General features: G+C 37.7%; 1 long non-coding RNA gene, 1 other non-coding gene and 1 pseudogene across 2 annotated transcripts; 2 read left to right on the top strand and 1 right to left on the bottom strand.

Moving 5' to 3' along the window:
* Positions 1–5,045: 5,045 nt before the first annotated feature.
* Positions 5,046–5,152, bottom strand: LOC145168196 (small nucleolar RNA R71). The gene has a single exon (XR_013741767.1). It is a non-coding gene; the product is annotated as a small nucleolar RNA R71 (small nucleolar RNA).
* Positions 5,153–25,356: 20,204 nt separating this feature from the next.
* Positions 25,357–26,812, top strand: LOC145162955 (uncharacterized). The gene is made up of 3 exons (XR_013739459.1): positions 25,357–25,496; positions 26,334–26,534; positions 26,614–26,812. It is a non-coding gene; the product is annotated as an uncharacterized LOC145162955 (long non-coding RNA).
* A 52,341-nt stretch (positions 26,813–79,153) lies between these two features.
* On the top strand, positions 79,154–132,149 carry LOC145164613 (ABC transporter C family member 8-like; annotated as a pseudogene).
* Positions 132,150–144,179: the final 12,030 nt, after the last annotated feature.

Below are 144,179 nucleotides of genomic sequence, written 5' to 3'. Positions count from 1 at the left end.
TAGGTTTGAAGACTTATATGATATTACCGTCTCGCGATCACTTGAGATAAATTCCATGAAGTGATGCCAGCGAGCGTGGGTTGAATCCAATACTCAGAACTTATGAGCACCCATGAGTGTTGAGGCCATGTCCAACATCTTATACCTCTACAACCAACTCATGACAGTCTTAATTCATATCTACTTCCAACATATGACTGACTGTGGATAATTTGAATAATATGTAAATCACAACATAAATATTCTGGAAGTCAAAACATGCAAAAGAAATAATAGTAAACGATTGACAAAAGATAGCAACACTTTACTCATAAATAAACACAACTTTTATTCATCATCAAATGTCAATTACACTTTACAAATTTCAAAACTATCTAACTACTAAAACTAATATCATCCTTCAGCCCTATGCTCCTTGCATGTTGGAGATGCTTAACCCTACCCAGTCCCTTCGTGAGGGGATCTGTCGGGTTCTCATCCGATGATACCCTCTTTGCCACGAGGAGTCCTTCTTCTATTCGATGTCTGATGAAATGATATTTTCTGTTAATGTGTCTGGATCTCCTGTGATCCCTTGGTTCCTTTGCTATGGCAACAGCACTTTCACTATCACATAAAATTTCTATGGGCTCCTTTATAGCTGGTACAACTCCAAGGTCTCCAATGAAGTTCTTTAGCCATATCGCCTCCTTTGCTGCCTCGCTTGCCGCTATATACTCTGATTCGCAAGTTGAATCTGCCACTGTCTCCTGCTTGGAACTTTTCCAAGAAATTGCACCTCCGTTTAAGGTAAAGACCCAGCCCGACTGAGAGCGGAAATTATCCCTATCAGTCTGGAAACTAGTATCACTATACCCTACAACTCTCAAGTCATCATTCCCACCAAGGGTAAGGACCCAGTCCTTAGTCCTCCGCTGGTACTTGAGAATGTTCTTTACCGCCGTCCAGTGAGCCTTACCAGGGTTCCCCTGATACCTGCTAACCATGCTCAAAGCAAAGGCTACATCAGGACGAGTGCAGGTCATAGCATACATGATCGAGCCTACTGCAGAAGCATAAGGTACTCGACTCATTTCTGCTATCTCAACCTCGGTACTCGGGCTCTGAGTCTTACTCAATCTAGCGTTACTCTGGATGGGTAACTCTCCTTTCTTGGAATCTTGCACGCTGAATATCTTCAGCACTTTATCCAAGTATGTACTCTCACTAAGTCCAATTAGTCTTTTACTCTGACTAAGTCCAATTAGTCTTTTACTCCTTCATAGCGAAACACTTCCCAAGCCACGACTTCACTTCCTTCAGAGTTGGGATGTTATTTCCTATGAGTAGTATGTCATCCACATACAATACCAAAAAGCTAACTATACACCCACTAGCCTTGACATACACACAACATTCATCTTCACTCCTCGAAAAGCCAAACTCTTGGACTTTCTCATCAAAGAAAAGATTCCATCTCCGAGGTGCTTGCTTTAATCCATAAATGGATTTCTCAAGCTTACACACTTTGTTAGGGTACTCTGTGCTGACAAAACCCTCTTGATGATTCATTTAAACATCCTCAGCCAACTTTCCATTGAGGAAAGTGGTTTTGACATCCATTTGCCATAATTCATAGTCATGAAATGCAGCAATGGCTAACAATACCCTAATAGACTTAATCTTGGCTACTGGAGAAAAGGTCTCATCATAATCAACTCCTGGAGTTTGAGAAAAGACCTTTGCAACCAGTCGCGCCTTATAAGTGTGTATATTACCATTCATGTCGGTCTTCTTCTTAAAGATCCATTTGCACCCTACTGTCTTACGACCTGGTACATTGTCAACCAAGTTCCAAACTTGATTGTCATACATGGACTGTATCTCACTGTCCATTGCCTCTTTCCATTTGGCAGACTCGGGGCCTGCCATGGCTTCCGCATAGCTGTTAGGTTCATCCAGACTTACCAGTGTCTCATCACTGATAAGTGTCTCACCTTCCGCAGTAATATGGAAACCATAGTAGTGCTCAGGTGCATTCCTAACCCTTGTGGAACGCCTCAGAGGTGCAGACTGGTCAATTGGATCAACATGAGATTCCTCCTCAAGTTGACTACTAGGGTTTGAGGTTCCTTCACCACTTGACTCTTGAATTTCTTCAAGGTCAATTTGCCTCCCACTGTTTCCTTGGCTTATTAACTCTCTCTCTCTCTCTCTCGAAAGACACCCCTCCTTGCTACAAAGACCACATTCTCACTAGGTCTGTAGAAGAGGTAACCAAAGGATTTATGTGGTTAGCCGATGAAAATACACCTCTCACTTCGAGGTTCGAGCTTGTCATGAGTCTCGCGTCTCACGAAAGCTTCGCAACCCTAAATCTTGATGTGGGCTAGACTAGGAACTTTTCCAGTCCACATCTCGTGAGGTGTTTTGGCAACCTTCTTTGTAGGGACCAGATTAACGATATGGGCGGCAGTCTCTAAGGCATACCCCCAGAATGAGATTGGTAGCGTAGCTCGACCCATCATGGAACGAACCATGTCCAACAAGGTTCGATTACGCCTCTTAGCTACACCATTCAACTGTGGTGTACTGGGAGGTTTCAATTGTGAGACAACCCCACATTCCGTAAGATAGTCGAGGAAATCTGTACTAAGATACTCACCACCGTGATCAGATCGAAGCATCTTAATGTTCCTACCCAATTGATTCTCGATTTCTTGTTTAAAATCTTTAAACCTTTCGAAAGTCTCTGACTTATGCTTGATTAAGTAGACATATTGATATTGCCATATTTATACACATTTTAGGCAATATTTATTTACGTTTTTATTAATATTTTGGTTATTTGCATAGAATTATGATACTTATAAGGATAAATTGTGATTTGCAGCCAAAGTAAGGCATTTTCGAAGTAAGGGACCAGAATTGACAATATTTGGAACTTTGGAGGCTCGAAGGGAAGAAGGATAAAAAATTCCACCAAAAAGACGTCCTCACGACGTGAATCGATTGTTCCAGAAGATTTGCATCCGGGTGGAAGAGTCCTTGTCGAATACGAAAAGATCGCATTCACGACGTGAATCCTTATGGTTCACGACGTGAACTCGGGAAATCAGAAAACTATAAATTCCCTTGCCCATTACGACTTGGGGAGTTTTTTGGCTGATTGGAAGGTTACCTGAAGACGATTTTGAGCAGAAGAAGAGCTCTGGAAAAGGATTTCAACATCAAAAGGAGTAAAGGTTCATAATTAATTAATTAGTTTGATAGTTATGAACATGTTTGATAATTTGATTTGTTTTTGCTTACTTGTTACTATGAGTAGCTGAATCTAGCAGCTCTTGTCTAGCTAGATGAAGCTTCTGAATTATGTTTTAGCTCAATGACTATTGAATTTGATTAGTTGGTAAATTGCTTATGCTTTATTATCATTACCTAGCATGTTATTTTAGTTTCTTAGTTGCTAAAGTTCATGTTCTATGTAGCTTAGTAACCATTAAATTACATGAACTTGAAACCTAGTGATTTAGTGAACATTGAATTGCTAGAGCTAGGATCGACCAAAATCTTAGATAAGTGATAAAAGTAACTAATTTAGCTGTGCTAGAGGACATAATTTATGACCATAATTGTGTTTGCTTAGATAAATCTTACATAGCTCACCTATAATTAATAACTAATTTTGTGTTTTGCTTATGTGTGACCATACAAGGTAGCTCATGAATTGGTAAAAAGATTAGTAAATTTGGACTTGAATTGCTAATTACATAATAATTGGTGACAAACTTTGATAATTCATAATTATTAGCTAAACATATATAAAGAAGTGGATTCAAACTAGACAGGAGTGTTTTTTAATTAGCTGATTTAATTATGTGATTTAAGTTCGTCTGGTCTTGCAAAATCAGATAAAACCCCTCTTTGCTCTAAAATTAGGTTAATTTAATAGTAGATAAATTAATTGGTCAAAACCGTTCCCTGAGATCGACACCCGACTTACGCAACTATTCTATAATTTTGACTAGGTACACTGCCTGGGTGCAATTAGTTAGTTAAGGTAGTTAGGTTATAAATAATAAAATTAGGTCTAGCTATTTGCACGCATCAAGTTTTTGGCGCCGTTGCCGGGGAACGACTTATTTGATTTGTTTGATTTGTTTGCTTTAGGTTGATCGATCCTTTTTGTGGGGTAAAACCTGCAAAAAGTTATTTTTCAAATTAGTTTTTTTTAGTACTAGGCTCACGACGTGAACCTTAAGTTCAGTATTTTCTCGTTTTTTTTCGTTTTTCTTTTCTGCGACAACACGAGGTGGTAGCCTTTACCATGTCGTGGTGGCTAGTCTGTAGGAAATTTTTATTTGGTTTTTGTTCAGTTTTACGTTTTTATTTTGTCTTTTTTGCAGGAGTTGATGGCCAGAGGATCCAACACACCTTTGGTGCCACCGCTTGAAGATCCGGAGTCTACGCTGCACAAAAAGAATAATAAGAAGTCGCCTTTACAAGAACTGAAATCAGCCTTTTCAAGGAAGTCAGGAAAGAAAACGGGAGAATCGAGTTCAACCTCAAAGAGCAAGTTTGAAGTCTTCGATCAATTTCCTAATCCACACGAGTCCGAGTACGAATCAGAAACAGAATTTGGACTTTATACGAGTAAACCCGAGAACGAGCCGGAGAACGAAATGGCGAACATTTATGAGATGGCCATGGGGGACTACAAGAAGCGCATTCGAGATGATGTGGGGTCGGGTTTAGTACATCCTACGATTCCTGCCAATGCCACATTCGAGTTAAAGGGACACATCCTTACTGCACTTAAGGATATTCCATTCTATGGGAAGGATCATGAGGATGCTTTCAAACATTTAGACGAGGTCAATGATATTGCGGATTATTTTAACACTCCTAATATCCCAAGGGAGACATCTTTGCTAAGGATGCTACCAGTCACTTTAAAGGGAGCTGCAAAAGATTGGTTGAAGGCACTTCCATCTGGTACAATCACCACATGGGCCCAATTGTGTGAGAAATTTCTAGATCAGTTTTGCCCAACCTCCAAAATCTCTAAACTCAAGAAGGCGATTGCCAACTTTGAGCAAAATCCGGGGGAATCATTATACGAGGCATGGGAGCGCTACAAGGGGTTGTTAAGGAATTGTCCTCAACATGACCTCAATATTCAACAAGAGATGTTGATATTCTATGATGGGGTGAATGTCATGACTAGACAACTCCTTGATTCGCAAGGACCACTAACGAAGAAGAACCCAAATCAGGCCAAGGAGCTAATTGAAGAATTTTCAAAGCACTCTCGTGAGTATCACAACCCAGGGCGTGATGGAATAAAAGGCAGTGGAGGTACACAAACTGAAGAGATGGCTGCTGTGATGGCAATGCTTAATAACATGGATAGGAGATTGACCCAAATGGACCAATCAATTCATGCGATTCGAGTTGGTTGCGAAAGGTGTAGTGGCCCATATTTGACAAAAGATTGTAATTTGGGTGATTTTGGAAATAAAAAAGCTCAAGTTTGTTATTCAAGTGGGGACAAGTATGATGAAGATTGGAGGAAACCAAAGAAGGAGTGGCTGCCATATGACAAGTACAAGAAACAGAAGGATGAGAAATTCAGGCAGACTGGCCGAGGTTTCTATCAAAAGGAGCAGCCACCAGCTGAGAAGAAAACTGATTTGGAGTCCATGTTAGTTCGTTTCATGGAAGTTTCTGGTAAAAGGCATGATGATGCTGATGTAGCACTTCAAGATCAAAGGACAATGATGAAGGAACAACAATTTTTGATGAAGAATCATCATGCCATGATGATAGACCAGCAAGCATCATTGAAGAATCAGCAAGCCTCCATCCATAACCTTGAAACCCAACTTGGCCAACTTACAACTTTGGTGAATGAGAGATTGTTTCCACAAATTCCTGAAAAGAAGACCCAATCTCACGTCATGACCATTGATACTAAAGAAGAGGCGATTTATGAGTTCCTGGAAGCATTAGAAGTGGAACCAAAGCCATCTGAACCGAAGCCAAAGAAGTCCAAGCTCAAAAACGAAGAAGCTGCTGAAACGCCAGATTCACGTCGTGAGCTCGATATGCTCACGACGTGGGCTCGGTCTGAACAGAATAAAATCGTATATGTTCCAGCTTATAAACCGCCTTTGACATTCCCGTCTCGAGCACATCTTAGCCCACTGGAAAGGGAACATCTGGAGTTTATTCAACAAATAAAGGGTATTCCTGTCAATACTCCTTTCATTGATTCGCTTTCGAAAATTCCAGAATACGCGAAGTTCCTCCAAGACTTAATAGACACTCGTCAAGAATTAAGGAAGAACTCCAAGGTCATTCTAAGTGAACAAAGCTCAAGGGCTGTATTAGGAGAGATACCTAAAAAGATGGGAGATCCTGGACGCCTCACTCTTCCATGTGAGTTTGGTAATAATTTGAAGACATATGCTTTAGCTGATTCTGGGGCTAACATAAATTTGATGCCATTTTCATTCTATCAAAAAATAAATATTCAGAAGATGAAGGCTACGAAGATGACAATCCACATGGCAAACCGTTCAGTGACTCACCCAAGAGGGATAACAGAAGACATCCTTGTAAAAATTGGGAAATTCGTTTTCCCAGTTGACTTTGTAGTGATTAACTTGAAAGAGGATATGAATATCCCCATCATTCTTGGTCTCCCTTTACTAAATACTGTTAGGGCTCTTGTCGATATTCGAGAATCCAAGCTCACGTTGAGGGTTGGTGATGAAGAAGAAACTTTTGGACTACAAGATGGTTTCCAAGGATATGATGTTCAAGGTGAAGTGTTCAATATTGAAGATGACAATGCGCTTGCAGAATTGGAGAAAATTATGGAAGAAGAAATTAAAACAATTCAGCAAGTCAAGCGCACCAAGCCAAGAGCTTCTGTTCCACTTGTATTCGAGGTGTTTGCTTATAAAACACCAACATCTTGGGTGAGTAAGGAAAGTGATGACATGTCTAGTGATGAAGAGGAGGTTACATCAAAGGTGACTAGCCCAGTGGTGAAGGAGGAGGAGGATATTATGAACCTTAAAAATGATGAAAAATTGAAGACTCAAGGGATCAAACGCAAGCTTGATGGAAACGAAGTCAAGGCTAAAAAGGAGAGTTCTAAAAAGGCGTATATTCGTCGAGTGCAAGCTTACAAGAGGCGTTTCAAGGAGCAAAAAATCTTGATGGTGGACTCTTCTGACGAGTCAACATAGGAGGCACGGAGTCCAGCTCACGACTCCTCAAAAAGAAGCGCTTCTCGGGAGGCAACCCGAGTTTGGTTTGCATTTTCTTTCTTTTTCTTTTTGCATTTTTAGTTTTTAGGAAATCGATCATATCATCCGAATCACTATATTCATAATTAAACACTGAGGTCCCTAAAAATTAAGTGGTAATAATTAAGAATCTAGTTAATAGACAAATTTGGAATTAATAAAAATTTTACAGTATTCACGACGTGAGTTCAGGATGTAACGGACAATATATCATTAATCCATAATTAGCCCATTTTTCTATTAAATTAAATGGCCCATTATTTTTAGTCCAGTCCAATTTTGGTATAGATTGAATGACCCAGTTTTTAAGCCCAGACTGAATTCACTACGTGAACCTTTTAGGATTCACGACGTGAATCCTGAAATACTCGGGACCACAGATTAAAGAACACAGAACCCTCTTTGACCAAAACATTTCTTTATTCCCACGAAGTGAAAGAGGCGACTGGTCCCCCCTTGTTCGATTTCGGCCGCCACACGTTCTTTAATCCTCTTTTGCTTATGTAATCCTCCAAAATAAGTACATTAATCTTCTTCCCATTGTTTATTATTGCTTTAATTGCTAGATTTAGGGGTTAGGGTTTACTTTTCTTTAGTTATTAAAACATTGATACCCTAAATGTTGAAATCGTTACTGCATGTGCCTACAATGTACTTAGAAATGATCTAGAATAAAACCCCAAGTATTGTATTGGCCCGATTTGTACAGAAATTGGATAGTTTCACGGTGCGATGACGAACTCACGACGTGAATTCCTCGGAATTCACGACGTGAATTCTGGACTGGACATTTTGCTGTTTCTTTTAATTCTAATCTCTTGGTTTGTTTTTGTTGGTTTTGTTTGCTGCTTATTATTGCAGAAATGGCTCCTAGAAGGGAAGTACCGATTGGAGTGGCGAGTTTACACCCGTTCTACAATTTCCCAACAACGATGTCCCGAGAAGTCTTGACCCGATGGAACAATCGGTTGGGGTGGCTTTACAACCGGGAGATTGCAGTCGCACACACCATCAATTAGACACGGTTGGGGAAAGTTGGACTCATGGATAGGCTGTCCTCAGGATGGCTCAACCTTTTTCGCATCCAAGAGCGGATATATAAGGAGTTTTGTGTTGAGTTTTTCTCCACGGTTACATTCCAAGAGAATGTCCAAGACCCCCATTATCAACAAGCTTTGGTATTTCGTCTCGGGGGTGAGTACCGGGAATGCAGCCTCATGGAATTTTCTTGGAGGGTGGGGATATATAATCCCCAAGAGGCTATGACTCCCGAGTTTGGCATGTTTTTGAGGGATGCAGCTAGAGGGTATGTGGATGATGTCACTGGGTTTGATTTCTGGCATAATATTGCCTCCAGAATATTCAATTCCGGAGTGTCCCCCGAGAGCAGCATTCGATCTCCTATCCACCGAGTACTACACCGATTTATCACTTTCTCCATCAATCACATAAGTCATGGGGACAAGGTGACAAAGCATAATTTATTCTTTTGATGGTGCATTTTTCAGCCGGGAGTGTGTTGCAACATTCCCTACTTTTTGGCACGCTTTCTGGCTGACTCTGCTGCCAGTTCTCGGCTCGGAAGCCCTATCTGTGGAGGGCAATTCATTACCCGTTTGGCCCGATCGTATGGGTTGCTTGTTCCCGGTATCACTCGTTCCATGACTTGCATGGATGAAGATGAGTTTAGTATGGGTTATTTGGAGACCATGCGGGTGGTCAAAAATTATGGAACTTAGTGGGGTATTTTGGGGTCGGATGATGAGGATGGTGGTGAGCAGCAGGGTGATCAACCCGCACCACAACCAAGGTCGAGGAGAAGAAATGAGAGAGGACGAAGGGAAAGAGGACAGCCGGTTCGCCAATCAGCACTCACTGGAGGACCCAACTTTGGGGGTGATATGACAGGGTATTTTGACCAGCTTTCCTTGAGCATGAACTGGATTGGTGGGACAATGGAGAATTTGGTGCAACATTTCCATGTGGAGTAGCCTCCTCATTTAGGGTATCATTACCCAATTTTCCCTAGGATGAGCGAGTATCGAGGCCAAGGAGGAGATGGGACAGGCACTAGTGGAGCTCGGGATGAAGAGGAAGATGATTGATCGCTAGTTTGGTTTTATTTATTTTAGTTTTTAGTTTCTAGTTTATTTCGTTTTAGTTGTTTGGTTCGAACACTTTGTACGGATTGTTGAACAATTGTTGGTTTATTATTATGTGACTTTTATTTTCTTTTGGTTGTTTGATTACAGCTTGCTAAGGAGTCTTGGGAAGGGAGTAAAGTCGAGTCAAGAGTCGTGATCGTCTAGTCAAGGGTCGTTACAAGTCTAGAGTTAAGAGTCGAGACCCACAATTAAAAATAAGTGTGGGGTGAGTCGAGAGAGAGGATAAGATTAGCAAGGAATCATAGAAATTCTGCATTCAGAAGTGTCTTTATCAATTTCAAAATTCGAATGGGATGCCAAAAGTAATAAGAAGAATGGGCAGTTTCATTTTTCAGTCGCCCAGTTTTCACGACGTGGGCATACACTGTTCACGTCGTGAGTTTCCCATTTTCACTATATTTGGGGTTTTTTATGACGCGCATGCTGGCTGTTTCTGTCACACCCCCAGCCATCGGCGGAAACACCGGGTAGTGTAACGTTATTCTTCGTATCATAGTTATATAACATACATTGAATAGTACTAAAGAAAATACATACCTTTATTGATAACTGAAAGTTACATAACTGTTTTTCTAGAACCTATTACATATTATCCGACTATGGCATACTTCTTAATGAACAGAAAGGTAATAGTAAAACTTCTTCTGTTCGAATACATACCAGCTTTTCAAGTTCCTGAAAACACATGCATTTTAAAATACGTCAACATAAAGTTGGTGAGTCCACAGGTTTTGACTCCATAAAATAATACATTTTCCACATTCAAAAGTATAGTTTTTGAAAGTATCATTTTGACTCTCCATCATTTAGTATGTATATTAGGTATAATAGTTTACTTATCAATTAAGTGTTATACCTAAACATTCCTTAATCCTAAGGTATAAGTAGGGGAAACTTATACTTAACATTACTACTTGTATACGACAAAGTATAATGTTTCTAACAATTTGCTACCATGAGCCTGTAACCGCTGCTATGACATAATACCTCTGATAGAACACACTCATGATTTACCATGAGAAACAAACACACTCATGATTTACCATGAGAAATAACACCGTACACTTCATCGACGCCAGAACAATAACAAATAAAAGGATAGTTCATCACTTGCTTTTGGTTGACTGTAGCTAACAGTCACAAGTGGGGTGGTCAACCAGTATACTAATTATACACGACTTCCTCGCTCACACGGGATTAACGGTTACAGTTCAGAGGATTTCCACTAAGATCCCCAATCTTAGTTGATGAATACAATTACTCATGTAGACTTTGACGGCTTCCTATAGCTCTAACAACAAAAGCATCTTTATGTCTAAAACCCTAAGTTACTAGACTATGCTTTTAAACATTACTCCTAACTTCATAATATTTAGGCAGTATAACAGCTATATCTTGAAGTAAAACCAGGTTTTATCTTGACCTAAAACCAATAATAACAACATATAACGTTCCTAGTTTTATCTTGACAATAAACTATCCATAACAATACCAAGTTTTATCTTAACATAAAACTAACAATAACAACGTATAACATATCCAGTTTTATCTTGCCATAAAACTATTAATAGCAACATACTTTATAACTTAACATATAAATCTTCCAAATATAACTTCGAAACTATATCGCACACAACATATATATAGAATCTTAAATATAACTCAAGAGCTATATTAGTAAATTAACATACTGATAAGTTGATAATAGTTGTATATATTCAAAATATTATATTTAGAACAACTATACCCCGGCTATTATAACTATATACTATCATATAGACATAATAATAACATATATATATATAATATCTAGCATGCGTTTTCCCCCGAAATAATAGAAAGTGGGGCCGTGAAACGCACCCTAGTAGCGTGATTTTATGTTATCTAAGCAAAAACGGTCAGCGTACGAGGTCGTCGGGACTCGGGATGCAAAATGGCTTCCAAAAACGAGATAGAGAGAAGAGTTTAGGTGTGAGAAGTGTTAACGTCGAATTTGCTATTTATAGGCTGATTTTTGGCCATTCACGACGTGAACCAAGCATGCTCACGTCGTGAGCTCGATCCTGCTCACTTCGTAGACCCGCCATTTGGTCCCTAGCTTCGGATGGTGTCCCTTTGACTCCTCACGTCGTGAAAAACTCATTGTTCATGTCGTGAGTTTGGATCTTATCCCCTCGCAGCCTCGTCACACCATCTAGATCCGAAATGTGGCGGTTTGAGTCCTCACGTCGTGAGTTTTTATGCTCACGTCGTGAGTTCAGTCAAATTAGGGTTTCTGACAGCGATATCTTCGGAAGGCCATAACTTTTGCATACGAACTCCGTTTTTGACGTTCTTTATATCCACGCGTAGGTATTTACGAGGACTACAACTCTCTTTTAGACTTAAATAGCTAATTCTAAGTATATTTTAAATTCCTCTTATTATAGAGATTTATAGTGTTCGGTTTATCATAACTTCTTCATGCGAAGTCAGATTCAAACATTCTCTATATTTTTGGGATCGTATGGATGTATACTTTGAGTTGTATTATAAAGAAGATTCATATTTGTATTAGAATTTATCATGAACTACATAACACTCTTACCACATTACTAGGTTAACATAATCACATTACATGATTGGCATAATCACATGTGATTGTCTATTGACCTATTTTGACTAGTGTTACAGTTTCCTCTACTATACAAAATGGCGTATGCTTTCCCACATTATTCTATACATTTTGAAGATTTACAGCATTCTTATGGGAGATTGAAGTTTCGATTCATTTCTTTTTCGCTTGTTAGCTCACTTACATCTTTCGCGAGTTCAAGTCCAAGTTCCTATTTAGATGAAGTTCCATATTCAAGATGCACATGTCAACTACACGTTTGGAGTTCGATCTTGGCACTTCTATTCCAGGGGAGTCTGTTCCTTTTTCTCCCTTTTATTGCTTTTAATTTTATTTTATGCAGACAATGAGGGCATTGTATGTAATAAGTGTGGGGTAGGAGGTCGAAAAAGTAAATTAGTAAATTGCTAGAAATCTTAGGGAATTTAAAAATTTTCATAGGTTTGAAATAATAATCTAATGTTAGCTCTAGTAATAATAATTTGAACTTAAGTTGCTAGTGTTGCATTGGGATGATCTGATAAGAGCTCAAATGTTTAGTTGAGCCGATACACGTTATAGTGCATTTGTGGCCTCCTTTATTCTAGTGAAATCATGGGACAAAAACACAACCTCGCTTAGTTTGAGGGATGCAATATGTTTAGCAGCCTAAACCTGAAATGCATCAAGGAAAGCTTAGGTAGTCATTGCACGTAGACTAATACCTTAACCAATAAGGGTTGAAGTAAAGCGCCCCTGCTTAAGCATGTAGGTGTTTGAGTAATATATATATATATATATATATATATATATATATATATATATATATATATATATATATATAAAGTGAGTACATGTAAAGAAAAGAGAGATATTACCAAAAGTAAAGAAATTGAAGAATTTTGGAGCATAAAAGTATCAAAGTATGAAGATCAAAGATCAAAAATTCTGAAGTCTCAAAAGTTGAAGATACGGAAGTTACACAAAAAGGTGGTGAATTCAAAGAAATCAAAGATCAAATATCAAAGAAAAGAAGAAAACAAGAGCTCCAAGTTGTGGTATCTTCTAAAAGTTGTAATTCTCTAGTTTATGTATGCTTGGGTGGCTTTACAAAAATACCTTGAGGTTAGAAAGCTTTTCTGAGGATGGATTCGGAGGATTGCATAAAATGAGCGTTGTTCAAAAGAAGTGGGCGAGTGTTTATCAGGATTGTGAGTATTTAAAATTGAGGGGGGTTACTTAGGAAAAATTTTAGACACAAATGCATGTGTTGAGGTCTTAGCATAATGGTTGAGCTTGAGTTGGATCGTTCTATGTGATATTGGTGATGAAGGTTTGATTTAATAATTATATTTGCTTGAGGGCAAACAAAGAACAAGTGTGGGGTATTTTGATATTGCCATATTTATACACATTTTTAGGCAATATTTATTTACGTTTTTATTAATATTTTGGTTATTTGCATAGAATTATGATACTTATAAGGATAAATTGTAATTTGCAGCCAAAGTAAGGCATTTTCGAAGTAAGGGACCAGAATTGACAATATTTGGAACTTTGGAGGCTCGAAGGGAAGAAGGATAAAAAATTCCACCAAAAAGACGTGCTCACGACGTGAGTAACTTGATTCTCACGACGTGAATCGATTGTTGCAGAAGATTTTCATCCTGGTGGAAGAGTCCTTGTCGAATACGAAAAGATCACATTCACGACGTGAATCCTTATGGTTCACGACGTGAACTCGGGAAATCAGAAAACTATAAATTCCCTTGCCCATTACGACTTGGGGAGTTTTTTGGCTGATTGGAAGGTTACCTGAAGACGATTTTGAGCAGAAGAAGAGCTCTGGAAAAGGCTTTCAACATCAAAAGGAGTAAAGGTTCATAATTAATTAATTAGTTTGATAGTTATGAACATGTTTGATAATTTGATTTGTTTTTGCTTACTTGTTACTATGAGTAGCTGAATCTAGCAGCTCTTGTCTAGCTAGATGAAGCTTCTGAACTATGTTTTAGCTCAATGACTATTGAATTTGATTAGTTGGTAAATTGCTTGTGTTTGATTATCATTACCTAACATGTTATTTTAGTTTCTTAGTTGCTTAAGTTCGTGTTCTGTGTAGCTTAGTAACCATTAAATTACATGAACTTGAAACCTAGTGATTTAGTGAACATTGAATTGTTAGAGCTAGGATCGACCAAAATCTTAGATAAGTGATAAAAGTAACTAATTTAGTTGTGCTAGAGGACATAATTTATGACCATAATTGTGTTTGCTTAGATAAATCTTACATAGCTCACCTATAATTAATAACTAATTCTGTGTTTTGCTTATGTGTGACCATACAAGGTAGTTCATGAATTGGTAAAAAGATTAGTAAATTTGGACTTGATTTGCTAATTACATAATAATTGGTGACCAACTTTGATAATTCATAATTATTACCTAAAGATAAATAAAGAAGTGGATTCAAACTAGACAGGAGTGTTTTTTAATTAATTGATTGAATTATGTGATTTAAGTTCGTCTGGTCTTGCAAAATCAGATAAAACCCCCTCTTTGCTCTAAAATTAGGTTAATTTAATAGTAGATAAATAAATTAGTCAGAACCGTTCCCTGAGATCGACACCCGACTTACCCAACTATTCTATAATTTTGACTAGGTACACTGCCTAGGTGCAATTAGTTAGTTAAGGTAGTTAGGTTATAAATAATAAAATTAGGTGTAGCTATTTGCACGCATCACATATCCATATCTACTATAATCATCTGTAAAAGTCACATAATAACGATTAACATCCCTTGTGGCAGTTTTAAAGGGTCCACACACATCTGTCTGCACTAGATCCAACAAACCTTCACCCCTAGCACAAGAACCTGTGAAGGGTGACTTTGTCATTTTTCCAAGTAAACATGATTCACAACTATCATCTGACTTTAGGTCAAATGACTCCAAGACTCCATCCTTTTGGAGTTGGCCTATGCGTTTCTTGCTTACATGTCCAAGACGACAATGCCATAATGATGCTTTACCCAAGTTATTATCATTAGTAGAATCAATACACAACACATTATTTCCTAAATTATCTACAACAGAAACAGCTTCATACACACCATCACAAGGTAATGCTTTAAAATAAAACACATTATTAAAGAAAGCATTTATTCCACCAACTTCATTATCAAAAGAAAAGGTAAAACCTTGTTTGTACAAAGCATGAAAGGAAATAACATTTCTTGCCATTTCAGGCGAATAACAACATTTATTCAAATCTAAAGTAAACCCACTACTTAGCAACAAAGTATAAACTCCAATCTTGGTGACAGGTGAAACTTTCCTATTCCCCATCATCAAGTTTATCTTTCCATGCTCCACATTCTCACTTCTTCTTAGTCGCTGCAAATCAGAACAAATATGAATACCACAACCGGTATCAAGGACCCAAGAGTTAGAATAAGGTGAGTTATTAGATAATATAGTGTAAATACATGCATGGTTGGTTTCACTTTCCCATCCTTTAAATCTTGCTGGTACTTGGGCAGTTCCGCTTCCAGTGTGCCTTTTCATGGAAATAGAAGCATTCAGCCTCTTTTGGCTCAGAAGAAGGAGTGACGAAACCTTTCTTGGTTCCGCTTGAAGAGGAGCCATCAAGGGTCTTACCCTTGGTACCCTTCGAAGGGTTCTTCCTCTTCTTCCCTCTACCTTTCCCGATTGCCAGGACAGGTGCGGAGTTCGGAGTAGGAATAGGAGTGGTAACAACCGACTTACCTTTAAGACCTGATTCTGCGGTCTTTAGGAGTCCTTGAAGTTTGCTGAGGGTGACTTCTTCCTTGTTCATGTGGTATGTCATGCGGAATTGATCATAACACGATGGTAAGGAGTGCAAAATGATATCTATTGCTAACTCCTCTGGGAAGTTCACATTCAGCTTCATCAAACAGTCCACATACCTCTGCATTTTCTGCATGTGGCCCGTGATGGGTTCACCATCTTTCATTCGGGTTGTTATCATAAAGGAGATGATTTCATATCACTCTTGACGAGCACTCTGATGGTAGCGGTCCATCAAATCCTGGTGCATCTCAAAAGGATAGTAGTCCTCATAGGACTTTTGGAGCTCGGCTGTCATAGTGGCCATCATGATGCATGCCACTTTGGTAGCATCTCTTTCATGTGCCTCATATTCAACAAACTCCTCAGGAGTAGCAGTCGGCTCGGGTACCTTAAGCTCCTTGTCGAGAACATATTCTTTGTTCCCGTATCGAGTGACCATCCTGATTTTCTGATCCGATCAGTAAAGTTGGATCCATCAAAGATGACTCTCCCATAAAGGTTCATGAGAGAGAAAGATCCGGTAGGGTTTGAACCAGGAGCAACATTGTTGGTAGACATCTGAAAAGAAGAAAAGACAAGTTTAGTTTAGATATAAAGATAGTCCTTAATAAAACACCCAAATGTAATATTAAGGCTAGGATCCAATCACAATATATTATAACTTAGAAGAGGGATGTCGTAATCTAAGCTAAAACATATTTGAAAGGTAGGTGAATGACGATTCACCAATTTCCACCATGAAAACGAAATATAAATTATTAGGTTTTATTTGGTTTTTAGAAACTCCTAGATTCTTTTGAGATTCATTGAACTTTTTCAATGGCATGTTTCAATCTCGAGTGTGCCCTTCTTGTTTTGTTACTGGGATACCGAGGATCACAAAACAAGGTGTGGAGTAACCATGCAAATTACTTGGTACCCTTAATGTTTTTCACTTAATCGATGTGCCGGTTAACCACACACGCTCCACCGACCTATGAAAAACCTTAAGTCACCCTTTGCCTACCTTGTTAAGTCCAAGTTAGTGTGCCGGTTAACCACACACGCTCCACTAACGACTTAATCAAAGTGCAAAGTGTAATTTCATGGGTTAGCACCTTATTCACATTTTCCTAAAGTAACTAAGATTGGGAATTTATAAAACATTTAGTTACTTTATAATAATTATTATACTTTTTAATGAGAATTTTAAGTCATTGTCCTACCCGTTCGGCTAATGACCCTCCACCAGTCAAGGAAGTGGTGGGTGAGAGTGGACACCCATTAAGCTGCCATTTTATAGGCAACAACCTTATACCCCCCCTTATAGACCGGCTTCGTGAATGAGGACTACTAATGGTAAAACGACTTGATCTTATACATATATATATATATATATATATATATATATATATATATATATATATATATATTATTAAACTTATAATATTATAAAGTATAAGGGTTGAATTTTAACCTTTAAAATTCTTGGGGTTGGAACTAAAGTTTATTAAGATGGCTTTACATGTTCCAAATCTTGAGGGCAAGTTTTGTAACTTTACAAAACCTTTCAATTCATAACTTATGAGTTATTAAAATGAAGACTCTTCATTTTTGTAACTTATGTGTTCTTTTAATGGCTTTAATACAAAGAGGCTTTTGGTTATCCATAACTTGAGGACAAGTTATGGACTCCATTAAAACACATAAAGATCATGAATTCAGCATTAATCAAGTAATTCCTATGATCTAACAAGAACTCATAAGAACATGAATAATCATATCAAAATTTCAAGAACATGTGAACACATATAATCAAGTAATTTTGATATTAGCCATTGTAAATGGATTAGACCAATCATTACACCATCTAAAACAAGTTTAATAACACCAAAAACAGTTTAGGGTAATGTTTCTAGTCCATTTCCAGCAGCAAAAGTCAAAAATCAGCATTCTGAGGCTCCTACTCGTCGAGTGCACGAACCTACTCGACGAGTAGGATGAGTTTAGTCATGGACTCGGTGAGTCCCCCCATGGACTCGGCGAGTTCATCATGCAGACAACAAGAAAATCGACTTTTTTTCACTATTTTGCATCAAGTATCAACAAACAAGCCTAGGCTCTGATACCACTGAAGGGTTTTGAGCATTCTAACACTCCTAAGTGTACATGCAACCTTAGAAAACCTTGGATCTATGTTTGTCTAAAATACATGCAAAATTATAATTTCCAAGGTTCATAATCCTATCTAGCATACATGGGGAACTTTTAACATAAAAGATGGCTAGAATTACATACCTTGTAGTTGTTATGATTCCTTGAAAACCTTGAGAGCCTAGCACCCCAAGTGTGATGCCTCAAATGTTTCACACAACACCAAATGCTTTGGAATAACTTTAGAGAATGTATAACACTTGTAAATGGCATGTTTACATGTTCTAGGGGTTGGAACTAAAGTTTTCAAAATTCTAGGGGTTGGAACTAAAGTTTTTAAGGTGACTTTACATGTTCCAAAACTTGATGGCAAGTTTTGTAACTTTCAAAACTTTTCAACTTTCATAACTTATGAGTTAAAGGTTTATTAAAATGAGAGGCTTTTCATTTTATGTAACCTATGTGTTCATTTAATGGACTTTAAAAGAAAGACTTTTGGTAATCCATAACTTGAGGACAAATTATGGATTCCATTAAAACACATCAAGATCAAGAATTAAACTAACAAATAATTCCTATGATATACCAAACTCATAATTTCATGAACATGCACATCAACAATTTCAAGAATCATAAACAACACATACAAAACTTGAAATTTTGATAATAGCCATTGTAAATGGATTAGCATAACCATTACACCATCTAAAACAAGTTTTATAAGACCAAAACAGTTTAGGGTAATGTTTCTAGTCCATTTCCAGCAGAAAAACTCGAAAATCTGCATTCAGGGGCTCCTACTCGTCGAGTACAAGAACCTACTCGACGAGTAGGATGAATTATCACATGGACTCGTCGAGTCCCCCCATGGACTCAACGAGTTCATGACGCAAAATGCAGAAAACTTGAGTTTTTTTCCACAATTTGCATCAAGTATCAAGAAAACAAGCCTAGGCTCTGATACCACTGAAGGCTTTTGAGCATTCTAACACTCCTATGGTGTACATGCAACCCTAGAAACCTTGGATCTATGTTTTTTCTATGATACATGCAAATAATAACTTTCCAAGGTTTAGATCTTAACTAGCATGTTATGGGGTACTTGAATCATAAAACACTAGTAGAATTACATACCTTTTAGTAGTGGTTGATTGCTTGAAGTTTGAGAACCTAGCACCAATAATGTGGATGCCTCAAATGGAAGTCACAAATCACCACAAACTTTAGAAACCTTTAGAGAGAGTATGAACACTTGTAGAAATCGGCCACCTTTTCTCACACACACAGTAGTCCCATTTCAAGTGGCAGGGACTCCTTTATATAGTGTGGTGGATTAGGGTTACATCCATATAAACCCTAATGCCCATGACCTTTCATTTCGATGAGATCCATGGGTTAAAGCTCCATGGAATATCCATGGACTTTCCATGCAAGCCTAGCCCATTCTAAATAAGCAATAGCCCACACTATATAAATACAAGAGTCCATATTTAATTAGTCACCTTTTTGATAACCAAATTAATTCTAAATTAATTCTAGATCAATACTAATTAAATAATATGATTTCATATTAATATATTAGAACTTATAATATATTAATAAATCATAACTTATACTATTCTCAAAAGATTATCCATATAAATTGTTCGGGTGAAGTGCAACCCAAATGGACCATGCCGGGTCGGGTCAAGTACATCTTAAATATAGTTATGGACTTAGACACCTTATCCAACAAATCCTACCCGTCTTTCCCCATGGAACGACCCTTTATGCTCATGACCACCTCAAAGATAGTCTGCCTCAAACTGGTGAATGCTACGTTCCCATCGCCGTCTTACAAAACTTCTGATCAACCATGGTTACCACCCATGGTCTTACCACACCCGAACCATCTCAACCCCAAATATCCTGAGTCGAACCCGCATCAGACTTAATTCCAATCAGGTGTTCGGGTCATGCTTCGAACCCCAAAGCCTTCATCAAACAAGAACAGACAGCTATGCTCTAACACAACCCTCAACCAGGATCCACCCACAAGCCTGCTATACATCACAAAGAAGACGTCGAATAGCTCTTGGAAATTTCCTGAACTCCCAACTTACAAAACTTCAATCCAGACAACCAATTGGGTCGTCTCTCTTCCTGAGTGGGATGTGAAACTTACCCTAGTTCCACGCCCGATCTAGCTCTCGAAATTCTAAATGATTCTCCTCCACTTGGATTCGTCGAAACTCTCCCATCCTACAAAATTTGATGGATCCCCAACCCATCTTATCTTCATATAACATGAACCGACTATGATATGCGCTTACCAATACTAGTGTTCCATTACTAACCGATCTCGATGATCGCCTAACTCTTGAAATCCAGATAGATATTCTGCGAGATACCAACAACCTGATAACCCCAATCGATGCCCATGATACAACACCAAAACCTGAAGTCCTTTATGCCAATGACACAAAACATTAAACATTAAATGAGATTGGTAAGATGACGATCATGCCCTTAATGAGTTAATTTTGATCTAATGCTCCACCTTTAGTTTTCAGGCTCTCGGGAAACTATGAAATTTCAACAAATCTCATCCATATGTGTATATATATATATATATATATATACACACACACACACACACATATATATATATATATATATATATATATATATATATATATATATATATATATATATATATATGTCACACCCCCACATGCAATATAGTAATCCAAGTACAAACAACCATTGCATTAATAAGTATAAGTTTTACATAAGTGTTTAAACATTACATATTCAAACACCAAAGTAGGTACAGTAGAAGACAAGAGTCGCGGTACGGTACTAGGTAGTCTTCTCAAGAGCTTCGGGAGTGTACCTGTCTACTGGATTCCTGAGAATACAAGTTATTTGGAAAGAGTAGATCAGCATTTAAGCTGGTGAGTACATAAGTATTTTAGTTCTGTTAAGTATACCCTAAGTTCTTTGGATAAGTTCACTGGTTCCTCCAGAAAATCCTATATTTCCTGAGATGATTAACTGATAACCTCAATAGTTTCCCTCTATAATTACTTAGTTTATACTAATTATATATAACCTAATATCGAATGGACAGTCAAATGGGTGTATCTGCCCTAAGTCCACAACCAAACAAGGAATAGGAAGTAAGGCGGAAGTCACACATTTCACTGTCAATCGGATATTACTTATGTATAATTCTGATGTAAAAACTAAGGAATTATAGAATTAACCACTAAAGGTCTTTTATGTTATACTAGTTTACAGAGATTGAATGACTAAGTTCCATTTGATAAGTAGTTTAATTCCATAAACTGTTTCATTTGTAAAAGTGGTTTAATCCCATAAACCGTTTCATTTGTAAAAGTGGTTTAATCCCATAAACCGTTTCCTTTGTATAAGTGGTTTAATCCCATGAACCGTTTCTTTTGAAAGAGTGGTTTAATTCCATAAACCGTTTCATTTGTAAAAGTATTCTTAGTTATATATGTTCTATAGTAAAAACTTTAGTATTAATCCTGGAAAATATTATATTATCCATAATACTGCCTTGTGGTTTTAAATGTTCAAAACCAGAAGTACAAGTATATTACCATACTTGATTTCATGATACGTAGCTTTTACTGTAAGTAAAAACTATAGCAGGTATATTTGGTCGGGATGTAATTATCTTTTCTTACTTTTTAAGAGAAGTATATTACTTAGTAATTCACTCGTTATTTTATCCATGTGAGTTCTATTAACCATACTAATATGACTGATATGCCTGATGCGACGTTATTCAGGCGTCGGAAACGGTATGATATTTGACACCCTAGGCCTGCCGGCCAAACTGTAGCGAACAACAAAGGTGCGGGATTGTCAGTCCCATATAGATCTATACACAAATTCACGCTCTCCCTACAAGAGATTCTGGTTAATAAGTCAGGACTTGAGGTCGTACGTAGATAAGTACACCATGAAGAGTCTCACAAATTTATGGTTTCTACGAGATTTACGATGTATTATTACCCCGTGATTGCTAACCCTGGTACGTTGTATTTGTACCTTTGTTAATGCAAACCCGGTATGATGTATTATTACCCCGTGATTGCTAACCCTGGTACGTTGTATTTATACCTTTGTTAATGCAATCCCGGTATGATGTATTATTACATCGTGATCGCTAACCCTGGTACTCTGTATCGTACCTTTGTTAATGCAATCCCGGTATGATGTATTATTACTTCTTTAATATGTTGTTCGTATATTAAAGGCATTATACATATCCTGATATAGGTAAATGAATTGTTGGTACTTTCCTTGGAATGTGAATCATACTTGTATATTTAGTTTTGAATCATAAATTATACCTATTATAATTTATATGTACTATCTCATTATCATGATTTCTCATGGATGAACACCTTTGCTCAGCCTGATACAAAGGTAATGATACCAAAAGGAGTAACCTTTTATACTCATATATGTATAATATATATATATATATATATATATATATATATATATATATATATAATTAAGAAGGAAACGACCTTCGGACAAATAACACAACCTTAATTCCACATCCAAACAAGGAAAAGGAAATAAGATAATTCATTAGTCCTAAGCCCTTCAAATCTTATTTATATATTTATACATATATAAACATGATTTTGGCATTTATAATTTGAAATAGTTTATAAAACATTTTTCAAAGAATTTAACAGAGTTTACATGACTTTAAAGATTTAACATGGCTTTAAGTCATTTTGGAAGTATTTGGTAATTCTTAAAAGCATACGGAAACTCTTTGTGTGATTATTATCACACACAGTTATTAACACAATTTAATATTGTGTCAAACTTGTATTCCCCCCCTAAAAAGCATTTAAAAACCATTAAAAAGGTAAATTATAGGGGTATGAACTCACTTTGATAAGCGGTGAATCGGGTAGCGTTTCGTTTCCCGGAAAGGAGTTTGTTTGACGAGAAACCGACTTAATTTGAGCAGAGTTTCGACTGGAGAGAGGTTAACTTCTCGAGAATTCCGGGGCTCCGGGGCTTGCTTCGGGTCTTAAACACGATACTGGGGCCTTGGGGGGTCGTGAGAAAGTTTACGGGGTGAAAAGGTGAAAGAGGGTGAAAAATGGAGTGAAAAACCTCTCAAATTCGAGAAGTCTCGCACCCTTTATATAGGGGTGCGAGGGTTCGGCCGAGGTAGGTGAGTCATCGGACAGCTGGCGAGGGCGAGGAGTCAGCAGGATACGCGGCGGCTTCGCATGCGAGGGGGAGGATGACTCAGCAGCCACGCGTCAGAAGGAGGAGCGAAGCTGGAGGCGGTCTCGGAAGCTTCCTCGGTGGTGTCGGATCAGGAGTGGACCGAGCTTCGGTCCAATCAGGAGATGCCACACGAGACTTCGGTCCAATCAGCAGCGAACACGTGTCCCATACATGGAAGCCTCGCATGCGAGGGTGACGTGGCCATGCGATTTTTCCCGGTTTTCCACATTTTCTTAACTTTTGTGCCAAAAACTTGCAAAATTCATAACTTTCGCATACAAGCTCCGTTTTTGGCGTTCTTTATATGCACGCGTAGCTAAAATTATACTCTACGACTTTCGTTTAGACTTCGTCGGCTAATTTTGACTTTATTTTTAATATTATTATTTTTAACAGATCGGGATAGGAAATCTGTTAAAAATTCATAACTTCTTCATCTGACGTCCGTTTTCGTCTGTCCTTTTACCGTTATACTACTTTTGACGAGACCTTCAATTCTCGTTTAAGTTGTGTCGGCTATATATCGATCAATTTATATTTCGAATTTTTAGCTGTCTACTGCTAAACCGAAACTTTGAAAAAACATAACTTCTTCATACGAAGTCATATTTTTACGTTCTTTTTATGAACGTTCTCGGTTTAACATATTCTACAACTTTCATTTAGATTGTTAATGCTAAAAAGCATTTTATCGAAAATTCACTTTTTACACTGAACAGTGTTTTGCCGGTTTTGTCGCGACTTTTCGATTGGTTATAACTTCTTCGTTATAACTCGGATTTCAGTGTTCTTTATATTTTTGGAAACCTTGTTATAAACTCTACCACTTGGTTCATTACAATTACGATTATTGATCAATTTATTTTTGACCAAAATTTGACTGGTGTCACAATATATATATAGAGAGAGAGAAAAAAAAGAGAGTGTGAGAAATATATATATATATATATATATATATATATATATATATATATATATATATATATATATATATATATATATATATATATAGAGAGAGAGAGAGAGAGATTTTGTCAGCATAAATAACTCCATTTAAAATGAAAAGTGTTTTTTTTTTCTACACAAACATTTTTCAAAAAAAAAAAAAAAAATTATTCTTATCTATTAGAGAATCATAGAAGCACTAATAACAGCTTATGAAAATATATATCCACATTACATATAAGTGTTATACGTCATATCTGTATAATTATATAAATATAGTAAAAGAGAAGCCCCTTGTGAACAATTCTTTGTTCTGATTTGTCGGAAATTTTCTTCCTTTTTTTGTTTGGTGGGTTTCCTTTTATTTTTTTTCCTTTTCCGTCTTCAAGATAGTGGTTTGCACGTGCTTTGATGGCCAGAGCCACCATATACATGTTGGTTTTTTCTCTCTTCTTTTTCTTTTGTCTGCGTTTTTCCACTGCTTCGTCTTCCAATAAGAAACCACCGCTGTGGCATCCACCGCCACACGATGCAGACGAACCCACCACCGATCTGAACCTCTTTGCTCGCCTTCCCTACTGCCCCTTTACATCCTCCTTCCTTCACCGCTTTTGTTTTGCTTCCCGCTTGCATCTCCTATTACCACACATATTACCCCCTTCCAGAGGCAGAAGTCGACGTTCATCGTCACCGACACCATGTCCATGTTTCTGGTCCGAAATGATGGTGCATGTCGACGATTGATGTGGTTGTCGGTGCTCGAACCTTTTCATAAGCTACATCAAAAGCTCTCTAACACCACTCTTCTTCCCTGCTCTACAACCTCTTCTCCACCATACAACGCCCCCATTGTATTGGTTTCAGTGTATATTTTCCCTCTACAGCCCGTCGTCTTTTTCAAGTATATGATGTGTATAATTTTTTTTATGTTTTGCTTTCCTGTCGTCTTCGTTCGTTATTTTCTGTGTTTTTTAAGGTTTGTTGTATTATGTTGTTCTAAGATTGAAATTTTTATTATGAGATTGTTATAATTTCCAGTTTTGTTTTCTTCAATCGAATACATATCTGATTCAGGATTCATTTTGGTTGATTTCATTTGGATCCTACGAATTGACAATAATAACTTTTTATTGGTCAAGGAGGTTATGTTTCTACTTTAATTGGAATACATGGAGCGAAATGCAGGATTAGTTGCCGGATCTCATAAGAGGAACGAGTTGATCATAATAAGGCTTGATTCCGATGGCGGGGTATGTGTTCTTTTGGTTTTTCTTGAATACCCTTTTGTTGTTCATCTAATTAACCTCCTCAACCGCGGTTACTTTGATCCTCCTTCTATCTACTCGATTGTTCCACTTTTTGCACCAAGTTGACTTATATTTAAACTTTTTGACTTTTCATTCAATATCCTGAAGATTGTTTTTAGTTTAGTCATCAACGAAGCAGAACATTATAACAACTGATTTGTAGGAATTTATGTTTAGCACTTCTGTTGAGTTTTAATCTGCAGCAGGAGGAGAGACATGAGTATATCTTGCGTTTCATGTTCATTTCAACATTGCTTTTGTTTTTACTTCTTTTGGTTTTTGTCACTTTTGATTCCTGAACAAGGTATTTATGTCTTTTCATTAGTGTGTGTGCGTAGATGGATAACCCATGGAAACTAGAGAAATAACTTTAAAGAGAATCAGGTAAGGGGTCTTTGATCAACTTGGGTTTCATATAAATTTCTAAATTGATTAATTTTGTATTTTAACGGTTTTTAGTAAAATTTCCAAGGCTTTGCTTTAAAGCTCGACATATTCATTTACTTTTTCACAGATTGTGTAGATAGATATTATTAATCGATATAGCTATACCTGCTGAAATTTAAATATCAACTCAATAATGAATTCTAAGATTTTGTATAAAACTTATAGAAGTGCTCCAATATTTACAAACCATCATAACTTTGTATGTAAGTTCAATATGTATGTATAAGTTTTTGTATAGATAATAAGAAAAGGAGTTGATCATCAATCTTTGATCCATTTTATGATTTTTGCACCTGTAATGGAATTTTGTAATCCTTTTGTGTTTACTTTTAGATGCTGGTGATACCATGTAGACTGTAAGCTTTGGCTTATCAGCAGAGTGCACCAAAAACATTACAGGTATTACCATACATTCATTAAATGAATAATTTTTTTGGAGTATATGGTGAACAAACTTGACATAGACGACACCAAATGACCAAAGATCCGGAGTTGTGTGGTCGAAGAGTACAGGACAACATTGGCCACCTTCGGGTATATTATTAATTATAAATTAAGATCTTTATTAAATCTACAAAAAAATCAAATCAACTAATTTTATTCTTTCTTATAGGCTCTTGGCTATACACCTTACATAGATTACACACAATACAACTAATACTCATTGCCACCAGAAAACAACCACCTTCCCCTCACCTCCTCAAGAAATTTGGTTACAGGAAGAAATATGTTTTTATTTTATTTTTGTTTTTGTTTTTTTTACTTGATTTCTCATGTTCTTCTTGATATCTTTTTTAAAAGTTTAAAGTATGTTTCCCACAATCTTGAATTCAAGATTTGACAAATACACGCCAGCCCTTATTTGTTCATTTTCTTTTATAGTTTACACGTAAAGGTTTAATTAAAGAAATTACACGCTTTATCGAAAACATATAAGAAGACTAGTTGTAAAACCCATGTATTACATGGGTTAATTAAAAAAAATTAAATATAAATGTATAAATATTTAAAAACTTTGGATTTATAAGAAAATAAGAAAAATAATGAATTATTAAAATTGATTTTTTTATCTTTTAAATTTAAATAAATAAACCAAAATAAAGTAATGAACTTTAATTTGGAAATTTTGAAATAAAAAGGAAAGTTCATTAATGAAATTGATATTCATTTATTACTACATTTATTGTAATTATTACATTAAAGTATTATGTGAAATTTTCTTAAATAGAAAAAATACATAAAATGACATATGGAAAAAAAATTAATTCAAAACAAGTACACAATGACATTTGGCAAATTGAATGAGAGTGTGACATGTGGCAAAAAAAACATTCATTTATTAGAGTAGATTAAAGGCTCATTTTTTGTGATATGAATATAGATCAAGGTAATTTACCAGTATAGGTTAGAAACTGTATAGGTCAGAAACTATAAGTACATTGATTGTGTGTAAGGGTTTGGAAGTAGGTTTCTATAATGGGTTACATATTTTGTCATTCTATATTTGGATAGATTTTTGAAGAAGATAGAAAACCCAAACCACATGCTGAGTCTACGGGTTGAATGCAATTCCCCCGTCAATTGATTGATACGCATCCAGTCAGCACATAACGATGAAAAAAGCGTTAATCCTGGATTCTCTTTCTAAAAGAAAGTCTGGAACGCAGTCTGAGATAACCGTAACAGTGTATATCATAGTTACTAGGATCGCTCCCCCCCCCCCCCCCCCCCGCCTCTCCCCTACGTTTTCCGTTCCAGATCGGACGATCCAGAAACGGGACCAATTGTGATCCAATCGCCTCCTACATCGCGACCCAATCGCAAAATCCACCGACCCCGGATTGCTTGAAATGTGTATCCTGTTACAGGATGGAACACAATTTCAATTTACTAAATTTGTCGACCCATCAGGAACGACGACCCATCAATTTCTGGAACGCGATGACAAAATTACAGATTAAAAAAAACATCTAGGTGAAACGTTGGTTGCAGAAGTGGGGAACCCAAAAAAAAAAAAAGAAAACGATCATTACGTTTGGGGAACCCAAAATCAATTAGCCAATTTTATCACCCTATTTCATATTCACGATCCTGCTCTACATCTTCAAACACTAAGTCCTCTATTCACGATCATGTTCTACATCTCAGTTTCTTTTTTGGAAAGATGCAATTTGGTGTTTAGTATACTTTTTATATTTATAGTATTATATATTTTAGTAATATATGATACATCTTACTACATTACATGGTACATTGTTCCTCGTACCGAAATAGTGTTCCGGAGAAGACTACCACCCCCCTCGTAACGAATTTTATATATTACCGATCCTCGGTCTCGATTTCGTTCCACGTACCGGAACGATCCCGTTTCCGTGTAACTATGGTGTATATAGCATCACTATGGGAATGAGACGGGAATAAACACACCATTTATAGACATCTTTGTAGTAGCATTTATGGTCAGTTTTGTTCTCTTCTCATTCATGACTACATCGATATGACATGATCTAATGTTTGATTTCGTTTATTTCGGTTTTGAGATTTACATATCTTTTTGTGTTTCAAGTATTTTGAAATCATGAAATATAAGATCAAGATATATTGTTTGCGACATTTTGAAGTATTTTGTTATTTCTTATGCAGATTGTGGTGGAACTTCTTTTTTCAATATCTGAGTTGGAACTTTTTATCTCAGATCTAAAACTTTTTATATTTGGTTTGCATGGTTCTATTGTTATCTACATGAATGGTTTTATGTTATTAAAATATAAAAATTGAATAAACTATTAAGTTAATTCTTATGAAAGTTGAAGTGGTTGTCTGGATGAAAGAATTTTTTATCAATTAAGTCATAAAATTAATAAGTTATAATATTAAATTAACTAGTTGTTGAATTAACCTTTTTAATATGTTATTGAAGCCTTAATATATAAACATTTTAGCGATATCAGATAAATAAATTATTAATTATCAATAATCAATAATTATGTAATATATAGAAGCAAATAAATTGTTGATAGATTAATGAAATTGAAAATTTTTAAAAGGTCGTTGTTGATTAAGCCGTTTGATTAAGCCGTACACTATGATCAGGATCCCCTTCATATCAGTAGAGCGTTGCATCGATCAAGTTAAAAAGCTGTTGGAGCGTGGTGACAGGTCAGATTTTATATCTCTATCAATAAACTATTTGTGATTCCATTCCTCATCCCATTCTTGTGTCTGACTTGGAATTGAAATACATCTCTATCAATAAACTATTTGTGATTCCATCCCTCATCCCATTTGTAACAACCCGAAACCTCTACCTTGTTCATCTAGTCAATTTAATCAATGTTAAACTCGTTTCTGTTAACTTCTAGCACGGTTTAAGGGTTCATTTAAGTGTTCTAAGCTTGGGTACAGTCAAGGTTGAGGTTAGGAATGAGTCAACAAGTCGTATAGTGACAAAACCGGGCCATACACCCCTTTTGGAGGAGTGTGCGGCCGCACACATGGGTGTACGGCCGTACACACCCCTCATGGCCACACACCCACCCCTATATAAAGGGTAGACCCCTTTCCTTTGATTCATTTCACTCCTTGGCCGCACACTACTTCTTCTCTCACAAGTTCTTTAACCGTGAACCCTCCAAAGCTTCAAGAACGTGAGTAATTTCTCCTCTAACTTGCAAACCATGAAAGACCACTCTATCTAAGCCTTGATGCTACAAGATTCGTCACGTTCTTCATGTCTTGAAGAGAGTACGGCCGTACACCTTCATAAGGTGGGCCGTACACTCCTTAAAGGCTCTCCAAAGTGAGAGTTTGGCCCCTATCTTTGAGTTGGACATGACCCTAGCCTTGTTGCACCTCAAAGTAGGCATTTTGGGCATAAACATAAAGGGTGTACGACCGCACACCACTGTGTACGGCCGCACACACCTTTGTGCGGCAGCACACTCCCTTGTGCGGCATCACACACCTTTGTACGACCATACACACGCACCTTAGGACTGCAAACCCACTTCTATGACCCCTAACTTGCACTACAACTAAGTAAGGACCTAGAACACTTCATGGATGCAAGTATTAACCTTGAAAACACCTCAAAGACACCTTCCCACATGAGTGTACGGCCGCACACCCCATGGGCCGTACACCCATGGCCGTACACACCTTTAAGGTGGCCATACACCCTCCTTACTCAATCCTATAAGGTTCTAACACTTAGTCCGAGTGTTCCCAAGTCCCTAGAGTGGTTCTCTATCGTATCTAGTAGTGAAATACCTTCATTTGACTCCTATATGTGTCATTGCATGTTAATTAGGATCAAATTATGTTCGAGGCTCCACTTGAAACTCAACATCTCATACCGATCTTTCATACAAACCACTCGCTCAAGGTGAGTTCATACCCCTACATTTTTCCGAGTTTTTAATGTTTTCAGGGGGGGGGGGGAATACAAGCAAAACATAACTGATTTTATGAAAGTTACACAAACGGATTTCAGTAAACTTAAAACGGACGAAATCAGTACAAACACACAGTTTCTACAGTTTTACAAAATATTTTAGATGTTTTATCCCTTCTGTAGTATGCTGAGCATAAGGGACGTTTCAACGTACGAACTTAACTACATAGTTTTCAGAACAACACATGATTTACACTTACAAACATACAAACTATAATAGGTATAGTTTGGGAATTCATACAAGGTTTTACAAATACGTACACACAAACTATAATACGTATAATTTGAGAATTCATACCACAATTTACAAACTCATACTTTATAATCCTTTCAGTTAATTACAAAAAGGGTTTTCAGCATTGTTACTTGTAAATTTGTTAGTCTAGTTGGAGACACGTCCTTGGTAACACTCACAAACTTAACTGAGTGAAGGACTAGCACTTGTGATCAGAATCTCTTGTACGGGGAGTGTGACTGTTGTGTATAGATCTATACGGGACTGACTATCCCGCACCTTGCTGCTAGCTATAGTAGGACCGGCAGGTCTACGGGTGACAAAGTCATAAAAGATACTGGTGCCCGATTCGCGCCATATCAAGTCAAAGTATGTTCATGACACTCACAATGTAGATAACATCGATTTACTTACGTAATAATAACACACGAACAATACTTGTTTAGCACAAGTACGGACAAATACATGGTTTCTCAAGGAAAACTAATACTACTATACGTACTGGTAGTAACCAGGGTTTTCAAACACTTCATACAACGGTTTTTCATACAATGTTCATCCTACAATACATCCATTGGTAGTCCAATCATGCAACATTTTACTAAGATTTTCTCACTTTTACTAAAGAAAATATTGGATTTTCTTGGAGTCATGCAAACATTTTCAGAGTTAACAACTGGTTTTCAATATACAAATGACGCTTATGAACTCACCAGCTTTATGCTGATATTCTTTCAAAACTGCTTGTATTCTCAGGAAATCAGTAGACAGGTACTCCTGGAGTCTGAGAAGTCGGAGCAACAAAGTCATGTCTTTATATTTACTTACAGTTATGATGTATTTGAACAAGACTTAAGCATATGTAAACTTTTCTTTTCACATGTATTCAATAGTTGGTTGTGTTTACTATGATTACTATGATACAACTGTTGTGATACTACGCATGACGTCCTCCACCCCAGAACGTTTCCGCCATTCCGGTTTTAGAGTGTGACAGATTGGTATCAGAGCTCTTGTTTATACTGAACTAAGTATACCGAACCTTACATGGTATACAACTATAAACACTAAGGGGCCTAAGTGCTCTAAACTAAAAGTATACTTTTGAAAATATAAGTATTTTTATAAAAAGTATACAAGTATACCCGAGTACCAGAATCAGTGTCATAAGTAGAAGAAAACAAAAGTATTTGGATGTTGGACATTGCGGTTAAACTTGGGCAGTTATGTAATCATGTCTAGGGTCAATATAGCCTGATCAACTATATTCATTCGAGACATGACCTACATGTGCTTGGGAGTGACTGTGGTGTTACAGCAAGCCTAAAACTTACCAAGAACAAAAACATCCAACATAAAATACTGTAGGAGTATTTTAGCTAGAGCCAAATTCAGTGTATAGATTCTTTCCAAGTGTTGCTATCTCTACTTTCTTAAGCGATAACTTACTTGTATTAGTAACCTTTCTGTGCTTATCGCTTGGTAGAACACTTTTATTATCAGGATGAGATATATCTTCTTTCATATATCTTGAGGACTTACCATCCTCTTCTTCCTGGTTGTTTCTAGAACAAGATGCCTCCCCAACGAAGACCCATAAGAAGGAACGACAACACCCCACCACGACCGCCCCCTCAGTTCGACCCGGTCATGTTCCAGGCAGCAGTTACAGCCGTCGTGACTGCAGCAATGGCACAACTGAACTCTGGTGGGGCTGGAGGTGAAACCAATCCTCAAAGACAAGACGGAAGTCAGGGACATCAAAAGGAGTGTTCCTACAAGGACTTCATGACCGCAAAACCCAAATCCTTCGATGGAAATGGAGGTGTTATCTCTCTGACTCGATGGTTCGAGAAGATCGAATCCATCTTCAAAATTTGCGCCTGTCCCGAAGCAAACAAGGTGAAGTTTGCCTCCTGCACTTTCACCGACAGAGATTTGACCTGGTGGAATGGTCAAGTCAAATCCGTAACTCTGCCAGTGGCTAATTCCATGGGTTGGGAAAGACTGAAGGAACTCATGCTTGCAGAATACTGCCCGAGGGGCGAGGTGAAAAAGTTGGAGCACGAACTCTGGAACTTGAAGATGAAGGGTTTTGACATTGCAACCTACACTGCTAGATTCTGTGATCTGGCTCTCCTCTGTCCGGGAATGGTCACCCCGGAAAGCAAAAAGATTGAGAGGTACATCTGGGGACTGACGCCCCCAACCAAAGGAAATGTCTTGGCTGCTAGGCCGACTACATTTGATAGCGCCAAGTGTCTGGCGCAGACTCTGATCGATCATGGAGTCGATCTTGATGAGGTGGCAGCCGTCCCCGAGCCACAAAAGGAGAGTGGTGGGAAGAAGAAGAAGTTCGGGAACAAACGGAAGGGCCAGTCTTCGCAGGAGCCCTCCAAGAAACAACAAACAGTGGCAGTCCACGCTGCTACTACACCTGCTGCAGTCCCTGTTACTCCAACAACCCCCGGTCGCTATGCTGGAAACCTACCACTATGCAACAAGTGCAACTACCATCATCATGGGCAGTGCCGGGAAATGTTGTGCATTAGCTGTGGTAAAAAGGGACACACAACTCGAGTCTGCAAGGCACCAGTCCAACCTACCAAACAGACTCCTGGAGCGGGTGCTGGTCAAGCCTGTTATGGCTGCGGAGTAGTTGGGCACTTCAAAAGGGATTGCCCCAAGGCAACAACAGCTGGGAACACAGGGAGAGTACTGGCTATGGGCCAGGAGGAAGCAGTCGCTGATCCTACCGTTGTTACGGGTACGTTCCTCCTTGATAACTCTTATGCATGCATTCTTTTCGATTATGGTGCGGAGAGGAGTTTTGTTAGTCATGCATTCAAACATCTTCTCAAATGTAAATCCCAACCTTTAACTGAAACATTTACCGTCGAGATGGATAATAGAAAGAAAGAGAGCACTAACGACATATTCATAGGCTGTACTCTTACCCTAGACAATCATTCCTTTCCCATCGATCTTATGCCAGTCTCCATAAAGAGCTTTGATGTCATAATCAACATGGATTGGTTGAGCCCCAATCGTGCTGATATCCTTTGCTACGAGAAAGTTATATGTCTCAATCTTCCTTCTGGTGAAACCCTCATGGTTTACGGGGATAAACTCAGTTCGAACCTTCGTGTCATTTCATGCATCAAGGCTCAGAAGTATTTGCGGAAGGAATGCCATGCATTCCTAGCTCATGTTGTTGATGAAACGCAAAAAGTTAAAGACCTCGAGAGCATCCCCGAAGTCTGCAACTTTCCTGATGTCTTCCCAGAAGACCTTCCAGGAATTCCTCCCGAGCGTCAAGTCGAGTTTCGTATCGACTTAATCCCCGGAGCTACACCTGTAGCTAAATCTCCCTACCGCCTAGCGCCGGCAGAAATGCAAGAGCTATCCAGCCAGCTCAATGAGCTGACCAGCAAAGGATTCATAAGACCGAGTTCCTCACCCTGGGGAGCCCCGATTTTATTCGTAAAGAAGAAAGATGGATCCTTCCGGATATGCATTGACTACCGAGAGCTGAACAAGCTTACCATCAAGAACCATTATCCCCTACCCAAAATCGACGACGTCTTCGATCAACTTCAGGGAGCCAATTACTTTTCGAAGATAGATCTAAGATCAGGGTATCATCAGTTGCGGGTTCACAAGAATGATGTGCCCAAGACAGCATTCCAAACTCGCTATGGACACTACGAGTTTGTAGTAATCCCCTTTGGTCTAACCAACACACCGACGGTATTCATGGATCTGATGAATCGGGTGTGCTGCCCTTTCCTAGACAAGTTCGTGATCATGTTCATTGAGGACATACTTATCTATTCGCGGAGTGAAGATGATCATAAACAACACTTGAGACTAGTGCTAGAAACACTAAGGGCGGATAAACTATACGAAAAATTCTCAAAGTGTGAGTTTTGGATCAGGAAGGTAAATTTCCTTGGTCGCGTGGTTAGCGAGGAAGGCATACACGTGGACCCTTCCAAAATCAAAGCGATTGAGAATTGGTCAGCACCAAAGACACCCACAGAAATCCGCCAATTTTTGGGTCTCGGTGGCTATTATCGCAGGTTTATCCAAAACTTTTCCAAAATCGCTAAGCCTTTAACCAACCTGACCCAGAAAGGTGTAAACTTTAGTTGGGGAGAAAATCAAGACACTGCGTTTGAAACATTGAAGCAGGCCCTATGCAGCGCACCTATCTTGTCCCTGCCCGAAGGGACGGAAGATTTCGTGGTCTACTGTGATGCATCAAATCAGGGACTAGGCTGTGTGCTCATGCAGCGAGGAAAGGTTATCGCCTATGCCGCGAGGCAGTTGAAAACGCACGAAGTCAATTACACAACTCACGATCTAGAGTTGGGAGTAGTGGTATTCACGCTAAAGATCTAGAGACATTATCTCTATGGAACCAAGTGCACTGTATTCACCGACCATAAAAGCCTACAACATATCTTTGATCAGAAAGAGTTAAACATGAGACAACGACGATGGGTAGAACTACTCAGTGATTACGAGTGCGAAATACGCTACCATCCCGACAAGGCCAATGTGGTAGCAGATGCCCTCAGCCGCAAGGAGTATTCAGGTCGTAGAGTGAAGGCATTGACTATGACCATCCATTCCCGATTATCCACACAAATCCGAGAGGCTCAGTTGGAAGCCTTAAAACCAGAGAACATGTCGGATGAAGCCTTGCGAGGAATGGATAAGAACTTAGAGGTCAAGGGAGACGGAGTTTACTATTTCATGAACCGGATCTGGACCCCGAAGTACGCCGGGTACAGGGAGGTTGTCATGAACGAAGCTCACAAGACTAGATACTCCGTTCACCCAGGTTCAGATAAAATGTATCTGGATCTCAAACAACTTTATTGGTGGCTAAACATGAAAGAATAAATTGCTACCTTCGTAGGCAAGTGTTTGACTTGTGCCAAGGTGAAGGTAGAATACCAAAATCCCTCATGTTTACTTCAGCCGCCAGAAATACGTGAGTGGAAGTGGGAAAGGATTACCATGAATTTTATCACTAAGTTACCCAGATCTCTGAGTGGGCACGACGCCATCTGGGTAATTGTCGATCGACTGACAAAATCCGTCCATTTTCTGCCAATCAAAGAAGACTTCAAAATGGAGAGACTCACACGAATATACCTTCGAGAAATAGTTCGCCTTCATGGGGTACCTGTATCCATTATCTCCGATCGAGATAGCAGGTTTACCTCGAGATTCTGGCAATCACTACAAAAGGCTCTCGAAACTCAGCTGGATATGAGCACGACTTATCATCCACAGACAGACGGACAGAGTGAGAGGACAATCCAGACATTGGAAGATATGTTGAGAGCCTACATCATCGATTTCGGCACGTCGTGGGACACTCATCTACCCTTGGTCGAATTTTCCTACAATGACAGCTACCATACCAGCATTAAGGCTGCGCCGTTTAAAGCTCTCTATGGCTGTAAGTGCAGATCCCCTCTGTATTGGGCTGAAGTGGGTGACACGCAGCTAGCCAAGGGTCAAGTCCCTGACAGCACTCTCACTCATCCTGAAATCATCCGAGAGACAACTAAAAAGATCGTACAAATCCGGGAACGACTGAAAGCCTCACGATATAGACAAAAGAGCTATGCCGACAAGAGACGTAAACCCTTGGAATTCCAGGTTGGTGACTGTGTCCTTTTGAAGGTCTCACCCTGGAAAGGCATGATACGCTTCGGAAGGCGTGGAAAGCTAAATCCAAGATACATTTGGACCGTTCGAGATGCTTGCTAGGATCGGTCCTGTGGCATACAAACTCCAGTTACCTCGAGAACTTAGCAACGTACATCCCGTCTTTCACGTGTCGAACATAAAGAAGTGTATGTCTGATGAGACACTCGTGTTTCCTCTCGAAGAAATCGAACTAGACAAGAGCCTACACTTCGTGGAAGAACCTGTTGAAATCATGGACCAAGAAGTCAAACGAACGAAACAGAGTCGCATCCCGATAGTGACGGTTCGCTGGAATGCCAAGCGGGGACCTGAATTCACTTGGGAGCGCGAGGATTCGATGAAATAGAAGTACCCTCATCTCTTTCCAAGTCCATGATTTGTATTTCCACTCTTGAATTTCGGGACGAAATTCCCTCTAACGGGGGATGATGTGACAACCCGAAACCTTTACCTTGTTCATCTAGTCAATTTAATCAATGTTAAACTCGTTTCTGTTAACTTCTAGCACGGTTTAAGGGTTCATTTAAGTGTTCTAAGCTTGGGTGCAGTCAAGGTTGAGGTTAGGAATGAGTCAACAAGTCGTATAGTGACAAAACCGGGCTATACACCCCTTTTGGATGAGTGTGCGGCCGCACACATGGGTGTACGGCCGTACACACCCCTCATGGCCACACACCCACCCCTATATAAAGGGTAGACCCTTTTCCTTTTATTCCTTTCACTCCTTAGCCGCACACTACTTCTTCTCTCTCAAGTTCTTCAACCGTGAACCCTCCAAAGCTTCAAGAACGTGAGTAATTCATCCTCTAACTTGCAAACCATGAAAGACCACTCTATCTAAGCCTTGATGCTACAAGATTCGTCATGTTCTTCATGTCTTGAAGAGAGTACGAACGTACACCTTCATAAGGTGGGCCGTACACTCCTTAAAGGCTCTCCAAAGTGAGAGTTTGGCCCCTATCTTTGAGTTGGACATGACCCTAGCTTTGTTGCACCTCAAAGTAGGCATTTTGGTCATAGACATGAAGGGTGTACGACCGCACACCCCTGTGTACGGCCGCATACACTTTTGTGCGGCAGCACACTCCCTTGTACGGCAACACACTCCTTTGTGCGGCAGCACACTCCCTTGTGCGGCAGCACACACCTTTGTACGACCATACACACGCACCTTAGGACCGCAAACCCACTTTTATGACCCCTAACTTGCACAACAACTAAGTAAGGACCTAGAACACTTTATGGATGCAAGTATTAACCTTGAAAACACCTCAAAGACACCTTCCCACATAAGTGTACGGCCGCACACCCCATGGGCCGCACACCCATGGCCGCACACACCTTTAAGGTGGCCATACACCCTCCTTACTCAATCCTATAAGGTTCTAACACTTAGTTCGAGTGTTCCCAAGTCCCTAGAGTGGTTCTCTATCCTATCTAGTAGTGAAATACCTTCATTTGACTCCTATATGTGTCATTGCATGTTAAATAGAATCAAATTGTGTTCGAGGCTCCACTTGACACTCAACATCTCATACCGATCTTTCATACAAACCACTCGCTCAAGGTGAATTCATACCCCTACATTTTTCCGAGTTTTTAATGTTTTCAGGGGGGGGAATACAAGCCAAACATAACTGATTTTACGAAAGTTACACAAACGGATTTTAGTAAACTTAAAACGGACAAAATCAATACAAACACACAGTTTCTACAGTTTTACAAAATATTTTAGATGTTTTATCCCTTCTGTATTATGATGAGCATAAGGGACGTTTCAACGTACGAACTTAACTACATAGTTTTCAGAACAATGCATGATTTACACTTACAAACATACAAACTATAATATGTATAGTTTGTGAATTCATACAAGGTTTTACAAATACGTACACACAAACTATAATAGGTATAGTTTGGGAATTCATACAAGGTTATACAAATACGTACACACAAACTATAATAGGTATAGTTTGGGAATTCATACCACAATTTACAAACTCATACTTTATAATCCTTTCAGTTAATTACAAAAAGGGTTTTCAGCATTGTTACTTGTAAATTTGTTAGTCTAGTTGGAGACACGTCCTTGGTAACACTCACAAACTTAACTGAGTGAAGGACTAGCACTTGTGATCAGAATCTCTTGTACGGGGAGTGTGACTGTTGTGTATAGATCTATACGGGACTGACTATCCCGCACCTTGCTGCTAGCTATAGTAGGACCGGCAGGTCTATGGGTGACAAAGTCATAAAAGATACTGGTGTCCGATTCGCGCCATATCAAGTCAAAGTATGGTCATGACACTCACAATGTAGGTAACATCGATTTACTTATGTAATAATAACACATGAACAATACTTGTTTAGCACAAGTACGGACAAATACATGGTTTCTCAAGGAAAACTAATACAACTATACGTACTGGTAGTAACCAGGGTTTTCAAACACTTCATACAACAGTTTTTCATACAATGTTCATCCTACAATACATCCAGTGGTAGTCCAATCATGCGATATTTTACTAAGATTTTCTCACTTTTACTAAAGAAAATATTGGATTTTCTTGGAGTCATGCAAACATTTTCAGAGTTAACAACTGGTTTTCAATATACAAATGACGCTTATGAACTCACCAACTTTATTCTCAGGAAATCAGTAGACAGGTACTCCTGGAGTCTGAAAAGTCGGAGCAACAAAGTCATGTCTTTATATTTACTTACAGTTATGATGTATTTTAACAAGACTTAAGCATATGTAAACTTTTCTTTTCACATCTATTCAATGTTTGGTTGTGTTTACTATGATTGCTATGATACAACTGTTGTGATACTACGCATGACGTCCTCCACCCCAGAACGTTTCCGCCGTTCCGGTTTTAGGGTGTGACACCATTCTTGTGTCCGACACTGGAATTGAAATGGTGGCAGGTCAAAGGGTATGAAGAAATACATTTTTGTGGAGAAAGAAAACACGCCGCTTTGGTCACTTTATCAAAGTTTTAGGAATCGAATGAGCATTTGAACTTGCTTCACCGAGCTGATGCCAAGTGGGTCATTGGTTCGTATCTGTCACACACAACTCTTGCTGGGTAGCTAGAATTCCATGTTACATTTACGTTCTACAAAACCATGTTCAGGTTATAATGAATGTAATGACCTCCACATCGATGCATAAATTAATAAAATATTTGTCTTAACATCCCTTTTGAAACCACTTCCAACCCCCGCAAAGCGGGGAATCTTCACTAGTTAGTTCTTAAATTTAAGATGTACAATATTTTGGAGTTTTAAAAATTAATCCTTAAACCTAATGAAATTTCTAAAAAAACTAAGATCTTGTAGGGTAATATATTTTTTGTCAACATTTGACCATTTAAGTTGTTTTTTTGTCCATATTTAGTCATTATAACCTGCCACTCTAGATTAAGTCGAAAAATTGACGTTATAGGGTAATATATTTTTCAGCTTGTACACATTTAGTTTTTAATGTTTTTGTACACATTTATTCCTAATAACCGGTTTATTCAGATTTTTCACATGGCATCCTAGGTGGGTCAATTATTAATGAGGTGTTCTGATACGTGGCTCGTCCTTCACTTATTTCGGTAACCTAATTCTCGAATCGATCAAATAATTTCGGTGCCCTAGTTTTCTCAAAGCAAAAGATGTCTTCAGTTTCGGTTTCATCTATCTCCATTACAGACAATGAGATTCTTTGAGATTGCTTCCTACAAACTTGAATTTTCACTTCCAAGACAAAAGAATTAAGGAAGACGCTAAAAGAATTTGAACTTCCAAGACAAAAGAGCACATTGGCAAAAAGTTTTATCTATTTCTATACCAGACAACGGTATTTCTTTTGATTGCTTCCTCCCTACTTGAATTTGCACTTACAAGACAAAGAATATCGTTGTCTGCTATGGAGATAGATGAAACTGAATCTGAATACTTTTCATGTTAGGAGAAAACCAGGGAACCAACATTATTTGACTTATTTGTAAATTAGATTACTTATATAAGTAAAGTACGAACCACGTATGAGAACACATCATTAATGATTGTCCCACGTAGGATGTCATGAGCAAAATTTGAAGAAACCGGTCATAATGACTAAATATGTACAAAAATATTAAGGACTAAATGTGTATAAACTAAAAAATATAGAGTAAATTACACGAATGGTCCCTATGGTTTGCGTAATTTGCATGTTTCGTCCCTAACTTATTTTTTTTAACTTGGAAGGTCCCTACTGTTTGTTTTTGTTACACGTTTGGTCCCTGTCTTACCTAAAAGGACTATTATGCCCTTATTTAAATAAATCAAAATAGTGTTTTTAGGTAAGATAATGTGAGGTGGGGTTGGGGTGTGTTTCTTTAAGTAAATTAAAAAATCAATGGAAAAATAGTCTTTTTAGGTAAGAGAGGAACCAAGCGTGCAACAAAAACAAACAGTAGGGACCTTCCGAGTTAAAAAAATAAGTTAGGGACCAAACGCACAAATTACCCCAAACCATAGGGACCATTTGTGTAATTTACTCAAAAATATATTACCCTTAGGTCATTTTTTCCAGCTTAACCTAAAGCAGTTGGTTATAAGGATTATATGTGGCCAAAAAAAAACTCAATGACCAAATACGTACAAATCAAAAAATATACTATCCTTTTAAGTCATTATCTCTTTTAAAAATTAGATACACCAAAACCCCTTGTCAAGTTTTATTTGTAACATCCGATCCAGGTATGACTCATCCTTCGTTTGTTTATATTTCTTAAAAAAATGGCCACGGCGTGGTGGGGCGTCACCATGACGTGGCATATCAGCTTTGTTCATGGGTCCTAATGACTCACCATGGCGTGGTCTTGAGGTACCACAGTGTGGCAGTGCTTGTTAGTGAAAACCCTAATTTTCGGGTCTTGAACCCTATTTTAGGAACATTGAGGATAGGGCTTCAGGCTCCATCTTCCCCCAACCTCATAAACCCTAACCCTAGCCTCCATTGAAGTTGTGAGCTCATTCTTGGTGCATTTTGGTGATTTAGAAGGAGAAGGAAGATTTTGGTGAGGTGGTTTCGTGGAAGGAATCATTTCTTCAGCTAAGCTCATCTCTTGGACCTTGGTAAGTGCCAAGACTAAACCTTTTTCTTGCCATGTTTCTAGATCTCTTATTTTTGTCCCCTCTTTCCATGTTTTAATGGATTTAAGTGATGTGATCTCATAAATTTTGCAACTTTATGAATCTCCAGGTCAAAATGAGCAAGTAGTGTCTTGGATATGGATTATAATCAAGTTTTGATGTCATGCATGGGATTTTTGTCTTTAAACCCTATTTTTGCCCTAAAATGGAAAAGGGCTGTTTTGGACACGCAGGTCCATAAATCCAAGATTTTTAAGGTCACTTTGGAGCATGAAACCATTTTAGAAACTTTAGAGGTGCAACTCTAAGTATTTGGTGCTTAATGGCAATCTTGATGTACTAAGTCACCATTAGTGGTTGTGTGGGGAATTTGGCTTATGGAAGGGTTTTGAGGGATAAAGTTTGAAATTTACCCATCAAGACCATGAGAAGGACCAGATATGAGCCTTGGAGTTCTTGTAGTTGAAGGAAAAAGGACTTAACCACGGCGTGGTGACTTGGTCCATACCGTCTGTTTTTGCAACACTCATAAAATTCATGAAAATTTAAACTTTTTTCAACCAACCAAAAATCATAATTCTTTACATTGTAGTTTTCAAAACGAGTTTAAACATCAGAGTAATCCCAAAATCTTGAAACAAAACATGAGGATGTGCACGATCACACCTTCGCCTTCCCGTGATCCTCTGAGGTACCTGAAACATAATGCAAAACTATAAGCCCAAAGCTTAGTGAGTTACCCCAAAATGCCAATACATAGCAAACAACACAAACATAATAACAACATCCAATGGGTGCATAGCTAACAGATTGGATTACCCCTGAGCCCAAAACATAAGTCTAGCTTGCCCCATGGGCCCGAAACTTATGTCTGGCTTGCTCCCCAACCCACAGTATGAGTCTGGCATGCCTTACTCAATCCTCAGCTCGTATCTAGTATGCTAATGAACCCTCGGTATGAGTCTGGCATGCCCTTCCTGGCCCTCAGCTCATATCTAGTATGCTCCAACGTTTGTTGGCTACAACACGGAGCAGTACAACCTCAACCCAACCCACACCATATGTCGACATATAACATATAATATCATATACAAATAAACAGGCAGTATCACAGGTAGTCCTACAGATCTACCAAACTAGCATATCAAAACTAGCATGCACATCTACTCCATACTCAGCATACACAATATCAGGTTATCAAACGAATGGGCCGGCCTTGGTGTATTCGACTCGAAAGTATAGCGAGGAAGACTCACCTCACAAGATGGACAGAACTGAGAAGGTCCAAATCCGAATCTCAGTTTTCTACTCAAAACCTCCATCCACCAAGTGACCATTTCCATCAAAATCCTAAAATACCCAAAATGCCCTCAAAGGTCAACTTGGTCAACCATGGTCAAAGTCAAAATCAACAGTCCATGTTGACCCAACACGCCGTGTGCACTAACAAACATGTTGTGTTCTCTAACAAACACGCCGTGTTTCGATGGAAATCAGATGGTCGGGAAAACCCCAACCAACACGTCGTGTTTTCCCCTGCTTAATACATTCAGTTGTTCCTTCAGTTCCAGGGACTCCAAGGCTAAGATCTAAACTCAAATTCTATCTCAAAGGATAAAGTTTCCAACTTTATCCATTGGGGTTACTCAAAGTGTTCAAAACCCATCCACAAGGCATGAAGATCCAAGGGCTTAACCATTAAGCACAAAATCCTTGAAATCTGGAATCCATCCCTTCCAAGAGAGATTCTAGCATCAAATCAACCCAAAGGTTGGTGCTTTATAGACATGCACGTCCAATGCATGTCTTGAACCGAAAATGTGTCAAAAAGGGGAAATTGTGACCTAAACTACATGCATGGCATCAAAACTTGGCTAAAGACCAGTTCCAAGCCACTACAAGGTCACCTTGACCTGGAGATTCATAAAGTTGCAAACTTTATGAGATCCATCCATAGCAACATCAAAGAACAGGGAGAAAAAGGACAAAACTCAAGATCTAGCTACATAGAGGAATAAAATTGGATCTTGGACACTTACAAAGGTCCAGAAGAGTGCCAAACTGAAGACGAGGGCTTTGCTTGCTAGATGCTTGCTTCCTTCTTCCAACTTTCTTCTTCTTTTGCTCCAAAAATACCACACTAGGTCACAAATGAGAAGTAAGGATGATTAGGGTTCACAAGGGCCGATATGGGGGTTTGGAGGCTGATAAAAGATCAGTCCTACGGACTTAAGGAGATTATATAGGGTGCAAAACCCTAAAATTTAGGGTTTCTCATCCAGCTGCCAACATGCCGTGTTTCCCTTACAAACACGCCGTGTTGAGGCTTCTACCACGTTGTGTTCCAAAGGAAAAACATGCTTAAAGGAATAAATCTTATACCTGGAAATCGGGATGTTACAACTCTCCCCCACTTGGACTAGGCTTCGTCCTCGAAGCCTGTTGTGTTGAAAAAATCCGGATAATGCTCCCGCATCTCACCCTCCAGCTCCCAGGTCCACTCAGAGCCCCTACGGTGTTGCCACTGTACCTTTACCAAAGTTACTTCCTTGTTACACAAAACCTTTACCTTCCTTTCCAGAATAGCTACCGGCCTCTCGACATAGTTCAGACGCTCATCAACCTAAATATCGCCCAATGATAGCACTCTATCCTCATCCAATACGCACTTTCGCAACTGCGAAACATGGAAAGTGCAATGGATCTGACTAAGATCCTCAGGAGGATCCAATCTATAAGCAACCTTGCCAACCGTGGCAATAACCCGGAATGGCCCAATATACCGAGGACCCAATTTCCCCCTCCTTCTGAAGCGAATCACACCTTTCCAAGGTGAGACTTTCAATAGCACCATGTCGCCGACCTGAAACTCCAACTCGGATCGACGTCTGTCGGCATAACTCTTCTGCCGATTCTAAGCAATCTGCAACCTCTGCCTGATCTGCTGAATCATTTCCGTAGTCTGAAGGACCACCTCGGTCTTCCCCATAACTGTGTGACCAACCTCACCCCACGAGACCGGGGTACGACATCTCCGCCCATACAAGAGCTCAAAAGGCAGGGCACCAATGTTGGAGTGAAAACTGTTGTTGTAGGAGAACTCCGCTAGAGGCAAGTAGGAGTCCCAGCTCCCACCAAAATCAATGACACAGACTCGCGACATATCCTCAAGATTCTGTATCGTCCGCTCACTCTGGCCGTCGGTCTACGAATGATAAGTTGTATTGAAATTGAGCTTCGTACCCAGCTCCTCATGGAACTTCTGAAAAAATCGGGAGGTGAACCGAACATCACGGTCTGAAACAATAGAGATCGGGATGCCATGACGAGCAATGATCTCGCGAAAATACACATCAGTCAGCTTCTCGGCTGAAGAACTCTCCCAAATCTCTAGAAAACGGGCACTCTTGGTCAATCGATCCACGATGACCCAAATAGCATTAAAACCCTTTTCCGTCTTCGGCAACTTGGTGATGAAGTCCATTAAAATATGCTCCCATTTCCACATGGGAACCTCCAGAGGCTGCCGCTTTCCATAAGGCCTCTGATGCTTGGCCTTGAGCATCCTGCAGGTCATGCACCTCTCCACATACCAGGCTATCTCCCTCTTCATGCATGGCCACCAATAACTCAATCTCAGATCTCGATACATCTTGGTAGCCCCTAGATGAATAGAGAATGAGACTTATGAGCCTATTCCAGCACAGCCTGTCTGACCCCACCAGACATAGGAACCCAATCCTGACCACAAGGGGTCAACAAACCATGACTATCCGGAACAAATCTGGTGATCTCACCCTTGATCCTCTCAATCTTCCAATTCTCTTCCCAACCACCCTCGGCCTGAGCCTCTCTAATCAATCCCACAAGCGGAGAATCCACCATCAGAAGGCCCAACCGACTTGCGGCTCAAGGCATCCGCCACCACATCCGCTTTATTCGGATGGTAAATGATCTCGTAATCATAATCCTTGAGTACGTCCAGCCACCTGCACTGCCTCATGTTTAGGTTCGGCTGATCCATTATGTGTCTCAAGCTCTTATAATTCGTGTAGATAGTACATCGGACCCCATAAAGATAATCAGGAGGGGAAAAAACAACAACCCCCAACTCAAGATCATGCGTGGGATATCTCGACTCATGCAACTTCATCTGCCACGAAGCATAAGCTATGACCCGTCATCTATGCATGAGGATTGCTCCCAAACGAATGATGGATGCATCACAGAAAACCACAAAATCCTTAATTCCCTCTAGTAGGGTCAAAATTGGGGCCTCACATAGCCTCTGCCAAAGGGTCTCGAATACTGACTGCTGCTCAGGGCCTCACCGGAAATCCACCCCTTCCTCGTCAGACGAGTGAGGGGTACTGCAATCTTGGAGAAATCCTGAATGAAGCTCTGGTAGTACCCTGCCAATCCCAAGAAGCTTCTGATATCCAAGGGAGATTTCCAAACCTCCCACTGCATCACCGCCTCGATCTTGGCCGGATCTACCAAAATCCCATCCTGTTTAATAAGGTGTCCAAGGAACAGAACCTCTCGTAACCAGAACTCACACTTTGAGAACTTAGCATAAAGTCGTTCCCGCCTCAAAACTCCCAAGAGCTCGTGAAGATGCTCCTCATGCTACTCTCTGGTCTTGGAATATACCAAGATATCATCAATAAACATGATCACTGAACGATCGAGCATCAGCCTGCACACTCGATTCATCAAATCCATAAAAACTGCATGCGCATTGGTGAGCCCAAATGCCATCACCACGAACTCATAATGCCCAAAACGAGTCCAGAACACGGTCTTCTCCACGTCCTCCTCCCTCACCCTTACCTGATGATAATCAGATCTCAGATCAATCTTGGAGAACCAAGATGTACCCTGCAACTGATCAAAGAGGTCATCAATCTGTAGAAGTGGATAACGGTTCTTCAGCGTTAAGTTTTTCAACTCCCGATAATCAATACACATCCGGTGTGAACCATCCTTCTTCTCGACGAATAAAATCGGTGCTCCCCACGGAGAACTACTTAGTCTGATGAACTGCTTGCCTAGTAGCTCCTGCAACTGAGATGACAACTTTTGCATCTCAAGCGGTGCCAAATGGTACAACGCCTTGGCAATCAGGGTTGCACCTGGCACAAGGTCAATCCTGAACTCGACCTGCCTCTTAGGAGGAACCCCGGGTAACTCCTCCGGAAATACATCAGCGAACTCCCTTACGACCGGAACATCAGCAACCAAAACCTGATGCACAACCCACGTATCTGATGGGTTTTCAGCATTCTAACACTCCTATGGTGTACATGCAACCCTAGAAACCTTGGATCTATGTTTGACTAAGATACATGCAAATAATTATTTTCCAAGGTTCTTATCCTAACTAGCATGGCATGGGGTACTTGAATCAAATAAAACTAGTAGAATTACTTACCTTGTAGTAGTAGTTGATTGCTTGGAGTTTGAGAGCCTAGCACCAATAATGTGGATGCCTCAAATGGAAGTCACAAATCACCACAAACTTGGAAACTTGAGAGAATAGTCACAAACTTCTTGAAATCGGCCCTCTTAGTTTACACACATCAACTAGTGCAATTTCAAGAACCAAAGCCTCCTTTATATAGTGTGACGGATTAGGGTTACATCCATGTAAACCCTAATACCCATGTCTTTTCATTTCCATGAGATCCATGGGTTAAAGCTCCATGGAGTATCCATGGACTTTCCATGCAAGCCTACCCCATTCCAAATAAGCATTAGCCCACACTATATAAATACAAGAGCCCATATTTAATTAGTCATACTTTTGATCTCTAAATTAATTCTAAATTAATTATAGATCAACACTAATTAAATAATATGATTTTATATTAATATATTAGAACTTATAATATATTAATAAATCATAACTTATACTATTCTCAAAAGATTATCCGTAAATTGTTCGGGTGAAGTGCAACCCAAATGGACCATGCCGAGTCGGGTCAAGTACATACCAAATATAGTTATGGACTTAGACACTATATCCAACAGTCTCCCACTTGGATAAGTCTAATAACTATAGTTGCAAGTATGACTTCCGGAACCGATCAGCAATCGTAGCTCTTTAAACTCTGTTGAACTATGAAGTGCCATTTTAGATAAGTGATCATATAATCCTCTGTTCTAGATATCAGCCGGACAAATACATGGAACATGGTCTTGCTTATTGTCCAAAATTTGTTTCCTGATTTCCGATTTGTTTGACATAGAACTTAACTGAACACATCAATTTAGTTCTGACCGGGCCCGGTACATAGGTCAAACCAAAATCATCGAGGGGCCCAAATATCGCTTCTAATCCTAGAAGGAACAGATAAACTTCGACTCATATGTTTGCTCTACTACTTGTTGAATTACACATAAAAGCACGGTTTATAACATCGAGTTACCAATACGTTTTCGTGCAATCAATGCATAACCAACTCATAGGTAACAAATCATATCTCTAGGTTTGAAGACTTATATGATATCACCGTCTCTCGATCACTCGAGATAAATTCCATGAAGTGATACAAGTGAGCGTGGGTTGAATCCAATACTCAGAACTTATGAGCACTCATGAGTGCTGTAGCCCCGCTTTGTCTAACATCTTAGACCTCTACAAGCCAACCCATGACAGTCTTGATTCATATCTACTTCCAACATATGACCGACTGTGGACATTTTGAATAATATGATATAAACCATAACATAATTATTCTGGAAGTCAAAACATGCAAAAAGAAATAATAGTAAACGATTGACAAGAGATAGCAACACTTTACTCATAAATAACAGCTTTTATTTATCATCAAATGTCAATTACATTTTACAAATTTCAAGATTATCTAACTACTAAAACTAATATCATCCTTCAGCCCTATGCTCCGAGCATGCTGGAGATGCTTAGCCCGAGTCAGTCCCTTCGTGAGGGGATCTGCTGGGTTCTCATCCGATGATACCCTCTTTGCCACGAGGATTCCTTCTTCTATTCGATGTCTGATGAAGTGATATTATGTCAATGTGTCAGGATCTCCCATGATCTCTTGGTTCCTTGGCAAAGGCAACCGCACTATTGCTGTCATAGAAAATCTCCATTGGCTCCTTTATAGCTGGTACAACTCCAAGGTCTCCGATGAAGCTCTTTAGCCATATAGCCTCCTTTGCTGCCTCGCTTGCTGCTATATACTCTGATTCACAAGTGGAATCAGCCACTGTCTCATGCTTGGAACTTTTCCACGTAATTGCCCCTCCGTTTAGAGTAAAGACCCAGCCCGACTGAGAGCAGAAATTATCCCTGTCAGTCTGAAAGCTAGCATCACTGTACCCTACAACTCTCAAGTCCTCAATACCACCGAGGGTAAGGACCCAGTCCTTAGTCCTCCGTAGGTACTTGAGGATATTCTATACCGCAGTCCAGTGTGCCTTGCCAGGGTTCCCCTGATAGCTGCTAACCATGCTCAAAGCAAAGGCTACATCAGGTCGAGTACACGTCATAGCATACATGATCGATCCTACAGCTGAAGCATATGGTATTCGACTCATTTCTGCTATCTCAGCCTCAGTACTAGGGCTTTGTGTCTTACTCAATCTGGCGTTACTCTGGATGGGTAACTCTCCTTTCTTGGAGTTATGCATGTTGAACCTTTTCAACACTTTCTCCACATAGGTGCTTTGACTAAGTCCAATTAGTCTTGTACTCCTGTTTCTCAAAATCCTTATCCCTAGGATATAGGCAGCTTCTCCAAGGTCCTTCATAGCAAAACACTTCCCAATCCCACTAGCCTTGATATAGACACAAGATTCATCTTCACTCCTTGAAAAGCCAAATTCTTTGACTTTCTCATCAAAGCAAAGATTCCATCTGCGAGGTGCCTGTTTTAATCCATAAATGGATTTCTCGAGCTTACACACTCTACTGGGGTACTCTGTACTGACAAAACCCTCTGGCTGAACCATGTAAACATCTTCAGCCAACTTTCCATTAAGGAAAGCGGTTTTGACATCCATTTGCCATATTTCATAATCATGGAATGCAGCAATGGCTAACAGAACCCTAATAGACTTAATCTTGGCCACTGGTGAAAAGGTCTCATCATAATCAACTCCCGGAGTTTGAGAATAACCCTTTTCAACCAGTCGTGCCTTATAAGTGTGTACATTACCATCCATGTCGGTCTTCTTCTTGAAGATCCATTTGCACCCAACTATCTTACGATCAGGTACATTGTCAACCAAGTTCCAAACTTGATTGTCATACATGGACTGTATCTCGCTATCCATAGCCTCTTTCCATTTAGCAACCTCAGGGCCTGCCATGGTTTCCGTGTAGCTGTTAGGCTCATCCAGATTTACCAGTGTGTTATCACTGATAAGTGTCTCACCTTCTGCAGTAATATGAAAACCATAATAATGCTCAGGTGCATTCCTAACTCTGGTGGAACGCCTCATAGATATAGATTCTTCAGTCGGCTCAACATGAGTTTCCTCCTCAGGTTGAGGGCTAGGGTTTGACGTTCCTTCACCACTTGACTCTTGAATTTCCTCAAGGTCAATTTGCCTCCCACTATCTCCTTGGCTCATGAATTCTCTCTCTCGAAAGAATCCTCTTCTTGCTACAAAGACCACATTATCACTGGGTCTGTAGAAGATGTAACCAAAGGATTTCTGTGGGTAGCCGATGAAAATACACCTTTCGCTTCGGGGTTCGAGCTTATCATGAGTCTCGCGTCTCACGAAAGCCTCGCAACCCCAAATCTTGATGTGGTCTAGATTGGGAACTTTTCCAGTCCACACCTCGTGAGGTGTTTTGGCAACCTTCTTTGTAGGGACTAGATTGAGGATATGGGCGGCAGTCTCTAAGGCATACCCCAAAAATGAGATTGGTAGCGAAGCTCGACTCATCATGGAACGAACCATGTCCAACAAGGTCCGATTGCACCTCTCAGCTACACCATTCAACTCTGGTGTCCTAGGAGGTGACAATTGTGAGACAATCCCATATTCCTTAAGATAGTCAAGGAACTCAGTACTAAGATACTCACCACCACGATCGGATCGAAGCATCTTAATGTTCCTGCCCAACTGATTCTCCACTTCTTGCTTAAACTCTTTGAATTTCTCAAAGGTTTCTGACTTATGCTTGATTAGGTAGACATATCCATATCTACTAAAATCATCAGTAAAAGCCACATAGAACCGATTAGCATCTCTTGTGGCGGTTCTGAAGGGTCCACACACATCCGTGTGTATGAGGTCCAACAAACCTTCACCCCAAGCAAACAAGATTCACAACGATCATCTGACTTTAGGTCAAATGACTCCAAGACTCCATCCTTTTGGAGTTGGCCTATGCGTTTCTTGCTTACATGTCCAAGACGACAATGCCATAAGGATGCTTTATCTAAGCTAGTGGAAGAGTTAATACACAATACATTATTTCCTAGACTATCTACAACAGATACAGTTTCATACACACCATCACAAGCTAATGCTTTAAAATAAAGAACATTATTAAAGAAAGCATCAATACTACCATTATTATTATCAAAATAAAAGGTAAAACCTTGTTTATACAATGCATGAAAGGAAATAACATTTCTTGCCATTTCTGGCGAATAATAACATTTATTCAAATCTAATGTAAACCCACTATTTAGCACTAAGGAATAAACTCCTATCTTGGTGACAGGTGAAGATTTCCTGTTTCCCATGATCAAGTTTATCTTTCCCTGCTCCACATTCTCACTTCTTTTTAGTCCCTGCAAATCAAAACATATGTGAATACCACAACCTGTATCAAGGACCCAAGACTTAGAATGAGGTGAGTTATTAGACAATATAGTGTATATACCTGCATGGTTGGGTTTTACTTTCCCATCCTTCAAATCTTGCTGGTACTTTGGGCAGTTTCGCTTCCAGTGCGACTTTTCATGGCAATAGAAGCATTCAGCCTCATTAGGGTTAGCAGAAGGAGTGACAAAACCTTTCCTGGTTTTGCTTGAAGAGGAGCCTTCAAGGGTCTTACCCTTGGTACCCTAAGAAGGGTTCTTTCTCTTCTTCCCATTGCCATGCCCGATTGCCAAGACATTGGCCGCAGTTGGAGTAGGAGTAGGAGTAGTAACAACTAACTTACCCTTTAGACCACTTTCGGCGGTCTTCAAGAGTCCTTGAAGTTTGCTGAGGGTGACTTCTTCCTTGTTCATGTTATATGTCATGCAGAATTGATCATAACACGATGGCAAGGAGTGCAAAATGATGTCTATTGCTAACTCCTCAGGGAAGTTCACATTCAGCTTCAGTAAACGGTCCACATACCTTTGCATTTTCTGCATGTGGCCCGTGATGGGTTCACCATCCTTCATTCGGGTTGTTATCATTGAGGAGATAATTTCATATCGCTCTTGACGAGCACTTTGATGGTAGCGGTCCATCAAGTCCTGGTGCATCTCAAAAGGATAATAGTCCTCATAGGACTTTTGGAGCTCGGCTGTCATGGTGGCCATCATGATGCATGCCACTTTTGTAGCATCTCTTTCATGGACCTCATATTCAGCAAGCTCTTCAGGAGTAGCAATTGGCTCGGGTACCTTCAGCTCCTTGTCGAGAACATATTCTTTGTTCTCATACCGAGTGACCATCCTAATGTTTCTGATCCAATCTGTAAAGTTGGACCCATCAAAGATGACTCTCCCACAAAGATTCATGAGAGAGAAGGAGCTAGTAGGGTTTGAGCCAGAAGCATTGTTATTGGAAGACATCTGAAAAGAAGAGGGAATAGATTAGATTAGATATAGAGATAGTCCTTAACAAAACACCCAAATGTAATATTAAGGCTAGGACCCAACACAATATTTTATAACTTAGAAGAGGGATGCCGTAATCTAAGCTATAAGATATTTGAAGGTAGGTGAATGACGATTCACCAATTTCCACCATGAAAAACGAAATATTTAATTAGGTTTTAATTGGTTTAGAAACTCCTAGATTCTTTGAGATTCATTGAACTTTCTTCAATGGCATGCTTCAATCTCGAGTGTGCCCTTCAAGTTTTGTGACTGGGATGCCGAGGATCACAAAACAAGGTGTGAAGTAACCATGCAAATTACTTGGTACCCTTAATGTATTACCCCTCAATCGATGTGCCGGTTAACCACACACGCTCCATCGATACTATGATAAACATTAAGTCACCCTTTACCTACCTTGTTAAGTTCAAGTTAGTGTGCCGGTTAACCACACACGCTCCACTAACGACTTAAACAAAGTGTAAAGTGTAATTTCATGGATTAGCACCTTATTCACATTTTCCTAAAATAACTAAGATTGGGAATTCAATAAAGTTTAGTTACTTTAGTATTATCATTATACTTTTAATGAGAATTTATAAGTGCTTGTCCTACCCGTTCGGCTAACGACCCTCCACCGATCAAGAAAGCGGTGGATGAGAGTGGACACCCATTAAGTTGCCATTTTATAGGCAACAACCTTATACCCCCTTATAGACCGACTTCGTGAATGAGGCGTACTAGCGGTAAGACGACTTGATCTTATACATATATAAATATTATTAAACTTATAATATTATAAATTATAAGGGTTGAATTTTAACCTTTAAAATTCTAGGGGTTGGAACTAAAGTTTTTAATATGACTTTACATGTTCCAAAACTTGAGGGCAAGTTTTGTAAACTTTCAAAACTTTTCATTTCTCATAACTGATGAGTTAATGGTTATTAAAAATGAATACTCTTCATTTTTGTAACCTATGTGTTCTTTTAATGCTTATTTATAAATGTGACTTTTGGTTATCCATAACTTAAGAACTAGTTATGGACTCCATTAAAACACATAAAGATCAAGAATTAATCTAATCAATTATTAGCACATAATTTCTATGATCTTCTAAACTCATATGTTTATGAATGTTCATATAAAAAATTTCAAGAATCGTAAGTATATATACAAAACTTGAAATTTTGATACGAGCTTTTGAACAAAACTTCGATTTTCAAGTTTTTTTTTCTTTTTCTTTTTTGCATCAAGTATCAAATAAACAAACCAGGCTCTGATACCACTGATGGGTTTTCAGCATTCTAACACCCCTATGGTGTACATGCAACCCTAGAAAGCTTGGATCTATGTTTGACTAAGATACATGCAAATAATTATTTTCCAAGGTTCTTATCCTAACTAGCATGGCATGGGGTACTTGAATCAAATAAAACTAGTAGAATTACTTACCTTGTAGTAGTAGTTGATTGCTTGGAGTTTGAGAGCCTAGCACCAATAATGTGGATGCCTCAAATGGAAGTCACAAATCACCACAAACTTGGAAACTTGAGAGAATAGTCACAAACTTCTTGAAATCAGCCCTCTTAGTTTACACACATCAACTAGTGCAATTTCAAGAACCAAAGCCTCCTTTATATAGTGTGGTGGATTAGGGTTACATCCATGTAAACCCTAATACCCATGTCTTTTCATTTCCATGAGATCCATGGGTTAAAGCTCCATGGAGTATCCATGGACTTTCCATGCAAGCCTAGCCCATTCCAAATAAGCATTAGCCCACACTATATAAATACAAGAGCCCATAATTTTGATCTCTAAATCACATAGCCAACCTGGTCGCAATGATAACAAATCCTGGAACTGAGTGCTGGAGCTTGTTGGCGGCAATCCATCGCCATGTGTCCCTGTCGGCCACAATTATGGCACCCACAAGTGTGGCCTTTCGGCCCCCAGATATGCCATTAGCGGTCTTAAATCGCTTTGGCGCAGGCTGCGACTGTTCCGGGGGCGACCTCTGCTCCCTCGTCTGCAGATCAATGTCAGTCTCATGCTGCTGGCGGCCTCCTGCATCTCCATAATGTACCATTGCGCTGAGTAGAAACAAACAGCCTGATCTCCGTCTTGAGCATGCTCAAGTAACGGGACATTTGAGCCTGCTCGGATGCATCAAAAATCAAGGCAGAACATAGCTCTCTCCGTGAACATCTTGGAGATCTCCGTCACCGTCTCCGTACCCTGCCTCAAGTCCAGATACTCCTGGGCCAACCTCTCTCGCTCCACTAACGGAACATATTGGGAGCAGAACATCTCAGAAAACTGCTCCCAATACACAGCAACTCTCTGCTCAGCAGAATAGGAACTGGTAGCGAGCCTCCACCAATCCTTTGTTCCGGTCCTCAGAAGCTTTAGAGCGCACCTGACCTTATTGTCAGCAGGGCATAAACAAATGAAGAAACATCCCTTCACATCAGATATCCACCTCATGGAAATGATCGGGTCCTGTACCCCATCAAAAGTCGGGGGCTTCGCATTGTCGAAGTCCTGATACTGAAAAACCTGACCTGGTCCAACACCCGCAACAACCACAGCTGTAGAGGCTGCAGATGCAGCAGTCTCATCAACAACTACGTATCTGTCATCAAAGAACTCCATCATCATGGTATTAATAGACGCAAATAGTTCTGGTATCTGATCCCAGACAATGGCTACAAACTCATCATAAAGAATCTCCCTAATCCGGGCATCTAACTCTTCTGCCCCACTCTGCCTGCTGGCTCCTGATCCCGATCCGGATCCGATCTCAACTCACCTCGTAGTCACCATACTGAAAATACACATGGGATATATCAGATAATACACATTACATAACATGGGAACCAACTCCCAACAAGCCCTAAGGGTCGTGACTTCTCTGTTACGCGTACGGGTCATGTGCCTTCAGTAGTACGTGCCCATACTACCTTCAATACCTACCCGTAGTTGTCCTATAGGATCACCACAACAACCCTAACAATACTTTTAGTATACTCATACACTCAATCCTCACACTCTAGAGGATAATTATATATATATATATATATATATATATATATATATATATATATATATATATATATGCATATATATATATATATATATATATATATATATATATATATATATATATATATATATATATATATATGTATATCAAAACTGGACGGCTGACCCCACGCCACTCGTCCATGAAACTTCCACCAACCCTGCAACACTCGTGTATGCTATCCATACATAACACTGGACCCTATAGACAGTTGAATATCTGATCCTACCCTAAGCCCTTCATCTGACAAGAAGAGGAAATAAGGCCATAGCAAACATTACCAGGCTATAAAATCTTAGTTATGCATAGCCATGATGCATACACTAAGCGATTATAGTAATGATGTCAACTCCATTCGAGAAGAACCCTAGGCTATCAGGCATCATATAATCAGGAAATTCTATTATGCAAACATCCTGAAAATCCCTAGCCTGTCATTAGCATACTGTTCTAACATATCATAATATCAAATAATAATAAGCTATTTTGGGGTCTACTTACTGGCTCCGGCTGATCGTACACATCGCAACATCCTTGATTATTCTGAAAACCATTTGAAAATAATTTTAAAAATCTTTTTCCTTAGTTTGAGACTGGATTCACACGAGTGTTCCTCCAGTTCACTCAAACCAAGGCTTTGATACCAACTTGTAACACTCATAAAACTCATGAAAATTTAAACTTTTTTCAACCAACCAAAAATCATAATTGTTTATAATGTAGATTTCAAAACGAGTTTAAACATCAGAGTAATCCCAAAATCATGAAACAAAACATGAGGATGTGCACGATCACGCCTTCGCCTTCTCACGATCCTCTGAGGTACCTAAAACATAATCCAAAAGTGTAAGCTCAAAGCTTAGTGAGTTCCCCCAAAATACCAATACATAGCAAACAACACAAACATAATAACAACATGCAATGGATCCACAACTAACATACTGGATTACCCCTGAGCCCACAACATAAGTTTGGCTTGCCCCATGGGCCGGCAGCTTATGTCTAGCTTACTCCCCGACCATTAGTACGAGTCTGTCATGCCTTACCCAACCTTGAGATCGTATCTGGAATGCTCATGAGCCCTCAATATGAGTCTGGCATAGCCTTCATAGCCCTCAACTCATATCTAGTATGCTCTAGGGTTTGTTGGCTACAACACGGAGCACTACAACCTCAACCTAACCCACACCACATGTCAACATATAACAGATAATATCATATACAGATAAACAAGCAGTATCACAGGTAGTCCTATAGATATACCAAAATAGCATATCAAAACTAGCATGCACATCTACTCCATACTCAACATACACAATGTCAGGTTATCAAACGAATGGTCCAGCCTTGGTGCCATCAACCCAAACGAATAGCGAGGAAGACTCACCTCACAAGTTGGACAGAACAGATAAGGTCCAACTCCGAATCTCATCTCTCTACTCAAAACCTACATCCACCAAGTGACCATCTCCATCTAATCCCGATATACCCAAAATGCCCTCAAAAGTCAAACTCAAACCAACTCGTCGTGTGCACTAACAAACATGCCGTGTGCACTAGCAAACACCCCTTGTTTCTATGGAAATCAGATGGTTGGGAAAACCCCAGCCAACAAGCTGTGTTGGCAGGCAAACACGTTGTGTTTGCCCTAACTTAATACATTCAACTGTTCATTCAATTCTAGGGGCTCCAAAGCTCAGATCTAAACTCAAATGCTATCGAAAAGGATAAAGTTTCCAACTTTATCCGTTGGGGCTACTCCAAGTGTTCAAAAACCTGTCCACAAGGCTTGAAGATCGAAGGGCTTAACCACTAAGCACAAAATCCTTGAAATCCTTGGTGCTTTATAGACATGCATGTCCAATGCATGTATTGAACCCAAAATGGGTCAAAAAGCGGAAATTATGACCCAAACTCCATGCATGGCATCAAAACTTGGCTAAAGACCAGATCCAAGCCGCTACAAGGTCACCTTGACCTGGAGATTCATAAAGTTGCAAACTTTATGATATCTATCCATAGCAACATCTAAGAATAGGGAGAAAAAGGGACAAAACTCAAGATCTATCTACTTAGAGGAATAAAATCGAATCTTGGACACTTACAAAGGTCCAAAAGAGTGCCAAACTGAAGATGAGGGCTTTGCTTGCTAGATCCTTGCTTCCTTCTTCCAACTTTCTTCTTCTTTTGCTCAAAAAATACCACACTAGCTTACAAAGGAGAGGGAAGGGTGATTAGGGTTCACAAGGGCCGATATAGGGGCTTGGAGGCTGATAAAAGACCAGTCCTATGGAATTAAGGAGATTATATAGGGTGTACAACCCTAAAATTTAGAGTTTCTCATCCAGCTGCCAACACGTCGTGCTTCCCTCACCAACACGCCGTGTTGGTCCATAAAAACGCGCGGCCAAAACTCCTTCAACATGTTGTGTTGAGGCTTCTACCACGTCGTGTTCCAAAGGAAAAACATGCTTAAAGGAATAAATCTTATACCTGGAAATCGGGATGTTACAACTCTCCCCCACTTGGACTAGGCTTCGTCCTCGAAGCCTGTTGCGTTGAACAAATCCGGATAATGCTCCTGCATCTCAGCCTCCGGCTCGCAGGTCCACTCAGAGCCCCTCCGTTGTTGCCACCGTAACTTTACCAAAGTTATATCCTTGTTATACAAAACCTTTAACTTCCTTTCCATAATAGCTACCGGCCTCTCGACATAGTTCAGATGCTCATCAACCTGAATATCGCCCAATGATACCACTGCATCCTCATCCAATACGCATTTTCGCAACTGCGAAACATGGAAAGTGTTATGGATCTGACTAAGCTCCTCGGGAGGATTCAATATATAAGCAACCTAGACAACTATGGCAATAACACGGAACGGCCTAATATAACGGGGACCCAATGTCCCCCTCTTTCTGAAGCGAATCACACCTTTCCAAGGTGAGACTTTCAATAGCACCATGTTGTCGACCTGAAACTCCAACTCGGATCCTCGTTGGTCGGCATAACTCTTCTGCCGACTCTGTGCAGTCTACAACCTCTGCCTGATCTGCTGAATCATCTTCGTAGTCTGAAGGACCACCTCGATCTGCCCCATAACCTTGTGAACAACCTTCCCCAGTAGACCGGGGTATGGTATCTCTGCCCATACAAGAGCTCAAAAGGTGGGGCACCGATGTTGGAGTGAAAACTTTCGTTGTAGGAGAACTCTGCCAGAGGCAGGCAGGAGTCCCAACACCCACCAAAATCAACGACATAGACTCGCAACATATCCTCAAGAGGTTGTATCGTCTGCTCACTCTGGTCGTCGGTCTGTGGATGATAAGTTGTGTTGAAATGGAGCTTCGTACCCAGCTCCTCATGGAACTTCTGTGAAAATCGGGAGGTGAACCTGTTCGATTTGGTGTCTATACCCATAACTATAACTGGTGTGTACTTGACCCGATTGTAGCATGGTCCTTTTGGGTTGCCTTCACCAGTGCAATTTGATAGGATGGATGTTGAGAATAAGGTTATTTATGGTGTATTAATATATTAAAAGTATAATATATTAATACGAAATTATTTAATTAGTATTGATCAATAATTAATTTATTAATTTTGTGATCCAAAGAGACTAATTAAATATATGGGGATTGATTATGTAAATCAATCATTCTTGTAGTGTGGGCTAATGATCCATGATTGTGGTCTAACTAATCCATGGATAGTCCATGGAGGTTAAACCCATGGAGCATTAGAATGTGGAAAGTAGGGTATAACAAGTGTAACCCTAGCATGTGCAACACTATGAATAGAACGCTCCATAGATCAAAATCGGTTGCCTCTTCTATTTGAGATAAAGATATTATTTTCTTAAATCATCCTCTTGCATATTGGTGTTTGCCCTAACTTAATACATTCAACTGTTCCTTCAATTCTAGGGAATCCAAAGCTCAGATCTAAACTCAAATGCAATCTAAAAGGATAAAGTTTCCAACTTTATCCGTTGGGGCTACTCCAAGTGTTCAAAAACCTGTCCACAAGGCTTCAAGATCGAAGGGCTTAACCACTAAGCACAAAATCCTTGAAATCTGGAACCCATCCCTTCCAGGAGAGATTCTAGCATCAAAATCAACCCAAAGGTTGGTGCTTTATAGACATGCATGTCCAATGCATGTATTGAACCCAAAATGGGTCAAAAAGCGGAAATTATGACCCAAACTCCATGCATGGCATCAAAACTTGGCTAAAGACCAGATCCAAGCCGCTACAAGGTCACCTTGTCCTGGAGATTCATAAAGTTGCAAACTTTATGAGATCCATCCATAGCAACATCCAAGAATAGGGAGAAAAAGGGACAAAACTCAAGATCTATCTACTTAGAGGAATAAAATCGAATCTTGGACACTTACAAAGGTCCAGAAGTGTGCCAAACTGAAGATGAGGGCTTTGCTTGCTAGATCCTTGCTTCCTTCTTCCAACTTTCTTCTTCTTTTGCTCCAAAAATACCACACTAGCTTACAAATGAGAGGGAAGGGTGATTAGGGTTCACAAGGGCCGATATGGGGGCTTGGAGGCTGATAAAAGACCATTCCTATGGAATTAAGGAGATTATATAGGGTGCACAACCCTAAAATTTAGAGTTTCTCATCCAGCTGCCAACACGCCGTGCTTCCCTCACCAACACGCCGTGTTACAACTCTCCCCCACTTGGACTAGGCGTCGTCCTCGAAGCCTGTTGCATTGAACAAATCCTGATAATGCTCCAGCATCTCAGCCTCCAGCTCGCAGGTCCACTCAGAGCCACTCCGGTGTTGCCACCGTACCTTTACCGAAGTTACATCCTTGTTACGCAAAACCTTTAACTTCCTTTCCATAATAGCTACCGGCCTCTCGACATAGTTCAGATGCTCATCAACCTGAATATCGCCCAATGATACCACTGCATCCCCATCCAATACGCATTTTCGCAACTGCGAAACATCGAAAGTGTTATGGATCTGACTAAGCTCCTCAGGAGGATCCAATCTATAAGCAACCTAGACAACTATGGTAATAACACAGAATGGCCTAATATAACGGGGACCCAATGTCCCCCATCTTTCTGAAGCGAATCACACCTTTCCAAGGTGAGACTTTCAATAGCACCATGTTGCCGACCTGAAACTTCAACTCGGATGGGCGTTGGTCGGCATAACTCTTCTGCCGACTCTGAGCAGTTTACAACCTCTGCCTGATCTGCTGAATCATCTTCGTAGTCTGAAGAACCACCTCGGTCTGTCCCATAACCGTGTGAACAACCTTCCCCAGTAGACCGAGGTACGGTATCTCCGCCCATACAAGAGCTCAAAAGGTGGGGCACTACTGTTGGAGTGAAAACTTTCGTTGTAGGAGAACTCTGCCAGAGGTAGGTAAGAGTCCCAGCTCCCACCAAAATCAACGACACAGACTCGCAACATATCCTCAAGAGGCTGTATCGTCCGCTCACTCTGGTCGTCAGTCTGTGGATGATAAGTTGTGTTGAAATGGAGCTTCGTACCCAACTCCTCATGGAACTTCTGTGAAAATCGGGAGGTGAACCTGTTCGATTTAGTGTCTATGCCCATAACTATAACTGGTATGTAGTTGACCCGATTGTAGCATGGTCCTTTGGGGTTGCCTTCACCAGTGCAATTTGATAGGATGGATGTTGAGAATAAGGTTATTTATGGTGTATTAATTTATTAAAAGTATAATATATTAATACGAAATTATTTAATTAGTATTGATCAATAATTAATTTATTAATTTTGTGATCCAAAGAGACTAATTAAATATATGGGGATTGATTATGTAAATCAATCATTCTTGTAGTGTGGGCTAATGATCCATGATTGTGGGCTAACTAATCCATGGATAGTCCATGGAGGTTAAACCCATGGAGCATGAGAATGTGGAAAGTAGGGTTTACCAAGTGTAACCTTAGCATGTGCAACACTATAAATAGAACCCTCCATAGATCAAAATCGGTTGCCTCTTCTCTTTGAGATAAATATATTATTCTCTTAAATCATCCTCTTGCATATTGGTGTTTGTGAACCATTAGAGGCATCACACTTGAGGTGCTCAAGCTTTCAAAGGTCAAGAACTACAAGTCCTTCGAAAAGGTATGTCATCTAACTAGATGTTATTATTCATTTGGTAATTTGTATGCTAGTTAGGACAATGCTTTAGAAAAATTGAAAATATGCATGTATAATAGAGAAAACATAGATCCAAAGAATTTAGGGTTGCATGTACACCATAGGAGTGTTATAGTGCTCAAAACCCAACAGTGGTATCAGAGCCTAGGATTGTTTTCCATTATATTTGATGCTTACTAGTTTTTCAAAGCTGAAAAAATCGAAATTTTGGCCTCTGACTGGTGAACTCGCCGAGTACATGAACAGACTCGACGAGTCCACTCAGTAACAGAGCGACTCGCCGAGTCCAGTTCATGTACTCGACGAGTTGAAGGCTCTGTGTGCAGAATTTTGAGTTTCTTGGCCTGGTTTGGATTTGGAACACTACCACAAACTGTTTTGGATCATTGGAAATGTTTTTTATGATATGGTAGTGCTTGTACTAATCCAACCACAAGATAATTGTCAAAGTTTAAAATAATTGTTGTTTTTATATGATAAACAAAATTGCTTTCAAATTGTTGACTAGAAATTATCTTGATTATAAGTTTAATTAGATCATAGATTATGTGATAATTTTAGATGTTAGAAAAATGATCTAAATGAATTTTAATGAGTTATGAATGTGAAGAGTTTTGATAAGTTTCAAAACATGCCCTCAAGTTTTGGAATTTGTAAAGTCACACTAATGAAACTTTAATACCAAACCCTAGAGTTTTAAAAGTTAAAATTCAACCCTTATACTTTATAATATTACAAGTTTAATAATAATATATATATATATATATATATATACATATAAGACCAAGTCGGTCTTACCGTTAATAGGCCTCATTCACGAAGCCGGTCTATAAGGGGGTATAAGGTTACTGCCTATAAAATGGTAGTTTAATGGGTGTCCACTCTCAGCCACCGCTTCCTTGATTGGTGGAGGGTCGTTAGCCGAACGGGTAGGATAGGACATTAATTCTCCCTCATTAAAAGTATAATGATAAAAATATAACGTAACTAAACTTTTATTAAAATTCCCAATCTTAGTTACTTTAGGAAAATGTGAAAAGTTGCTAATCCATGAAATTACACTTTGCACCTTGTTAAGTCGTTAGTGGAGCGTGTGTGGTTAACCGGCACACTAATCTGGGACTGACAATGTGTGGCAAAGGGTAACTTGGTGTTAATCATAGATCAATGGAGTGTGTGTGGTTAATCGGCACATTGATTAGGTCATTTGTAACATTGGGTGTACCAAGCTAATTTTCATCGTTATTCACTCCTTGTTTGTGATCCTCGGCATCCCAGTCACAAACTTGAAGGGCACAATCGAGATTTAAACATGCCATTGAAAAGTTCAATGAATCTCAAAGATCTACGAATTTCAAATCCAATTAAAACTTAATAATCAATTTCGTTTTTCATGGTGAAAATTGGTAAATCGTCATTTACCTACCTTCAAATATTTTACAATTGGATTACGGCATCCCTTTTCGCAATTGTAGAATATTGTGTTGGGTCCTAGCCTTAATATTTCATATTGGGTGTAATATTAAGGATTATCATCTAATCTAAACTTTGTTCTTCTTCTTTTACCGATGTCTATCCCAAACAATGCTTCCAACCCAATCCCTTCAGGATCTTTCTCCCTCATGAACCTATGTGGGAGGGTCATTTTCGATGGCTCGAACTTCATTGAATGGATTCGAAACATCAGAATGGCTATTCTCTATGAGGACAAAGAATATGTCCTAGATAAAGAGCTCAAAGATATTGATGTCACCACTGCTACTCCTGAACAAATCACTGAACACACTACTCATGAGAGGGATGTGACAAAGGTATCATGTCTTATGATTGCAACCATGATTGCTGAGCTGTAGAAGTCCTATGAGGACTACTATCCTTATGAAATGTATCATGATTTGATGGAAAGATACCATCAAAGTGCTCGGCAAGAGAGGCATGAGATCATTGCCTCCATGATCACAACCAAAATGAAGGATGGTGAACCCATTACGGCCCACTTGCAGAAGATGCAGAGATTCGTGGACCGCTTGCTTAAATTAAATGTTAATTTTGATGAAGAGTTGGCCATAGATATCATTCTACACTCTTTACCTTCTTGTTATGATCAGTTTCGTATGACTTATCATATTAACAAGGAGGAGGTCACTCTTAGCAAGCTTCAAGGCCTTCTTAGGACTGCAGAAAGCAACCTGAAAGGCAAGTCGGTTGTGTCTACTCTTACTACTACTTCCGCCCATGTTCTGGCAATCAGACATGGGAAGGGAAAGAAGAGGAAGGCTCCTACAAGAGCCACAATGGAAAGTATCTTGATGGATCCTCTTCAAGTGGGACCAAGGCTGGTTCGGTTAATCCCTCTTCCAATCCGAAGGAAGCAGAGTGCTTCCACTGTCATGATAAAGGGCACTGGAAACGAAGTTGCCCCATGTACTTGCAGGACATTCAGGATGGGAAAATCAAACCCTCCTTTGCAGGTATTTACACTTTTCAATCTAATAACTCATCACATGCTAATTCTTGGGTCCTTGATACAGGTTGTGGTATTCACATTTGTTCTAATTTGCAGGGACTAAAAAGAAGTATGGATGTGGAGCGCGGGAAGATATACTTAATCATGGGAAATAGGAAAGTGTCTCCTGTGACAAAGATTGGAGTTTATTCTTTATTGCTTAGTAATGGTTTAAATTTAGATTTGAATAGTTGTTGTTACTCGGCCGATATGGCGAGAAATGTTATTACCTTTCACAGTTTGTATAAACAAGGTTTTAACTTTTCTTTTAATAATGAAAATGGTGGTATTTATGCTTATTGTAATGGTGTATTTTATTTTGAAGCATTACCTTGCGATGGTATATATGAAACTATGATGGTTGTAGATAACTTAGGAAATAATGTGTTGAATATTGATTCTTCCAATTATTTGGATAAGGCATGCTTGTGGCATTGTCGTCTTGGACATGTCAACAAGAAGCGCATAGCCCAACTCTCTAAGGATGGAGTTTTGGAGTCATTCGACTTAAAGTCGGATGACACTTGCGAATATTGTTTACTTGGAAAGATGACCAAGTCACCCTTCACTGGTACTTGTGAAAGGGGTGAATGTCTATTGGATCTCATACACACTGATGTGTGTGGACCATTCAGAACCACCACAAGGGATGCTTGTTGGATTAATGTCTAAGTCCATAACTATAATTGGTAAGACTTGACCCGACCCGTCATGGTCCATTTAGGTTGCATGGCATCATGCATTTGGATAGACTATAATGAGAGAAATAACACTTAAGGTTGGTTAATATATTATAAGTTCTAATATATTAATAAGGTTATTCAATTAGTATTGATCAAGAATTAATTTGGAATTAATGAAGTGATCAAAAGGAGACTAATTAAATATATGGGTTGATTGTGAAAATCATTCATTCTTATATATGTGGGCTTGTGATCCAAGATTCCTCATGTTGGACTAAGTCCATGGGGTGACCCATGGATACTCCATGGAGGTTAAAATCCATGGAGCATAAGGAATGGGTAAAGTTATGAGTTACATGGTGTAACCCTAATAGCCACCATATAAAAGAATCACATGGCTCAAGAAATCATGCACTAATGTGTGAGTGTGAGGGCTAGACGATTTCAAGGAGTGTTCAAGTTTCTCTCAAGTTATTCCAAGTGTATTTGGTGTTGTGTGAACCATTTGAGGTGTCACACTTGGGGCACTAGGCACTCAAGCTTAATTAAGACATTCTACATCAAAGAGGTATGTATTCTATCTTGTTATATTTATTATTTTGTATGCTAGATTAAGATAATACCTTGGATGTTCATAATTGTATGTATAATAGAGAAAACATAGATCCAAGGTATTTAGGGTTGCATATACACTTAGGAGTGTTAGAATGCTCATAACCCAACAGTGGTATCAGAGCCAGGTTTGTTTTCTTGTTATACTTGCAAAATTAGCTGAAAAATCGAATTGTATTAGTTTAAAAGTTATGCTAATTACTTGAAAAAAAAATTGATGTGAATTATCTTTGTTCATATGAGTTTATTAGATTAATAGAAAATTTAATTGATTATGTTTTTTCAATCCATTTTAATCTAAGAGTTGATTCTAAAGTGTGTTTTTGTAACTTGTCCTCAAGTTATATGAAAAGTCACATTTAAGTTTCATAAAACTCATAAAAAGTTGGCAATGGTTACAAAAATGAAGAGTCTTGTCCTCATTAAATGGTTTTATGACTCCATAACTTGTCCTCAAGTTATGGATGTTCAAGAGTCACTTCATTAAATGATAAAATGTGTAACCTTAATTAGTTCCATAAGTTACAAAAATAAAGAAAAGTTACATTCTTTTATTAGTTTAAAGTCTTCCATAACTTGTCCTCAAGTTATGGAACTTGAAGAGTTTTTTTTTAATTAAAACTACTTTAAACACATAAGTTATGGAATTAATTAGTTTTGAATATTTTCAAAACTTGCCCTCAAGTTTTGGAATTTGTAAAGTTTTCCCCATGAATACTTTAATTCCAAGTTTGCCCTTAGAATTTTAAAAGTTAAAATTCAACACTTATACTTTATAATATTATAAGTTAATAATATTTATATATATGTATAAGAGTAAAGTCAGTCTTACCGTTAGTAGGCCTCATTCACGAAGCCGGTCTATAAGGGGGGTATAAGGTTACTACCTATAAAATGGCAGTTTAATGGGTGTCCACTCTCACCCACCGCTTCCTTGACTGGTGGAGGGTCGTTAGCCGAACGGGTAGGATAAGGACTATAATTCTCCTTTCATTAAAAGTATTAATGATAAATACTAAGTAACTAAACTCCTATTAATACCCAATCTTAGTTACTTAGGAAAATGTGAATTTGGTGCTAACCCATGAAATTACACTTTGCACTTTGCTTAAGTCGTTAGTGGAGCGTGTGTGGTTAACCGGCACACTAACTTGGACTTAACAAGGTAGGCAAAGGGTAACTTAATATTTATCATAGTATCGGTGGAGCGTGTGTGGTTAACCGGCACACTGATTAAGGGGTAAATATTAACAGTACCAAGTATATTTGCATGGTTATTCACACCTTGTTTTGTGATCCTCGGCATCCCAGTCACAAAACCTGAAGGGCACACTCGAGATTGAAACATGCCTTTGAACAGTTCAATGAATCTCAAAGATCTAGGACTTTCAAATCTAATTAAAACCTAATAAATTATTTCGTTTTTCATGGTGGAAATTGGTGAATCGTCATTCACCTACCTTCAAATATTTTATAGCTTGGATTACGGCATCCCTCTTCTAAGTTATAAAATAGTTTGTTGGGTCCTAGCCTTAATATTTCATATTGGGTGTCATATTAAGGACTTTAAATCAACTATCTTGAATATCTCCCAAAAAGATGTCTGGTCTAGACATTTATGATCTTCCCAAATCTCTTGAAACAAGCTTTCCTAAATGAAGATGATGTCCCATGGATATCATACTTCTTTCACCTCCTCCAATTATTCTCCCTAACCCACAAGTTCCTAAAAGTTTAAGGTCACTCACGCCCTATTGGCAAGGCAAGGTCTAGGTGTGATCACATCTTGGAGATGTAGTCACATATTGACAAGCCGGGAGAGTTGGGTGTCAAAGTCTTGAGAAAGTTGGTGGCTCAACTACTTTCTAAGTCACATAGTGAGCTCTTTTGGGAATCCTATGAAACAGACTAAGACAAGACCCTTAATGATCTTATCTATTTGCTAAGATCAACTTCCTAAAACGCTATGGACATTGACAATGATGACATTGGATATCTAGTAAAGCTCTCTCTTCCCAATGGAAAGGGATCGGCCATAGTCAACCCGGTTGACCAAATGGTAAAGAGAAAGGCTAAGTCTGAGATAGTCCCATTACCAAAGGGTCCATATGTTTATTATGCCAAAGGAAGGGGCGTTGATTGAAAAGCTGCCAAGTTTACCTAAGGATGTTAAAGTCAATAAGTCTGACTCTACTTCAGGTAGAGCCCACTATCTAACTCTGTTAAGTTTCTATTCTAAGATCCTCATTACATGATGTGACTGGGTCACATGTTGATGTTTTAAGAATCAAAGAATAGAGAGAAAGCTTAAAGGAAGTATATGCTGATTCTGATCGCGTAGGTGGATTTCGATCGCATCAGAATTTTGAAGCTGTTACTTAGGAGTTATGATATATTGCTTAGGAATAGATAACAACAAGTTTTTCCGTATGCATTTGCACTATAAGGATAAGTTTTTTCCGCAAAGTTTTGAAATAAAATAAAAGTTTTTAATTTTATATTTATTTTAAATATCCTTACAAGTGGCATTTGTGGAAAATGGTTGTTTATATGATTCCATTGATAGCAATATTTGGAAAAAAAATGGACTTGATTCTTTCGTTTGTGGTAGTGTCATAATTTACCATATAAGGAAAGATTCTCATTCCCAAGGCTTCAGTTGGATAGAAACTTGGAATCATGCAAGTTGAATAGTATGATGAATGAGAACTTTCAAGCATTGGAAAATTAAGACTTGTTCACATGGATGTGTGAGTCAAGTTAAGGACTAAAGGGATCGAGTACACATTCTTGTGCACTGGTCAAGTCCACCACAAAGCTCGTTAAGACTATTCGTCATGAATTACTAAATTTTAGTAAATATGGTTATACTTACAAGTTTAAGTATAATTCTGAAACATTGGAAAAGTCTCAACGTATGGCAGAACGAATGGGAAGAATCAAATTAGGCAGACATATAAAAGTTTCTCAAATCTGAAAAGATAGGAGAGTACTTTTGTGATCATCTTAATGATTAAAGAACCACATCACAATTGGTCTTTTAAGGACCTTATGACTAAGATGAGGAGTCATGAATTGTTGAAATGGTTAAATCAAGAAGATGAGTCATACTTCGTTTCAAAACAAGTCTTAGAGTCATACTCCAAGACTATATGTTGAGTGACATATCTTAAAGAAAGGTTTATAACACTTGTCAAATGTAAGAGTAAAAGTGTCCTACTCTTGTACATTTGAAGTTGGTAAGTTGTGATGTTTTGGATTAAACAAAGACCAACTAAGGCTAATTGTGTGAAGTGTTTGTCTTGATAAAGAATCCGCACTATCTCTTAAATATTTGGCAAGATAGTCTTATATGTCAAGAGGAGAGTGGGAGTCTTAAAGATCCTAAAAAGAATTTCAAGAACTAATCAAGAATAAAACCTGAGGTTCTTCACTAGCACACGACTTGAGGTTTATAACCTATCGTGTTGACATATTCTGTGCCCATTCCAGTTAAATTTGGCTTTGCATAGGAGTTCTGAAAGTTCTCAATTGGTTGCATAAGAACTTGGAAGCAATGGCAGGCCCTGTACTGCCAGGTGGCAAGAAGTTAAGATTGCATAAGTTCAGTCCATATGTGTTTGTATTTGTCATTATGCTTGTCTTATGACTATGGTTTTGACGATTCACATGGATACGAACACATACACCATAAAATCTAAGGGTCATAAGGTTTCTCTCCGATTCATGAAAATGATGGTGAGGAAACACTTCCACCAAGTAGATTTGAAGCAGATGGCAAAAGGTCTAAACAATTAAGACTATGATTACGGCATCCCTTTTCATAGTTCTGAAATTGTTTAGACACACATGCATGCTATCTAAGGAAAGGTGTATGATTTTGATAAAGTTTTATCAAAGCAATCTAGTATCAGAAATCTGAACTTTGGTAAGAATGTCAATAAAGTATTGACTTCTAGAGGTCCAGCTGTTTTCTGGATACATGTCAAAGCTAGTGGGAGCATAAGTGTTATGCTAATAATCATCATGTTAGTGGGAGCATGATAATTATTGTTAGTGTTGCAAGTTAGCAATGTTAATAATAGAAAACAAAAGTTTCAATTCGTGAGGCTGCAGGGATTGAAAAAGTTGTTTTGCTATAATTAAGGGAGAGGATATACTTCATTTCAGTTCTAAAGTCTTAGATTGAGACCTTAATCATCTTTAGTCAAGAATATATATATGAATTTCATGTTGGATTGGTTCAACATAAGGAAATTCTATATATTGCGTTATCAAAATTCGATTATGATTACAGCATCCCTCTTCATAGTCAAATTTTGAAAACTTGGCAAATAAAAATATTGTAGCAAAAGACTGGTCTAGAATCATGTCTTTATGTGAGACATCATGAATCGTGTACCATTTGCTTTGGGTACAGGATCGATTGCATGTGCTATAATATTTGTCATTTCTAAATTTTTCCAAATGCCAGAGGCATTAAGAAGGGAAAAGGTCTAGAATTGGATATGACTAAAATGATTAAGCAATTGTCGAGGACAATCTGAGGTTTACTAAAGATTGGTTGCTCAGGGACAGTTGGAAGTATAGTGCTAATTTTGGAAGGACCATATTGACATATTCTGAAAAGAGGCATCTCTTATTCAGAAGTGATAGTCAAAATGAGAATATGGAGTTGTCTCCATAGGTGGAAGTTATATGTGTAAGATTAGAAAACTTAATGCAAGAAGCATGTCCAAAGCAATGTACTTTGAATATGAGACTTAGTTTCCATGGAGTTGATCTCCATTGGAATACCTTATAATGACTGTTGACAAGTCTTTGTGACTTTGTACATATTCATTACAGGAGGGTCAGTGCATAAACAGATTTCGATAAATGATAGGAATTTGAAATTCTCACATTTTTCGATAAGGATTTGGGAGTGTGAAATTAGAATCATTGAAATTATGTTCAATTGGTTTATTTCACAAAGTAAGGATTATAGACAAACATAGAGTGCATACTTGGTGTATGGCAAAGCTATTGTTTAAGAAAAACATAGTGTACATGCTTGGAGCATGGGACAACTAGTGTTTTTAATTCAAGTATAAAGTTGATAAAACCGAAACAATGAATAATGAGTAATCAGTATGGTGATAAATAAAAGTGTTTATTTATATTCATAGGGTTTGATACCATATTTGATTCATTTATTCTTGTGTTTCACTTTGCATGCTTTGACTTCCAGAATAACTAAGTCGCTCTTCCTGAATGATTAAGTTATTCAAACCATCCACAGTCGGTCATATGTTGGAAGTAGATATGAATCAAGACTGTCATGGGTTGGTTTGTAGAGGTCCAAGTTGGTGGACAAAGTGGTGCTACAACACTCATGAGTGCTCATAAGTTCTGAGTATTGGATTCAACCCACGCTCATTTGAATCACTTCATGGATTTTATCACGAGTGATCATGAGACGATAATATCTTATATTCTTCAAACCTAGAGATATGAGTTGTTACTATGAGTTGGTTATACATTGATTGCACGAAAACGCATTGGTAACTCGATGTTATAAAACGTGCCTTTGTGTATGATTCAACAAGTAGTAGAACAAGCCATATGAGTCGAAGTTTATCCATTCCTTTTACCTTCGGGATAAAAGCGATATCTGTGGGCCCCTCGATGATTTAAAGATGATACATGTGAGTGCTTAGCCAAGCCAGGATTGATTTGATTTGTTCAATCAGTCAGTCATCATGAATCGGAAATCGGGAAACAACAAATGGACAGAGAGAATGATTGATAATCCATGTCTCACTCCATATGATATCTAGAATGGAGGAATATATGATCCCTTATCTAATGGACAAGTCATTGACAAAGGTCAGAGTTCATCAACAAGGTCAGAGTTCGACAGAAGCTTTTGAGAGCAACGATTGCTGATCGGTTCCTGAAGTCATACGCAATAATAGTTTTAGACTTATCCAAGTGGGAGACTGTTGGATTAATGTCTAAGTCCATAACTTTAATTGGTAAGACTTGACCCGACCCGGCATGGTGCATTTGGGTTGCATGGCATCATGCATTTGGATAGACTATAATGAGAGAAATAACACTTAAGGTTGGTTAATATATTATAAGTTCTAATATATTAATAAGGTTATTCAATTAGTATTGATCAAGAATTTATTTGGAATTAATTAAGTGATCAAAAGGAGACTAATTAAATATATGGGTTGATTGTGTAAATCATTCATTCTTATATATGTGGGCTTGTGATCCAAGATTCCTTATGTTGGACTAAGTCCATGGGGTGACCCATGGATACTCCATGGAGGTTAAAATCCATGGAGCATAAGGAATGGGTAAAGTTATGAGTTACATGGTGTAACCCTAATAGCCACCATATAAAAGAATCACATGGTTCAATAAGTCGTGCACTAATGTGTGAGTGTGAGGGCTAGACGATTTCAAGGAATGTTCAAGTTTCTCTCAAGTTATTCCAAGTGTATTTGGTGTTGTGTGAACCATTTGAGGTGTCACACTTGGGGCACTAGGCACTCAAGCTTAATTAAGACATTCTACATCAAAGAGGTATGTATTCTATCTTGTTATATTTATTATTTTGTATGCTAGATTAGAATAATACCTTGGATGTTCATAATTGCATGTATAATAGAGAAAACATAGATCCAAGGTATTTAGGGTTGCATGTACACTTAGGAGTGTTAGAATGCTCATAACCCAACAATGCTAACCACTTCTATGTGACTTTTACTGATGATTATAGTAGATATGGGTATATTTACTTAATCAGGAATAAGTCAGAAACCTTTGAAAAGTTCAAAGAGTTTAAGCAAGAAGTGGAGAATCAATTGGGCAGGAAGATAAAGATGTTGCGATCCGATCGTGGAGGAGAGTATCTTAGTATCGATTTGCTTGACTATCTTAAGGAATGTGGAATTGTTTCACAATTGACGCCACCTAGGACACCACAAATTAATGGTGTGGCTGAGAGGCGCAATAGAACCTTGCTATACATGGTTCGTTCCATGATGAGTCGAGCTTCATTACCTATCTCATTCTGGGGGTATGCCTTAGATACTGGCGCCCATATCCTTAATCTAGTCCCTACCAAAAAGGTTTCCAAAACACCTCACGAGATGTGGACATGGAAATTTCCCACATTAGACCACATCAAAGTTTGGGGTTGCGAGGCTTTTGTGAGAAGAGAAACTCACGACAAGCTCGAACCTCGGAGTGAGCGATGTATTTTCATCGTCTACCCACATAAATCCTTTGGATATATCTTCTATAGACCGAGTGACAATGTTGTCTTCGTTGTGAGGAGAGGAGTCTTTTGTGAGAGAGAACTCATAGGCCAAGAAAACAGTGGGAAGCAAATTGACCTTGAAGAGCTTCAAGAGTCAAGCGGTGAAGGAACCTCAAACACTAGCAATCAACTTGAGGAGCAAGCTTCGGTTGATCTAATTGACGAGTCCTTACCTCTGAGGTGTTCCATTAGGGTTAGAAACACACCTGAGTTTTATGGTTTCCATATTACTACTGAAGGTGATACATTTATCAGTGATAGCACACTGGTAAATTTGGATGAAACTAACAACTACAAGGAAGCCATGGCAGGCCCCGAGTCTGCAAAATGGAAAGATGCTATGGACAGCGAGATTCGGTCCATGTATGACAATCAAGTTTGGATCTTGGTTGACAATGTACCGGGTCATAAGACAGTCGGGTGCAAATGGATCTTCAAGAAGAAGACCGACATGGATGGGAAAGTACACACATATAAGGCGCGACTGGTTGCGAAGGGCTTTACTCAAACTCTGGGAGTTGACTATGATGAGACCTTCTCATCGGTAGCGAAGATTAAGTCTATAAGGGTTATGCTAGCCATAGCTACATTTCATGACTATGAAATATGGCAAATGGATGTCAAAATCGTTTTCCTTAATGGAAAGTTGGCTGAAGATGTTTACATGAGTTAGCCAGAGGATTTTGTCAATGCAGAGTACCCTAATAGAGTGTGTAAGCTTGAGAAATCCATATATGAAATAAAGCAAGCATCTCGCAGATGGAATCTTTGTTTCGATAAGGAAGTCAAAGAGTTTGGATTGTCGAGAAGCGAGGATGAGTCCTGTGTATATGTAAAAGCTAGTGGGAGTATAGTGAGCTTTCTGGTATTGTATGTAGATGACATACTGCTCATAGGAAACGACATCTCAACCTTGCAGGAGGTTAAGTCCTGGCTTGGGAAGTGTTTTGATATGAAGGACCTCGGAGAAGCTGCTTATATTCTAGGGATAAGGATATTGAGAGACAGGAGTAAAAGGCTAATAGGACTTAGTCAAAGTACCTACTTGGAAAAGGTGTTGAAACGTTTCAGCATGGAGAATTCCAAGAAAGGTGACTTACCTATCCAAGGCAATACAAAACTGAGTAAGACTCAGAGTCCGAGTACAGAGGTTGAAATAGCAGAAATGAGTCATATACCATATGCTTCTGCAGTTGGTTCGATCATGTATGTTATGACTTGTACTCGCTCTGATGTGGCCTTTGCTTTGAGCATGGTCAGCAGATATCAAGGGAATCCTGGTAAAGCTCATTGGACTGCAGTTAAGAACATTCTTAAGTACCTGCGAAGGACTAAGGACTGGATCCTTACCCTCGGTGGGAGTGATGACTTGAGAGTGACAGGGTATAGTGACACCAGCTTCCAAACCGACAGAGATAATTTTCGCTCTCAGTCGGGTTGGGTGTTTACCCTGAATGGAGGAGCAGTAACATGGAAAAGTTCCAAGCAGGAAACTGTAGCTGATTCAACGTGCGAATTAGAGTACATAGAAGCAAGCGAAGCATCAAAGGAGGTGATATGGTTGAAAAACTTCATCGGAGACCTTGGAGTCATTCCATCCATAAAGGTGCCTGTGGAGATTTTCTGCGATAATAAAGGGGCAGTTGCCTTAACCAAGGAACCGAGAGATCATGGTAGATCTAGAAATATATATAGGAAATACCACTTCATAAGACATCAAGTAGAGGCAGGGCACCTCGTGGTAAAGGGGATATCATCACAGGACAACCCAGCAGATCCTTTTACAAAGGGACTGACTAGGGTTAAGCACTTACAGCATGCGAGGAGCATTGGGCTAAAGGACAATATTAGTTTTAGTAATTAGATAAATCAAAACTTGTAATAGCTAAATTGTAATTGACATTTGATGATTGAATAAAAGGAGTTTTATTTATAAGTAAAGTTACTGTCTTGTGTCAATTATTTACTATTGTTTCACTTTGCATGTTTTGACTTCCAGAATAATAAAATTATAATTATTATTATTATTCAAACTATCCAGAGTCGATCATACGTTGGAAGTAAGTATGAAATAAGACTGTCATGAGTTGGCTTGTAGATTGTCTAAGGAGTTAGACATAGCAAAAGTGTGCTACACCATTCATGAATGCTCCTGAAATAAGATTTGAGTTTTGGATTCAACCCGCGCTCACCTGAATTACATCATGGAATTTATCACGAGTAATTGTGAGACGATAATATCATATAGTCTTCAAACCAAGATATATGAGTTGTTGACTACGAGTCGGTTGTGCATTGAGGGCACGACAACGCATCAGTAACTTGATGTTATAAAACGTGTCGTTGTGCATGATTTGATGAGTAGTTAGTACAAGCATATAATGTCGAAGTTTATCTGTTCCTTTTACCCTAAGAGGATTAAAATCGATATCTTGGGCCCCTCGATGACTCTATTTTGACTTATGTGCCGGGCCCAGTCAGAACTAAATTGATGTGTTCAGTTATGTTCTATGTCAGACGAATCAGAAATCGGGAAACAAATTGCAGGACAATCAGTATGACTATGTTCCATGTGTTTGTCCGCATAGATATCTTGAGAACAGAGGAGTATATGATCCCTTATCTGAAGGACGCGTCACTGACCAGGTCAGAGTTCGACAACGGCTTTTGAAAGCTTACGATTGCTAAGTCGGATCCTGAAGTATATTAGCAGTAATGGTTATTAGACTTATCCAAGTGGGAGACTATTGGATTTCTTGTCTAAGCCCATAACTATAATTGGTATGTATTTGACCCAATTGTAGCATGGTCCTTTTGGGTTGCCTTCACCAGTGCAATTTGATAGGATGGATTTTGAGAATAAAGTTATTTATGGTTTATTAATATATTACAATTATAATATACTAATACAAAATTATTTAATTAGTATTGATCAAGAATTAATTTATTAATTTTGTGATCAAAAGAGACTAATTAAATATATGGGGAATGATTATGTAAATCAATCATTCTTGTAGTGTGGGCTAATGATCCGTGATTATGGGCTAAACTAATCCATGGAGGTTAAACCCATGGAGCATGAGAATGTGGAAAGTCATGGGTTATTAGGGTTTACCAAGTGTAACCCTAGCATGTGTGTTAGTTGCATTTCATGCATCCATTTTGTAGTTCTACTCCATAAAAGTGCATTGCATATAGGCTTAAACTCATGCATTTTGCATGTTTTTCGGGATTTTTCATGAGGCAATTTCATTCACACACTTTTGTGATATTTCAGGGACTTTTGGAGGTAGGATCTTACTTGAGGAGATGAATAAGAGATGTAGATTAAGTTTCGGGACTTGCGGAGCACCGAGGAGGAAGATATCAAAGAAATGAAGATTTTGGCTTTTCAGAGGTTTACACGGCCTTGTAAATGGAAGCCTTGTGTTTACACGGGCTGTGTAAATGCATACTCTCGAGCATTGTACTTTGAAGGCCTGCCCAAATTGTGCAGTGTACTTTTTGTGTTTACACGGTCGTGTAAATGGTAGTGTTAATTTACACGGGCCATGTAAACGTGGTCGTAAGTTTAAAGCAGTTTTTCTTCTTTCTAAAAAGGTGCAACCGGCTCCATGAGGAGTTAAGTCGATTTTGGGAGTTCTAGAGGCAATTTTATGGAGGATTTGGAAGACAACTAATACTTGGAAACACTTGGATTTCAATTTGTAAGACTTTAATTTCAATTTCTAGGTTTGTGCTTTGTTCTAGTCATGTGTGGCTAGAAACCTAAACTCTCCAACTTCATGTATTGACTATTGTGTGTGTGGATTCAAACATTTGACTTGGTGTTTGTTTTAAATGCTATCTAGTGAATTTGATTTTGTTTTAATTGAAAGTTTGGTTTCAATTCTAGTTCTTTTTGGCCAATTGAGTTAGGGTTGATTCATTCAAGTTATCTATTATGCAAAATCCGTAATTGTTTTGTAATATAGAACAAGTAACAAACACTAAACTGAATTTTCTTAGAATAATTCTGGTGTAAATCAAATTCACACATTCTTACACTTCCAAGCTTATGAGGAGTATTGAATGTTGTTGGTAAAATTCACACAAAGCATAATGCAATCTTTCCACCTAATTCTAAGAACTTGTTTAGATTAGATTGGTTAGATTAGAATTAATCAAAGAGCTTATTTTGATTAATTAAAATGATGAATATGAATTGCTAGAGCTTGTTAGCATTTCTAAATACCAACTTAGATAGAATTAAACAAATATCATTTCATGCTTTGAATCACATTGCTAATTAATCTTGCATGGAGTTGGAGTATTTTATAAATCTTGAGTTTATTATATTTGATCAATTGTTTACTCATAACTTCATTCTTTTGTTTGAATTACCCCCCCCCCCCGACCCTCTTTTTGTGATGTCATTTGTACCTTACGCAAAAAGGGTATAAGCACTTATCTCATGTCTCTGTGGATCGACCCTACTTACCTTTTATTACATTTTTAGTCTAAAGTAGTACTATTTTTGGAGTCATTTATACCCCTTTATTTGTTGGCTTTGACACGCCTAAAAAATTGGTGTTGTTGCCGGGGACACGGTGTTAATTGTTTATGCCTATATCTTTCCGTACAGCTACACCACTGCCAATTGACTCGGAGATAGAGAAGGCTGCAAAGAAGTTAAGGAAGCAAGCCAAGCTTCGCAAGAGGCGACCAAGCTCCGAGACTTCTTCATCATCTACCCCCCCCAGTCATCAACATTTGGGAGGATATACTTCTCTCAAGTGTATCCACATCTGAAACAGAAAACCTATCACTTTCATCTCAACCATCCTCACCCAAAAATACCACTCTACCCTCTTCACCCACTTATAACAATCCAAACTTTACATCCACATAAACTTCAACCACTAATCACACTATGGGAGACAAGCATGGCGGACACCAAAATCCCCCAAATCCACCACCTGAACAAACCTTTAGACAGTGTGCTACTCAAGATGTTACTCAACAACCTTTATGTATTAACTATCCTGCAGCAATAAACTTTGAACTCAAGTCTGGACTCATCCATTTGTTGCCTTCATTCCATGGTCTTGAGAATGAAGACCCACATAAATTCCTTAAGGAATTCCATGTCGTTTATGTAGGTATGAAGCTACATGAAGTTACAGAAGATCAAATCAAGTTAAGGGCATTTCCCTTTGCTTTACAAGATTCAGCCAAAGAGTGATTATATGACTTACCACCGGGGACAGTCACAACATGGAATGAACTTTCAAGGATGTTTTTGGACAAATATTTTCCAGAAATGAGAGCTTCAGCTTTACGCAGGTAAATCATTGGTATCAAGCAACAAAAGAGAGAAGCCTTGCATACTTACTGGGAACGGTTCAAGAAGTTGTGTTCAAGATGTAAAAAAAACATGGGATTTCAGAGTATCAATTGTTTCAATATTTTTGTGAGGGAATGTCATCTTGGGATAGGAGATTACTCAATGCATCAACTGGTAGATCAATAGCTGATAAAACTCCAACATAAATCAGAGCTTTTATCAAGAACATGGCAGAAGAGTCCAAGCATACAATTCAAGAAGAAGAATGGTACAATGATGCACCAATAGGAGTGAAAGAAATTTCTACCCCAAAAATTGAGAGTCAACTTTCTGAGTTGACTTAAGTAGTGATGATGCTTGCTAAGGACAAGGGTGTGCCACCACCAACAGTTAGACCTTGTGGTATTTGTGCACAAGTTGGACACCCCACTAATATGTACCCAATGTTACAAGAAGATACAGAGCCGGTTCAAGCTATGGGATTTTCTAGTCAACAGTAAGGAAACTTTCAGCCAAGAAGTAATCCAAATTGGCACCAACCCAATGCCAATTTTCAGCCAAGGCCACCATCTTTTCAACCAAGACCTCCATTTCAAAGTCAAATGCATCACCAACAAAACTATCAACCACGTTTCCAGCCAAATCAACCTCCTCATCAGTCTCAATTCCAACCTCAAAACATGAAACAAGGAAGTAGTTCAAGCGGACCAGGAATGTCTTTGGAAGACATTGTCAAGAGTTTAGCCATAAGTACTCAAACATTTCAAAATGAGACCAAGGCGAGTATCAAAACTTTGGAGCAGCAAATGACTCAATTCGCCACTTATGTGAGTAAATTGGAGTCACAAGGCAAACTACCCGCACAAACCGAAAAGAATCCAAAGCATAGTGCATGTGCCATTACTTTGAGAAATGGCAAAGAATATGAAGGTCCAAAGATGATTGAAGAAGAAGAATAGATGGAGTTAGAGAAAGAAGAAGAGAAGTCAAAAGCACCTTCAAAGCAAGTTCCCATTGAAGTAAAAGTCACTCCTCCTCCATTTCCCACAAGGTTAAGCAAGTCAAAGCGTGAAAGGGAAGACAATGAGATCATGGAGATGTTCAGAAAGGTTGAGGTAAATATTCCTCTTATTGATTCCATCAAACAAGTCCATAGGCATGCTAAATTCCTTAAGGAGTTATGCACATCTAAAAAAAGATTAAAAAGGAACGAAACTGTCAAAGTAGGTGAAAATGTACCTGCAGTGTTACAGAAAATATTACCTCAAAAATGTAAGGATCCGGGTGTTTTCACTGTTCCTTCCAAGTTAGGTAATCTTCATGTTCCACGAGCTATGCTAGACCTTGGAGCTTCTATCAATGATTTGCCATATTCTATTTTCAAAACCTTAAATATTGGCGTATTTAAGAAGAACGGGGTAATCATTCAATTGGCTGATCGATCTCTAGTACATCCAAAAGGTGTGCTAGAAGATGTGTTAGTCCAAGTGAATGAATTAGTATTTCCAGCAGATTTTATGTCCTTGACATGGATGATGATGACTCACCAAATTTGAGTTCAATTCTTCTATGAAGACCCGTTTGAAAACATCCAGGACAAAAATTGATCTTGATGATGGTACATGATTAGATGTCTAAGCCCATAATTATTATTGGTATGTATTCGATCCGAGAGTAGCATGGTCCATTTGGGTTGCATAACGCCAGGACAATTTGTTAGGATGGACTCTTGAGAGAAAGTTATATATGATTCGTTAATATATTATAAGTTATAATATATTAATATGAAATCATATGTTTTAATTAGTATTGATCAAGAATTAATTTGGAATTAATTTAGTGATCAAAAGGGACTAATTAAATTTAGGGGGACTAATTATGGTAATTAGTCATATTTATATGTGTTGGGCTTATAATTCATGTTGGACCAAGTTTATGTATGGATACATAAAGAGTTGGGCCACATGAACCATGGATCATAAAACCCATGGGTATGGATTTGGGTTATACTGATGGCCCTTGGAATCCACCACATATAAATATGAAGTCCATTACCTAAAAAAGCCGCTAGAAGTTCTTGGAGTCCTTGGAGGTGTTTTTGGTGCATGGAATTCCCTCTCAAGAGTCACCTTTGTCCTAGGTGAGTTGTGATTCCATTTGAGGTGCAACACTTGGGGCACTAAGTTCTTAAAGGCCAAAGTCTTTCAAGCAACACCAAATACATCAAGACTTCAAGCCACATAAAAGGTATGTTACTCTAACTAGTATCTTGTATTGTTTATGACAATTTGCATGCTAGTTATAGGTTTAATGCCTTGGAAACCATTTTCATGTATAATTAGTGAAAACATAGATCCAAGGTATTTAGGGTTGTATGTGCACCATAGGATGTTGTAGTATACTAAAACCCATCAGTGGTATCAGAGCAATGGGTTGTTTTCAATTTTACTTGATGTAAATTGCTGAAAAAGCTCGAAAAAATCGAATTTTTTGCTGTCTGGACAGGGGACTGAATGAGTCCATGTACAAACTCATCCAACTCGTCGAGTTTGTTCTTGCACTCGGCGAGTTGGACCCCCTGATAGCATATTTTCGAGTTTTTTTGGCTAGAATTAGACTAGGAACATTACCCTAAGATGTTTTTGAACTTATAAACCTGTTTTTGATGTGGTAATGTTCATGCTAATCCAATTTCAAAGAGAATTGTCATAATTTCAAGATTTGTATTAGTTTATATGTTCATGCTAATTTCTTGAAGATTGATGATATGAATTATCTTGTTCTTATGAGTTGATTTAGATTAATAGAAAAATTATGTGATAATGTGTTTTCGATCCAAATTGATCTAAAAGTTGTTCATAAAATGTGTTTTTGTAACTTGTCCTCAAGTTATAAGAAAAGTATCATTTATGATTTTTAACAACTCATAAGATTTCCATAAGTTATGAAAATGAAGAGTCTCATTTTTTAAATGTTTTAAAGTCTTCCATAACTTGTCCTCAAGTTATGGAACTTGAAGAGTTTTTTCATTAAAACTACTTTAAACTCATAAGTTATGGAAACCAAAAGTTTTTGAATTGTTCAAAACTTGTCCTCAAGTTTTGGAATTTGTAAAGTTTCCCCCCATAAATACTTTAATTCCAAGTAAACCCTTGGAATTTTAAATGTTAAAATTCAACCCTTATACTATTATAATATTAATAGTTAATAGTTATATATATATATATATATATATATATATATATATATATATATGTATAAGAACAAAGTCAGTCTTACCGTTAGTAGGCCCGATTCACGAAGCCGGTCTATAAGGGGGGTATAAGGTTATTGCCTATAAAATGGCAGTTTAATGGGTGTCCACTCTCACCCACCGCTTCCTTGCCTGGTGGAGGGTCATTATCCGAACGGGTTTGACAGGACATTAATTCTCCTTTCATTAAAAGTATAATGATAAATACTAAGTAACTAAACACTTATAAATTCCCAATCTTAGTTACTTAGGAAAATATGAATTTGGTGATAACCCATGAAATTACACTTTGTACCTTACCAAGTCGTTGGTGGAGCGTGTGTGGGTAACCGACACACTAACATGGACTAGTAAGAGTGGCAAAGGGTGACTTAATGTTTATCATACATCGGTGGAGCGCGTGTGGGTAACCGGAAGATTGATTAGGTGATAAAGATTAAGGGTACCAAGTTAATTTCCATGGTTATTCACACCTTGTTTGTGATCCTCGGCATCCCAGTCACAAACTTAAGAGGGCACAATCGAGATTTCAACATGCCATTGAAAAGTTCAATGAATCTCAAAAGATCTAGGAGTTTCAAACCAATTAAAACCTAATACCTATTTCGTTTTTCATGGTGCAAATTGGTGAATCGTCATTCGCCTACCTTCAAATATTTTATAGCTTGGATTATGACATCCCTCTTCCAAGTTATAAAATGTTGGGTTGGGTCCTAGCCTTAATATTTCATATTGGGTGTTATATTAAAGACTTAAATCAACTAACTTGAATATCCCCCATTAGATGTCTAGTTCAGATAACTATGATCATCCGAAAGCCCTTGGAACAAGCTTTCCTAATGAAGATGATATCCCGTGGTTGGATCATGGAAATCATACTTCAATTGCTCCACCTCCTCCAATTATTCTCCTTAACCCACCAGTTCTTCAATAGTTCAAGGTCACTCAAGCCCTATTGGCAAGCAAAGTCTATGTGTGCTTACATCTTGGAGATGAAGTCACATATTGACAAGCCGGGAGAGTTGGGTGTCAAAGTCTTGAGGAAGTTGGTTATTGACTAGGTTCTTCAATCAATTTCTAAGTCATACAGTGAGTTCCTTTAGGACTACTATATGACAGACCATGACATGACCCTTAATGATTTTACCTATTTGCTTGATGCTGCTGAATTAGAAATGATTTGGAGCACTGGTAAAGCAAATTTGATTGGAAGATCGACTTCCCAAACTTCCATGGATATTGACAATGGTAACATTGGAAATCTAGAAAAGCTTTCTTTTTCCCAATGGAAATGGATCGGCCATAGTCAACTCGGTTGACCAAATGGTGAAGAGAAAGGCTAAGTCTGAGATAGTCTCGTGTACCATTCCCAAAGAGTCCATATGTTTCTATTGCCAAAAGGAAGGGGCATTGGTTGCGAAGCTGCCCTATTTACCTGAAAGATCATAAGGTTAGTAAAGTCAAAAACTTTGACTCTACTTCGGGTAAAGTCCACTATCTAACTCTATTAAGTTCCTATTTGGAGATTCTTATTACATGAGGTGACTAGGTCGCATGTTGATGTTTTAAGAATCAAAGAAAAGAGGAAGCTTAAAGGAAGAATATGCTTATTCTCATCGCGAACATGGATTTCAATCGCATAATCTGAAGATCAGAGTTTTGAGTTGTTGCTTATGAGTTGTGATAGATTGCCTAGGAATAAATAACAACATTGTTTTCATATGCATTTGCATTGTAAGGATAGGTTTTTTCCGCAAAGTTTTAAAATAAAAGGAAAAAGTTTTAATTTTATTTATTTTAAATATCCTTACAGTGGCATTTGTGAAAAATTGTTGTTTATATGATTCCTGTTGATAGCAATATTGGAAAATGGATTTGATTCTTTCGTTTGTGGTAGTGTCATAATTTACCAAATAAGGAAAGATTCTCATCACCCAAGTTTCAGTTGGATAGAAACTTGGAATCACGCAACTTGTACTGTATGATGAATGAGAATTTTTCATCTTTGGGAAAATAAGACTAATTCCTTGTTCACATGTATATGTTAGTCAAGTAGAGGGCTAGGAGATCGGGTACACTTGGTTGTGCACTGATCAGGTCCACCACAAAGAACGATAAGGTTGTTTGTCATGATTTACTAAAGTTTAGTAAATATGGTTGTACTTACAAGTTCAAGTATAATTCTGAAACATTGGAAAAGTTTCAATTTGTGGCAGAACGAATGAGAAGAATCAAATTAGGCAGAAAGATAAAAGTTTCCCAAATCTGAAAAGATGGGAGAGTACTTGAGTATCTTGTTTTATGATTATCTTAGTGATTATGAAACCATATCACAATTGATTCTCTAAGGACATCTTAGTGCATTTGTTTGGCTAAGAAGAGGAATCGTGGATTGTTGAAATGGTTAAAATCAAAAAGATGAATCATACTTCGTTCCAAAACAAGTCTTAGAGTCATACTCCAAGATTGTAACTTGAGTGACATAATCTGAAGAAGGTTTATAACACTTGCCAAATGTAGAGTAAAATGTTTCCTTACTCTTGTACATTTGAAATTGGTAAGTTTTGATGTTTTGGATAAAACAAAGACCAACTAAGGCTAATTGTGTGAAGTTTTGTCTTGATAAGAATCCGCACTAACTCTTGAATATTTACTTTGTCAAGGAATGGTTCTTGACAAGAGAATCTTATATGTCAAGAGGTCAGTGGGAGTCTTAAAGATCTTGAAAAGTTTCAAGAACTAATCAAGGGTATTGTTTATCACTAGCACACGACATGAGTTTTGTAACCTATCGTGTTGACATATTCTTGTTTTTAAGCCCATTCCAGTTAGAGTTGACAATGCATGTGAGTTCTATGAGTTCTCAGATGTTTGCATAACTACTTGGAAGCAATGGTAGGCCTTTGTGCTGCCAGGTGGCAAGAAGTTAAGATTGCACAAGTTTAGTCCATATGAGTTTCGATTTGTCACTAACCTTGTCTTGTGATTATGGTTTTGACAAATTCACATGGATAGGAACACATACACCATAAAATCTAAGTGTCATAAGGTTTCTCTCCGATTCATGAAAATGATGGTGAGGAAACGCTTTCACTAAGTAGATTTTAAATAGATAGCAATTGTGATATTTGCATTCTCAAATTCATTAGTGGAGCGTGTGTGGGTAACCGGCACACTAACATGGACTTGTGACAAATAGCAAAGGTCTAAACAATTGAGACTATGATTACGACATCCCTTTACATAGTTCTAAAAATTGTTTAGACACTCATATGAGCTGTCTAAGGAAAGGTGTATGATTTTGATAAAGTTTTATCAAAGCATCGTGTATCGGAAATTTGAACTTTGGTAAGAAAGTCAATAAAGTATTGATTTCTAGAAGTCCAGCTGATTTCTAGATACAAGTCAAAGCTAGTGGGAGCATAAGTGTTATGCTAATAATTATCATGTTAGTGGGAGCATGATTATTATGTTAAGTTTTAATTATAGAAAACAAAAGTCTCAATTCGTGACTTTGTAGGGTTTGAAAAGTTGTTTTGCTATAATTAAGGGAGAGGAAATTGTACTTCATTTCAATTCTAAAAGCTTAGATTGGGTTTTAATCATCTTTAGTCAAGGATATATATATATATATATATATATATATATATATATATATATATACATATATACATATATATATATATATATATATATATATATATATATATATATATATATATATATATATATATATATATATATGAATTTTATGCTGGAATGGTTCAACATAAGGAAATTCTATATATATAGCGTTCTCAGAATTCGATTATGATTACGACATCCCTCTTCATAGTCGAATTATGAAAACATGGCAAATAAAAAATATTGTAGCAAAAGACTGGTCTAGGATCATGTCTTTATGTGAGACATCATGAATCGTGTCCCATATGCTTCGAATATAGGATCGATTATATGTGCTATAATATTTATCTTTTCTAAAATTTCCAAATGCCTAGGGCATTAAGAGGGGAAATGGTCTAGAATTGGTTATGACTAAAATGATTAAGCAATTGTTGAGGACAATCTGAGGTTTACCAAAGATTGGTTGCTCATGGACAGTTGGAAGTATGGTGTAAATTTTTGGAAAGGACCATATTCATATATTCTGAAAGGAGGCAACTCTTGTTCAGAAGTAATAGTCAAAATGGGAATATGGAAATGTTTCCATAAGTGGAAGTTATTGATTAAATTTGTGTAAGATTAGAAGACTTAATGCAAGAAGGATGTTCAAAGGAATGTACTTTGAATTTGAGACTTCGTTTCCATTGGAATATAATGTAATGTCTGTTGACAAGTCTTTGTGACTTTGTGCATAGTCATTACAAGAGGATCAATGCATATAAGTTTAGAATCTAACAGATTTCGGTAAATGGCAGGAATTTGGAATTCTTACATTTACGATTTGGATTGGGGATTGTGAAATGAGAATCATTGGAATCATGTTCAATTGGTCTATTTCACAAAGTAAGAATCATAGACAAACATAGTGTGCATACTTGGAGTATGGCATAACTATTGTTTGGACACACTACTGTAAGATCATTAAATATAGGTCAATAGACAATTACATGTGATTATTTTAATCATGTAATGTGATTTTGTTAAACTAGTAATGTGAAAAGAGTGCTATGTAGCTAATGATAAATTCTAATACAAATATGAACTTTCTTTATGATACAACTCAAAGTATACATCCATACGATTCCACAAATATAGAGAACGTCTGATCTGACTTCGCATGAAGAAGTTATGATAAACCGAACACTATAAATCTCTATAATAAGAGGAAGTTAAAATAGAATTAGAATTAGCTATTTGAGTCTAAAAGAGAGTTGTAGTACTTGTACATACCTACGCGTGCATATAAAGAACGTCAAAAACGGAGAGTTGTAGTACTTGTACATACCTAATCTGACTGTGCTCACGACGTGAGCACAGAAACTCATGACGTGAGGAGTCATTTTGCCACATTTCGGATCTAGAAGGTGCGTGACGAGGCTATGAATAGATAAGTTCCAAACTCACGACATGAGCAAGGATATCTCACGACGTGAGGACTCATCTGGCCACCTTCCGAAGCTAGGGACGCAAATGGAAAGTCTACGAGATGATCATGCTAGAATCACGACGTGAGACTTATAAAACTCACGACGTGAGGGCCAAAAATCTTACTATCAATAGCAGGTCGGACTTCAGCTATTCCTACACCTGAACTTCTTTCCTTTCTCTCATTTGCTGAATCCCTCTTGCATCCCGAGCCCCGACGACCTCGCACAGCTGACCGTTTCTGCTTAGATTACATAAAATCACGCTACTAGGGTGAGTTTCACGACCCCACTTTCTAATATTTCGGGGTAAAACGCATGCTAAATATTGTATATACATTACTATTATGTATATATGATAGTATATTAGTATCAACGTAGATAGTTATAATAACCGGGGTATAGTTGTTCTAAATATAATATTTTGAATATATACAACTATTATCAACTTGTCAGCATGTTATTATACTAATGTAGATCTTGAGTTATACTTAGGATTCTATATATATGTTGTGTGCGATATAGTTCTGAAGTTATATTCGGAAGTTCTATATGTTAATTTATAAAGTATGTTGCTATTATTGGTTTTATGACAAGATAAAACTTGGTATGTTATATGTTGTTGTTGTTACTAGTTTTATGTCAAGATAAAACCTGGCTTTACTTCAAGTTATAGCTGTTATGCTGCCTAAATGATATGAAGTTAGGAGTAATATTTAAAAGCATAGTATAGTAACTTAGGGTTTTAGACATAAAAATGCTTTTGTTGTTAGAGCTATAGGAAGCCGTCGAACTCTACATGAGTAATTGTATTCATCAACTAAGATTGGGGATCTTAGCGGAAATCCTATGAACTGTAACCGTTAATCCCGTGTGAGCGAGGAAGTCGTGTATAATTAGTATACGGGTTGACCACCCCACTTGTGATTGTTAGCTACAGTCAACCTTAAGCGAGTGACGAACTATCCTTTTACTTGTTATTGTCCCGGCGTCGATGAAGCGTACAGTGTTGTCCTCATGGAAATCATGAGTGGGTTGTCCTCATGGAAATCATGAGTGGGTTTTATCAGAGGTATTTTGTCATAGTAGCGGTTACAGGCTCATGGTAGCAAATTGTTAGAAACATTATACTTTGTCGTATACAAGTATTAATGTTAAGTATAAGTTTCCCCCTACTTATACCTTAGGTTTAAGGAATGTTTAGGTATAATACTTAATTGATAAGTAAACTATTATACCTAATATACATACTAAATGTTGGAGAGTCAAAATGATACTTTCAAAACTATACTTTTGAACGTGGAAAATGTATTATTTTTATATGGAGTCAAAACCTGTGGACTCACCAACTTTATGTTGACGTATTTTAAAATGCATGTGTTTTCAGGAACTTGAAAAGCTGGTATGTATTCGAATAGGAGAAGTTTTACTATTACCTTTCTGTTCATTAAGAAGTATGCCATAGTCGGATATTATGTAATAGGTTCTAGAAAAACAGTTATGTAACTTTCAATTATCAATAAGGGAATGTATTTTCTTTAGTACTGTTCAATGTATGTTATATAACTGTGATACGAAGAATGACGTTACACCAACTGGTGTTTCCGCCGATGGCTGGGGGTGTGACAGAATTGGTATTAGAGCTATTAACTATAGTGAACTAGTACTTTTTTAGGAAAGCACGCCTATAGTTTAGCGCTTACTCTATTAGGTTTAGGTATATCCCTTATCCTACAATAAAAAGTATTATTAATTATTCTACTGAAGGACTACTTACGGGAGCGGTGACAAGGATAGACATGTCGATTTGGGTTGATGGATTCCAGAACGACTATATGCTAAAATGATCCTGCCCTTTCGACTGTCCTGACTGGCCGGAGCCTTATCAGATAGACCTGAAGTAACAAACAATAGTTAAAGCATGAATACAATAAATAAGAATATAGAGTCATATAGAAAGACTCAGACCCGCGATGAGAATGCACCTTAATACCCGGAATGTTTTTGATCTCAAGGATTTAGATCAAATATTCCAACTAAAGTTTATATGTGCGTAGATCCTATCACAACTAGGTGTAGGTGCGCAACTACATTTTATTATGATCAGATCATGTGAACTATTTAATTTGGGAGTAATATTTGATAGACTAAACTCTTCGTGATCCAAAATGTATAGGAATTCGACATGGCACATTCACGAGAATGGATAATCATTGAGGATACGGATGAAGAAGAGGAAGTTTCATTCCCCATGATGGTAGGTGATCCTTACTACCCTATAAATCCAACCACCTTTTATCCAATAGATTCTGACGATCGAGCACCTTTACCTTCCAACGAATGGGAAGAGAGTGAACCAATGGAAGTGAGCGAACCAATGGAGGAGACAGAATCGGTGGCATCATCTTTACCACCAATGAATACGCTTTACCGTTAAGTTCCAGGAGGAGCAAAGATGAAACGCACGACACGTAAATCCATACCTATATGGCAAAAGATTAAAAAGAATCAGAAGGCGACATCTTCAGGAAGTCATAGAGTTCAAGATGAACCAGCACGGATTGCACAAACCGTTGATAGGTGGGTGGAAGAAGAAAGAGCTGCTAAGATGTATGAGACTGGTCAATCATCTCGACCGCATCTCCCACATTCTTCTGAAGTTAACACTTTATCTCAATTGTTTGAGAAAAGTGTGAAAATTGATGATAAGATGGAAATTGTCGAAGGAAGGGCTACTCATCTCTCCGGAAGAGTACAGAGGTTAGAAGGACAAAGGACGCGAGATCAGGAATCTGTGATGGATGTCCATCATCGTATAAATTTCGCTTATAATGACATGATTACTCCCGATGCAAGGATTGCAGAGTTAGAGCTCTACAATCAAATCTCAAGAAATGAAGAACGCACGGGAAGTCTTGAACAGAGAACTCAAGCATTTGAGGAGCAAGTGGTTAATGTCACGGACGTGCTAGGTCATCACCTAGGTTACTAGTAGATAAGTTAAAACTAGTGGTTGTGTAAATACAGAAATCAGACTAGTTAAGGCAAGAAGAGTAAAGTTTATAGCAAGGTTGTAGAAAACCTTGCAAATTTTGTAATGTTTATAGAAACTTTTCTCTTATAAGCCTAAATAAATTGATGTAACCATCGGTAGTAATATGAAGCACATATTACAGTAATCATTGTGTTGTCCATTATGTTTTACACTTTGAAGAATGATTGAAGTGTTTAGTACTCGTGTGGTAAATGACTAATTCTTCATGAAACTTATAAAATTCTTATTATTTATAACAGGAACTAAAACAAAATGCCTCGAAGGAGTAGTGCTCGGCTAAACCCTAAGAAATGATCAGCACCACAACAACAACCACCAGAACCAAACCCCCCAAATGAGTACAGTAGAACTTGAAGAAATCATAGCTCAAAGAATTGTTGCGGCTCTATCTAATGTCATAAGAGATGGAGTTAGAAATGAAGGCCAAGTAGGGACCGCTAGAACATGTACCTACAAAGATTTTATGAATTGCAGGACAAAGAGCTTTCATGGAAATGAAGGAGTTGTTAATTTAACTAGGTGGATAGAAAAGACAGAGTCCGTCTTTCAAATAAGCTTCTGTCCAGATGATTGTAAAGTACGATTTGCAGCATGTACTTTCGCCGCACTTACATGGTGGAACAGCTATGTGAATACAATGGGAATTGATACTGCAAATTCCATGAAATGGGAAGAGCTAAAAATGATGCTAGTAGAGGAGTATTGTCCTAGGGAGGAAATACAGAAGTTCGAACAAGAATTATGGACCCTAACCATGAAGGGTTCAGATATAAAAGCTTATACCGCTAGATTTAATGATCTTGCAGTAATGTGTCCAACACTTATAACCCCTGAATATAAGAAGATTGAGCGATATATATGGGGTTTAGCATCGCAAATCAAAGTCATGGTGATCGCATCAAAGCCTACAACCTATGACAACACCAAGAGAATAGCTCATCAGCTAACCCTCACAGAGATCCAAGGAACAGAAGTGGTCTCAAAGGCTGAATCTCCCAAATCTGGAACAAACAAGCGCAAGTTTAATGGGAAGAATCCTAAACAATCATCTGAGAAAAGACAAGAAGTGGCAACCAATTATGCAGCCACAACGGCAGTACCCACATAACTAAAATCTTCATGGTGCAATCAGTGCAACCGTCATCATCCAGGTGACTGTTTTGTCTGCTCGAAGTGCAAGAAGAAGGGACATACTGCTAGTCACTGCAGGAGTACAACACCTGCAACAGTCAATCAGCAAACAAATACTGGAACAGGCCGTGGTGAAGGAAGAAAGTGTTATGAGTGTGGAGAGGTTGGACACATTAAGAAGCAATATCCAAAGTTAAGGAATAAAGGAGGCATAGGGTGTGGCAGGGCATTCGTGATCGGAAGCAGAGAAGCTATCCAGGACCCTTCGGTCGCATCTGGTACGTTTCTCATAGATAATTTATATGCTACTATACTCTTCGACTCTGGAGCAGATAGAAGTTTTATAACTCCGACCTTTAGAAAATTGTTAAATCATGAGTCTAGCAAATTAAAATAAATCTATGAAGTAGAAATCGCTAACGGTCAAACCGAGAAAACACATGAAATCCTAGAAAACTGTCTGTTAACTCTTAATAACTATCTTTTTCACGTCAACCTCATGCCAATGCCTATCGGTAGTTTTGATGTCATAATTGGCATGGATTGGTTATCTTCACACCAAGCCGAAATTCAATGTCATGAGAAAGCCATACGACTACCCTTACCAAACGGCGAAGCCCTGATTATCTATGGTGATAAATCTGGGAAGAACCTCATAGTCATCTCTTATACCAAGACCCAGAAATATCTACATAAGAAAGGTAGCGCATTGTTAGCCCACATTGTAGATAAGAAGAGAAAGACAAAAGAAATCAATGACACACCTAAAGTATGTGATCTCCCTGACGTGTTTCCTGAAGATCTACCTAGAATACCTCCCGTCCGACAAGTCGAGTTTCGAATCGACTTAATTCCAGGAGCAGCACCAGTAGCGAAATCTCCTTATCGGTTGGCTCCATCCGAAATGAAAGAATTGTCTAGCCAACTACAAGAACTTCTTGACAAAGGCTTTATCCGACCAAGTTTTTCACCTTGGGGAGCACCAATCTTGTTTGTCAAGAAGAACGACGAATCCTTTCGAGTGTGTATTGATTATCGGGAGCTGAACAAGCTAACGATCAAGAATCGTTATCCGCTTCCAAGAATTGATGATCTATTCGATCAACTGCAAGGATCCATCTACTACTCAAAGATAGATCTTAGATCAGGATACCATCAACTCAGAGTACAAGAAGACGACATTCCAAAAACAGCATTTAGAACTCGTTATGGTCATTATGAGTTCTTAGTTATGTCTTTTGGATTGACCAATGCCCCAGCAGTGTTTATGGATCTCATGAATCGTGTTTCCAAACCATACTTGGATAAATTCGTGATCGTATTTATCGATGATATATTGATATATTCACGAACCAAGGAAGAACATCGTCAACACCTGCAAATAATCTTGGAGATACTAAGAAAAGAAAAGTTGTACGCCAAATTCTCCAAATGTGAGTTTTGGATTAGAGAAGTACAATTTTTAGGTCATGTAGTTAGAAACGAAGGAATTCATGTTGACCCATCCAAAGTTGAAGCAATTAGGAATTGGGAAGCACCAAAGACGCCAACAGAAGTGCGTCAATTCCTAGGACTTGCTGGCTATTACCGCAGATTCATAGAGAATTTCTCCAAAATAGCCAAGCCGCTTACAACACTAACCCAGAAGGATACGAAGTTCAACTGGGAAGACAAACAAGAAGCTGCTTTTCAGAAACTGAAGCAAATTTTGTGTAGTGCACCAATCCTATCCCTTCCGGATGGGACAGAAGATTTCGTCGTATACTGCAACGTATCAAATCAAGGATTGGGATGTGTGTTGATGCAAAGAGGAAAAGTTATCGCCTATGCATCACGACAACTTAAGGGGCATGAGAATAATTACACTGCCCATGATCTTGAATTGGGAGATGTAGTTTTTGCAGTAAAAATTTGGAGACATTACTTATACGGTACTAAGTGTACTATTTTTACCGACCACAAGAGTCTCCAGCACATCTTCAACCAAAAAGATCTTAATATTAGACAACGAAGATAGGTCGAATTGTTGAATGATTACGAATGTGAGATTCATTATCATCCAGGAAAGGCAAACGTGGTAGCAGATGCCTTGAGCCGGAAAGAATATATTAAACCCCGACGGGTACGAGCATTAACCATAACTATGCATTCTAACATTACAGCACAAATTAGAGAAGCTCAACATGAGGCTCTAAAAGAAGAAAACATCAAGAACGAAGCTTTGCGAGGAATGGAAAAGCAACTTATACAAAAAGATGACGGAACGCAACACTTTATGAATCGAATTTGGACGCCTAAGTTCGGTGGAGTCAGGGACTTGGTCTTAGAAGAAGCCCACAAGTCCAAATATTCCGTGCATCCAGGTTCTGACAAAATGTACTTAGATTTAAAAGTACATTATTGCTGGCCAAACATGAAGGCAGAAATTGCTACTTATGTGAGCAAATGCTTGACTTGTTCTAGAGTAAAGGCAGAACATCAAAAGCCTTCAGGTTTAATTCAACAACCGAAAATACCTGAATGGAAATGGGAGCAAATATCAATGGACTTCATCACTAAGTTACCTAAAACTCCTAGTGGGTTCGAAACTATTTGGGTAATAGTCGATAGATTGACTAAGTCCGCCCATTTCTTACCAATTAAGGAGAACTACAAGATGGAGAAGCTGACTATAAATTATCTTAAGGAAATTGTCAGATTACATGGAGTTCCAAATTCTATTATTTCTGACCGGGATAGTAGATTCACTTCATGATTTTGGCAATCTCTACAAAAATCCTTAGGAACACATCTAGATATGAGTACAGCTTACCATCCATAGACTGATGGTCAGAGTGAGAGAACCATTCAGACTTTAGAAGATATGCTCCGAGCCTGTGTAATAGACTTTGGAAATGCGTGGGATACTCATTTACCGTTAATTGAGTTTTCCTACAACAATAGTCATCACACCAGCATCAAGGCTGCACCGTTTGAGGCTCTTTATGGACGAAAATGTCGTTCCCCAATATGTTGGGCAGAAGTTGGAGATACGCAGATGGCCAGAGAACATATAGGCGATACCTTACGTACTGGACTAGAAATAATCCATGAGACAACTGAAAAGATCGTTCAAATTAAGGATCGATTAAAGGTTGCACGTGATCGTCAAAAGAGCTATGCTGACGTAAGACGTAAGCCTTTAGAATTCCAAGTTGAGATAAAGTAATGTTGAAGGTCTCTCCTTGGAAAGGCGTAATTCGATTCGGGAAACGAGGTAAACTAAACCCACGGTAAATAGGAACTTTTGAAATTCAAGCAAGAATTGGTTCTGTCGCATACCAACTCAAGTTGCCTCAAGAACTAAGTAATGTGCACGATGTTTTTCACGTATCAAACCTCAAAAGATGTCTATCCGATGACACTCTTGTTATACCTCTCGAAGAGATACAAGTCAATACGAAACTCAACTTTGTAGAAGAACCTGTTGAGATGATGGATCAAGAAGTCAAACGATTAAAGCAAAGTCGTATTCCCATAGTGAAAGTTCGATGGAACTCTTTACGAGGACCTGAATTTACTTGGGAACATAAAGATCAGATGAAAGAAAAATACCCCCAACTGTTTGACAAAACCCCATCCATAAGATAAATTTCGGGATGAAATTATTCTAACGGGGGGAGAATGTAACACCGTTCAAAATAGGTCAATAGACAATCACATGTGATTGTGCTAATCATGTAATGTGATTTTGTTAAACTAGTAATGTGATAAGTGTTGGATTAATGTCTAAGTCCATAACTATATTTGGTATGTACTTGACCCGACCCGACATGGTCCATTTGGGTTGCACTTCACCGGCACAATTTATATGGATAGTCTTTTGAGAATAGTATATTTATGATTTATATTAATATATTATAAGTTCTAATATATTAATATGGAATCATATTATTTAATTAGTATTCATCAAGAATTAATTTAGAATTAATTAAGTGATCGAAAAGAACTAATTAAATATGGACTCCTATATATATGGAATGGGCCAAGTTCATTTAGGTTTGGCTAAGCTTTCATGGATGGTCCATGGAGCTTTTAACCCATGGATCCTATGTAAATGAATGGTCATGGGTATTAGGGTTTACGTGGATGTAACCCTAATCCTCCATAATATATAAAGGGGTCCTTGGCTCACCAAATTAGCACAAGTGTGTGAAAATAAGAGTGGGCCGATTTTAGTGTGCGTACATATTCTCTCAAGTTCTTCCAATGTGTTTTGGTGATTTGTGATTCCATTTGAGGCTTCTACACTATTGGGGCTAAGCTCTTAAAGCTTGAAGACATCAAGCTACATCAAAAGGTATGTCATCTAACTAGAACTTTGTAGTATAGGTGCTTCATAATATGCTAGTTAGGATGAAACCTTGGAATAGTTAATATTTGCATGTATAATAGAGAAAACAGAGATCCAAGGTTTATAGGGTTGCATGTACACCATAAGAGTGTTAGAATGCTCAAAACCCAACAGTGGTATCAGAGCCATGGGTTGTTTTCTGTTATATTGATGCAAATGTTTTATTTTCATGTTGGAAAAAAAAGGAAAAAAAACATGACGTTTGTCAAATTTTAAGATAATTACTTGTTTTGTGAAAAACGAATTATTTGTAAAATTTGAATCATTTGTTATATGAGTTGAATTAGGTCAAATTTAGTAAAAGATAAAATGATATAATTATTTTATTAGTTTTAAAAGTTTGATCTAAATGTTTTAAGGAGTTACATATTTTGTCATAAAATTTTGGAGCTCAAAAGTTTTTTTTAAAGTTGTGATCTTAAGGGTTTTTGAAACTTCCATAAGTTATGGATATGAAAGTTTTTTTTAAAAAAAAAAAAATTTGATTCAAAGTTTTTACGGAGTTACAAAATTTGGTGTTAATGTTTTAAAGAATTCCATAACTTGTTCTTAAGTTATGGAACATGGAAAGTTTCATCATAAAACACCATTAATTTCATAAGTTATGGAATCCAAAGGTTTTCAAGAATTAAAAAACTTGCCCTCAAGTTTTGGAATTTGAGAAAAGTTTTTTATGAAAAAAAGAATTGAATTCTAAAACTCTTGGGTTCATAACTTAAACAATTAATTAAATGGTTTTAATTTTGAGTTTAATAATTGGAATTATGATGTTTTGTTGAATAGTTCAAATTAACTCTTATGGAGTTTATTAATAGTTAATTAAAGCGTTTAATTAAAAGAGTATTATTAATCCATAAATATATGGTTTGAGTTTAATTAAATTAAAAGTCTAGTTTAATTAATAGATTAAACCACCAAGTATTTTAAATGTCTAAAATACACCCTTATACTATTATAATATTAAAAGTTTAATATATTATATGTATAAGAGCAAGTCGTGTTACCATTAATAGGCCTCATTCACGAAGCCGGTCTATAAGGGGGGTATAAGGTTACTGCCTATAAAATGGCAGTTTAATGGGTGTCCACTCTCACTCACCGCTTCCTTGACCGGTGGAGGGTCGTTAGCCGAACAGGTAGGACAAGGACTATAATTCTCCCTTCATTATAAGTATAATGATAAATACTAAGTAATTAAACACTTATAAATTTCCAATCTTAGTTACTTAGGAAAATGTGAATAAGGTGCTAATCCATGAAATTACACTTTGCACTTTGTTTAAGCTGTTAGTGGAGCGTGTGTGGTTAACCGACACACTAACCTGGACTTAACAAGGTAGGCAAAGGGTAACTTAATGTTTATCATAGTATCGTTGGAGCGTGTGTGGTTAACCGGCACATCGATTGAGGGGTAAATACTAAGGGTACCAAGTATATTTGCATGGTTACTTCACACCTTGTTTTGTGATCCTCGGCATCCCAGTCACAAAACCTGAAGGGCGCACTCGAGATTGAAACATGCCATTGAAAAGTTCAATGAATCTCAAAAGAATCTAGGAGTTTCAAAACCAATTAAAACCTAATAATACATTTCGTTTATCTTGGTGGAAATTGGTGAATCGTCATTCACCTACCTTCAAATATTTTATAGCTTGGATTATGGCATCCCTCTTCCAAGTTATAAAATAGTTTGTTGGGTCCTAGCCTTAATATATCATATTGGGTGTTATATTAAGGACTTAAATCAACTTTACGTGAATTTCTCCCATTGTTGATGTCTGGTTTAGACAACAATGATCTTCCCAAACCAAGCTTTCCTAATGAATATGACTTCCCGAGTTTGGCTCATGGAAGTCATACTTCTCTTCCTCCACCTCCTCCAATTATTCTCCCTAACCCACAAGTTCAAGGCCACTCAAGCCCTAATGGAAAGCAAGGTCTATGTGTCATCACATCTTAGAGATGAAGTCACATATTGACAAGCCGGGAGAGTTGGGTGTCAAAGTCTTGAGAAAGTTGGATGTTCAATCACTTTCTAAGTCACATAGTGAGTTCCTTTGGGACTACTATGAAACAGACTATGACATGAACCTTAATGATCATATCTATTTGCTTGGTGCTGCTGAATCAGCAATGATTTGGAACGATAGTAAAGCAAATTTGATTAGAAGATCAACTTCCCAAAAACTTTATGGATAGTGACAATGGTGACACTGGAAATCCAGAAAAAGCATTCTCTTCCCAATGGAAAGGGATTGGCCATAGTAAACCCGGTTGATCAAATGGTAAAGAGAAAGGCTAAGTCTGAGATAGTCCCATTACCAAAGGGTCCATATGTTTATTTTGCCAAAGGAAGGGGCGTTGATTGCAAAGCTGCCAAATTTACCTAAGGATGTTAAAGTCAATAAGTTTGACTCTACATCAGGTAGAGCCCATTATCTAACTCTGTTAAGTTCTATTCTGAGATCCTCATTACATGATGTGGCTGGGTCACATGTTGATGTTTTAAGAATCAAAGAATAGAGAGAAATCTTAAAGGAAGTATATGCTGATTCTGATCGCGAAGGTGGATTTTGATCGCATCAGAATTTTGAGCAGTTGCTTAAGAAGTTATGATATATTGCTAAGGAATAGATAACAACAATTTTCCATGTGGATTGTAAGGATAAGTTTTTCCGCAAAGTTTTAAAATCAAAAGAAAATTGTTTAATTTTATTTATTTGAAGTATCCTTACAATGGCATTTGTGGAAAATTGTTGCTTATATGATTCCACTGATAGCAATATTGGAAAATGGATTTGATTCTTTCATTTGTGGTAGTGTCTAAATTTACCAAATCAGGAAAGTTCCTCATCACCCAAGTTTCAATTGGACCGAAACTTGGAATCATGCATGTTGAATAGTATGATGAATGAGAACTTTCAAGCATTGGAAAATCAAGACTAATTACTTGTTCACATGGATGTGTGAGTCAAGTGAAGGACTAAAGGGATCGAGTACACATTCTTGTGCACTGGTCATGTCCACCACAAAGCTCGTTAAGACTATTTGATTTACTAAAGTTTAGTAAATATGGTTATACTTACAAGTTTAAGTATAATTCTGAAACATTGGAAAAGTCTCAATGTATGGCAGAACGAATGGGAAGAATCAAATTAGGCAGAAAGATAAAAGTTTCTCAAATCTGAAAAGATGGGAGAGTACTTTAGTATCATGTTTGTGATCATCTTAATGATTTAGAAATCATATCACAATTAGTCCTCTAAAGGTCATCTTAGTGCATTCTTATGACTAAGAAGAGGAGTCATGAATTGTTGAAATGGTTAGATCAGGAAGATGAGTCATACTTCGTTCCAAAACAATTCTTAGAGTCATGCTCCAAGATTGTAACTTAAGTGACATATCTTAAAGAAAGTTTTAAAACACTTGTCAAATGTAAGAGTAAAAGTGTCCTACTCTTGTACATTTGAAATTGGTAAGTTGTGATGTTTTGGATAAAACAAAGACCAACTAAGGCCAATTGTGTGAAGTATTTGTCTTGATAAAGAATCCACACTATCTCTTGAATATTTGGCAAGATAGTCTTATATGTCAAGAGGATAGTGGGAGTCTTAAAGATCCTAAAAAGAATTTCAAGAACTAATCAAGAATAAAACCTGAGGTTCTTCACTAGCACACGACTTGAGGTTTATAACCTATCATGTTGACATATTTTGTGCCCATTCCAGTTAAAGTTGGCTTTGCATAGGAGTTCTGAAAGTTCTCAATTGGTTGCATAACAACTTGGAAGCAATGGCAGGCCCTGTACTGCCAGGTGGCAAGAAGTTAAGATTGCATAAGTTCAGTCCATATGAGTTTGGATTTGTCATTATCCTTGTCTTGTGACTATGGTTTTGACGATTCACATGGATAAGAACACATACACCATAAAATCTAAAGGTCATAAGGTTTCTCTCCGATTCATGAAAATGATGGTGAGGAAACACTTCCACCAAGTAGATTTGAAGCAGATGGCAAAAGGTCTAAACAATTGAGACTATGATTACGGCATCCCTTTTCATAGTTCTGAAATTGTTTAGACACACATGCATGCTATCTAAGGAAAGGTGTATGATTTTGATAAAGTTTTATCAAAGCATCTCGTATCAGAAATCTGAACTTTGGTCAGAAAGTCAATAAAGTATTGATTTCTAGAAGTCCAGCTGATTTCTGAGTACATGTCAAAGCTAGTGGGAGCATAAGTGTTATGCTAATAATCATCATGTTAATGGGAGCATGATAATTATTGTTAGTGTTGCAAGTTAGCAATGTTAATTATAGAAAACAAAAGTTTCAATTCGTGAGGCTGCAGGGATTGAAAAAGTTCTTTTGCTATAATTAAGGGAGAGTATATACTTCATTTCAGTTCTAAAGGCTTAGATTGAGACCTTAATCATCTTTAGTCAAGAATATATATATATATATATATATATATGAATTTCATGTTGGATTGGTTCAACTTAAGGAAATTCTATATATTGCGTTCTCAAAATTCGATTATTATTACGGCATCCCTCTTCATAGTCAAATTTTGAAAACATGGCAAATAAAAATATTGTAGCAAAAGACTGGTCTAGAATCATGTCTTTATGTGAGACATCATGAATCGTGTACCATTTGCTTTGGGTACAGGATCGATTGCATGTGCTATAATATTTGTCATTTCTAAATTTTTCCAAATGCCCAGAGGCTTTAAGAAGGGAAGAGGTCTAGAAATGGATATGACTAAAATGATTAAGCAATTGTCGAGGACAATCTGAGGTTTACCAAAGATTGGTTGCTCAGGGACAGTTGGAAGTATAGTGCTAATTTTGGAAGGACCATATTGACATATTCTGAAAAGAGGCATCTCTTATTCAGAAGTGATAGTCAAAATGAGAATATGGAGTTGTCTCCATAGGTGGAAGTTATCTGTGTAAGATTAGAAAACTTAATGCAAGAAGCATGTCCAAAGCAATGTACTTTGAATATGAGACTTAGTTTCCATGGAGTTGATCTCCATTGGAATACCTTATAATGACTATTGACAAGTCTTTGTGACTTTGCACATATTCATTACAGGAGGCTCAGTGCATATAAGTTTAAAATCTAAACAGATTTCGATAAATGATAGGAATTTGAAATTCTCACATTTTTCGATAAGGATTTGGGAGTGTGAAATTAGAATCATTGAAATTATGTTCAATTGGTTTATTTCACAAAGTAAGGATCATAGACAAACATAGAGTGCATACTTGGTGTATGGCAAAGCTATTGTTTAAGAAAAACATAGTGTACATGCTTGGAGCATGGGACAACTAGTGTTTTTAATTCAAGTATAAAGTTGATAAAACCGAAACAATGAATAATGAGTAATCAGTATGGTGATAAATAAAAGTGTTTATTTATATTCATAGGGTTTGATACCATATCTGATTCATTTATTCTTGTGTTTCACTTTGCATGTTTTGACTTCCAGAATAACTAAGTCGCTCTTCCTGAATGATTAAGTTATTCAAACCATCCACAGTCGGTCATATGTTGGAAGTAGATATGAATCAAGACTGTCATGGGTTGGTTTGTAGAGGTCCAAGTTGGTGGACAAAGTGGTGCTACAACACTCATGAGTGCTCATAAGTTCTGAGTATTGGATTCAACCCGCGCTCATTTGAATCACTTCATGGATTTTATCACGAGTGATCATGAGACGATAATATCTTATATTCTTCAAACCTAGAGATATGAGTTGTTACTATGAGTTGGTTATACATTGATTGCACGAAAACGCATTTGGTAACTCGATGTTATAAAACGTGCCTTTGTGTATGATTCAACAAGTAGTAGAACAAGCCATATGAGTCGAAGTTTATCCATTCCTTTTACCTTCGGGATAAACTGATATCTGTGGGCCCCTCGATGATTTAGCGATGACACATGTGAGTGCTTGGCCAAGCCAGGACTGATTTGATTTGTTCAATCAGTCGGTCATCATAAATCGAAAATCGGGAAACAACAAATGGACAGAGAGAATGATTATAATCCATGTCTCAGTCCATATGATATCTAGAATGGAGGAATATATGATCCCTTATCTAATGGACAAGGCATTGACAAGGTCAGAGTTTGACAGCGGCTTTAAGAGCTACGATTGCCAGTTAGGTTTTGAAGTCATACTCAATAATAGTTTTAGACTTATCTAAGTGGGAGACTGTTGGATTAATGTCTAAGTCCATAACTATATTTGGTATGTACTTGACCCGACCCGGCATGGTCCATTTGGGTTGCACTTCACCGGCACAATTTTTATGGATAGTCTTTTGAGAATAGTATATTTATGATTTATATTAATATATTATAAGTTCTAATATATTAATATGGAATCATATTATTTTATTAGTATTGATCAAGAATTAATTTAGAATTAATTAAGTGATCAAAAAGAACTAATTAAATATGGACTCTTATATATATGGAATGGGCCAAGTTCATTTAGGTTTGGCTAAGCTTTCATGGATGGTCCATGGAGCTTTTAACCCATTGATCCTATGTAAATGAAAGGTCATGGGTATTAGGGTTTACATGGATGTAACCCTAATCCTCCATAATATATAAAGGGGTCCTTGGCTCACAAAATTGGCACAAGTGTGTGAAAATAAGAGTGGGCCGATTTTAGTGTGCATACATATTCTCTCAAGTTCTTTCAAGGTGTTTTGGTGATTTGTGATTCCATTTGAGGCTTCTACACTATTGGGGCTAAGCTCTTAAAGCTTGAAGACATCAAGCTACATCAAAAGGTATGTCATCTAACTAGAACTTTGTAGTATAGGTGCTTCATAATATGCTAGTTAGGATGAAACCTTGGAATAGTTAATATTTGCATGTATAATAGAGAAAACAGAGATCCAAGGTTTATAGGGTTGCATGTACACCATAAGAGTGTTAGAATGCTCAAAACCCAACAATAAGAGTGCTATGTAGCTCATTATAAATTCTAATACAAATATGAACTTTCTTTATGATACAACTCAAAGTATACGTCCATACGATTCCAAAAATATAGAGAACGTATGAATCTGACTTCGCATGAAGAAGTTATGATAAACCGAACACAATAAATCTCTATAATAAGAGGAAGTTAAAATAGACTCAGAATTAGCTATTTGAGTCTAAAATTGAGTTGTAGTACTCATAAATACCTACGCGTTCATATAAAGAACGTCAAAAACAGAGTTTGTATGTGAAAGTTACGACCTTCCGAAGATTCAGCTATCAGAAACCCTAATCTGACTGTGCTCACGACGTGAGCATAGAAACTCACGACGTGAGGAGTCATTTTGCCACATTTCAGATCTAGAAGGTGCGTGACGAGGCTACGAAGGGATAAGTTCCAAACTCACGACGAGAGCAAGGATATCTCACGACGTGAGGACTCATTTGGCCACCTTCCGAAGCTAGGGACGCAAATGGCAAGTCTACGAGATGATCATGCTAGACTTACGACGTGAGTCTTATAAAACTCACGACGTGAGGGCCAAAAATCTTACTATAAATAGCAGGTCTGACTCCAGCTATTCCTACACCTGAACTTCTTTCCTTTCTCTCATTTGCTGAAGCCCTCTTGCATCCCGAGCCCCGACGACCTCGTACCGCTGACCGTTTCTGCTTAGATTACATAAAATCACGCTACTAGGGTGAGTTTCACGGCCCCACTTTCTAATATTTTTGGGGAAAACACATGCTAAATATTGTATATACCTTACTATTATGTCTATATGATAGTATATTAGTATCAACGTAGATAGTTATAATAACCGGGGTATAGTTGTTCTAAATATAATATTTTGAATATATACAACTATTATCAACTTGTCAGCATGTTATTATACTAATGTAGATCTTGAGTTATACTTAGGATTCTATATATATGTTGTGTGCGATATAGTTCCGAAGTTATATTCGGAAGTTCTATGTGTTAATTTATAAAGTATGTTGCTATTATTGGTTTTATGACAAGATAAAACTTGGTATCTTATATGTTGTTGTTGTTACTGGTTTTATGTCAAGATAAAACCTGGCTTTACTTCAAGTTATAGCTGTTATACTACCTAAATGATATGAAGTTAGGAGTAATGTTTAAAAGCATAGACTAGTAACTTAGGGTTTTAGACATGAAGATGCTTTTGTTGTTAGAGCTATAGGAAGCCGTCGAAGTCTACATGAGTAATTGTATTCGTCAACTAAGATTGGGGATCTTAGCGGAAATCCTCTGAACTGTAACCATTAATCCCGTGTGAGCGAGGAAGTCGTGTATAATTAGTATACGGGTTGACCACCCCACTTGTGATTGTTAGCTACAGTCAACCATAAGCGAGTGACGAACTATCCTTTTACTTGTTATTGTTCGGGCGTCGATGAAGCGTACGGTGTTGTCCTCATGGAAATCATGAGTGCGTTGTCCTCATGGAAATCATGAGTGGGTTTTATTAGAGGTATTATGTCATAGCAGCGGTTACAGGCTCATGGTAGCAAATTGTTAGAAACATTATACTTTGCCGTATACAAGTATTAATGTTAAGTATAAGTTTCCCCCTACTTATACCTTAGGTTTAAGGAATGTTTAGGTATAATACATAATTGATAAGTAAACTATTATACCTAATATACATACTAAATGTTGCAGAGTCAAAATGATACTATCAAAACTACACTTTTGAACGTGGAAAATGTATTATTTTTATATGGAGTCAAAACCTGTGGACTCACCAACTTTATGTTGACGTATTTTAAAATGCATGTGTTTTCAGGAACTTGATAAGCTGGTATGTATTCGAACAAGAGAAGTTTTACTATTACCTTTTTGTTTCATAAGAAGTATGCCATAGTCGGATATTATGTAATAGGTTCTAGAAAAACAGTTATGTAACTTTTAATTATCAATAAAGGAATGTATTTTACTTTAGTATTGTTCAATGTATGTTATATAACTGTGATACGAAGATTGACGTTACACCACCCGGTGTTCCCGCCGACGGCTGGGGGTGTTACACTCCGCTGTCCGACTCTCAATAGGCCGGCTATGCCTCTCTCCAAGCATCGAGGAAAATGCTTATTTTAAGCTTGGGGAGGGTCATCCATCCATGCATAGATCCCGTTGGATGTAGGTTGCATGCAGTTTTGTACATATTGCATAATGTTTTTCCTTTTTCATTTTTCTGCATATAAATTTTTCATAAACCAAAAAGATTTTCTTTCTAATAAAATTTTTCATAAACCAAAAAGATTTTCTTTCTATTCTATTTTTAATATTTTTTGCATTGCATTCATGTAAAAAAATAATAAAAAAAAAATATATCCAATCCCAAGCAGCCGAATCTTCTCAAAACAGTTGAGCTGGTAAGTGAGTCGTATGCCTTGAGATTAGACTTGCTCTTCTTATTGAAAATCTAAAAGCAAGATAATCGCACATGAACACACCTCCCGAAGCTACTTGTGCAAAACAGAAATTGAGAAGATTGTCAACATCGGAGCATAACAGCAGGTATGAGTCAATATTTGCGACGCATGACTGGTTATATGAGTAGTAAGTGCTCAATTGAACCCAAAGTGCCAAATTCAAGAAATCATAAAAAGAATACAAAATTTCAATGTCCCGATCCTTCCAGCGCTCTAAAAAGTCCTTTCTACTCATTCCTTTTTATATACCCTGCTTGGGGACATAGTTTCCAACTATAATTACGGGTCTATGCATGTTGACTTCAATCCCCCAAAAAATGTCTTAGAAGCTCCTCATGGTAATATACCGGGAGATATCCCACAATAGAAAAGTCAAGGACGAAAATATAAAGAAATAAGCCTAGCACATAAATTGATAAGAGTGTTATGTGTTATCTTAGTTTTAAAAGCAAAAATAATAATAATAATAATAATAATAATAATAATAATAATAATAATAATAATAATAATAATAATAATAATAATAATAATAAATTATTATTAAGTTAATCTGTGACCTTTGGGACTCGAATGAGTAAACTCCGAGGGGTGTTCTACACCTAATCGCCTAAAGCTAAATTGTTTGGGACTGATTGGGTTGAAAGTTCGCTACACGGGTTCCATAGAAAGTTATGAACTTAATAATAAAAAAAAAATAGATATGTATAGGTAACCAAATAAAGTATACATCCATACGATTCCAAAAATATAGAGAACGTATGAATCTGACTTCGCATGAAGAAGTTATGATAAACCGAACACAATAAATCTCTATAATAAGAGGAAGTTAAAATAGACTCAGAATTAGCTATTTGAGTCTAAAAGTGAGTTGTAGTACTCATAAATACCTACGCGTTCATATAAAGAACGTCAAAAACAGAGTTCGTATGTGAAAGTTACGACCTTCCGAAGATTCAGCTATCAAAAACCCTAATCTGACTGTGCTCACGACGTGAGCATAGAAACTCACGACGTGAGGAGTCATTTTGCCACATTTCAGATCTAGAAGGTGCATGACGAGGCTACGAAGGGATAAGTTCCAAACTCACGACGAGAGCAAGGATATCTCACGACGTGAGGACTCATTTGGCCACCTTCCGAAGCTAGGGACGCAAATGGCAAGTCTACGAGATGATCATGCTAGACTTACGACGTGAGTCTTATAAAACTCACGACGTGAGGGCCAAAAATCTTACTATAAATAGCAGGTCTGTCTCCAGCTATTCCTACACCTGAACTTCTTTCCTTTCTCTCATTTGCTGAAGCCCTCTTGCATCCCGAGCCCCGACGACCTCGTACCGCTGACCGTTTCTGCTTAGATTACATAAAATCACGCTACTAGGGTGAGTTTCACGGCCCCACTTTCTAATATTTTTGGGGAAAACACATGCTAAATATTGTATATACCTTACTATTATGTCTATATGATAGTATATTAGTATCAATGTAGATAGTTATAATAACCGGGGTATAGTTGTTCTAAATATAATATTTTGAATATATACAACTATTATCAACTTGTCAGCATGTTATTATACTAATGTAGATCTTCAGTTATACTTAGGATTCTATATATATGTTGTGTGCGATATAGTTCAGAAGTTATATTCGGAAGTTCTATATGTTAATTTATAAAGTATGTTGCTATTATTGGTTTTATGACAAGATAAAACTTGGTATCTTATATGTTGTTGTTGTTACTGGTTTTATGTCAAGATAAAACCTGGCTTTACTTCAAGTTATAGCTGTTATACTACCTAAATGATATGAAGTTAGGAGTAATGTTTAAAAGCATAGACTAGTAACTTAGGGTTTTAGACATGAAGATGCTTTTGTTGTTAGAGCTATAGGAAGCTGTCGAAGTCTACATGAGTAATTGTATTCGTCAACTAAGATTGGGGATCTTAGCGGAAATCCTCTGAATTGTAACCATTAATCCCGTGTGAGCGAGGAAGTCGTGTATAATTAGTATACGGGTTGACCACCCCACTTGTGATTGTTAGCTACAGTCAACCATAAGCGAGTGACGAACTATCCTTTTACTTGCTATTGTTCGGGCGTCGATGAAGCGTACGGTGTTGTCCTCATGGAAATCATGAGTGCGTTGTCCTCATGGAAATCATGAGTGGGTTTTATTAGAGGTATTATGTCATAGCAGCGGTTACAGGCTCATGGTAGCAAATTGTTAGAAACATTATACTTTGCCGTATACAAGTATTAATGTTAAGTATAAGTTTCCCCCTACTTATACCTTAGGTTTAAGGAATGTTTAGGTATAATACATAATTGATAAGTAAACTATTATACCTAATATACATACTAAATGTTGCAGAGTCAAAATGATACTATCAAAACTACACTTTTGAACGTGGAAAATGTATTATTTTTATATGGAGTCAAAACCTGTGGACTCACCAACTTTATGTTGACGTATTTTAAAATGCATGTGTTTTCAGGAACTTGATAAACTGGTATGTATTCGAACAAGAGAAGTTTTAGTATTACCTTTTTGTTTCATAAGAAGTATGCCATAGTCGGATATTATGTAATAGGTTCTAGAAAAACAGTTATGTAACTTTTAATTATCAATAAAGGTATGTATTTTACTTTAGTATTGTTCAATGTATGTTATATAACTGTGATACGAAGATTGACGTTACACCACCCGGTGTTTCCGCCGATGGCTGGGGGTGTTACACTCCGCTGCCCGACTCTCAATAGGCCGGCTATGCCTCTCTCCAAGCATCGAGGAAAATGCTTATTTTAAGCTTGGGGAGGGTCATCCATCCATGCATAGATCCTGTTGGATGTAGGTTGCATGCAGTTTTGTACATATTGCATAATGTTTTTCCTTTTTCATTTTTCTGCATATAAATTTTTCATAAACCAAAAAGATTTTCTTTCTAATAAAATTTTTCATAAACCAAAAAGATTTTCTTTCTATTCTATTTTTAATATTTTTTTCATTGCATTCATGTAAAAAAATAATAAAAAAAATATATCCAATCCCAAGCAGCCGAATCTTCTCAAAACAATTGAGCTGGTAAGTGAGTCGTATGCCTTGAGATTAGACTTGCTCTTCTTATTGAAAATCTAAAAGCAAGATAATCGCACATGAACACACCTCCCGAAGCTACTTGTGCAAAACAGAAAGTGAGAAGATTGTCAACATCAGAGCATAACAGCAGGTATGAGTCAATATTTGCGACGCATGACTGGTTATATGAGTAGTAAGTGCTCAATTGAACCCAAAGTGCCAAATTCAAGAAATCATAAAAAGAATACAAAATTTCAATGTCCCGATCCTTCCAGCGCTCTAAAAAGTCCTTTCTACTCATTCCTTTTTATATACCCTGCTTGGGGATATAGTTTCCAACTATACTTACGGGTCTTTGCATGTTGACTTCAGTCCCCCAAAAAATGTCTTAGAAGCCCCTCATGGTAATATACCGGGAGATATCCCACAATAGAAAAGTCAAGGACGAAAATATAAAGAAATGAGCCTAGCACATAAATTGATAAGAGTGTTATGTGTTATCTTAGTTTTAAAAGCAAAAATAATAATAATAATAATAATAATAATAATAATAATAATAATAATAATAATAATAATAATAATAATAATAATAATAAATTATTATTAAGTTAATCTGTGACCTTTGGGACTCGAATGAGTAAACTCCGAGGGGTGTTCTACACCTAATCGCCTAAAGCTAAATTGTTTGGGACTGATTGGGTTGAAAGTTCGCTACACGGGTTCCATAGAAAGTCATGAACTTACTAATAATAAAAAAAATAGATATGTATAGGTAACCAAATAAAGCTAATATGTGGCCTTTGAGGTTCGGGCAAGTAAACCCGAGGGATTCCTTTAAATCTAGCACCCTAAGGTCATCTGGTCTGGATGTGTTGGTTGGAAGCCCGATACATGGATTTCAAAGAAAGCCATGAGCTTTATTTGTAGGAAAATGTAATTAGATAGTTTGTATATATTAATGTTTATAGTCTACTTGAATAATATGTTTAGGAAAAATGCTTGGTTGCCAAAAGATTCCTTTGGACTTGGACTTGAACTTATGACATTGGGACTGAATGTTAATTACTTTGACTGGTGTAAGTGGTTTGAAATTTGTAACTAATTGGGTAAATTCTAGGGAATTTTTAGAAGATATCTTTTAGAAAAAGATTGTTGTTAATCAACAAATAGGTGGAGTCGGTCATTGTTATATTTTGTAAAACAAAGATGATTGAGCATGTTTTGTCACATACAATTTCACGAGAGTAAGACCATAATTTGTTCCATAAATTGACTTGATGCTATTGAGAGGGAACAAGTGTTGTGATCTTTGATTCTGTTGAGTTGCATTAGGGAGTGGCCAAAGTCTTATTTCTATTTTTATATAATATTTTGGCTTTTCAGAGGTTTACACGGCCGTGTAAATGGAAGCCTTGTGTTTACACGGGCCGTGTAAACGCATAATCTCGAGCATTGTACTTTGAAGGCCTGCCCAAATTGTGCAGTGTACTTTTTGTGTTTACACGGCTGTGTAAATGGTAGTGTTAATTTACACGGGCCGTGTAAACGCGGTCGTAAGTTTAAAGAAGTTTTTCTTCTTTCTAAAAAGGTACAACTGGCTCCATGAGGAGTTAAGTCGATTTTGGGAGTTCTAGAGGCGATTTTCTGGAGGATTTCTAGATTTGTGCTTTGTTCTAGTCATGTGTGGCTAGAAACCTATACTCTCCAACTTCATGTATTGACTATTGTGTGTGTGAATTCAAACATTTGACTTGGTGTTTGTTTTATATTCTATCTAGTGAATTTGATTTTGTTTTAATTGAAAGTTTGGTTTCAATTCTAGTTCTTTTTGGCCAATTGAGTTAGGGTTGATTCATTCAAGTTATCTATTATGCAAAATCCGTAATTGTTGTGTAATATAGAACAAGTAACAAACACTAAATTGAGTTTTCTTAGATTAATTCTGGTTTAAATCAAATTCACACATTCTTACACTCCCAAGCTTATGAGGAGTATTGAATGTTGTTGGTAAAATTCACACAAAGCGTAATGCAATCTTTCCACCTAATTCTAAGAACTTGTTTAGATTAGATTGCTTAGATTAGAATTAATCAAAGAGCTTATTTTGATTAATTAAAATGATGAATATGAATTGCTAGAGCTTGTTAGAATTTCTAAATACCAACATAGATAGAATTAAACAAATATCATTTCATGCTTTGAATCACATCGCTAATTAGTCTTGCATTGAGTTGGAGTATTTTATAAATCTTGAGTTTATTTGATTTGATCAATTGTTTACTCATAACTTCAGTCTTTTGTCTGAATTAAACACCCCCCCTCTTTTGTGATTTTATTTGTACCTTACGCAAAAAAGGTATAAGCACTTATCTTGTGTCTCTGTGGATCGACCCTACCTTCCTTGTATTACCTTTTTAGTGCAAAGTAGTAGTATTTTTGGAGTCATTTATACCCCTTTATTTGTTGGCTTTGACACGCCCAACAATGTGCAACACTATAAATAGAACCCTCTATAGATCAAAATCGGTTGCCTCTTCTCTTTGAGATAAATAGATTATTCTCTTAAATCATCCTCTTGTATATTGGTGTTTGTGAACCATTAGAGGCATCACACTTGAGGTGCTCAAGCTTTCAAAGGTCAAGAACTACAAGTCCTTCTAAAAGGTATGTCATCTAACTAGATGTTATTATTCATTTGGTAATTTGTATGCTAGTTAGGACAATGCTTTGGAAAAATTGAAAATATGCATGTATAATAGAGAAAACATAGATCCAAAGAGATTAGGGTTGCATGTGCACCATAGGAGTGTTATATTGCTCAAAACCCAACAGAACCGAATATCACGGTCTGAAAATATAGAGCCCGAAACCCCATGAAGAGCAACGATCTCCCGAATATACACATCAGCCAGCTTCTCGGCCGAAAAGGGGCACTCTTGGTAAATCGATCCACGATGACCCAAATAGCATCAAAACCCTTGGTGACGAAGTTCATCAAAATCTGCTCCCATTTCCACATGGGAACCTCCAGAGGTTGCAGCTTGACATGCGGCCTCTGATGCTCAGCCTTGAGCATCCTGCAGGTCATGCACCTCTCCATGTACGAAGCTATTTCCCTCTTCATGCATGGACACCAATAACTCAATATCAGATCCCGATACATCTTGGTGGCCCCCAGATGAATAGAGAAATCAGACTTATGAGCCTATTCCAGCACTACCTGTCTGACCCCACCAAACATAGGAACCCAAACCCGAGTACAACGGGTCAACAAACCATGACTATCCGGAACAAATCTGGTGATGTCACCCCTGTTCCTCTTAATCTTCCAATTCTCTTCCCAACCACCCTGAACATGAGCCTCTCTAATCAATCCCACAAGCAAAGAATCCACTGATATCCTCATACATGACACCCCATCATAAGGCCCAACCGACTTGCAGCTCAAGGCATCCACCACCACATCCGCTTTATCCGGATGGTAAAGGAGCTCGCTGTCATAATCCTTGACTACATCCAGCCACCTGAACTGCCTCATGTTCAGGTTTGGTTGATCCATCAGGAATCGGGATGTTACAGTTTTGGCGGTTTGCAACCACAGTGTACCCAAGGAGACCACGACGTGGTACCTTGTTGGGTGGACTTTTGGACTTCTGATTTTGACCCGAATTTTGACCAAGTTTGAGGTAGGGGAATTAGGGTATTGTGATTTGTTTTATTTGTGTTGGTTGAAGGGTTTTTTTGCATAAAATGAATAGTTTTTCACAAAAACCGGCAACGAAAGATTTAAATTTTTTTTATAAATTTCAAGTGTGACAACAAAACAAACCATCAAGGATGCTTTTAAATATGTTAGAATGATATTATAACAACCATAGGGTGTTTAGAAAATACAACCTTTGTAGCCTTTGGAACCTCTTGTATTTGGGGTGTTGAACTATATGGCAAGAACAAGCAGCTTGATCTTCTCTACAAGTAATCCACCAACAAGAATAAGGTACTTCAAATGCTAGTTTTCTCTTGTATAATCTTTTTGTCTTTAAGCCTTAAGCACTTAACTAATAAGTGTAAAAGGAAGACACAAAAGATGAGCTCTAAAACCCAAGAACTAACTTCAAGTGAGAGAGAGGGAGAAGGGAAGAGAACCTATGATTCTATGCATGAAAGAGTGAAGGTTTTTTTCAAGTGATTTAGTGAAAAACAACTAGCATTATATAATATGATCATGTTGTGTATTACATGCAAGGTAATGAACAAACATGGGACATCATCAAATATGGGGGGACAAGAATGTTGGAGGTTGACTTTCAACCTCCTAGCCTTGATAACCCACAGTTTTAAGGACTAAAAAGGTCCATTGGATTTTCTAGTTTGTTGTTTAGTCACTTAATTAACTAGCTAGTTTTTAAATCTTTATTGAAAGTGTCCAAAACTTTGTACATTACTTATATATCATACCATATGATATATATATATATATATATATATATATATATATATATATATAGCTAGTTAGTCTTTCATTTATTAACATTTTCATAAAAAAAATTCTCTAATTAAATACAAGAGTTGAATTTATTTATTAATTGTAAAATACTTAATAAATATTCAATAAGTACCAACTTGATAAAGGTGTGACCCTATAGGATTATATATTATAAGCAAACATCATTCAATAATGATTCTTGGGCAAATAGAACCAACAATCTCCCACTTGCACAAGATTCATCACAGATTGACACAGACAGTAGTTGGCGTCTAACAACGGGCTACTGCCCCTAATAATATACGAAGGGTTGCCATCTCATCAACATCCAATTCCAGAATCTCACTAGCTACAGTTAGAGTATAAGGTAAGTGTATCAATATTCTCTTTGTTACAGACATCATGTTGGATATGAGACGCGAAACGTGATCATTCTCATTTTCCATCCAACTTTTAAGAAAGGCGCCTTAGATGTCTAACTCTCAACACATAAGAGGAACAAATCCCATCTTGACTACATACATACTCTCATATAGTTCATGTTGTACCCCACAAAAGCTTTTATAACTGCACGGTTACGAACAACGTTTAACCATGTCAAAGTATAACGATCCCCATACTTGAGTTCTCCAATATGCATCTCAGGTCGAAAGACATAAAGATAATTACCTGTGATCAAGATTCACTTATGATATTGATGATGGGTTTTAAGCACTATAACACTCCTATGGTGCATATGCAACATTAGATGCTTTGGATCGATGTTTTCTCTAATTATACATCCAATTTCAATTTTCCAAAGCATACATCCTAACTAGCATACAATAGAGGATAATATATAACATAAAAACCAAGTTAGATGAATACCTCTTGATGTAGTTGTAGTTCTTGGCCTTAGAAAGCTTTAGCACCTCAAGTGTGATGCCTCTAATGTGTCACAAACACCAAATGCAAGAGGAGGCTTATGATAATAGGCTAGTTATCTCAAAAATCGGTTATCACTCTCTTAGAATGCATGAGCACCAATTTTAGGGCTAGGGGTTTGCTTTTATAGTGTGACAAAGATTAGGGTTTCATCCATGCAAACCCTAATGCACCATGACCCTTCATATTTATTTGGCTCCATGGGTTAAACCTTTTAGCACATCCTAATAAAACATGGATCATTAGCCCATACTATAAGTATCACTGATTTACTTAATCAGTCCCCGTAAATTTAATCAGTCTCTTTTGATCACTGAATTAATTCCAAATTAACTCTTGATCAATACTAATAAAATAATATGATTTCTCAATTAGTATATTATACTTATAATATATTAATAATTCACAAATAACCTCTTTCTCAAAAGTCCATCCTATCAAATTGCTCTGGTGCAGCAAACCAAAAGGACCATGCTACCATCGGGTCAAGTACATACCAGTTATAGTTATGGGCTTAGACACCCAATCCAACAGTCTCCCACTTGGATAACTCTAATAATTATAATTGCCATTGCAACTTTAAAATCCGGTTAGCAATCGTAGCTCTCAAAAGCTGCTGTCAAACTCTGACCTAGTCAGTGACGCGTGCTTTAGATAAGTGATCATAATATCCTCTATTCTTCAAGATATCATGCGGAGAAATACATGGAACATAGTCATACTTATTGTCCTGCAGTTTGTTTCCCGATATCTGATTTGTTTGACATAGAACATAATTGAAAAACATCAATTGAGTCCTGTCGGGCCCGACACATATGTTGGATAAGGTGTATAAGTCCATAACTATTTCTGGTATGTACTTGACCCGACCCGGCATGGTCCATTTGGGTTGCATGGCACCATGCAATTGGATAAACTAAAATGAGAGAAATAACACTTATGGTTTATTAATATATTATAAGTTCTAATATATTAATAATATTATTTAATTAGTTTGATCAAGAATTAATTTAGAATTAATTAAGTGATCAAAAGATAACTAATTAAATATATGGGTAGATTATGTAAATCTTCCATATCTTATATAGTGGGCTAAGAGGCTCCATGGATTATCAAGTTGGGTTCCGCCCATAGGATGCTCCATGGAGGCTCCATGGGAGTTACAAACCCATGGGTCATGGAAATGAAGAGTCATGCCACATTAGGGTTTACATGGAGTAACCCTAGATATGACACACTATATAAGCAACATGTTCTCCACCAAAATCGGCGACACTAAGAAACAAGAGGGCTAGAGCCGATTTTGCAAGTGTAAGATTCTCTCAAAGTTTACTCCTTTGCATTTGGTGTTGTGTGAAGCATTTGAGGCATCTCACTTGGGGTGCTAGGCTCACAAGGTTTCAAGGATCATAATCAACAACAAGGTAAGTTATTCTATCTTTCATTCAAGTTAAAAATGTTCCCCATGTATGCTAGATAGGAATATAACCTTGGAATTCAACCTTGCATGATTATTAGACAAACATAGATCCAAGGTTATTAGGGTTGCATGTACACTTAGGAAGTGTTAGAATGCTCAAAACCCCATCAGTGGTATCAAAGCCTAGGTTTGTTTGTTGTTTTTTTTTTTGTGTGCAAACAGCTTGAAAAAAATCATTTTTCTGTTTTCTGCTCGTATGAAAGTTTGCACATTTATTGCTGGAAATGGACTAGAAACATTACCCTAAACTGTTTTGATGTTTTAAAGCTTGTTTTAGATGGTGTAATGTTTATGCTAATCCATTTACAATGGCAATTATTAAAATTACAAGTTTTTTTAAGTGTAATTTTTGATTCTTGAAAGTGTTCATATTCATGTTCTTGAACTTATGAAGATTAGATGATCATTGGAATTGTTTGTAACCTTCATGGTAGTTTAATTCATGATCATAATGTGTTTTAATGGAGTCCATAACTTGTCCTCAAGTTATGGAAAACCAAAAGTCTCACTTTTATTAAAGCCATTAAAAGAACACAAGAGTTATAAAAATGAAGAGTCTTCATTTTTATTACTCAATTAATTCATATGTTATAAGAAATGAAAAGTTTTGGAAGTTTACAAAACTTGCCCTCAAGTTTTGGAACATGTAAAGTCTTGATTAAAACTTTAGTTCCAACCCTTAGAATTTTAAAAGTTAAAATTCAACCCTTATACTTTATAATATTATAAGTTACTAATATATATATGTATAACGTCAAGTCGTCTTACCGCTAGTACGCCTCATTCACGAAGCCGGTCTATAAGGGGGGTATAAGGTTGTTGCCTATAAAATGGCAACTTAATGGGTGTCCACTCTCACCCACCGCTTCCTTGATCGGTGGAGGGTCGTTAGCCGAACGGGTAAGACAAGGACTTATAAATTCTCATTAAAAGTATGATGAATATTATAAAGTAACTAAATGCTTTTATTAAATTCCCAATCTTAGTTACTTTAGGAAAATGTGAATAAGGTGCTAATCCATGAAATTACACTTTACACTTTGTTTAAGTCGTTGGTGGAGCGTGTGTGGTTAACCGGCACACTAACTTGGACTTAACAAGGTAGGTAAAGGGTGACTTAAAGTTTATTATAGGTCGGTGGAGCTCGTGTGGTTAACCGGCACATCGATTGAGTAATAAACATTGAGTGTACCAAGTGATTTGCATGGTTACTTCACACCTCGTTTTGTGATCCTCGGTATCCCAGTCACAAAACTTGGAGGGCACACTCGAGATTGAAACATGCCTTTGAAAAGTTCATTGAATCTCAAAAGAATCTAGGAATTTCTAAGAACCAATTAAAAACCTAATATTTATATTTCGTTTTTCATTGTGGAAATTGGTGAATTGTCATTCACCTACCTTTCAAATATGTTATTGCTTGGATTACGGCATACCTCTTCTAAGTTATAATATATTGTGATTGGATCCTAGCCTTAGCATTACATTTGGGTGTTTTATTAAGGACTCTCTTAATATCTAAACTAATCTTGTCCTCTTCTTTCAGATGTCTTCAAACAATGCTGCTTCTGGCTCTAATCCTAATGGCTCCTTTACCCTTATGAACTTGTGTGGGAAAGTCACTTTTGATGGATCCAACTTCAATGAATGGATCAAAAACATCAGGATGATTACCCGCTACGAGTGTTGGATAAGGTGTCTAAGTCTATAACTTATTTGGTATATACTTGACCCGACCCGGCATGGTCCATTTGGGTTGCACTTCACCCAAACTGTTTATGGATAATTTTATGAGAATTGTATACTTACGATTTATTAATATATTATAAGTTATAATATATTAATATAAAGTCATGTTATTTAATTAGTTTTAATCTTGATATAATTATGAATTGATTTAGTGATTAAAAAGAAGACTAATTAAATCATGGGCTATTGTATTTATATGGTGTGGGCTAATGCTCATTTGTTAATGGGCTAAGCTTATATGGAAGTCCATGGATGATCCATGGAGCTTTTAACCCATGGATCCTTGGAAGAGGAAAAGACATGGGTTATTAGGGTTTCACCCTAACCATGCACACTATATAAACAAGCTTATGTTGCATGAAAAAGACCCTAAGTGTGTGTGTAAGTGTGGTGGCCAAAATCAAGAGTTAGTATACTCTCTCATACATTTTCCAAGTTTGTGGTGATTTGTGATTTCCATTTGAGGCATTCACATTATTGGTACTTGGCTCTCAAACTCCAAGGAATCAACAATCAATAAAAGGTATGTAATTCATCTAGTTCTCTTATGGTTAAAAGTACCCCATGCCATGCTAGATACGTTATAAACCTTGGAAAATAATATTTTGCATGTATCTTAGACAAACATAGATCCAAGGTTTAATAGGGTTGCATGTACACTTAGGAAGTGTTGGAATGCTCAAAACCCAACAGTGGTATCAGAGCCTAGGCTTGTTTGTTTGATACTTGATGCAAAAATAGTGATAAAAAGTCGATTTTTTGCTGTCTGACTGATGAACTCGCCGAGTCCATGGGGGGACTCGCCGAGTTCATGTGTAAACTCATCCTACTCGCCGAGTAGGTTCGTGCACTCGGCGAGTAGGAGCCTCAGAATGCAGTTTTTCGACTTTTGCTGCTGGAAATGGACTAGAAACATTACCCTAAACTGTTTTGATGTTTTAAAACTTTTTTTAGTTGGTGTAATGGTAGTTCTAATCCATTTACAATAGCTTATATCAAAATTTCATGCTTTGTATGTGTTCATATAATTCTTGAAACTTTGATGATCATGTTCATGTTCTTATGAATTTAGAAGGTGATAGGAATTATTTGCTGAATTGTTTAGGATTAATTCTTGATCATTTATGTGTTTTAATGGAGTCCATAATTTGTCCTCAAGTTATGGATATCCAAAGGTCACATCTTTTAAACACACACTTAAAACACATAAGTTACATAAAATGAAGAGTCTTCATTTTTATGAACCTTTAATTCATAAGTTATGAAATGAAAAGTTTTGGATAGTTACAAAACTTGCCCTCAAGTTTTGGAATTTGTAAAGTTTCACACACTTTAATAAACTTTAATTCCAAACCCTTAGAGTTTTAAAAGTTAAAATTCAACCCTTATACTATTTATAACATTAATGGTTAATTATTATATATATGTATAAGATGAAGTCGTTTTACCGTTAGTAGGCCTCATTCACGAAGCCGGTCTATAAGGGGGGTATAAGGTTGTTGCCTATAAAATGGCAACTTAATGGGTGTCCATTCTCACCCACCGCTTCCTTGATCGGTGGAGGGTCGTTAGCCGAACGGGTAGGACAATGACTTTAAATTCTCATTAAAAGTATAATGAATATTATAAAGTAACTAAACCTTTTATAAATTCCCAATCTTAGTTACTTTAGGAAAATGTGAATATGGTGCTAACCCATGAAATTCACACTTTGTACCTTACCAAGTCGTTGGTGGAGCGTGTATGGTTAACCGGCACACTAACTTGGACTAGTAAGGATCACGAAGGGTGACTTAATGTTTATCATAGATCAGTGGAGCGTGTGTGGTTAACCGGCACATCGATTAGGTGATAATATTAAGGGTACCAAGTGAGTTTGCATGGTTATTCACACCTTGTTTTGTGATCCTCAGCATCCCAGTCACAAAAACTGAAGGGCACAATCGAGATTGAAACATGCCATTGAAAAGTTCAATGAATCTCAAAAGATCTAGGAGTTTCAAATCCAATTAAAACCTAATAAATTATTTCGTTTTTCATGGTGGAAATTGGTGAATCGTCATTCACCTACCTTCAAATATTTTATAGCTTGGATTACGACATCCCTCTTCCAAGTTATAAAATATTGTGTTGGGTCCTAGCCTTAATATTTCATATTGGGTGTTATATTAAGGACTTGAATCGACTAACTTGATTTTCTCCCATTGTAGATGTCTGGTTCAGACAACTATGATCTTCCCAAATCGCTTGAAACAAGCTTTCCATTTGAAGATGATGTCCCTCAACATCATGCTTCACTCCCCCCACCTCCTCCATTTATTCTCCCTGACCCACAAGCCCGAAGACTTGAAAGGTTCAAGATCACTCAAGCTCTACTAGAAATGAAACATAAAGATGGAAGACCTGTGTGCACTCATGTCTTAGGAATGAAGTCACACATAGACAGGTTGAGAATGTTGGGTGCTGTTATTTCAAGGAAGTTCGTTGTTGACTGGGTTCTTCAGTCACTTCCTGAGTCATATAGTGAGTTTATTAAAGACTACCATATGACAGATCCTGACATAACCCTAATAGATCTTTCTTATTTGCTTGTTGCTGCTGAATCAGCAATGATTTGGCGCAATGGTCGAGCAAATATTGATGGAAAATCTATTTCTCAAACTTCCATGGACATGGACAATGGTAACATTGGAAGTCCAGAAAAGCTTTCTCGTCCCAACGGAAGGGGATCGGCCTTGGTCAACCCGGTTGACCAAAAGGTAAAGGGAAAGGCTAAGTCTGTGATTGTCTCGTGTACCATTCCCAAAGAGTCTATATGTTTTTATTGTCATGAAAAGGGACATTGGAAGCGAAGCTGCCCTGAATACCTGAAATATTTGAAAGCAAGTAGAGACAAAATGTTTGACTCGGCTTCAGGTAAGTCCACTATCTAACTTTGTTAAAATTCCTAATTGTTGATTCTTATTACATGATGTGACTAGGTTGCATCTTGATGTTTAGCAGGATCGAGCAAAAGGAAGGTTAAAATAAGAGTGTGCTCAATCTGATCACGAAGATGGATTTCTATCGCATGGTTCGAGGATCGGATTTTTGAGCTACTACTTAAAAGTTATGATAGATTGCTAGGAAATATGTAATATCATAGTTTTCATTTGAAGATGCATTGTAAGGGATATTTTTCCGCATTTTAATAAAGAAATAAAAGTTTTGTTTAGTTTATTTTATATTATATCCCCTTACAATGGCATTTATGGAAATTGATGTTTGTATGTTTCTAGCAATACTGGAAATATGAGTTTGATTCTCTCATATGTGGTAGTGTCTGAATTTACCAAATGAGGAAAGGTTCTCATCACCCAAGCTTCAGTTAGACAGAAACTTGGAATCATACAAGTTGTATTGTATGATGGATGAGAATTTTCATCTTTGTAAAAATTAAGACTAATTCATTGATCACATGCATATGTGAGTCAATTGAAGGACTAAGGAACTAGGTACACTGGGTGTGTGCTGGTCAAGGTCCACCACAAAGATCAATTCGTCATGATTTACTAGAGATTAGTAAATATGGTTATACTTATAAGGTTAAGTATAATTCTGTAACATTGGAAAAGTTTCAATGTATGGCAGAACGGATGAGATGAATCAAATTTGGCAGAAAGATAAAAGTTTCTCAAATCTGAAAAGATGGGAGAGTACTTTAGTATCATGTTTTTATGATCATCTTAATGATTATGAAACCATATCACAAATTCATACTCTAAGGACATCTTAGTGCATTGTTATGACTAAGATGAGGGGTCATGAATTGTTGGAATGCTTAAAATCAAAAGGATGGATCATACATGTTTTTATGATCATCTTAATGATTATGAAACCATATCACAAATTAATACTCTAAGGACATCTTAGTGCATTTTTATGACTAAGATGAGGGGTCATGAATTGTTTGAATGGTTAAAATCAAGAAGATGGATCATACTTCGTTCCAAAACAACTCTTAGAGTCATACTCCAAGATTGTAACATTGAGTGACATAAAGTAAGGTTTAAAAGACTTATCAAATGTAGTGTAAAATGTTTTCTACTCCTATACATTTGAAATTGGTAAGTTGTGATGTCTTGGATAAGACAAAGACAAACTAAGACCAATTATGTGAAGTGTTTATCTTAATAATAATCTGCACTATCCCTTGAATATTTGTTTTGTCAAGGAATGGTTCTTGACTAGGGAAACTTATATGTCAAGAGGACAGTGGGAGTCTTAAAGATCCTGAAAGGATTTCAAGATTTAATCAAGAGTAAAACCTGAGTTTTATCACTAGCACATGACTTAAGGTTTGAAACCTATTAAGTTGACATAATTCTTGTTTCTGTGTCTGTTCCTATTAAGTTGACTATGCATATGAGTTCTGTTAGTTCTAAACTGTGTGCATAACAGCTTGGAAGCATCGGTGGGCCTTGTGCTACCAAATGACAAGAAATTAAGATTGAACAAGTTCAATCCACGTAAGGCTGAATTTGTTACTAACCTTGTCTTGTGATTATGGTTTTGACAAATTCACATGGATAGGAACTCATACACCATAAAATCTAAGTGTCATAAGGTTTCTCTCCGATTCATGAAAATGATGGTGAGGAAATGCTTTCACTAAGAAGATTTTAAGTAGATAGCAATTGTGATGTTTGCATTCTCAAAGTCGTTAGTGGAGCGTGTGTGGTTAACCGGCACACTAACATGGACTTGTGAGAAATGGCAAAGGTCTAAACAATTAAGACTATGATTACGGCATCCCTTTTCATAGTTCTGGAAATTGTTTAGATACACATGTGAGCTATCTAAGAAAGGGTGTACGAATCTAAATTTCAGAAGTCCAGCTGATTTCTGGAAATATGTCAGAGCTAGTGGGAGCATAAGTGTTATGCTGATAATCATCATGTTAGTGGGAGCATGATTATTATGTTTAGTGTTGCAAGTTAGCAATGTTAATTATAGAAAAACAAAAGTTTCAATTCGTAAAGTTGTAGGGGTTGAAAAAGTTGTTTTGCTATAATTAAGGGAGAGGAAATTATACTTCATTTCAATTCTAAAAGCTTAGATTGAGTTGTAATCATCTTTAGTCAAGGATATATATATATATGAATTTTATGTTGGAATGGTTCAACATAAGGAAATTCTATATATATTGCGTTCTCAAATTCGATTATGATTACAGCATCCCTCTTCATAGTCGATTTTTGAAAACATGGAAAATAAAAAAAATATTGTAGCAAAAGACTGATCCAGTATCAGGTCTTTATGTGAGACATCGTGAATCGTGTCCCATATGCTTCGGGTATAGGATCGGTCACATGTGCTATAATATTCATCCTTTCTAAATTTTCCAAATGCTCAGAGCATTAAGAAGGGAAAAGTCTAGAATTGGATAAGACTAAAATGATTAAGCAATTGTCGAGGACTATCTAAGGCTCACCAAAGATTGGTTGCTCAGGGACAGTTGGAAGTATAGTGTTAAATTTTGGAAGGACCATATGGATATATTCTGAAAAGAGGTAGCTCTTGTTCAGATATGATAATCAAAATAGGAATATGGAAATTTTCCATATTGGGAGTTGGATATTAAGAATCTATGAGAAAGTTAGAAACTTTTATGCAAGAAGGATGTTCAAAGCAATGTACTTTGAATATGAGAGTTCGTTTCCATAGAGTTGATCTCCTTTGGAATCCTCTGTAATGACTGATGACAAGGTTTTGGTGACCTTGTGCATAATCATTACGAGAGGATCAGTGCATATAAGTTTAAAATCTAACAGATTTTTGGTAAATGGTAGGAATTAGGAATTCTTACATTTACAATAAGGATTTGGGATTGTGAAATGAGCATCATTGGAATCATGTTCAATTGATCTATTTCACAAAGTAAAGATCATAGACAAACATAGTGTGCATACTTGGAGTATGGCATAACTATTGTTTAGAAAAACAAAGTGTACATGCTAGGAGCATGGGACGACTGTTGTTTTTGTTCAAGTATTAAGTTGATTATTTGAAACATTATACAATGAATAATGTGTAATCAATATGGTGATAAATAAAAGGTGGTTTTATTTATATTCAAAAGGGTTCTGAGACCATATTGGATTCGATTATTATTGTGTTTCACTTTGCATGTTTTGACTTCCAGGATAGCTAGGTTATTCTTTCCGAATGACTAAGTTATTTAAACACTCCACAGTCGTTCATATGTTGTAAGTAGGTATGAATTAAGACTGTCATGAATCGAGTTTGTAGATGGCTAAACGTGTTTAGACATAGCAATGGTTGCTACAACATTCATGAGTACTCATAAGTTATGAGTATTGGAATTAACCCACGCTCACTTGTATCACTTCATGGAATTTATCTCGAGTGATCGTGATCACTTCATATAAGTCTTCAAACCTAAAGATATGAGTTGTTACCTATGAGTTGGTTGTGCATTGATTGCACGTAAACGCATCAGTAACTTGATGTTATAAAACGTGCCTTTGTGTATAATTCAACAAGTAGTAGAAACAAGTATATGAGTCGAAGTTTATCTGTTCCTTCTAGTCCTTGGAGGATTAGAAGCGATATCTGGGCCCCTCGATGATTTTGTTTTGACCTATGTATCGGGCCCGGTCAGAACCTAATTGATGTGTTCAATTTAGTTCTTTGTCAAACAAATCGGAAATCGGGAAACAAACTGCTGGACAATAAGTACGACGTTGTTCCATGTATTTGTCCGGCTGATATCATGAGAACAGAGGATTATATGATCACTTATCTAAAATGGCGCTTCATAGTTCAACAGAGTTTTCGAGAGCTACGATTGCTGGTTGGTTCCTGAAGTAACATACGCAAATATAGTTATTAGACTTATCCAAGTGGGAGACTGTTGGATAAGGTGTCTAAGTCCATAACTTATTTGGTATATACTTGACCCGACCCGACATGGTCCATTTGGGTTGCACTTCACCCAAACTGTTTATGGATAATTTTATGAGAATTGTGTACTTACGATTTATTAATATATTATAAGTTATAATATATTAATATAAAGTCATGTTATTTAATTAGTTTTAATCTTGATATAATTATGAATTGATTTAGTGATTAAAAAGAAGACTAATTAAATCATGGGCTATTGTATTTATATGGTGTGGGCTAATGCTCATTTGTTAATGGGCTAAGCTTATATGGAAGTCCATGGATGATCCATGGAGATTTTAACCCATGGATCCTTGGAAGAGGAAAAGACATGGGTTATTAGGGTTTCACCCTAACCATGCACACTATATAAACAAGCTTATGTTGCATGAAAAACACCCTAAGTGTGTGTGTAAGTGTGGTGGCCTAAATCAAGAGTTAGTATACTCTCTCATACATTTTCCAAGTTTGTGGTGATTTGTGATTTCCATTTGAGGCATTCACATTATTGGTACTTGGCTCTCAAACTCCAAGGAATCAACAATCAACAAAAGGTATGTAATTCATCTAGTTCTCTTATGGTTAAAAGTACCCCATGCCATGCTAGATAGGTTATAAACCTTGGAAAATAATATTTTGCATGTATCTTAGACAAACATAGATCCAAGGTTTAATAGGGTTGCATGTACACTTAGGAAGTGTTGGAATGCTCAAAACCCAACAACGAGGACAAAGAATATGTCCTTGACAAGGAGCTTAAGGAGATTGATGAGACCACTGCAACTCCCCAGGAGATCGCTGACGTCCGGGCACATGAAAGGGATGCTACAAAAGTGGCATGCATCATGTTGGCCACCATGACAACGGAACTCCAAAAGTCCTATGAGGACTTCTACCCTTTTGAAATGCACCAAGATCTGATGGAAAGATATCATCAAAGTGCACGACAAGAGAGGTATGAAATCATATGCTCTATCATAACAACCATGATGAAGGACGGGGAATCCGTCACGAGCCACATGCAGAAAATGCAAAGGTATGTGGATCGGTTGTTGAAGCTTAATGTGAACTTACCTAAGGAGCTTGCAATAGATATCATTTTGCACTCCTTACCATCGTGCTATGATCAATTCCGCATGACATATCACATGAATAAGGAAGAGGTCACACTCAGCAAACTTCAGGGACTCCTCAAGACTGCAGAAACAGGTCTTAAGGGTAAGTCGGTTGTTAACACTCCTACTCCAAACTCCGCCCCGGTTTTGGCAATCGGGAAAGGTAGAGGGAAGAAGAGGAAGAGCTCTTCGAAGGGTACCAAGGCTAGGACCCTTGATGGCTCTTCTTCAAGTGGAACCAAGAAAGGTTTTGTCACTCCTTCTTCTGACCCTAAAGAGGCTGAATGCTTCTATTGCCATGAAAAGTCACATTGGAAGCGGAACTGCCCAAAGTACCAGCAAGATGTGAAGGATGGGAAAGTTAAACCCAACCATGGTGTGTATGAAACTGTATCTGTGGTTGATAACTTAGGAAATAATGTATTGTGTATTGATTCTGTTAATGATAATAACTTGGATAAAGCATCATTATGGCATTGTCGTCTTGGACATATAAGCAAGAAACGCATAGGCCAACTCCAAAAGGATGGAGTATTGGAGTCATTTGACCTAAAGTCAGATGATAGTTGTGAATCATGCTTACTTGGAAAAATGACAAAGTCACCCTTCATAGGTTCTTGTGAGAGGGGTGAAGGTTTGTTGGATCTTATACACACTGATGTGTGTGGGCCCTTCAAACATGCCACAAGGGATGCTAATCGTTATTATTTAACTTTTACTGATGATTACAGTAGATATGGATATGTCTACTTAATCAAGCATAAGTCAGAGACTTTTGAGAGGTTTAAAGAGTTTAAACAGGAAGTCGAGAATCAATTGGGCAGGAACATTAAGATGCTTCGATCCGATCGAGGTGGTGAGTATCTTAGTTCAGAGTTCCTCGACTATCTTAGGGAATGTGGGATTGTCTCACAAATGACACCTCCCAGGACATCGCAGTTGAATGGTGTAGCTGAGAGGCGTAATCGAACCTTGTTGGATATGGTTCGTTCCATGATGAGTCGAGCTTCGCTACCAATCTCATTTTGGGGGTATGCCTTAGAGACTGCCGCCCATATCCTTAATCTAGTTCCCACAAAGAAAGTTGCCAAAACTCCTCATGAGATGTGGACTGGTAAAGTGCCCAAACTAGACCACATTAAGATTTGGGGTTGCGAGGCTTTCGTGAGACGCGAGACTCATGATAAGCTCGAACCTCGAAGTGAGAGGTGTATTTTCATCGGCTACCCACAGAAATCCTTTGGTTACCTCTTCTACAGACCTAGTGAGAATGTGGTCTTTGTAGCTAGGACGGCTTTCTTTCGAGAGAGAGAGTTCATAAGCCAAGGACACAGTGGGAGGCAAGTTGACCTTGAAGAAATTCAAGAGTCAAGTGGTGAAGGAACTTCAAACCCTAGCACTCAACTTGAGGAGGAAACTTCTGTTGAGCCAATTGACAAGTCTGTACCTCTGAGGCGTTCCACAAGGGTTAGGAATGCACCTGAGCATTACTATGGATTCCATATTACTGCGGAAGGTGATACACTTATCAGGGATGAGACACTGATAGGTCTGGATGAACCTAACAGTTACGCGGAAGCCATGGCAGGCCCTGAGTCAGCCAAGTGGAAAGAGGCAATGGACAGCGAGATACAGTCCATGTATGACAATCAAGTTTGGAACTTGGTTGAGAATGTACCAGGTCGTAAGACTGTAGGGTGCAAATGGATCTTCAAGAAGAAGACCGACATGGATGGTAATGTACACACTTATAAGGCACGACCGGTTGCAAAGGGTTTCTCACAAACTCTGGGAGTTGATTATGATGAGACCTTTTCTCCAGTGGCCAAGATTAAGTCTATTAGGGTTCTGTTAGCCATAGCCGCATTTCATGACTATGAAATATGGCAAATGGATGTCAAAACCGCTTTCCTTAATGGAAAGTTGGCTGAGGATGTTTACATGAGTCAGCCAGAGGGTTTTGTTAACACAGAGTACCCTAATAGAGTGTGTAAGCTTGAGAAATCCATTTATGGGTTAAAGCAAGCACCTCGCAGATGGAATCTTTGCTTTGATGAGAAAGTCAAGGAATTTGGCTTTTCTAGGAGTGAAGATGAATCTTGTGTATATGTCAAGGCTAGTGGGAGTATAGTTAGCTTTTTGGTATTGTATGTGGATGACATACTACTCATAGGAAATGACATCCCAACTCTGCAGGAAGTTAAGTCCTGGTTTGGGAAGTGTTTCTCTATGAAGGACCTAGGAGAAGCTGCCTATATTCTAGGGATAAGGATCTTGAGAGACCGGAGTAAAAGACTAATTGGACTTAGTCAGAGTACTTACTTGGATAAGGCGTTGAAGAGATTCGGAATGCAGGACTCCAAGAAAGGAGAGTTACCCATCCAGAGTAATGCCAGATTGAGTAAGACACAAAGCCCTAGTACTGAGGCTGAGATAGCAGAAATGAGTCGAATACCTTATGCTTCGGCTGTAGGATCGATCATGTATGCTATGACGTGTACTCGACCTAATGTAGCCTTTGCTTTGAGCATGGTTAGCAGGTATCAGGGGAACCCTGGCAAGGCACACTGGACTGCGGTAAAGAATATCCTCAAGTACCTACGGAGGACTAAGGGCTGGGTCCTTACCCTCGGTGGGAGTGAAGACTTGAGAGTTGTAGGGTATAGTGATGCTAGCTTTCAGACTGATAGGGATAATTTCCGCTCTCAGTCAGGCTGGGTCTTTACCTTAAATGGAGGAGCAATTTCTTGGAAGAGTTCCAAGCAAGAGACAGTGGCTGATTCAACTTGCGAATCAGAGTATATAGCAGCTAGCGAGGCAGCAAAGGAGGCAATATGGCTCAAGAACTTCATTGGAGACCTTGGAGTTGTACCAGCTATTAAAGAGCCAATGGAAATTTTCTGTGATAGTGAAAGTGCAGTTGCCTTAGCCAAGGAACCAAGGGATCACGGGAGATCCAGACACATCGACAGAAAATACCATTTCATCAGACATCGAATAGAAGAAGGACTCCTCGTGACAAAGAGGGTATCATCGGATGAGAATCCAGCAGATCCCCTCACGAAGGGACTGACTCGGGTTAAGCATCTCCAGCATGCTCGGAGCATAGGGCTGAAGGATGATATTAGATTTAGTAGTTAGATAACCTTGAAATTTGTAAAGTGTAATTGACATTAGATGATGAATAAAAGGTGTTTTATTTATGAGTAAAGTGTTGCTATCTTTTGTCGATCGTTTACTATATTTCTTTTGCATGTTTTGACTTCCAGAATAATTATGTTTGGTATATCATATTATTCGAACCTCCACAGTCGGTCATATGTCGGAAGTAGGTATGAATCAAGACTGTCATGATTGGTTGTAGAGGTCTAAGTTGTTGGACATGGCTACAACACTCATGAGTGCTCATAAGTTCTGAGCATTGGACTCAACCCACGCTCACTGGAATCACTTCATGGAATTTATCTCGAGTGATCGTGAGACGGTAATATCATATAAGTCTTCAAACCTAGATATATGATTTGTTACTTATGAGTTGGTTATGCATTGATTGTACGAAAACGCATTGGTAACTCGATGTTATAAAACGTGCTCTTGTGTATAATTCAATGAGTAGTAGAACAAACATATGAGTCGAAGCTTATATGTTCCTTCTTGGATTAGAAGCTGATATCTGGGCCCCTCGATGATTTTGTTTTGACCTATGTACCGGGCCCGGTCAGAACTAAGTTGATGTGTTCAATTGAGTTCTATGTCAAACAAATCGGAAATCGGGAAACAAACTGCTGGACACAAAGTAAGACACTATTCCATGTATTTGTCCGGCTGATATCTAGAACAGAGGATTATATGATCACTTATCTTAAATGGCGTATCATCATCTTCTCAGTTCCGAGAGACCTTGAAAGAGCTACGATTGCCGATCGGTTCCTGAAGTATTGCAGTTATAGTTATTAGACTTATCCAAGTGGGAGACTGTTGGATAAGGTGTATAAGTCCATAACTATTTCTGGTATGTACTTGACCCGACCCGGCATGGTCCATTTGGGTTGCATGGCACCATGCAATTGGATAAACTAAAATGAGAGAAATAACACTTATGGTTTATTAATATATTATAAGTTCTAATATATTAATAATATTATTTAATTAGTTTGATCAAGAATTAATTTAGAATTAATTAAGTGATCAAAAGATAACTAATTAAATATATGGGTAGATTATGTAAATCTTCCATATCTTATATAGTGGGCTAAGAGGCTCCATGGATTATCAAGTTGGGTTCCGCCCATAGGATGCTCCATGGAGGCTCCATGGGAGTTACAAACCCATGGGTCATGGAAATGAAGAGTCATGCCACATTAGGGTTTACATGGTGTAACCCTAGATGTGACACACTATATAAGCAACATGTTCTCCACCAAAATCGGCGACACTAAGAAACAAGAGGGCTAGAGCCGATTTTGCAAGTGTAAGATTCTCTCCAAGTTTACTCCTTTGCATTTGGTGTTGTGTGAAGCATTTGAGGCATCACACTTGGGGTGCTAGGCTCACAAGGTTTCAAGGATCATAATCAACAACAAGGTAAGTTATTCTATCTTTCATTCAAGTTAAAAATGTTCCCCATGTATGCTAGATAGGAATATAACCTTGGAATTCAACTTTGCATGATTATTAGACAAACATAGATCCAAGGTTATTAGGGTTGCATGTACACTTAGGAAGTGTTAGAATGCTCAAAACCCCATCAACATAAGCCAAAATAAAATCATCGAGGGGCCCAATATATCGCTTTTAATCCTCTTAGGATAAAAGGAATAGATAAACTTTGACTTATATGCTTGTACTAACTACTTGTTAAATCATGCAAAACGATACGTTTTATAACATCAAGTTACTGATGTGTTTTCATATCATCAATGCACAACCAACTCGTAGTCAACAACTCATATATCTTGGTTTGAAGACTATGTGATATTATCGTCTCACACTCACTCGTGATAAATTCCATGAAGTGATTCATGTGAGTGTGGGTTTAATCCAATACGCAAATCAGTACTAGAAAAACAGCCTTTTACGACGCGCAATTAATGACACACACTGATAGAGGGCGCGCATTTGTGTGTGCCCTAAAACATAATGTCAGTTTTCCAAAATTTGAAGGATAGAGGACGCGCTTTTGTGCGTGCCCTAAAATTATTGCCAAACAAAACAAAATTAAAAACACGGAGGGCGCTTATTGTAAGTGTGTGTCATCTACAAATGTCGCTTTATATTTTTTTTTAACTAAACGTGCGCTTTTAAAGAGGGATCCTCTAAAATTCTAAAATTTTGAATAACCCGCTTCTGCACTCTCTCCTCTGGATCGCCTTATCTCTCGTAAAATCGCACAGAGCCATTCTCTCCCTCCTCTCTCTCTCTCTAACCTTAGACACAGCCACCGGCCATTCACGATGTCTTCTTACCCTTTCCTTCTTCCTTGCTCCATATTTTTGACCTTCGTCGGAGCTATCTTCTTCTCCCCCGCCGCCACCAACAAACCACAACCTTATTCATTACCCTAAAAACCAGACTAATGTTTCACCTATCATAATCTCTCTCTCATAACACTTAGGTTTTTGGCAATTGAAAAAATCGCTCTACTGTTGACTCTTTTGTTTATGTATTGTTATGGTCTTCTCAAATCATAGTTTTATCAAGTGAGCTCACATTCAATTCTATGACTTGCCTCTCCTCTTCTCTACAGACCTAATTACAACATCTAGATGTACGAATCACTCTACTGTTGACTCAAATTTCTCCAATTTCTTTTGAATTTTCAGATTGTTGAGCAGAACGTGAAGGAAGTAGAGATTATTGAGCATGATTTGTCATGATTTTTTGTTCTTCTTACAAGCCCTAGGTCCTCTTTAAATAAATATCTCGATAAAATATCCATATTTATGATGGAATTGAGTTTGAGTATAGTAATAATCTTGTTTGACTATTTTGCAGACGGAATCTTCTCTTAACCGTAAACTGGTGATTGAGATTGCAGAAGCACAATCTTTTGGGGTAAGTTCATTCAAATTTGTATCCATCATGTCCATGTCATATTGTTCTATTTTGAGGGCATTATCCGTGGCTGGATAGAGATAATATTGTGAGAATTATAAATTGGTTTAATATTCTTGCTATCCACAGATTAAGGCTAAGAAACCTACCTGGAAGATCTGTTCTTCGTTTTATCTTAAGAATCTAGTGAAAAGCTTACCTAAAGTCCAGATTATTGATGACATGGATCTTATTGATGAGGACAGCCTGTTATTTGAAGAGGTCTTGAAGAAACCTCAGCTCCCACCTGGTAAATGTTAAGAGTTAGGGTTTTCATTTTTTTTCTGTGGATAAGTGTGTAGATGTTAAGTTGGACAAGGTGAGATTTTGTTGTTTCTGATTGCATATTGTGATGAGGTTTTGCAGTTAGTGATTGTGAAGTTGGAAGCACAAGGAAAGAATGCAAAAATTGCTCATGTGGACGTGATGAAGAAGAGGAGAAAGTGAAAAAGCTGGGAGTGACTATGGACCAGTTGGTGACAAACTAATTTCAACAATTTTAGAATCAAATTCTTTAGCTTTCTTGTACAGCTCCTCAAATTCAACAATATTAAATGTTTGAAAAACTTTAGCTTTCTTGTACATCTCTTCTCTAATGGCGATATAAGACTCCACCTGTTCATCTTCTGTTGCGCCTTCACTTACAGGTTTAGAAGGTTTCTCCACTGTATCTGGATGAACTTCCCCTTCACTTTCTTCAATATTGGCTTCCTCTTTAGTATTTGTTGCAGCTGCACCTTCCTCAGGGGTTGTCAGTTCAGATAAAGGGCGACTTGCTATTAGTTCCATGAAGCTGTAAATTATAGAAAAGAGTGATCGTGTTTAGTTTAAGTTGGACCTAAGAAAAGCAAGCACAGAAGCTAGAAGCTCTTCTACTGAACAAGTGTATATCATCTGTTATAATAGCGGTCCAATTGTTGTTTGAACCTACTCTTTTTAAGGGTAGTATCTGGAAAAATCTTGACCCCTTAGGACTTCACTCTGATCATGAAATATGGGAGGTAATAAAAATATAAATAAAAATGAAAATTCATATTATTATTTTTTATTATTAATTTGACTGATTCTTGCAGGCATTGGAGAAATGCCAGCTTAAGAGTACCATTAGTAGTCTCCCAAACTGTTTAGATTCATCTAGTAAGAACAATGTAGAATTGAATTCCCTCCATTTATGGAATGGAATTAAAAATTCCAATTCCAATGTTTTTTTTGTAAAACAGTGAGTGATGAAGGAGAAAATTGGAGTATGGGTCAACGACAGCTGTTCTGTTTAGGAAGTGTGTTGCTTAGGAGAAACAATATCTTAATTCTTGATGAAGCAACTGCATTAATTGATTCAGACACAGATGCCACTGTACAAAGGATTATAAGGCAGGAATTCTCAACTTGCACTGTTGTAACAATTGCTCATAGGATTCCAACTGTTATAGACAGTGACATGGTCATGGTTCTCTCCTCTGGTATGTATCGTATTCTTCATAAACTCATATATCTCTTAAAATGACACAATTACCCTCTACAAAATAATAAAATTCCATGTATAATATGTGAAATGATGGAATATGATGCGCCCTCCAAGCCAATGGAGTCGGATTCTTATTTCTCAAAACTTGTTGCTGAGTACTGGTCCAGCTGCAGGAGATGATCCACGGGTAATTTCTTTTCAAGTTAAAAGTAAAAGTAAAATTTCTTATTATTCGTTATATGTATATACGTATATGTATGTGTATATATGTATACACATATACATATATTGTTAATTAATTATTCTTTATGAAGATTTGAACTTGATAGTAGCTGATAATAATGGAAATCAGGAAGAATAATATGCAAGTTATACAAAAATTTTGAAAGGGTATTTTGGGTATTTGGTAGTAGATATTAATCCACAAGAAAAATCTTTACTGTATGATTGGGTGAAACTCATTGTCGTTCTTAAGTTTTTTTTCTTTTTTGGGTATTTGGTAGTATATATTATTTGTGTACATTGAACAGGAATTATGGATATATTGTTGTTCATTCAATAATATAATACGTACAAAACAGTGAGGTTTGAATTTAAAACATCATATGGGTTGGAGTATTTGCGAATTGGGCATGCTCTTGACACCAACAAGTTTGAAAGTTTTCAAAATAATTATTATGTGGTCTTTAAATTGACAATTGTTAATAATTCTAAGAATTTTGACTTAAATTAGTGTGAAAATGGTTCCATGCAAAGGATCCAACAAGTTTGAAAGTTTTCAAAATAACGCCAATTCACAAACACTTTAGATTCAGACCTCTTCCAAACAACAAGACTCTCTGCTGGATCTTCAAGATATTATGGTCAAGCAATTATATACATAATGTTTAAGTCTTGACTCTTTGAGAAAAACACAAATCTATATAAATATTAAGCTTTTTCCGAACCTTAGGCAAAAATTAAGTCTTCCACAAAATCTTTCATTATTAAGTTAACTTTATTTTTTTAATTTTAATAAAACCAATATTGATTATATTTATAATTATGGTTTTAAAATTCAATTATATAAATTATAAAAAAAAAATCATATTATTAAAATTATTTTATTTCATCATTAATTTTGTCCAGTGCTTAGATTGCAAAGGGAAGAGCTAGAACTGGAGTTTCATGCTTTTAAATAACAAATCAACCAAGTCAAAACTAGTGATTCAGACATGAAAATGTTTGATAACCATAACTCCTCAAAGTAATATACTGTATTTTTGTTGACACATTACTCTTTTTTCTATAGAGCTTTGAATGAAAAAGAGAAAAGTCTTCAAGAGTCCCTTCAACGGGTTGAACTTCTTGTAAAAGAGATTGCCAACAAGGATTGAAATTCATGATGTGTTGGGTAAAAAACTATTATAAATTTTGTTTTTTGTATTGATTCCAATGTGTTTTCTGAAGTTTGTAGGTTGATTTTTTTTACTCTTTAATAATCAATCTCTTGGTTTAATGTGTTTGTTTTAATGGCAGTCGTTGATTGAAGGCAACCAAATGGAGGAAATATATGATATGGAGGATTTTTTTTGACATGATATCTGAAACAAGAATGTGCCCCTAAATAGCAATGTAGTATTAGGTTATATAGTTAGGGAAAACCTCTTAAATCAGATCCCTTAATACCAATGTATTACAATTTTTAGACATGATGTTATTGGATGAAATTGATTGTTTTGGTATATATTTGTTTCCATATTTGTGTATTATGCGTAAATGAGTATCGTAAATAGGCGTCGTAAATTCATATCGTAAACAGTTGTTGAAGTTTATGACACGCAAATACGTGTCATCTTCATTTATGACAAGGGCTTTAATGATACGCAATGTGTGTCATAAATGCATGTCGTAAGGTTACGACACGCAAATGTGTGTCGTCTTCCTTTATGACAGGCCCTTTCTTGATACGCATTGTGTGTCGTAAATGAGCGTCGTAAATACGTGTCGTAACTACGCGTCGTAAATGCGCGTCGTCTATAGACGACGCACAAAAGCGTGTCATCTCTCGTTATGACAGGGTCTTCCTTGGCACACATTTGCGCGTCGTCTGAGCATTTTACGAAACGCATTGCGCGTCGTAAAAGGCTGTTTTTCTAGTAGTGAATCTTATTTCAAGAGCACTCATGAATGTTGTAGCAAACTTTTGCTATATCTAACACCTTAGACAATGTACAAGCGAATTCATGACAGTCTAGCCTCATAACCTACTTCCAAAGTATGATCGAGTGTGGATAGTTTGAATAATCTTATTATTTCGGAAGTCAAAACATGCAAAGTGAAACAATAGTAAACAATTGACACAAAATAGTAACTTTACTTATAAATAAAACTCCTTTTATTCAATCATCAAATGTCAATTACATTTTAGCTATTACAAGTTTCTAAATATTTATCTAATCACTAAAACTAATATCGTCCTTCAGCCCAATAGTCTTAGCATGCTACAAGTGCATAACCCTACTCAGTCCCTGTGTGAGGGGATCTGCTGGGTTATCCTCTGATGATACCCTCTTAACTACGAGGAGTCCTTCTTCTACTCGATGTCTTATGAAGTCGTACTTTCTGTCGATATGCCTGGATCTTCCATGATCTCTCTGTTCCTTGGTTAAGGTGACCGCCCCTTCGTTATCGCAGAAAATCTCCACAGGCTCCTTTATGGATGGTACAACTCCAAGATCTCCGATGAAGTTTTTCAACCATATCGCCTCTTTCGATGCTTCGCTCGCTACTATGTACTCTGATTCACACGTTGAATCAGCTACACTCTCCTGCTTGGAACTTTTCCATGTTACTGCTCCTCCATTTAGGGTAAACACCCAGCCCGACTAAGAGCCCAAATTATCTCTGTCGGTCTGAAAACCGGTGTCACAATACCCTGTCACTCTCAAGTCATCGCTCCCACCGAGGGTAAGGACCCTATCCTTAGTCCTCAGTAGGTACTTAAGAATGTTCTTTATTGCAGTCTAGTGAGCTTTACTGGGATTCCCTTGATATTTGCTGACCATGCTCAAAGCAAAGGCCACATCAGGGTGATTACAAGTCATATCATACATGATCGAGCCAACTACGGAAGCATATGGTACTCGACTCATCTCTTCTATCTCAACCTCTGTATTCGGACTTTGAGTCTTACTCAGTTTGGTATTGCTCTAGATAGGTAAGTCACCTTTCTTGGAATTCTCCATGTTGAAACACTTCAATACCTTGTCCAAGTAGGTACTTAGACTAAGTCCTATTAGTCTGTTACTCCTGTTTCTCAATATCCTTATCCCTAGAATGTAAGCAGCTTCTCCAAGGTCCTTCATAGCGAAACACTTCCCAAGCCAGGACTTAACCTCCTGCAAGGTTGGGATGTCGTTTCCTATGAGCAGTATGTCATCCACATACAACACCAGGAAGCTAACTATACTCCCACTAGCTTTGACATATACGCAGGACTCATCTTCGCTTCCCGAAAAACCAAACTTTTTGACCTTCTCATCAAAAAAAAGATTCCATCTGCGAGATGCTTGTTTCAATCCATAGATGGATTTCTCAAGCTTACACACTTTATTAGGGTACTTTGCATTGACAAAACCCTCTGGCTGACACATGTAAACCTCTTCAGCCAACTTTCCGTTAAGGAAAGCGGTTTTGACATCCAATTGCCATATTTCATAATCATGAAATGCAGCTATGCTAACATAACCCTTATAGATTTAATCTTCACTACTGGTGAGAAGGTCTCATCATAGTCAACTTCCTGAGTTTGAGTAAAGCCCTTCGCAACCAGTCATGCCTTATATGTGTGTACTTTCCCATCCATGTCGATCTTCTTCTTGAAGATCCATTTTCACCCGACTGTCTTGGGACCTGGTACATTGTCAACCAAGTTCCAAACTTGATTGTCATACATGAACAAAATCTCGCTGTCCATCGCCTCTTTCCATTTAGCAGACTCGGGGCCTGCCATGGATTCCTTGTAGTTAGATGGCTCATCCAAATTTACCAGTGTGGTATCACTGATAAACGTATCACCTTCAGTAGTAATATGGAAACCATAAAACTCAGGTGCCATCCTAACTCGAGAGGAACATCGAAGAGGTAATGACTCGTCAATAGGTTCACCAGGAGTTTCCTTCTCGGGTTGAGTGCTAGTTTTTGAGGTTCCTTCATCAATTAACTCTTGAAGCTCTTCAATGTCAATTTGCCTCCCACTGTCCTCTTGGCATATGAGTTCTCTCTCTCGGAAAACCCCTCTCCTCACGACGAAGACAACATTGTCACTCGGTCTGTAGAAGAGATACCCAAAAGACTTTTGCAGGTAGCCGATGAAAATACATCGCTCACTACGAGGTTCGAGCTTGTTGTGAGTCTCTCATCTTACGAAAGCCTCGCAACCCCAAACCTTGATATGTGCCAACGAGGGAACCTTTCCTGTCGACATCTCGTGAGGTGTTTTGGCAACCTTCTTAGTAGGGACTACATTAAGGATATGAGTGGCAGTCTCTAAGGCATACCCCCAGAATGAGATATGTAACGAAGCTCTAATCATCATGGAACGAACCATGTCCAACAAGGTTCGATTGCGCCTCTCAGCCACACCATTCAACTGCGGTGTCCAAGGTGTCGTTAATTGTGAAACAATTCCACATTCCTTAAGATAGTCGTGACACTCGATACTAAGATACTCACCACCTCGATCGGATCGGAGCAACTTTATCTTCCTGCCCAATTGATTCCCCACTTCCTGCTTAATCTCTTTGAACTTTTCAAAGGTTTCTGACTTATGCTTAATTAAGTAGATATAGCAATATATGTTGTAATCATTAGTAAAAGTCACATAGAAGCGGTTAACATCCCTTGTGGCGGTTCTGAAGGGTCCGCACACATCGGTGTGTATGAGATCCAACAAACCCTCACCCCTTTCACAAGTACCAGTGAAGGGTGACTTGGTCATCTTTCCACGCAAACAAGATTCGCAAGTGTCATCCGACTTTAAGTCGAATGACTCCAACACAACAGCCTTTTGGAGTTGGCCTATGCACTTCTTGTTGACATGTGTAAGATGACAATGCCACCAGCATGTGTCACACCCCGAAACCGGAACGGCGGAAATGTTCGGGGGTGGAGGACGTCATGTCAAGTATCACAACACATGCATTATAGTAATTAAAGTAACAGCAACCATTGTATTGATAATATAATATTTACATTAAGTTCAAAACATTACTTGAAATACATGAAAAGTACTACAAAAGTTAAGACGTAAGGCTCCGTCTTCGCAACACCTGGAAGAGAGTACCTGTCTACTAACGACCCTGAGAATACAAGTAGTTTGAAAAAAGTGTCAACATTAAAGTTGGTGAGTTCATTAGTATTTTTGTTATAGAAAGTATATCCTTTATTCTTTTGAAAAGCTCACCAGTTCCTACAGAAAATCCTATATTTTCTGCTGTATATTAATGATAAGTAAAACAACTCATGATTGTTCCTTCTAGAAGTACTTAGTGAATACAAGTCATATACATTTAGATCGAACAGATACTCGATTGTGTGGTTCTGCCCTAAGCCCACAACCAAACAAGGAACAGGAAATGAGGCGGAATCCACACATCCCACTATTTGTCGGATCTTCATGTATCTAACCCTGATGTATTTACTAAATACATTAAGTTTTATGATCCTTTAATTTGAAAAACGTTCCCTTAAGAAAATCCTATATTTTCTTAATAATTAATATGACTGTAGTTAATCCTTCTGTAATCATTCAGTGAATACTAATTATATATAATACAAATCGATTAGACAGTTGAATGGGTGAATCTGCCTTAAGCCCACAACCAAACAAGGAACAGGAAATACGGCGGAAGTCACACATTCCACTGTCTACCGGATCTTTATTATATATAATCCTAATGTATTCATCAAGCAACTACATAACTAACAATTATGAATCTCCGTTAAAATGGTAACCACAATAGTTCCTTCTATAATTACTTAGTTTATACTAACTATATATAACCTAATATCGAATGGACAGTTGAATGGGTGAATCTGCGCTAAGTCCACAACCAAACAAGGAACAGGAAATGAGGCGGAAGTCACACATTCCACTGCCTATCGGATATCATTTATATATAATTTGAATGTATAAACTAAGGAATTATAGAATTAACCATAATGGTCCTTTATGTAATATTAGTTTAATAAGAAGTATTAAACCTTTTGTAAATAAGTTTCTAGTTTCACTAACTCTATTGTGAAACATTGATTTCGGAAAGTTCTATCGAAAACTGTTTATCTTCCAAAATAACGATGTAAACCATAGAAAATCCTATATTTTCTATAAAACCGATTTGTAGTCTTAAACGCTCCAAGACCGAGAAGCACGAATATAATTACCATATTTAGCTTAATGATACCCAGTTTTGTTTATCGGTAATCCCATCTGAACATGTAATTACCCTGAAAGTTCGACGTGACGATACTACACTCAGATGATCACTTAGTACACGCGAGTTGTATAATACCGAGATCGAATAGACAGTTGAATGGGTGAATCTGCCCTATGCCCACAACCAAACAAGGAACAGGAAATGAGGCGGAAGTCACACATTCCACTGTCTATCGGACTTTAATTTTATCTAACCCTATTATATATACTGAGAAATCATATAGTTAGTATTCCTTGGGAAAAGTATATCTTTATGTAAATAATTAGTTAATACTATTGTGAATATTCATTATAACCATACTAATACAAAGTTAGTCCCACATAGATCTATACACCAACTCGCTCTCTCTAGTTATAATTAAGATTCGAACGGGTACCCTGAGTGGTACATCAAGTGGTTCACAATCCTGTATTAATTATTTACATAAAATGTAAAACCTTTTTATAATTAATAAGTAATTTTGTGAAAAGATTTCCTTTTGTTTCATAAACCATGTTTATAAGTTCATTTCCATGTTTTAACCTGGACTTTTGTAAATTAGTTTCTACGATCCGTAAGTTATACCTATAATAGTTTATAAGTTGATTTCCCTTTTTTAACAAGTTTCAAGTTCAAATACAATTAAACGACAAGAAAACATAAAATAAGTTATGTTTCTAAACACAAGCAATCTTGTGTTTTACTTGTATCCCAAACGAAGTTCCGAGCACAATTGGATCCTAATTGGCATATATATGTGTATAATTAGTGTATATAACAACTAATCATGCAAGGAAACACCTGAACTAAGTGTTACAATCACATGTGATTGATCAAAGGGGTTCTAAGGCCACAGCATGGAGTATACGGCCAAGGGGTATACGGCCATGGAGTGTACGGCCGTACACTCATGGTAAATCATGCAATTGAGGGGTGTTTGATCCATGGGGAAGCTAGTGTGGCACATGCACAACAAAAGGATGAACAATGCTTTCATTTTGGAGGGTTTTGAGGTGTATACGGCCACACCAAGTGTGTACGGCCGTACACTCTCCAAGATAGATGCATTTTTGTGTCTTGACTCAAAGGGGTTCAAGGGTTCAAGAATTCTAAGGGTAACAAGTGACTAGCAAGTGTTTAAGCCTTAGATTATGGACTTAACAAGGGTGTACGGCCATAGATAGAGTGTACGGCCGTACACTCTTGATGTTCTTGAGTTTTGAAGATGTTTCATGGATGAAATCATGGAACCTTACTAGATATAGCAATGAATCAACTAAATAATGGAAGGAATGCTTACTTTCTTTGAAGATCTAGGTGAAAGCTTGATGATAGTTGAGAGAGAGTTCGAGTTCTTAACTTGGAAGTTTGAGGAATGGTAAAAATAGACAGAATATCTTATATATGGGAGGTGGTGTATGGCCACATTGAGTGTACGTCCATACACCCATGTGTACGGTCGTACACTCCTCTTGAAGGAGTGTATGGCTTGAGTGTAACGCGAAGAACTTAAGTTAACATAGCCCTACACGAAATCCTTAAGTGTACTAGGGTTAGAACACCCAAACAGGCTCTAAGTGATGCTAAAAGTTAGCAGAAATGAGTCTGGCTCTCGATTGATTGGCTGGGCTTACAAGGCAAAAATTTCCAGGTTGTCACATTATCCCCCCGTTAGAGGGAATTTCGTCCCGAAATTCGAATTCTGAGTGGCTACTACAAACTAGGAGAGAGATAGGTACTTCGGTTCTATCTGATCTTTTGTTCTGATTGATGGAGAGTGTGCGAGTTTGGCTTACTTGACTACGTTTATTCAACTGGTAGGATGCCTACTCGTAGTTATGAACAGCTTTGTCCTGAAGTTCATGGTAAGACTCATACTTGATTCACCCATCATCATTTCGTGTATACAAGTCGTATATAATTAAGATTAGTAAGATGGTCAGATGTGAGACTCTACCCCAGGTCCACAACCAAACAAGGAACAGGAGATAGGTCGGAAACACACATCCTAGGTCTATAGATTCTTAATTATATACCACTCTCGCGTACACACTTAACAGTGATAGGTTAACCGTATTTGTCCTTAGCCTCTGTGCTTGAACTTGACTTGCTGTATAAGTGGTGTTCCTAGGAGATCTATTGGAAATACTTCGGAAGAATTGGAGACTTTCAGAATATCTTCAGTGTCTCCCTTCAAGTTCCTTGTCTACGGAGTAAACTAGAAAGACGTGGTACCCCTCGCATGGGTACTTCTATGTTTTGAAACGAGAAACGATACGAAGGTTCGGATCAAGTTTGTCGTTATAGATTGAAAGGATTTTGTTAGACGGCTGATTAAGGTGAAGGGTCTTTATGTAATAAGAAATTGGTATAGTAAGGACCAAACCAATATATTTCGAAAGACAACATCGGAATTTCTTATCGTGACGGCTGTTAAATCGAATAAAACGACGTACTATTCTATGTATGTGTTTTCAGTGCCCTCCGATTTTATCCTTGTTATTATTACTACAAACAATATGTACCGCATTAAGCGAGTACTAGCAGTATGAGTGTTCTGATATTCGAGACTGATTAATTTTCATAAGATAATCCCTAAAAGATCTTTCTATAATCGCTTGGTGTATACAAGTCATGTATAATTAAGATTGGAAAGACAGTTGACTAAGCAATTCTACCCTTAATCCACAACCAAACAAGGAACAGGAAATAAGGCGGAATTACTCACTCTAAGCCTACAAATCTTAATTATAAATGACCCTAATGTATACACTAAGCCATCACAGCTTATCTGAAAAGGGTTCTTAGTTTCCTTTATAAATGATGTATTTTGTTCAATTATTTATAATTATTTATATAAAAAAATCTTAACTTTTGAAAAATATTTTCGTTGGAAAAACGTACCACTGTTCATCAGTACTCTTCCATCCCCGCCAGCATTCTTAATTATTGGACAATCCCTCTTGAAGTGTCCAATTTCACCGCACTGGTAACAAGCCGGGTTTACTCCAATATCGGGTACTTGGTTAAGGGGTTGTGCTGGTGCCCTTCAGGAACGGGCAGTGTGCCCCTTCCTGTTACAATTTTTACAGTGTAATTATGGGCAGGCTCCATAATGATGGAAGTTACACTTATTGCATTTTGGGCGATTCCCCGCATATTGTCGTGCTGGCGTTGGCGTGTCAGGTGTTGTAACAGTATGAACAGCTATAATTTGTTGTCTTTTCGAGGTCTCTTGTGTTGACAATTCTTTCTTCTTGCTCCCAGACTTTCTCTTATTGTTGCCCTCTTTTATTGGCTCTGGAACGGGGGTCATTATTCCTTGGCAAACCCCATGGTCCACGAGACTCTGCGCCAATTGTTTTGCGCTATCGAAAGTAGTTGATTTGGAGGCTAAGACACTTGCTTGAATCTGGGGAGATAATCCCCAGATGTACCTCTCTATCTTCTTGCTTTCCGGGGTAACCATTTCGGGACATAGTGCCGCTAGGTCACTAAATCTATTAGTGTAGGTCACTATGTCTGAGCCTGTCATGGTGATATCCCAAATCTCTTCCTCTAGCTTTTGTATTTTGCCTCTCGGGTCGTATTCCTTCATCATTATTGTCTTTAAGTTCTCCCAGCCCATCGAATTAGCCAGTGCAAGGGTCAGTGACTTAACATGGCCATTCCACCATGTTAGAGCCCCATCGAAGAAAGTGCAGGCAGCAAATTTGACTTTGCTCCCTTCTGGGCACATTTAAATTTCGAAAACTGACTCCATTTTCTCGAACGATCGCATTAAAGCAATGACTCCTCCAATTCCACTAAAGGATTTGGGTTTGCAATTCATTAAGTCTTTATGCGTACACTACCTAGGGAGTCCGTGGATATTTCCGTAGTTAGACGGTTTAACACCGCTTCCAGTTCCATTGGCACCACTTGTGTGGATATGAGACATGGCGGCTGTTACGGCGGCAGTCACTGCAGCCTAGAACATAAAAGGATCATACTGTGGAGGTGGTGGCGGAGGATTTGTGGGTGCGTTGTTATTACGCCTGATATTTCTACGAGGCGGCATCTTTCTGTCATAAAGTTTTAAAGATGAAAGGTTGGTAAGATATTGGTAGTATAAATCGAATGATATAATACCATAATATTGAGTGTATCATGTTTCCGGGAGTGTTTTGAAATCAATTCATAATAGAAGTCGATGTGAACATAAACTTATGAATTTTTCAATAATGAATACCCCTACTGATGTTTCGTGACTGGATTTGCAAGTACTAGTTGGGATGAAATACGTGATAAACTTAACACCTGATGTGAGTAGTGTAATCACTAACTCACTAAGTTAAATTAGTTTCTTACTTATTAGTATGATGTATACGGTACTTTTTAGTTTGTTCCTAATAAGGTAAGGTTTGATAATGATTTCTCTAGGACTTTTCTCTTCGTTCGATCCTTTCTCGGAATTCTCCCTGAAAACCCTCTTTTGGTTCTGTCTCAACTCCTCTGTTGACTGATTGCGAGGTCTAGGTGTATCGGTTGTACGAGAATAGAAATGTCAAACGAATCTATGAGATTAATAAAACACTTTTATTAAAAATAGATTCTTACGAGAATGATCGTTACAAGGTTTTTCTATAATCACTTAGTGTATACAGATTATATATATTCCAAATCAAATAGACATTCGAATAAGTGATCCTACTCTAAAACCACATCCAAATAAGGAAAAGGAAGTAGAGTGAAAATCACCAATTCTAAGTCTATAAAATCTCAATTATATATAACCTTATGTATATCCTTAGTAATTATAACCTTACCAGTAAAGATCTTTTAGTTTGCACATAAGTTATTTATAGTACCTAAAATACTCCTATAGTATTTTATGTTTGATTCTAGGATTCCTTTGTGTATAGGGTTGGTAAGTTTTAGACTTGTTGCAACACCACTATCACTCCCAAACACATGTTGGTCATATCTCAAATAAATATAGTTGATCAGGTTATATTGATCCCAGATATGATTACATAACTGTCCAGGTTTGACTGTAGTGTCCAGCATCCAAATACTTTTGTTTTATTCTTTTTGTGATACTTGTTCTAGTATAGTATATATATACTTTTATAAAATATTGTTATATTTTAAAGTATAATTCTTGGTCAGAGTGTTTTAGTCCCATTATATTTATAGTTGTGTATCTTTTATAGGTTGATATACTTAGTTCACTATAAACAATGCTCTGATACCAATCTGTCACACCCCCAAACCGGAATGGCGGAAACGTTCGGGGGTGGAGGACGTCATGTCAAGTATCACAACACATGAATTATAGTAATAAAAGTAACATAAACCATTGTATTGATAATATAATATTTACATTAAGTTCAAAACATTACTTGAAATACATGAAAAGTACTACAAAAGTTAAGACGTAAGGCTCCGTCTTCGCAACACCTGCAAGAGAGTACCTGTCTACTAACGACCCTGAGAATACAAGTAGTTTGAAAACAGTGACAACATTAAAATTGGTGAGTTCATAAGTATTTTTGTTATAGAAAGTATATCCTTTATTCTTTTGAAAAGCTCACCAGTTCCTCTAGAAAATCCTATATTTTCTGCTGTATATGAATGATAAGTAAAACAACTCGTGATTGTTCCTTCTACAAGTACTTAGTGAGTACAAGTCATATACATTTAGATTGAACAGATAGTCGATTGTGTGTTTCTGCCCTTAGCCCACAACCAAACAAGGAACAGGAAATGAGGCGGAATCCACACATCCCACTATCTGTCGGATCTTCATGTATCTAACCCTGATGTATTTATTAAATACATTAAGTTTAATGATCCTTTAATTTGAAAAACGTTCCCTTAAGAAAATCCTATATTTTCTTAATAAGTAATATGACTGTAGTTAATCCTTCTGTAATCATTCAGTGAATACT

This window comes from Lactuca virosa, chromosome 3 (genome assembly GCF_052849685.1).
Source record: "Lactuca virosa cultivar CGN04683 chromosome 3, Lactuca_virosa_CGN04683_v6, whole genome shotgun sequence".
Lineage (NCBI taxonomy): Eukaryota > Viridiplantae > Streptophyta > Magnoliopsida > Asterales > Asteraceae > Lactuca > Lactuca virosa.
This window is presented reverse-complemented; position numbering and strand designations above follow the sequence as displayed.